Genomic DNA, 144,179 nt, shown 5'->3' with positions numbered 1-144,179 from the left:
CACCCGGTATAGATGGGAATAGCATAAGGAAGTCAATAGGAGTCAAAAGTCACTCCAACAACATGCCAGGCAAGAAAATTGGGAATTTTAGCCAGCTCCCACTCCTGCCTTGATGGGGCAATTATACCTAAATAAATTCCTGGTTTACACCCCTTAGCGTGTCAGTTTCATCAGTCCATGGGGTTCTCATTGGTCACATTAATGGTGGCCGTTAATGGGGTGATCGGTGAATCACAAAAATCCGGAAGAATTAGTGATCATTTTGAAAATTTCATTGGAACATTAGGTTCAATTGCATTACTCTTCTGTCACTTCCACTGAAGTAGGTGGAACTTTACTTTGCTCACAGTAAATTCGTTCCCAAGTGCCTTTCCCTGGGTTTGCAATAATATTGTTACATTTATTTTGAGTATGTTTCTAAGCAAAAAGTGAGTCGATTGTTAACCAATACGGAAAAGAAGCTTCACAGAAAGTTCTCACAGTGGCTAAAGTGGCTGCTTCGTCTGATTTTAAATTTGCTCAGGAAAGGAAGCTCATTTGAGGCCTACATGAAAATTTGCTGAATCACTGCCGTTCAATATTATTATAATGTGTAAATGCAACACATGATTGACGGAATGCTGAATGATTCAAACATTCTCCCCCAGTCAAGAGATCTGGGTTAAATCCATCATTCTTTTGCCACTACGTCACCCCAGTTTGGACCCAGCCATATGCAAATCAGTTTTGACCCAATTCCTGATGGGAACAGTCCAGCATGACCTGGCAATCCAGGTCCTCCCTGGACTGGAAACAACCTTCCTGGGCCCGGTTTTGGGGTATCTCACCCCTCATTAGCCAGGCTAGCTTGAATCCAGTAGCATAGTGAGCAAGGGACCAATGTCTGGGCATCCTCATCCCACTTAGGGTGAAAAATGTAGCTGCAACAAATGATGGACGGGAAGTTGAATGATTCAAACATTCTCCCCCGTTCAAGAGATCTGGGTTAAATCCATTTTTACCCCGAAATCGGTCCCAGGATGCTTTTTTCCGGTCCAGGGAAGACCTGGCTTGGCAGTTCGGCCTGGACTGTTCCCATGAGGGACAAGGTCAAGACTGATTTGCATATGGCTGGGTCTGAACCAGGGTGGCTAAGTGAGCTACAGAACTATGATGGATTCAACTTAGATCTGTGACTGGCGGTGAGTATCTGAAAAGTGTCAGCGCCCCATCCATTATCTCCTTGTGTTTCCTTTGTTTGCTCTAAGTTGGCAGGGTATGCCTAGACGTGGGTCCCTTGCTCACTTTGCCACTGGCTGATGAGCGGTGTTACCCAGAAACCGGTCCCAGAATGCTTGTTTCCGATCCAGGGAAGACCTGGCTTGGCAGTTCAGGTTGGACTGTTCCCATAAGGGACAGGGTCAAGACTGATTTGCATATGGTTGGGTCTGAACTGGGGTGGCGAAGTGAGCTAAAGAACGATGATGGATTCAACCCAGATCTGTGACTGGCGGTGAGTGTCTGAAAAGTTTGTGTATTATTTCAGTTATTAGTTTATTTAAGAACTGTGCATCAGTATTTGGTACAGTTAAAATATTCATTGTAAGCATAATTTGCAAGGTGCCATTTTCAAAACAAATTATTAATGTGTCACTCTGAGATATATGTTATTTTGCAATAACGTCACAGGAACTCACATTTGCACATATGTTAAATTCTTCTAAATAAGCAACTCTCTTTACAATATTCTCATGGTGCTGGTATATTTTTTCACATTTTGATACACATATAAATGTTATTATCACGAAATTCTCTGTTAGCATATGTATTTTCTCTCAACACGCATATGTGGTTATGTGTAGTTCTCATTGTTTTTCTCATTGTTTACATTTTCACATCATAGTCTTAAAACACTCTGCATGCTTATACGATGCATCATGTATTTCAACTTAGCAAGTTCACATGATTTCATCCACAAATATTTGTCTTACTTATATTTTACAAGCTACGCTCCATCGATAAGTATATACCGTCACTGATGACCCCAACACTATACAAAGTCAGAAAGTACACTGTGGGTGGTGGGGGCCCAGAAATATTTTATATATGCAGGAAAACACAGCCTGAAGATTGCAATCACTATAAGAACGTAAGACTCTTTGAAGGACCAGAAATGAAAGAGGACAAATGCCTGTAAGGTCAAATCTCACTTTCCTACCTTTAGAACCACAAATAAACACAGCACCCAAACCTGAAATATTCCCAAAAAGTATGCACCATGGTCACTCATTGTCTTCTTCTAATGCTATTAGAGGAAAAGTCACGTTTGCTAACATGCAAGAAAACCATGACTGAATTCACTAGAAAGATTAAACCACTTCATTTCTACTCATACCGGTTCCCACAAAGGCATAAAAAGGAAAACGTTGCTGGTGCTGAAATCAGTATTGATTAAAGGGGTCATCTGATCCAGCCTCTTAGAACACTCCACTGTGATAGTATATTGGGTTTCAAAATCATGAAATGTTATCGTCCTGATGGTCTTAACAGCTTTCATAAAGAGCAGATGCCAGAGGAGTGAGGAGTGGGTTGCTGGGGGACTCACTGTCCCAATCTTCTGTCTGCCTTGCCTGCATTCTGCCCCAGGGAGAGTAGAGGCCACTGCAGTTTGGGAACCCGCACTATGCGCTCCTAAAAACTTTCCACCTCCATTGGCGCGAGGAGCGAGTTGCTGGGGACTCACTGTCCTGGCCTTGCATGCATTTCGCCCCAGGGAGAGGAAGGGCCACGGCATTTCGGAAACCCCTGCAGTGCAGACTTCAGTGCTTTCCACCTCCAACAGCGTGGAAGTGAGCGGGTCGGGCCTGGGCGTGTGGCTGGGTGAAACGTCAGCAAACGCCTGTGGCCAGACGAGACTGGGCTGGGCTGCCCCTCTAAGTTTTGTGCTGGAAGTAAGTACTTATTCAGTTCACCAAGGATATTGTGCTGTTGGCAGTCTTCTAGTTTAAGCTCAGAAGGGTGTGGCTAACATTCACTCGTGCTGCGGCAGTGTAGTAGGATGGGAAAGCAGTAGGGTGAGGAGCCCATTACAATGGACAAGCGGACAAGAAAAAAGAATTCAATCCTAACATTCCTTAACATCGTAGTAGGGGCCTTGACAAGGGAAATTACTCAGGTAGAAGACCTGCTGGTCACTCTTGCTTCGATTGCCTTGATGCCAGGTGAAAGTGAGAATGCCTCCTTACTGGTTCAACCTACACAGTTGTAGCCACAGGGGAGGGTGGCACATTGATTTGAGCAGTACCTTGTGTAGAGGGACTCAATGCTACTGATTTTCTCCATTCTGATCCGGGGGTGATGGTTAATTCTAAGGGCTCAATGAAAACTAAGACTGAAGAACAAGGGCCTTCCAACCAAACCGCTGAGATAAAGCCCTTAGGGAGAAAGTTGAAGAAGTTAGTGGCACAGGAGTTGTTGCAGCAGTTGAGGCTGCCCCGTGTGGAGATTTCATGGACATTCCACGTATAGTCATTGAGGCACCAACCTCGCTTACTTGTTCAATTAGATTGGAACATAGGTTGGGGAAAGTGGAAAGTGGGCTTTCTGATGTTATTAAGCTATTTAAGAGTAGATTTGATCACTTGGAAAAGGGGTTGGCTAAGATCATGAATGTATTGGTAAGGCTTGATGTCAGGCTGGGTGACAAGATAGCCTTGCCAGTAAATATGCCGGGTAGGGGGATACACAACGATAATGTCTGGACAACAGAGCCCACCCTCCAACTAGCAAAATTATAACAACCTCCGTTAAGCAACTGACAGCTGATTCTAGAAACATAACTCTCCTGTAAGTAGTGTGCAGGTAGTTGTTAAGGGGCCGAATACAACACAGAAGCAATGTTCTAAGACAAGGCCCGACCATCATTCTTCCAAAAGGCAGGGGCATACTAGGCAGGGTGAGGCTCTAAGGCCTTCGGGGGATTCCCCCTAAACAGATATGCTTTCCTAAGGCGTTACCTTCTGAGGGGGTACCACTAGTGAAGTTGACCGTTTAGTTGCCCCCGGCGGCATCACCCTATGTTTGTGTCTTAGCAAATGTACCTGGTTTGAAAAATTGAGTCATGGAAAGCTATTGCGGAATTAAGAATAACGTTGTTCAATGGCTTCTATGCCAACTTGATTTTTCACATTTGTTACTGTTTAATGAGATTCTCAGGGTTATTAGGGTGAGCTTGATTGGGGAAGCAGAAAAAAGGGTGACTGTATTGTGAGTAAGTTTAGGAATCCCAGGAGAGTGGAACAGATTTTGTTTCATCCCATGCAGGACTCCTTAAGGTGGACAGGGATGCAATTCATCCATTGGGATTCTTCTATCCTCTGAGGAAACTCACTTGGCTCCAGGGTATAGAGGAGGGCTCGACACAGAAAGTGCTGTCCATCCCTAATTGTCTATTAACCCAGATGTCCAGTTAAGTGACAGGTTTGATACCTTATCTCCGCTTGATGATCAGGATTGACTTTGGGTGCCAGTGGTTAGTATGGACTTGACCATAAGAGACAAACAGCTTCCTTTAGAGAGCCCAAACCAAGTTAAGGCTAATGAGCTGGAATACAGGGGGGATAGGATCTGTTTTAGACATCGATCAATAGGTAAAAAAGCTGAAATCATTCCAAATTAAATTTCTCCAAGAGACAGGGGATGTTTCGGGGATGGCCTACCTTGCGGATATGTAGCTTTTTACGCACTTGCCTTGCCAATGCTGAATGGCAGAGCTAAGGGATGGTTGGCAATTTTTATTAGTTTACACCTAGGCTTTGAGTTGAAGTTAGTCACCTCCGATTCCACTATTGTGTTGGTAGCCCTCCTTACATTTGCAGGCAATATAGTGTTTTTGTGACGAATGTCTACAATTCACGCTCCTCAGGGTAAGTATTAGAGTCAAAGTATCCAAGTTTCTGGAGAAATTCTTTCAGAAACGATCCTTCTCCCCTTGGATATTATTAGCGGGTGACCTTAATCTACATGTTCTTGTGGTAATTTAGACAGGGGGAAGGAAGCAGCTTGGGAGGAGTCAGAGTATGTGCCTTTTTCGCACTCCTGGCAAGGGGATACACTTAATATTTGGACAACAGAATCTAATTTTTTTTAACTTGTTGACTCAATCTAGTTATTCCACTTCTGATTTTGTACAGACTTTAAAGGGGCGAGGGTGCAGCTCTGTCATTGATTTTTATTTTGGTTTCAGCTGGGTTGTTACCCTTGCTTGACAGCTCTACTGTAGAATGGAATAGTAGTAGTGATCATAATCTTCTAGTGGCACAGTTTAGATGGTTTGATTTGAGGGGCAAGGTTGTTACTCCATAGAAGCAGCCTTTGAAACTATAGGAGCAAGATAGCAGGCTTATATGGGGTAACATTTTCCCAGACGATTTCTTAAGTCACCTGATTCAGTCATTGCAATCTGATTTTGAAATCTGTTATTTGACAGACGCCCCAGATCAGATCATATTAGATTTTTTTTCAAACATTTGTAAATCAGTGAAAATGGCCATTGTGATGAAATCTACAAGGGTGGGACTTGTAGGCCCCAAATGGTATGTTAAGAGTTGCTCATTAGCCCATAAGGATCTGATGAAGGTCTTATATAAAAAAACAAGGGATAAGGAGAAAGTGAAGAAGGTCAGAAAGTATTCTAACCTGATTTGTAAGACCTGAAAGAAGGTCCTTAAAAGGGAGGCCTGGGAAGAGCTAATGGTTGCATGTGAATTGGGAGAAAGTTCTGCTTTTTGGAATATAGTGAACCAACCCCTTTTTAGGTCTCGCCTGACCCAGCGCATGCGCTGGTCTGGCGAGACTTTTTGTGAGGGCTCAAAAAAGTGCTACAATGGCCAGCCTAGAGCTACAGTGCATGTGCGAGGGCGCGCACGCCGGGCTTGATCGCGATCACTTTCCCGGCCGCACGGCCGCTTTGTTGTTTGATCGCGACCACTTTAGTCTTCATGGTTGCTTTTACTCAGGCCAGCACCCAGCATGGGCCGAATTGATTAGCAGAGTAGCTCGCTGGCGCTGTTCGCACGCCCTGTTAGCGCACTTTAGTTCAATGACGTGTTAGCGTTTCTGGGTGCTCAAATGGGGTTAATTTCTTATATTTGTTTATTCCTATATGCTTAATTGCTTAATTTTTGCTCGTTAGAAACTGTCACTCGTAGTCTTTGAAATGTCACTCCTAATTCACTGACATTATGAAAATTTCATACATAGCAATCTAACTTTGGCAGCTATGAGCTGCGCAGCCAGGCGAATCAATACCACGTCGGAGATGTCTTTTGCAGGTCATTGTCATTGTTTTCTGTCAAGGTTGCCCCCCTTGTGATCACGGCTTGCAGGGGGATTGGCCTCCTAGACGGCCATTCATTTGGCGGGTGGCAGTTGTGTTTGCCCTAGCGCACGAGTCTCTGGCAGAGCAGCGCCTTTTGTTGCACTCAGACTTGTGTTGGACAAGACTGTCGGGTAGGAGGCAGGTTTTAGTTCTAATTTCAGAGTTGTGTAGGGCCCACCCACACTCGCAACATTCACCTGCCCAGACCTTCACATGTTGTGGCAGAGGGGCACATTTGTCCAGCCCCCGCTCTTTCATGAATTTCATCTGCTCATTTGATAAAATCTTGCTTTAGGGGGACCGGGCACGTTTGTCTAGTCACGCCGAGAGGTTACTCTGGGGTCCCTGGAACTCTTGCTTTCCAGCATCTAAAAAAGTTTTTGAAATTAATCCAGTAATTTTTTATCGGGTTCAGACCTCAACCGAGATCAACAAATACAGATAAGAAATTATTGTTATTGAGTTTAAAATAATTGAAATGGTAAAACTTTTAAAACGCACTATAAAATGGAAAAGTAATAATATATATTTTTTAAAGAAATAGAGTGCATTCGACCATCATTCATTCATTCATTCATTTAGATATTCTTATTCTGTCCCGCCTGATCATTTTGAACCCAGAGAGTTTGAAATAGCAGTTACATATTAAACCACATTCGAGGCTTCCTGGAAAAATCGAGTTGTAGTCTGTGCTTCAGCAGAAGTCATCTTTATACAAAAGCAAATTGCGAATAAGTATTCATGGAGCATTGTTTAATTCTTTTTCGTTTTTTGTTTTCAATGAAAGGGTGCATGTAAACATTTGTGTCTGAGGCACTATTCCTCATTTATAGTTTGAATTGAGACTGTGAGGGATCTGCATCATCCTGTTTAGGTCAGAGTTTATTGATAAATTAGGCAGCATTAACTGCATTTTTTTGCTCTGCAATTTTTGTGATGACTTTTCATTTACATTATCTGAGGAGTGCTTGGTATAATTTTCGCGTAGTAAGCATCGTGAATAAGCACAGTATGATTCACTGCAGAGGGTCATCACATATGTCTTTTTTATTTTTTGGCTCAGCTTGCCGTCATATGTTTGTAGATTAACTCTGTCATATGTTTAAAAGGATTGGTTCGACCTGTGTTGTTTACGACCAGTTTGCGGACTATCCGTTTGCTCGGATGACAACTTTGCTTGTTTTAGTGGTGGGATAATGGGTGGCTAAGCCACCGATATTGGGGTGAATATGATGGTTTCTACACTGGATCTTATCTCTACACATATCGTAAATCCAGCGTTTGCTTATGTTTGGTTTGTTTTTAGCCTTCATGGTTGCTTTTACTTGGGCCACCACTCTGCATGGGCCGAATTGATTAGCAGAGTAGCTCGCTGGCGCACTTCGCACGTCGTGTTAGCGCACTTTAATTCAATGACTTCTTAGAGTTTCTTGTTGGTCAAATAGGTGTAATTTCTGATATTTATGTTTCAGTTCTTGGTTTTTGCTTGCAAGAAAGTGTCACTCATAGTCGTTGAAATGTCCCTCATAATTACACTGAAATTAAGAAAATGTCAAGCATAGCAATCTGAAACCTTGGCAGCTATGTGCTCTGTCACCGACAGTGTGATATGGTAATCACGTGAGCTTGCGCAGCTGAGTAAAAATGCTGTGTATGCTCAAATGATCACCATTTCGTTCCAAATCCGGATATGCTGCAGGTAGTATTGGGCATGGACAAGTTCTGGTACTGAATGGGGGGAAAAAAGAAGTGCCCAGACTCTGTACCAGTGAGTACCAGCCCATTTAAAGCACTGTTCATGGGTGGTGGTGATGTGCGGAAAGTATTTGCTATCCCGAAAGTTAGGTGCAAAAAGTATTGTTACTATACATGAAAGATCATAGTAACATGTCAAGTTCAATTTAAAAGGAATAAACCTCCCACCTTATCTTGGGCACACTGTGCCAGAAACTGCGTGGGTCCTGCCACAGTGTAAGGTCCATCAATCGAGTAGCGCCATCAATGACAGTGTGAAGACTTGGAAATTGATTATAAGCCCCCCTTGCGCCCCCACCTCTCCCGGCCACGTCAAATCGTCACTTGCACTGAGATCAGCGTATCATCCGCGGGCACGGCTTGTCAGAGATTTTCAAAGAATGTATTATATAAAAAAAAAGCGCTACCATGGCCAGCCTAGAGCTACAGTGCAGGTGGGTGGGCGGGCGCGCGCCGCACTTGATCGCAATCACTTTCACTTTCGCGGCCGCACGGCCACTTTGATGTTCTCCGTGTGCCAATGCTTGTTTTTTTCTGTTTATTACTTCTGAGTAGTAATTGTGGCACCCGTGCCTTAGCTTAAACATCTTAGGCTAAAGTAGGGTGCTGAGATTGCTTCAAAAGTAAAGAAATAGACAATTCTTTACTTTTGAAGCAATCTTGGCACCCGACTTTAGCGTAAGTTGTTTAAGCTAAAGCACGGGTGCCGCCATTACTACAGAGCAGTAATAAACAGAAACAAGCATTGGCATAGCCAATAGGTCTCGCTTTTGGGACCTTATAAGTATTTAGTTATGCAACTGTTGCATGGCTAAACACTTATAAGGTCCCAAAAGCGAGACCTATTGGCTATGCCAATGCTTGTTAATGAGGCAGCCAAACAAGAACAGGTTCAAACCATTCCCGTACATGCTTGAGTTAGTCCTTTTGAATCCATTTATGCCAGGGCTAGCCAATATCCACTAGTTCAAAAGCACAGATCCCCTTGGTCAGAGGGAGCCCTTCAAAACTCGACGTCGGTGAAGCTGTCATGCCATTGCTACTTCCCTCCAAATAAAGCTCCAGGGACAGATGGAGTACCTTTTTGAGTCTTGTGTGGATTAATGGGCTCCGTAAGTCACACAGCATCTTAAGGAGCAGCACAAGGTCACTTTACCCCCTCTTGGCAGAGGTCTATCATCGTAGCTGTCTTTTAAAAAGGGAATCATGCAGATCCAGCCTACTCTCAGCCCATTTCTGTAGTGGATGCTGATGTGAAGGTCATAGGTAGGGCATTGCTAAACCAACTGAGGGATTGGGCTGAGACCTAAAATATTCTTTCATATATTCAACATGGTTTTTTGTCGTGCAGAGGTACGGTCGAGCAAAACTTTAATCTTTATTTATCACTAAGTACATCAAGGTGAGGAAGGAGGCGATACATTTGGCCTTCATGGACCCCAGCACAGCCTTTGATAGTGTTGACAGAGCAAAATGATGGGCGGTGCTGGGGCCATGGGAGTGGAGAAGGCTCTCATTAATTTCCTAATAAACTTAAATGAGGTGTTGGAAGCCTCAGTAAGATATGGGCCAACGGGGAATGCACAGCGCACTTTCGGTTTAAATGTTAAGCAGCTGGACTCGTTTTTAGTGGCACAGTGTAAAGATGTTCCTTTGGTGGGTAAAAGGCAGGTGCCACCCTTGTTGCATGGAGAGGATTGGGGGCTTAATTTTATATTGCTTTGTGTGCAAGAGGGCACACCTATTGACATGCATTTGACTTGTATGTGTATGAAATGTGCAAAGACACAATGGGTCTTACAGAAGGGAAGACAAAAGCATCAGTAGACCCTTCTGTAGTACGGAAATACCCATGGAGAGGAAATCGCCAGAACAAATGTCTGCTGCATCCCCAGTGCACTTCAGTGATTTGGCCACTGGATGGATGAAGGGGATCTGGCATCTATCAGGTTTACTGTACAATGTTGATGATTCATAGTACTAAAATAAACTCTGTTCTCAAGGGAAGGCTAACAGAATTCTTTCTTAAACAGCCCTGGCTGAATTTGGAAAGGACATCAAGGAGCTTCAGAAGGGACTGGAAGCCCCAGACATGCCTGTTCTGTGAGGCGGGTCGAAGGAGGCAGACTAGGAGCTTCAGAAGGGACTGGAAGCCCCAGACATGCCTGTTCTGTGAGGCGGGTCGAAGGAGGCAGACTAGGAGCTTCAGAAGGGACTGGAAGCCCCAGACATGCCTGTTCTGTGAGGCGGGTCGAAGGAGGCAGACTAGTAGCTTCAGAGGGCACTGAAAGCCCCAGACATGCCTGTTCTGTGAGGCGGGTCGGAGGAGGCAGACTCGTCCAACTCTCAACAAGCATCAAACCGGCATCTCTTCTGCCTCAATGCTGGACATGCACAGGCTGCGCGCAGACATATTCTAGACCAAGGATGGGCCCATCTTCACCCGTCATTGCCAGGAATGGCTTGGCTATTTGGATGGAGGTTGGGCTCCAATGCTGGTCCATTACTGCAGCGATATAAGCACGAAGATTCTGAAGGAAATTGGTAACAATCGAGCAACCCCAAATAGCAACCCTATGCAGGGACGAAATTAGTACAATTGTCCTCAAATGGGATTATAAAATAAGGAACCAGCCACAAGTGATAGCTGATATACCGAGGATGAAAATTTCAAAATGGCGCTCCCTTTAACTTACTGTTAGAAAGAACTATCTAAATTGGGTGAGATCGAGTCGAGAGAAAGGTATCTCCGGTCCAACCCCTCAGCTGTAGAATTCTGCAAAGGTTGGGAGGCTAGCAGTTTTCTGTTTATCTTCATAGCCGCCCGAATTCTCTAATGCATTGCACTATTTTAAAATTTAGAATAGGATTACACCCTCTCGATGCACACCCTTCAGAGGTGTATTCTTTTAGGAATGAGGAAAGGTTGTGTGGATGTGGCTTGCAGATGCATTGCACAAATGTACATGTACATTTAGACTGTCAGTACTTTTGAGACTTCGAGGTGAATTTCTAAAGCCTATTTTTTTTTATATAATATTAGATCTTGGTTACTAACATAGCAGTTATAATTACAAATACAATTTATGGATGTAACATGTCTTTACATGATTTTGTATTATGATTAGCAATTGTCTCGATTACTTATTTGCCATTTTTACTGTATGTGATTGCTTATGGGTTTTTACAATTTGTTTTATTGTTAAAAAGACAAAGAGCCAGATTCAGGTTTTGGCAGACAGAGTATACTCTGCCAGCCTGACGATGGACTTAACGTCAGCCAGGAGGAGGGTACTCCGTCAGTCGCGGCTGAAGCAGGTAAGAGTGGTGGGTCAAGGCAGGGGCGGAGGGGAAGCCAACAGACGACAGAATAGGGAAAATAAAATAAATAAAATCACTTACCTTGCAGTAGCCGCATCACCGACTCGGTGGCATTAGAACCCTGGGTAACATTCTCATGTACATAGCCAGGTGTCTCAGCCAAACAGAACACAATATGCACAGGAAAGCATGGAAAATACTCCTGTTTTTCCTATTTACCCAGGATACCATCAACCATTAACTGGTTAAGCAGGATCACATATTATATTTTACTCAAGAACGTTGAGAATTAATCAGTCATCCCTTTACCTCTGGGTCTGATGAGGCCTTAAATACTTTAAAGTCTGAAAAGCGTCGACCATTTCCCTTCTTGGAGAGTAAATTCTCAGATGGAAATTATGGATGAACCATTCTTTGATGGGGAATTGCATTAGGAGATATAAAGAAGAGACTGTGTGTCCCCATATATTGTCCCACCAATGTATTTGTTAACTCTGGTGCGAAAGATTTTGTCTGGAGAGGCCAAAATTAGCCAGAATCCAGTTTTTTGTTCGATATGAATGTTTATGTATATTTGTGACGTTGACAATTGTTTGTTTCATTATTTCATTATTTTAAGAATAAAAAAACTGCAAAGGAAATTAAAGCAGCGCCAACAATTGGGTCTGACAATATATGGTTTTATTATTCTTGTTGAATTGATGTTGCCATAATTAAGTAAATTAGCACCTCAAGTAAATTTGTTTTGTTTGGGAAAGCAAACGTTGCTGAGAAGGTTTTCCTGCACTCACCCTCTTTTTTGCGGACAGATTCTTAGAAGCAGCGTAGCTTCAGGCGCCTAGGCTTCGCCTCCTCCTCAACCATGGTGATCTCCTGACCGTTGGTCTTCCTTGGAGGACTCTAAGCTTCTCCACAGCAGGCCAGTCTCTTACCCTGCACAGCCCAGCTACCCATTTGCTCCACTTGCAGGGTGGTTGTCCAACTACAAGAGCTTGTAGGTCCGTAGACAATGATGCACGACAATATTACCAGTACAACAGAAGTCCATGAGACCACCTTGTTCAGGTTCTCCAACACATCCACCTCCCACTGGGCCTGGGAGGAAGTCAGTAAGCAGGCATCATTAGATCTGGATAGAGCGCACAAGACATAAGCACAAAACAGGATTTGGTGCATTCCCAGGCTCCAGGAAGGGATTCTACAGCTACACTAGCCCTTTCTCTGTTCGTCCAGGTTCCTTTTCTACCTCGAGAGTCTGTGCAGCAGCGGCCCGTGCAGGTAAGAGCGGTGAAGCTGGTAGGTGGACTATTTCAACAGATGACGATGAGGGAATTTTTTTTTTTTTTTAATTTTCCCTCTATGTTGACTGTGAATTCCCCCCGAACCCGGCCCACCACCCACCGCTCTTACCTGCATGGGCCGCACCTGCCTTACTGTCACCAAAAGGAACCAGCTCCTGGCCTCTCCCATCGCTGTATTGCATTCTGGGTAGAATTGCAAATGGCAGCCAAACTAAAATTACGGCACGCCTCTCCCTGAGCCAGTGTCCACTCGCCCAGGCCTACCCATTCACTCCAAAACTCTTCCAAGGAACCCTGGCAGGAGGAGGCTCCTGCTGGAAAGAAGAGAAAGAAATCTGTTCCTTTCCTTCAGCAGGGTGAGGACTATGTACATGGAAAACGTGATGTCACAAATAAATTACTTGAAAAAGTAACTAAAAACCGAAAGTCTCTACACATGGGTTCATAGGGGTAAAATCTGATAACTTAAACCTACATATGTCCTTAATTCTTTATGGACCGGTTGCACTTTTAAGCATATATTTGAATTACACATAGAATCATTCCAGCACATCCCCAAAGCTTGCCAAATGTCGGAGTATGAGACCAGGATACAGCACCATGATTTGCGAGTGAAAGCGTCCACTCTTCTTTACCACCTGAAAGATTCTATAATTCCCAAAAATGGATGTGCTCTCGCAGGCTGACAATTTGTTTTTCACACTGCTCCTGAAGTGGTGAATGAAAATCATTTTGGAAAACTGTGTAGTATAAAAAAAAGAATAAAGCAAGTGCTAATTACAGAATTACAACATTTTCTCTCACATTGTACAAAATGTGTCATTCGTGTGAACCTACTTTTGCACTTAGAAATTGGTGTTAAATCCAGTAATTGCTAAAGTGCTCGAGGTGGGTGGACTGACACCAATATTTAAGACCTTGTTTAATTTGTGTTGAAAACATGCCCTGGTTTTATTGTATCCTCTCTCGCTCTCATCTGTCTTTAGAAGTCAATGTTAATTCGAGACGGCTCCAAACTCGAGTTCAGCAAATATTACGGTCTCGTGGTAGCTGTGCGGTCTGCAGTACAAGCAATCTGTCACTAAAATATATAAAATGGTGTAATTTGATTTCAAAATAATTATTATCTTTTCCGAGCGAGTAATCAACATTGAAACAACACACGCCCCCTTCTCCTCCTTTATATGTTTATTGCATCTTGTGTGTTCTCCTTCTTTATTCTTAGTTTGCTTATTAGATATGATTCTACTCCCCCTTTGATAAAGTGACATTTTTATTGATGACAACCTTGTATGAGCCCATAATGCCATGGAGAAAATTAATTTACCTATGTCTTTATTTATTTATGTACTCATGTATTTAAGTATTTATATATCTTAACCTTCTTTCAATAAAACATTGTGCAACAAAAAAAGAAACAACACACGCTACCCTACCAGAGTGTTCTTCTACACATTTATATAATTCATTAAGGAATTATTCTCCCAGTTTGAACTGTGAGCTGGGAGTACAATGCTTGTACATTGCTTTTACAACATAAATCAAATGCACAAACCTTCTCTAAAGAGTTCTCCAGAACTTCCACTGCCTTAAAAAGTAAATAGCAAACTATTTGTGAGATAAGCCATGAGATTTATGAGACATCCTCTTTTCAGAATAACTAGGGCTTACAAAAGTGCAAGAAATTTAAAGCACATTTGATCTTACTCATGGAGTACATTTCTACTTGAATAAGTGCAGTTAGGTATGCGTAATCGTGATATTATAAGTTGGTGATCAGTGACTCGATATGTTGTTGGAAGGTGATATTTTCACAACTTTTCACATTAGTTTATTGATTTGTTATGTATAGTGCATATGAGGAAGGAATATATAGGAAATGGCATCCAAAACTAACCTTGTGGTGGGCGGCGCGCAAGAAGACACTGGATTATTGAAAGGTCGCATTTATCAGAAGAACAAACCATGCACACAACAGCAAATCTCCACAGCATTAAAACAACTAATGCCCTCCCTTCCCCCACTGGTCTCATGCTCCTCTCCCCTTATCTACCTTGTTTCCAGAACCATTTGGAGCTCACTAAACTACTTCAATCACGTTCAATAAAACATCTTAATCCGCTTTCTAAAAAAAACCATCAGTATTACACAGTCCAAATTATGTGCAACATTGTTGGCCCTACAGCCAATCCTGGTCTCTTCTTTACAGGAACACAAGCAACAAAACACCAGCTACAGTCTTTTTTGGCCCTCATCATTAAGATGCACCTTAGGTCCTGTGATGCCCTAGTCAGACTTAGGGCATCACACTAAGAAAAAAAGGGCAAAGGTTGGAATGATGGCAAAAGTCACAGCCAATGGAAATCGCTCAGACTGCATTCCAGTCAATGGCTTTTTTGCCCGCGAAGCCACTATAGACAGGGACCGAACTCATGTAAATCAAACTTGTTCCTGTTCCAGTAGGAACTGTTCAGTTCGAACTGCAAGTTCTGGTGCCTTCTGAAGTGAAACTCAAGCAAATGTGGAGTTATTTGTGCCCTATTTGGCCTCTTCAACGTGAGGCCTGTGGTACATTGAGCATCTGGACAGACCAATCAGATGTAGGATATTATTTTCAGTAAACCAAAAAGGTTGATGGTTGAAAGGCTTGTAAAAGTCTCAGCCACCCACAATTGTGATGGCTTCATTCCAGTCATTGTTTTTTGTCCACTATGCCATTACGAATAAGAACCAGGCCTATGCATATCAAACTTAGACATACTCAAGCCGGATCAACACAAGCCCAATCCAAATTACAAGAGCAGGTCACTCGAACAAAATCAATCCCATGCAGGTTTTAGCCTTAGTGAGTCTCATCAGTTAATTGCTGAGTGAGACCTGGAGAGCAGAGTGCAAGGGACAGATGCTTGGCCAACAAGGTGGATTTATTACATCACACTGAGGAAAAACAAAACGTGTAAGTAATGGTATGCTGTTTCATATGCACAGGGGACTCACCAGAGAGAGCAACGTGTTTGTAGAGGTCAGTGTCAATGGAAATGATAGGTCATCTCTGGCCGGTGCGCTGCATGGCTCTGTCACTGTTGGCGTTCTCCGCAGCTGATCAGATGGCGTTCTGCAGGCTGTATAGACTGCCACTCTAGGAGGGAAATGGGCTGAGTAAGGAAAATGGAAAGGAGGAACGATGTCAAGCAAAGATTTCTTCATCTTGTGCCTAAAACATGCAACGTCTGTGAAGAAAATGTAACTTACTTTAAATCAACTCTTATTCAAGATGGCTGCTTTTCCAGTGTTGCCTGAAGTTACCAATCCAAGATGGTGTTAAACCTTTTTCCTGTGCTGTCATTTTCGCTACCCCAACCATGTATAAGGGATCTTTCCTTGAGATTGATGTGCACATTTGCGTTCTACTCTGATTAGGCAGAGTTGCAGTGATCTGCTTCCATTGCATGAATTTGGATCTTCAACAGGCATACTCCCAACTCCCACTCGCTGGTAGAGACAATACCATTTTCACAGGCACCATAGCAACAGACTAAACATATGCAAACAAAGTGCCTGTTTGGGGAAAAGAGTAAACCAGTGGGCAAGTTCATACTCTTTTGTGACTCTGCCCCTCAATTAATCATATCTCCAAAGTCATATACAGATCTCTACAATGTTACCCCCCCAGCCCAGGATGACAATTGCCCCCAAATCTGACTGACAGTAGGATACTGCTACGTGTAATTATTTATAGAGATCAGCAGTCATGGGGTACTGTCTGGACCCTCCGCAATCAGTGCTTCAATGTCCTTAGGGGCACCTTTGTCTGGGTTCTCCATTGACTCATGATAAGCCAACAGTGTTCTGTCATTGGAGCTGATGAGCTGTGACAACTCTGCTACCACTAGCACTCTAAGCTTGGCGGGAACTATAGATGCATACAGGAAATCCATTTGACTCAATTGTGTTTTAACCTCGAGAATGGATTCCCTCTTCCTCTGAACATTAGCTGCAGTAGGCTGGGAACATGTTAACTTTATTATTCTCCACTATCCTGGGCCCCTTACTTCTTAATGCCTAGAGGACATGATCTCTGCTGTGATAGTTAAATAGTCCCCCCTCTGCTGGCCTACGTGGTGCCCTGGGAACGATGAGTGGGCTGTAACCCTATGTTGATATTTTACCTTCGAGTCTGTGTGGGTCAACCACTCTTTAAGGAATAATCCTATGCTTTGTCCGACAGCTCTTTTCGCGGACCTACAATCCGTATATTATTGTGATGTGAGCGACATTCTGAGTCATCGGCCTTCATCTTGAGAAATTCAACTTTATCTCACAAGTCTTTAATTTCACTCTGCTTATCTTATAAAGATGGCCTCATTGCTGCCAGACTAGCATTATTACTCTTTACCCTTTCCTTAAGCTTCTTATGATCTGCTGTCATCAGTCCCAATTTGATTGTCAATGTATCAAGTTTAGATTCAATGGTAGCTTTGATGTCTATGACTGCCTGCAGGATTTTGTGAAACAGACAGGCCTTCTATTCACCTATTTCCAGGCATCTAAGGAAGATATCCCATGTGGGCCCTGCCACCCAAAGTCCATTGAGCACAGCAAAAAACTTGGGGCCAGAGTTATCAAAATATGATGCAGAGCAGCGCACCAAGAAAACGTGCTTCACTGTGTCAAATGGAGAGGGCAGGAATGTGCCAAATCTGTACAGATGTAGTGCATTCCTGCTCTCTCCTTTCGCTGGCGTACTTGTAGCTGCCTAGCACCAGCCCAGGTACCCTTGCACTATGGCGCATGGGTTCCTGCATTACAGGCAGGATTGTTTTTGTGCAGGAAGGGACACCTTCTTGCACAAAAAAACCCTTAGAGGATTTTCCCTCTTTCAGTCTTGGTAAATCTGGGAATGCGCCAAAATGCACATGTGGGTGGATAGGAACACCCACACTTCATCCAGGTAATGCCTTTCGGGTGCAAATTATCACAAGGCAGCAGCTTGCGCTGCCTTTCGTTAATCCAGATTTACCAAGCCATGTGGGGCCAGGCAAGATGGCCTTGTGTGGCTTGGTAATTCTGATTTAAGGATTGCGCTGCCCTTGTGTCATCTTGGGTGACACAAGGGCAATGCAGTCCTATGATAAATATTGTCCTTAGTTAATAGCGTTATTGGTTTCACAGCCACAGTAGACTAGGCATACAATGATGTGTACTGTTTAATGTGGCTGTGAGGGGGAACAACCTTTATATCGCGGTTAGTACACCGCGATGCAGTTACATCGCAATCATTACAACGACTGCATGTTACCACGCCATGCCATTACAACGCAAGTCTTTACATCGACTTGCGCTAGATGACGTGCTAACATTACAAACAGTGTAGTTTACTATCCCAACACCTTCCCTACTGTTAAGTGGACTGGAGTTGGAATAGTAAATTACGCTTTTCTAATGTTAGCACGCCATCTAGTGCAAGTCGATGTAAAGACTTGCGTTGTAAAGGCATGGCGTGGTAACATCGCAGTCGTTGTAACGACCGCGATGTAATGGTACGCGTTGTAAAAACTCGCGTTGTAACATCATACATCCGGCTGTGAGTGCATAGTCCCACATCAAGAGGCACATTTACTACTATTTCACGCAATGAGGTACAGCAGGGGGACTTGCTGAGCTGCATTGCGTGAAAAGGAGAGGGAAGAAATGCTCCATATTTACAAAGATATGGAACATTTCTGCTCTCTCATTGCACTGGTGCACTGTGTGCTGACTAGTGTCAATACAGGCACTCTTGCACCATAGTGCAAGGGTGCCTGCATTACGGGCTGGATTATTTTTGTGCGGGAAGGGTAATCTTCCTGTACAAAATGATCCTTAGAGTCATATTCCAAATTCTATGTGTGCTGAAGAATGCAGCACAAATGGAGAGAGAAAGTAACAAGGAGAAATAAGAATATATTTCTCCTCTTTAAGCCTCTCTCAGGCAGGCACACCATTTTGGCACAAAACCAGGTTTACAAGTCTTTGTAAATCTGGGTTTGCATCAAAATACATTGGAGGATGCATGGAAACACCCATGCACCACCCAATATATTGCCTGCCCGGCGCAAAGTAATGCAAGGCAGCGCTATGTGCTGTTTTATGTTACTTTGTATTTACTAAATCACACAAACCCACATAAAGTGAATATGCTTGGCTTAGAAAGTGCCAAAAATAATTTATTAAACAATCAAGCAGTATGAGTGAAAATTATATCATTCATCAAATGTATGCACTGGGGTCATGGGTGGCTAGAATAGTTGATAAGGGACACATACACTTACTCATAAATCTGAACAATAGAGGAGTTTATTTAGAAAGTTATTGTTGAAAATGTGCCCTTCCCGCAGGGTCGAAAAGGATTGTTTTGCCTTTTATACTGAACCCTATTTTTATTGGCTGTAGAATTCTGCACAGTTTACCCCTGCTAACTAGTGGTAAGGTATGTGTGCTCTCCTTTTTAAACATGGTAACATTGGTAAATACCAGATTGGCACATTTAATTTGCTTGTAAGACCATGGTATATGGTTCCATACATACCCAGGGCCCGCAAACTAAATGCTGGCAGTGGGCTGAAGCACTTATTGAACCAACCACTAAAGTAGCACTGTAAAACATGTCTCTAGACTGGCTACAGTTTCCTAGGTGTGCAGTTTTAAACTACCATTTCGACCTGTCAAAATAAACCATTTGCCAGACCTAACCCTTCCTTTTTAATGCTTATATGTCACATCTAATGTGGTCCTTAATAGCCCAAAGGGCAGGGTGCATGGTAGTTAAAAGTAGGACATGTACATTTAATGGTTTACATGTTCTGGCATTGGAAAAGCTCCAAAGTTGTTTTTCACTGTGGAAAGGCTGGGTCTCCCATAAATTAACTCTGGATTACATTATTATAGTTAATAAGTGCTAAATTAAGTTTGAGAATATCTAGGCAAATATTTCAATGACTCAGTCAGTAATTAATATTACTATTTTGGAAATGCCACTTTTAGAAAGTTGTAATTTTCCTGCCTAGAGCTAAAAGGCTTTTCTGCCAAATTCCAGCTGTCCCCTGACCACTGATGGTTCCCTGTGGTGAGATGTGTATTTCTCCCAGACAATGGACAATGGACATTGGGAGTGGGGAGAGGGTTTCCTCTCTTCAAAGGATGGCCTGGGGCTGTCTCCAGCCCTTTCCCAAGCTTTAGATTATGCCTACCCTGTCACTAATAGATGATGCTTACACTTAAGCCTGCCTCCCTTTTGTCTCTCTAGTCAGGTTTGATCCAAACCTAGTGGCTGAGGAGGAATTAACCAGACCTGGTCAAAGCATTGCCCTCCACCCACAGGCTGGTGCTGGGCATAAACGTGGACACCACTGACCTCTCCTCAGAAGACTCCTCAAACTGTAAAGATCAGAAGAAGGACTTCCCTGCTGCCTGAAACCTGAAGGAAGACTGGGCCTGCTTGGCTTGCCCAAAGACCACAGATGTGACTAAAATGGTCAGTTGGCTGACTTTCTTTTTAAGCTACAGGGACACAACAAGCTTCCAGAGGCTTCTTCTCCTGTAACTGGCTAGCTGACCAGTTCCAACTCATCCTGCCCTGGTGCCTGCTTCTGGCCTCTGTGGGAAGAGCTCTAACCCCCAAGAGGTGCCCCCCAGGTACTGGACCCTTGTCTGATGTTAGAGTGTACCTCTCCTGTCCCCAAACTGCAAGAAGGAGGGCTTAATCAGCACCGATGCTGAGCTGCAACCCATTTGTGTTGAGGCCTTCCTGGGCACAGAGATCAGACTTCCCCCATTCTGATCCTTCTTGCACTCATCAATGACTGCAACGGGACCCCACTCTTCAGAAATCAAACCAGCTGTTGTCGATCCCTGCATTGAATCCATGTTGCAGCTTGCATTATTGGTGACTTGTCGATGACCACTTATTCTATATAAAAGTTCCTAATTTAGAAGGTTAATTTTCCACTGGGACAAACCTGGTCCCTGAATCCCACCTGAGCTCTTTTGCAGTTTGCTTCAACTTTTGACCTTGTCCTGGTCTAATGGGCTGTATCTTTAATTCACACTTTAAAAAATCATATGTAATTATTGGATTTTTGTTGTTTTGGTGACATTTTATTTATTTCAATTCAGTCTATTTTTCTAGATTTTTCTTGTGTAGGGTTTTCACTTTATTACTGTTTGAGTACTGCATAAATACTTTACACATTGCCTCTACGTTAAGCCTGACTGCTTTGTGTCAAGCTACCAGAGGGTTAAGCATAGTTTTATTTAGTGACTTTGGTGGTTCACCTTGACAAGTATTGTGATTATTATTTGAGGGGGGGTTCTCACCCCCTCAACTAATGGCATCCTTTTTTACAATTATGGAAACAGAAAAACGGCTGTGAATATTGTCTATGCCATTCGTCTGTTGTCCAAAGCAGCCCAGATGTTGCTTCACTTGTTCAAGTACAAGACAAGGAGGTGGCATTTGGTGAATGGGTAAATGAGGCAGGACCTTCTAACATAGTATGACATTATATGGATGGCTACAGTCAATGGCTATGGAATTACTACATAAGTATATTCTGAATACATTTTAAACAAAAGAAAAATATCAAGCGTACATCATTATCAGACTTGAGATATGACAAACCAAGACATATACATTTCTATAGTGTTTTAATATTATATAACAGTGTGGAATATCTGTGTGTGTGTTGTTGGGATGAATTAGATGTTTGCACTAAGCCTGGCAGAATTTAAATGACACCAAAGTAATTGGACTAATTTTGGTAATTCCGCTATTGATGCAGATTTACCGATAATGATTTGATTACTCTTGATTGCATAATTAAGAGTAATTTGGGGGACAAATCCTACCGTGAGAACACTTTTAGCAAGCGCGAGCATCTGTTTGTGTTCTGCTGAATTTAGAGCTAATTCTTAGCACAAACTCCATCCTTGCCTCTATTTTGGAAGCAGGAGTGGAAGAGCATTTTGTGCTAAGATAATAGTGCTACATACCCAGAGTAAGTTGGATGAAATGCCTACCCCAAGAGAACTTTGGCCTTATATAGTCTGTTTTTAAAGGAGAAAAAATGAAGAGTAAAGATTGATTATATTTTTTAGAACTAGTCGTATCTAAGCCTCCTTTTTGCATTGTACTTGATTGTCCACATCACCTCAGTATCATGGACATCTGGAATTTTGTTTACTTGAATATGTGCATAAATCAAGAATTGAACCAATCTTTTGAGTGCTTCTCTCTGTGGGATTTTTTTATATGTAAAAAATGGGTCATAAGGCAATTCGAGCCTGGGGTTCAAGCTCTGAATTAATTTAACTTTCTCACTATTTGCTTGTGCCATAGAGTTTAAGCTATTTCTGACAAGAGTGTTGAGGGTTTGAGATTCTCAAGGACATGCAAGACATATAGCAAGTCAGGATGTATGATGGAGAGGATACTTTCGTTACGGGTACATGAGTCAAAGATGGGATCTTTGTCTGCTTCCATTAAGAGCCTTTGTTACCCGCATCTTGGAAAGCATCCACCTCCTCTCATGATGAAAATTTTCTTTAAAGCTCCCTAAGTTACCAATACATTGACAAAGTCTCTCACCTCCTACCACTTGGTCACACTTGGACACTTGAGACTCTATCCACTAGTACAAGAGGGTTGAAACTACTAATTACTATTACTGTGACGAGATTTTTGTCTGGATTTGATGAATACAATGCAGACAGATATTTTTCTCCCTTTCTCATTTTTTTCGTATCTTTAATTTTCACCCTTCTTTCAGAAATTACAGCTTTCCACACTCTCTTGCACTCAATTTTACGTCTGATTATGTAAAATAAGTCCTGGTCACCAGAATGTAGTGCTTGCGTCCACTATTAGCAATCACTAGCACAAACTAAGCTTTGAGTGTACATGGTTTATATGATGAGATATTGCTGACAAACATGCCAGCAACATAAATATTGCCAAAAGATATCGGGGACTCAAATATCAACTTTATATACTTTGTATGCAAAGTCAAAAATATCAACAACAACAATATAGAAGACCACAGAACTGTCAAAAAAGGGTAATTATATGAAATTGTAGCTATTATTTATTACATTAACTTTAAAATGTATATCAACTTTAAAAATATTACATTAAAAAAACGTATAAAAATATATATAAATTGTATAACTTAAACACACATAAAATAAAATATTATGCTTTAAAATAATTGTAAAATATAAACACAATATTTGAAAAATAAATGGTGTGATTTACAGTTTGGGGGGTGGGTAATCCATCACAAATGTGATGGTTATCCCATCCGCTACAAGTGCATTAAGATGATACTGATACAAATTTGCTATAATAGTAAGCATTAGATATTAAAAAATATTTATATATAATACCTATTAACAACCTGAAAAAAAAAATTGTAAAAACATTACATAAACAAATGATTTACAGTAAACTAACTTTTAAAATGAAAACTAATATTTAAATATATAATATATTTTACACACTATATATATATATCACAAAAGGTCAAAGACAAGCACTAAAAAACCTGCTGCAAGATCCCACCATAACCATAAAACCATCGGATAAAGGTGGCAATGTTGTCCTAATGAACACCGAGGATTACAAAAATGAGGCCCTGCGACAATTGAATGATACAAACTGTTATGAAATTATTAGTTGGAAAGATTATGATGAAACAATATCAAGATACCACAATCTCCTTATGATCTGGTGGCAACAAGACCTTCTGGATGATGATGAATACAAATTTCTTAAAAAGGACAATCCCAAGGTACCATGTTTCTACCTATTGCCCAAGGTGCACAAAAGCCTGACTAATCCACCGGGAAGGCCCATTGTGTCTTCTAACGATGGTCTACTTGAGAATACATCGATATTCTTGGATCACTTTTTGGCTGTTTTTGTCAAAGATCTTAGATCTTATTGTAACGATACCACTGCCTTCCTGAAACGCATTCATGATGTTAGGTGGGAGGAGGGTTTTGCTATGATTTCACTCAATGTATGCTCACTGTATACGTGTATTGACCAATTGAAGGGAGTCCAGGCCTGTATGTATTATTTACAACGCCAACCATTGGGGATGTTGAATCATTCCTTAATGTTAAGGGAGATGATGCTTTTTTGTCTACAAGAGAATATATTCCTATTCGATACTACATTATATAGACAAAAAACAGGCACCGCCATGGGCACTTGTTTTGCCCAAAGCTTGGCAAACCTTTTTCTTGGGTGGTGGGAGGAGCAGGTGGTTTGGAGTGAGACATTTGACAAATTCACTAATCATGTTCCCTTGTGGCTAAGGTACATAGACGATCTTTTTATCATCTGGGACGGAGGTATAGACCTAGCGCAGGAGTTCATTGAGGCATTATCTATCAATAACTTGAATTTGAGCTTCACCCATTCCATCAGCAAAACTACATGTGATTTCCTGGATGCAAGAATCACTGTGGATAATATCAATCACAAACTCACCACTGCCCTTTTCAGAAAGGAAACATCGGGGAATGCACTATTACATGCTCGCAGCCACCACCCCCCTTCTCTAATCAGAAGTATCCCTTATGGGGAGATCCTACGAGCCCGTAGGAACTGTAATACCGATGAAGGTTTTACATGGAGAGAAACACCATGATGAATAGATTCAGACAACGGGGGTACAAAGAGAAAATCTTGACACAAGCCGCTGACAAATTGGCAGCCACCACACATAGTGAGGTTCTTTTCGGCAGCAAACAAACTAGCAAAGAGGAACCCACCTCTGGTCCTCGTATAGTGTAAAATCCGGGAAATTAAAATCCCTGCTTACCAAGCATTGGGGTCTTATAAGAGCTGATCCTATTATTGGGGACAAAGTGGGACAAACTCCATCAATGACCTACAGACGACCACCATCACTTAGACACAAATTGGTAAGCAGTTACCAGCCCATGGAATCCAATCCAACTTGGCTACATGCCAGGGAGGGTTTCCACAAATGCAACTCCTGCAAAGCGTGTAAGAACACCGTAAGCTGCAGAAGCTACAAAACGCCGGAAGGCAGGGAGAAACCCATTAGGAAACTTATCACGTGCACTTCAGATCATGTGGTATACCTCCTGGAGTGTCCTTGTAATATGCGTTATGTTGGAAGTACTAAACTCCAACTAAAAAAACGCATCCTGGAACATTTAAGGGCTATAACCAATTTGGATTTTAATTATCCCGTAGCGAGACATTTCCACACGGCACATAACAGCAACAATGCACTGTTAAAATTTTGTGGAATAGACAAAGTCTTGAAGCACATACGTGGGGGAGACAGAGAAAAACATTTACGTATCTTGGAATCAAGATACATAATTGATCTGAACACCAGGGCTCCTTATGGTCTGAACAGGGAAGAAGAACTTAACACCCATATTGGTCTTTAATCCAAACTAGACCTTCTATAACCCTTGATATGTCCTCTGTGTATATATGTGGTTTTATTTTCTCATCACGCTCATTACGTGATTTGGGATGGGTACTTTGAGATGCATTGTATCTTGTAGATATATTGACTCGTTGCATATTATTTTATTTTATTTTTCACATTTGGTATGATTTGAATAATTATGCACAGGTTTGTGACTGTTTTGACGGTGGGGTTGGCACAGACATTGTTCTGTGGTTGTATTATTCCAGTTATTCTGCAATACGCTCATTGTGATCTACATTGATCTCTGTGATTATACAAATTGGGCACTTGTCCTCTATTTTAGGGTATTTTCCCTTACCTCTCCCCTATTTCGGGTTTATGGATCCGATTATTTTCACAGATTACCAATGGGATTTGATTTGGAAATATTGATTATACAACAAACACATCCCTCCACACATCAGTCCTTTCCTTCCCTTGCTGCACTACACACATTTTTTCTATTTGTATTCAACAAACTTTATGTGTCCGCAATGCCGTTCTCGAATGGAGAAATCTTTATTTTCAAGTCGAAATGCTTTAATTGTATTCCCAAACTAATTATGGATTCAGATTGGGTAAAATATATTTGATTAATTTAATTGTTAAGCAGATATTCATATACGATTGTGTAGCTTCCTGGACGGACTATATAGTCTTTCTTTCATTTTCATGCACGAGCAATTGATAACAGTATTAACTGATTCTGCTCCAAATGTATATATATATATTTTTTGCAAACTCAAGAATTTATGTTAAAATTCATGATTTATTGTATCTCAGAGTGAATTACACATGAGATTTACGATGTATACATTTCTTCTATGTCTATGATGACGTATTTTGCTTTAAAATCGGCTTTGTGGAACCAACAGACAACTTGACAAAGGCCGTCCTACGGCTGAAACGCGTTGTTGTTTTGTGAGCGATTAAATACACCTTAAAACACCAGGACGGTGTGCCGCCTCATTCCTATCTGTGGATTGAATCGTACTCATATATATATATATATATATATATATATATATATATATATATATATATATATATATATATATATATATATATATATATATATATATATATATATATATATATATATCCTACTGGCGGCCGCCAGTAGGTAGTTATAGTTAGGACATACTTACCATAGGAAAATTGCAACATTCTATTCTCAATAACTTTGGCGCCGATTGACGAATCTTCGCAAAATTTTCAAAACTCGTGGGGCGCTCCAGTCTGCTTCTATCTTGAAAGTTTTGGGGTGATTCGGCAAGCGGGGGCTGAGAAAAAAGGGGGGTCCCAAAACGTGTTTTCCCCATGCAATTTTCCATAGGAACCTTTAGTCGCAGCTACAGCCCGAACTGCTGAACGGAATTACACCAAATTTGGCAAAAAGGTAGCCCTTTGGTTCAGAGTCATGCCTTTTAGTTAAATGGTGTAAATCCGTTAAGTAGTTTTAGAAATATTAATGGGAAAAGAAATATATATATCTGGGCGGAGCCTAACCACACATCTCATTATGAGATCTGATTGGCTGTCAGCACTTTATCCAAGAAGTGTTGGCAGCCATCTTGGGACCCATATACATGATAACAACTCATTAAAAAGCATTGCAGTTAATAGAAGGTTTTAAGACGTTAGTTACCTTATAAATCATTTGGTGATTGTACCATACTCATTTTAGGAATTGTGGTGTGTTCTAAGGTGATTTTACCATGTGAAAAAGCCTTCTGCTGGGATATCATGAATCATGTTTGAGAGAAAACTATTTTCTCATGCTTTTCCCACAGAGTTTTGGAAGGTGATCTATAAGCTAAACTGAGAGCATACTTTCTGTACATTCACATTATCTTTCTCAGTCAAGTGAGAATGAAGTCTGACATTCTCAGTAAAACATGTATATCCAACAAGGGCAGAGACTGACAGTTGATTCCTTTGTGTTCCACTGCAGCTTCCCAGAGTGTTCTAAAGAACAACTAGAGCGCTAACAGTCCTACTTATGACAAACGTATTGCACACCTGAAGCCATCTTGATTGAAATAAAGTGGTAACTCTTAAAACAATTAATTTAAAAAGGAACAAAATGAGGGGGTTCATTTTGCCATAGAAAGTATGATTAGTGCTGCAGAAAGAAAAATTAGGGCACATTTTGGGTGACTTCTCAAATCCTCTTCTAATTCATTAAAATATTCTGACATGCAGACTGAAACATGCACTTTCAATACCAGCAGCAGACTTCTCTGGTGAGCAGTAGCTTTACTACAGTGATCTAATGAGAAACTAGAGTGCCAACATTCTGAATTTATGGCAAATGTGTGACACATCTGAATGCCTTCTTGATGGAATCAAAGTAAAAAACTGAAAGTATTTCCTACTGAGGAGACTGTAGTAAATGAGGAAAGTAGGAAACTTCATAACAAATAAGTCTCCCAAGATGGCCACCAGAGACAAAAGAGCCCAAATGTAGCACAAATATCACCCAGATGTAGCCCAAGTATAGCCCAATGACAGAATGTCCCAGAGTGTTCTAAAGAGCAACTAGAGCGCTAACAGTCTTACTTATGACAAAAGTATGGCACACCTGAAGCCATCTTGATTGGAATAAACTGGTAACACTTAAAACATTTAATTTAAAAAGGAACACAATGAGGGGGTTCATTTTGCAATAGAACTTATGATTAGTGCTGAAGAAAGAAAAATTAGGGCACATTTTGAGTGACTTCTCAAATCCTCTTATATTTCATTAAAAAATTTTGACATGCAGACTGAAACATGCACTTTCAATACCAGTAGCAGACTTCCGTGGTGAGCAGTAGCTTTACTACAGTGATCTAATAAGCAACTAGAGTGCTAACATTCTGAATTTATGGCAAATGTGTGACACATCTGAATGTCTTCTTGATGGAATCAAAGTAAAAAACTGAAAGTATTTGCTACTGAGGAGACTGCAGTAAATGAGGAAATTAGTAAACTTCATAACAAATAAATCTCCCAAGATGGCCACCAGAGACAAAAGAGCCTAACTATAGCACAAATATCACCCAGATGTAGCCCACATGTAGCCCAATGACAGAAGTGTGCAAAACACTTTTTATTGTTTGTGTTTTTGCAGTTTTATATTGTGCAGACTTGTCAAGTTTTGGAGTGCTTTACATGAGCATTGGTTACATCACACAAGAACAAATTCATTTTGGTTGTAGACATGGGGAGATGAAGTGATTTGACCAGAATCACAGAATGTTCAGCTGAAGCAGAAACTCCAACCTGGATCCCCAGTTGCAAAGTCTGCAGCACTGGAAGTAACACCACATCCTCTCCCCTAAGTGCAACATTTGATCATGTGGTCAACTGGATAAAAAAACATAAAGACAACAAATAATTTAAAAGTGCTTTGTCGCTATTTGAAAACTCAGAAAATATGTCCTCATTTTAGTTTTTTAGCGCACTAACCATAATTTTGATGCAAATAAGACCCTCTCATATATGTAATTTCTAAAGGAATCAAGATGACGTCAGGCGTTCCACACTTTTGTAATAAATATAGAATGTTAGCAATCTAGTTGTTCATTAGGATACTGTTGAGAGGCAGAGGCCAGGGGCACAGACTCTGAAAATTGAAGGCAGGTAGGAGGGTGCAGAGGCAACACTTTGACCTCACTGGGCAGGCAGGAAGGGCAGTGGCAGCACAACATACTATGGAGGGCAGTAGAAAGGGGGGCAGGGGCAACAAACCAACAATACAGGACAATACAGGACTGGCAAGAGAGGCTGGGGCAATATAATAGACCATTGTGGGCAGAAGGAAGAGGCCGTGGTAGTGCAACCATACATGCCAACAGACCCAATTCAGCCAGGAAACGTCCAATGTTTTTAAGCCCAAATGGGCTTTATTTGATCTGTCTCCTGTCTACAATCTCCTCTTTTTCAATGTAAGTCAAAGGGGGAAATCAATACCCCAGTTCTTTTTCAAAATCTCCCTCTTACCAAGTTCAAAATGTTAGCAAGTATGGTACATTGGATCATGGAAGGCAGGAGGATTTGGGGTAGGGACATGACTCGGATAACAGAGGACAGGAGGGACATGGAGAGGTGCACCAAACTGACCCTACAAGGCAGGCATCAGGGTTAGCAGCAGCACAATACACTACACAGGGCATGCGGGATGGGAGTGCAGCACAACAATCCATAGAAAGAAATAGGGAGGGGACAGGACCATGCACATGGACAACAGAGAACAGAGGGGAAAGCAGCAATGGTAGATAGCTGACCATAATGGCCAGTCAGGAGAGAAAGCTGCAGCATAACAGACCATAAAGGGCAGGAGGGATGGATCAGGGGCATTACAATGGAACAGACAAGCCAGGAGGGAGGGACTAGGGGTCTGCACATGGAAACAGAGGACTGGGGGCAAGGGGGCAGGGCAGGAGCAGCAAGATGACCATGGAGGTCAGGCAGGATGGGCACTAGATGCAAGACACACCATGGAGAGCAACTGTGAGACTATGATGGCATACACACAGACCATGGAGGGAAGGTGGGAGAGGGTCAGGGGCAGCTAGCTGATCACACAGGGAAGGTGGGAGGGGCCATGACAGCACAGAAGACCATGCTTGGCAAGCGGGAGGGTTAGTGGCAGCGCAATGGCTATGATGGGCAAGAAGGAGGGTGCAGGGGCATGCACAAAGGACCATGGAGGATAGAAGGGAGGGTCAGGACCAGGGCACAGACAAGAGAGTTCAGGGGAAGGGGCCTCACAACAGACCACGCGGGGCAGGCAGGAGGAGCAGTTGCAGCACAACAGACTAGGGAGGGCAGAAGGGTGTGGTACCAAAATGGACCATGGAGGACAGGAGGAAGGGGATAGGGGCATGGAATGTGGACAGGCAGGGTGGAGTTGGCAGGGACAGGTTACAGTCATCTGACAATGCTAGGCAGGTGAGAGGGGAGTGGCAGCTCAACAGAACACTCAGAGTAGATAGGAGTGGCAGGTCCATGGAACATGGTGGGCAAAAAGGATGGAGCAGGGGCATGCACAAAGACATCGGAGGGCAGGGGAAAGAGAATAGGGGCAGAAAGCTAAGCACAGAGGCTAAGCAGGAGGTCAATGATGGGGCATAAAATTGGGCAATGGAGGGCAGGAGGAGTGGACTGGTACATCATGCTAAATGGAGGGCAGTGGCAGCACATCAGAAGAAGCATGGCAGGAGGGTGGAGGCTAGTCCATGTATTCAGACAACAGAAGATAGGGAGGAGGTGGATGGGGCAGCAAGCTAACTGTTCAGAGAAGGCGGGAAGGCCAGTGGCAGAACAACGGCCACAAATGGCTGTAATAAGGGAGCAGGGACATGGACTTGGACAATCGATGGCTAGGAGGAGGGAAGGCAGGAGCCGAAAGCTTGGGTGGGGGCAGCTCAATGCCAAGCTCTGCTTCCAACCCCCCAGCATCCATTGTGATATGCATCTTACTTACCGTCATACACAACGAGTGAAATTCAGCAGTTATAGTTACCTGAGCTAACTATAACTTACGTCCCCGCAATGTACTGCTAATGACCTCAGACATTACGTCATTCATGACATGGTCAGTTACATCACTCATGACATCTCAAATGAGCTGTGAATGGAATGGAACTATAATCGCAAGAACTTTATTTAGGGATAGTGTGTGCATGTTAACACCCCTTTTTTTCCTTTTCTTTCGTGTAAGAACCATTATAATACGCAACGTGTCCAGATTAATATGGCCGATAGCCTTTCACTTTAAAGTAATGTGTAGTCCATTGTTTATGTTGATGTTTGCAATTCTAGGTATGTTTATTATGAATAAGTCACGTTGACGAACATACTGGTATGGCGGTCACGGGGCAAGATATGCTGAAATGACATTGTGTGCATATTAACACTTGTTTTCTTTTCTTTATTGTGTCAATTCCTGAATTTTCACATCGTGACCAGGCCAATATGGCCGCCAGCTTTTTGGATTACAGTAATATGTAGTCCTTTGTTAATGTTGGCAACTGGAGGCGTTTGTACATTTAAATAAGGATGCTAAAATTACGTCTGTACCGTTATCAAGGTTCGGACGAGCCAAAACACGTGGATCACGTCCTTTGCAGATTAAATACTTCCAAACTACAGCCTGAGTGCTGATTCCTTCATTGAAAGAGTGAGAGATTAAATACAACAATAATAATATATTATAAATTAAGTGTTCACTCTGTTTGCAGCACTGTCATCATTCCAGTTACTAGTGGTATTCTCATAAAATGACCTAGGCACCAACACAAGTACACATAAAATATTCTGTGCATAATCCCTACAAATCTCTATGCAGATACATACTATTGGTCCACTTCATTAAATACTGAAGTAGTACCCATGCAGCGTAGGATACCTCCTGTCAGTCTCATGCAATTCTTCAATCACCCATCCAGCACTATGTTCTTATTGTATCAGTCTGCCAATACCTAAGCATTTATGGGGCAGATTTACAAGCACCCTGCACCACCAGTACGTCACTTTTTGTAACGTAGTGATGGCGCCAGGCACCCCTTCATATTTACAAGGAGAGGAAAAGCCAGCCTGCATGGTTTTCCTCTCCTTGTAAATACGACCCCTTTATACACAGAACTTTGCGTTGAAGGGGCATCCCATAGGTGTTGCTGTGGGTGTTCCCACGCAACACCCATAGAACAAGACACATCTCCAGATTTATAAAAAATCGTAAATCTGTAGATGTGTGTGAATTCTGTGCCATCCTAGAGTTGGTGTAGCAAGGCGCAACAAGGAGAATTGTTTTCATTTCTCCTCATTTTTTACTCTTTCAATGCATGCTGCATTCCACAGCATACATTGAAAGAGGAAAATGCCTTTACTAATTGTTTTTGTGCAGGAAGGTGTCCCTTCCTGCACAAAAACAATCTCCACACGACACAGACATCCTTGCACCATGGAGCAAGGGTGCCTGTGTCACCGCACAGCTGCAGTTTGTGCAGCAGTGCAGAGGGAAGCACAGAGTTGCAACATATTCATGTACATATGTCACATCCCTGTGCTTCGGAAGTGCCACAGTGCAGTGCAGCTAAAGAGCTTGCAGTGTCACGCTGCAGTACTTCCTCATAAATCTTCACCTATAAATTCACCCTACACTACTAATGCATTCTTTCAGTCAATCATGCGGTATACATATATTCAACCAAACTTTCACACATTACCTTGCAATTATAGTTCTTTCTTTAACCAGATAAAGTAGTTCTGATAAGAATTTTTTTTTCTTCTTTTCTCTTTTGTATTTTTATTTTTATTTTTTTTGACAATTTTGTATTTTTTTTTTTTTTTTTTAAATGAACAAAAAAAAGAACGAATAAAACAGGAAACATTTGGAATTACTTATCATTCCAAAAACAAAAAAACAAAAAAATTAACAACGATGGTTGCGTTGCGCAGCACAAACTGCATCCACAGACTGCTCACCGAAGCATATAAGTTTCTTACACTTCACGCAGTGTTCCTCGAGAAAGGCAAATTCTGGCCTAATGTCCATTGCAGGTGTTCCTGAGGACGCTCCAGATGAACTTGCCACAGCAGGTGAGGGGTTCAAAGCATCTTGCCTCATTTCCTCCCGAGCAAGATTGAGAGGATGTGTGATCCGGAGATGCTTGTACATAGAAGCAGTGCCACAAGAGTATTTTTTTCACTGCCTCTTGACAGGACTCAGTCACAAATTTTGCACGTCACCTGTTCACAGGTGGAAAAGTGAAGAATTTCCACACGACAGATTCCGGTCTCTGTGGACATGGTGCCTCCTGAAGGAATTCTTCTTCAGAAGATACTTCCTCCTGCTGCTGCTGCTGCTGTCCAGATGCCATTTTGTTTTAATATTTTTTGAAAAACACCAAAAAAAACAAGCAAAAAGGGTTCTTGTAGGAAAAGAGATGTCTCTCTAAAGACGCTCCAACAAGATTGATTAAAATGGGTGGGGTCCTTCAATAGTTACAGTGGGAAATGTTATGAACCAATGAAAACTTTTTTTTGAGGTCACATGGGATCCGCACACTCTGCGCTCACGAAGCACGCACCCAATGCGACTTCGCGAAAATATATTTAAAAATAATAATACGTTTATTGTAAGTACAAATATATAATTTTTATGAATATCTTAGATAGTCTCTTGCCCTAATATGTATATTAAACACACATACATTTTAGAACATAACATTTTTTTGCACCCAGCGCGCCCCAGCATGTAGATGACGTCACCCGGGTTCCGCCACCGTGCAAGCGTCACGTACTGTAATGCGCATGTGTCGTGAATGCACAGGAGCAAGAGTCGCGGACTGGTCGCATACCAATCGCGCACAAAGCAGTCGCACACCGTACGCGGATTCTTCACGACGTTTCTAAAATGGCAGCTAGAATCCACCCACCCACCGTGATGTGTACGCTTTGGGTGCGCGACTCCGAAAACATTTTGGGAAAAAAAATCAGCAATGGATTGTGGTCGCGCGAGTTATAGTTAGCTGAACTATCTATAACGGGGGAATTTCAATGGTTTTTTACGAGTGAAATGTCCAGCTAACTATAACATGTGTGAAACCTATGGTTTTTTCAGCGAATTTGCAAGGTTTTTTAAATGCTAATTCCTAACTATAACGTGTGTGAAACCTATGGTTTTTTAAGTGAATTTGCAAGGTTTTTTAAATGCTAATTTCTAACTATAACGTGTGTGAAACCTATGGTTTTTTTTGTGAATTTGTAAGGTTTTTTAAATGCTAATTTATGTATGTGATATTATATTTTTTATATATTTATTTTACAATAAACTACCTATGTATATAGTTATGGATTGACTGTATCCTAGAATATGGAATGGCTCAGCTCTTTTTTTTTTTATTTGGATAAAGTTGAACAGCATAGTTAGTATCTTCTATAAACTTATAAACTGTTTAAATGTTTTTTTTTTTTAAGGGGTTTTCACCGTGCGCGCACCACGCGATTTTTTGAGGAAAAAAATGAAATGTTTTTTTCACCCTTCGGGGTCCTTCAGGGACCCCCTGACAAAGGCTAGGGGGTCAGGAACTCTCTACCCTGCCCCCTTTTCACCTTCTCCACCTTTCTTTTTCACTGTCACACACAAAATGGCGTCCGACACTTCCTGATTTCGACCGACCAATCAGAATTACGCTCGCGGACATTTGGTGCGCGCCCCGTGCGAGCACCGTGCGCGCACGGTGCGCGCATATAGATATTTATGGACTTTTAACTGCAATTTTCTCAGGAACTACTGAACAGATTGACGCCATATATGCAAAAGGCACATGCCTGACCTGAGGACTACCTCTTTGCCAAATTTCAAGTAATTCTGTTCAGCCGTTCGGGCTGTACCTTCGACTAAAGGTCCTATGAGAAAATGAATGGGGAAAACGCGTTTTGGGACCCCCCTTTTTTCTCAGCCCCCGCTTGACGAATCACCCCGAAACTTTCAGGGTAGGAGCTGAGCGGAGCGCCCCATTCGTTTTGAAAATTTTGCGAGGATTCGTCTACCGGCGCCAAAGTTATTCAAAATAGAATTTTCAGATTTCCTATGGGAACTCGGTCCTAACTATAACTATCTACTGGCGACCGCCAGTAGATTATATATATATATATATATATATATATATATATATATATATATATATATATATATATATATCTTTAACAGTGTTAGGGGCAGGATCTTTTTGAAGTGTTTTGTAGTTCATTCTGTCATTCAATAGTTTCAAAGTCTTATTTCTGTACATCTCTGTAGGCAGGTTCTTGGTTGCTCCTCCATTGTCAGCAGATTGTATTACAACCAAGTTAGCCTTAGTTTCTCAAAACAATGTTACTCACAAAGTATAGAGAGGGTTTTAGACCTTTTCGCAACCTCCCTAAATGCACATTCATACACAATGACTGTGTATGTAGGTTTCTTTTAGGAAACTTTAGCCACAATCTCTCACGGAACTGTCAAATTTGGATTATTAAATAACAAAAAACAATTAAATGACTAATTCACTTTCTCTGGAGGTTTATTATTCATAGAAAATATATAAAAGTCTAGGAAGTGCATTTATTTATATAATGTTGATTCTCTGTCTCTGGCATATATATTGCTTTGCCTTAATCTGAGATAATCTAATATTTCGTTTCGTAAAAGGGGACAATTTGTTGTGGTCTAGTTCATAAGAACTTTTATCAAACGTATACTCAGATACTTGATTGGAGTATGGTCCTATTTCAACAGACAACTGTTGCTTATTTGTTGCTTTAGTGGTTCAACTATTAAAATAGGTAGCATCATCAATTTGGAACCGTTGATTTTGAATCAAAACAGCTTTTCAAAATGTGCAACATCTTCCAGCATGGCCTTAAATTAATTCATGGGATATCCTAATGGAAAACAAACACAAGGGGATGATAGATGGAGCGCTGAAACTTTTCAGACACTCACCCCCAGTCACAGATCTGGGTTGAATTCATCATCATTCTTTAGCTCACTTTGTCACCTCAGTTCAGACCCAGTCATGTGCAAATCAGTCTTGACCCTGTGCCTCATGGGAACAGTCCAGCCCGAACTGCCAAAGCCAGGTCTTCCTGTGTTTGCTTTATATCCCAATGGAAATCTTATGTTGTCTGCAAAGAAACATATCTTGTGTTCATCTGAGCCAAAGGGAATATCTTTTATGTCTATGCTGTTTCTGATTTTTGTGCTAGAGGATTCTTTGTTAGGGCAAAAAGTAGGGGCTGAAGGGGCAACCCTGCCTTGTTCCACTCTGTAAGAAGAACAGTGCCAAGCACGCCACAGTAATGCAGACCTTTCCCACAGGGGCATTACAGTTATCTAGAATGCGGTTTGCCTGGTCGGGCAGAGACCATTTCTCACCAAATGTATCAGCTAACCCAGCCAAATGTCATATTGTCATCCCTGCTCAGCATGATGGCATGGTTGGGATATGTTTCCGTGTTGTTTTCTCTATGAGAAGGGCTATATCCTGTATGTTTTCAGAGCCCTGTCGCTCTTTTATAATGCCAGTGTGGTCAGGGTCTACTAAGAAAGATAGCCATGCATCTAGTCTATCTGTTAGGATTTTGGTAATTCCTATTGCTGAGCAAGGTAATGGTCCTTCAGAATTCAGAAGGGGTATTCCCTTGCTTTAAAATAGAGTAATGTCTGCTTTCGTCCTTGGTTTCACAAATTAGTTCAAGAGGGTTGTTAAATGGTCTTTCATGTGAGAGAGAAATAGTTTAAAAAAAGAGAGGGTAATACAATCTAGCCATGAGGATTTGTTTGCATGCATCTCTTTAACTGCATTGGTATCTCCTGCCTCAGTGGACCTGTCCTGGTCTTCACTCCAAGTTTGGCAATATGCAGCAATTGAATTGTGTCTAGGTGTGCCTTCATTTCCAAAGTATCCCCCGCACCCTCAGTGTACACTCATAAAAGTTTTTTAAAGCTTCCCTTTTATCTGCTACAGTGGTAGCCCAACTTCCGCTGAAATGCATAATATTATCTATGTAGGCTTTCACTGTCTATGGTCACAACCTATCGGCTAAATATGTCTTCTCTTTATTACTTTTCTCATAAAATATCTATCCTAATTTGAACGGGTGAGCTCTGCATTTTTGGTCCAAATTAGATAGAGTTGACCTCTGGTACTTTTTAACTGACTTATAGTGATCAGTTCGGCTGCTTGTCTTCTAGTGCTTCCATATCCTGAAATTCTGCTACACGTTTTGTTTCTTGCAGCCTTACTTTCCATACTGTTCCAGCTGATATAAATAATGCAATGAACCTGGCTGCTTTGAAGGCATCTCAATGAATGTTAGGTGTGGTGGCTGTAGGGTAATTTAGCTCAAAGTAGTCCTAAATGACTTATGTCATTCAAGCCCTGATCATTGGTCTCGAAATAGCTTAGTACGTAGGTACCAGCAGGTAACACTACATGGGATTCAAGGGAAAGTCAATTTGAATATGTGAAGGATAGGCAACAGACATTTCCACAGTCTCTGCCTGACATAGTGTGTGTATCAGGTCGTGTGTAACGAAAAAGTGATCTATTTGTTAGTATGACCTTTGGACATCTGAGTAAAAAAGTGATACTGTTCATCAGGGTGTAGTGCTCTCCAGGTGTCTCCTAGCTCCCATTCTTCAAGTTTGTACAAGTTCCCTTGTGCAGGTGCCACCTTCAATGGCCCATGATTTATCCACCTGGCAGTTCCAGACTGTGTTTTGATCTCTTCCAATAATTTCCTCACCTTGAAGTTCCTGCATGAACTTTTCGAGTGTGTTGGTCAGGAAAGTGTCTTGCTGTGCATTAGGACGATATATGTTGACTAACATTACTGTTTCTTTCATTCAGTTTTAGTATAGTTTAGTTTCAAGAAGCAAACTTCCTGGTCCCCATCTATTTTGGTGACCTGCCCTTGAACAGAATGCCTAAAAAGAAATACAACTCTCGCCTTGTTTGTAGCAGTCAAAGCCCAAAATTGCCTAGGGTAGTGTTTGTGTTGCATAAGGAAATGATCATTGAGGTGTGGATGAGTTTCCTGCAAATAAACTATGTGTGGGTCCTGTTGTATCAGGTAACGCCATGTATTGTGTCATCAGTTTGGAGCATTGAGGTCCTTAACATTGAGAGAGAATAATTTGAAGTACTAGAGTTAGTTTGTGTTTTTCATGACACCTGTTCCATCCAAAGTGGTACTATTGTGCTTCTGAGCTGAATGATCACCCTTCCCCAACCGTTGTTACTAATTATAGAAAAGAACTATGAACCCTCGCCAACCAGGCACATAGAACTGTAGCTAGGCACTTCACCAGGAGCTGCCGGACAGTTAGTGGCAGCTCTCTCGATTTTGCACCCTATGGTTGTGGTCCATGAGTGCATCTAGGATCATTGGGCCTTGGAAGATATGTATATGTTTCACCTCTCCTTTCTCTCGCGTCCCTCTAAATCTTCATTGTCAAATCAATGGAACAAGATTTAATCTTGGGATAGTTGTAGCATATCTTATTGAAACACCATAACTTCCATATGAAAGTTTCAAAAAATATATTTCCTATGTGCCATATAATGCAAATATTAAAATAAAATGAAGATGATCCTTCAAATATTGAACCCTGAATTTCTGCATGCCTTCTCATAAACTATATTCCTCTGTTGTAAATCAAGGTCTTTTATTTTACAACACAAATCTATCTTTTATCTCATCAATACCTTGAGACATTGCCATGTAATTGCCCAACCAGGCAAAATGAATAATCAAACTAAAAAGATCTTGTCATTACCTCATGATGTTATCTCATAAAACTGCATAGTTACCTGTTGTATGAAGAACCATGTCAAATTGAACATGAGTTTATGAGAATGAAAAATTTCTGTAACTGTATATTCATCTGTGACAATCAAAAATAATTTTTATGAACTATTCACTGTTCGCCAACTTCATATTTTCTCTTAGATAATCATTCTGTGGTTGGTTACATGATCTTTTGACACTGGAAGGTAACTAGGGACCTGAGAGCCTGGCATGAGTGAGATTTCTGTTACCTGTTGCATCTATTTCATATCTGTATCATATGTTTGTCCCAAACTACCAAAGGAGGTTCCACAAGTTCGGCAGTCTTCTAAAGGCTGTAGGTCTTCTGTCCATTACTGTGGTAAATTCTAGGTATCTTTCGGTGTGGCCAGCTATGTTTGCTTTATTTCTTGTTTGCCTGTCTCTATGTGGTTTTTGTGCTGCTCCCCATAGTGTGTCTCTGTGTCCATTCACTTCCCGTGCATTGGTTGTTCTGTTCTCCCCATCTTGGCTCTCAGTGGTATTGCCTGGTTGTCTAAATTAGAGGTCTTTTTCTACATCTTTTATTGTCTGTTCCTTCCTCCTTCATCAAAATGTTATACCTATCTGATAGGGCCATCTATAGCTGCCCTATTGTCTTATCAGATACTTCTTGAGTGGACAGAATTCAGTTTGCTGCTGTAGAGTCATAGATGAAAAATCTTGAAATAGCTGTCTCTTGCTATCTTGAAAAAGGTGCAGTTCTCCTTTCCTTCCTGCAACGAGGATGGTTTCTTTTTTTGTGTGATTTCCAAGTTTAGCTATGATATCTCTGGAACTTGCCCCCAGTTTGCCAGACTTTTGTCTGACTCTATGCACCCTAATAATTCTGATTTTTGTAATGATATCAGTTTATAGAATGTCTTTAAGAGATTATTGAGGCAACCATATAAATCTTCTTACTTTGTTCCCTCTCTAAGCTTGCACACTCGAATGTTCTCTGGTCTGGACCTGTGACTCCAAGTCTTCACATTTTTCTTGCAGTGCCTGAGTGTGGGCTTCCAGAGTGGAGAATGTTGCATGCATCAGTTGGACTGTTGCACCCCTGACGGTAGTTTGGGCCTCAAGCGATTCAATTCTAAAGTCCAAGGATTGTGTATCCCTCTTCATTTCACTCAGTCAACTTCGTATTTCCTCTCTGAGAGAGACAAGTCTCTCTGTAAGTGTTTTCTCTAGGCTTGATTGAGATTCAGTGATTGAAATTCAGCGAGTCTCCTTTCAGGTTTTCTCTTGTGAGGGCAGTTGCCATGTTGCTTGTTGATGAGTATCTGGTAAGTATGTAGAGGGGTAGGCACTGGTAAAAAGAACTTATTGATGAGACCTTTTAATTTCTGGTGGCTCATGGTAGACAAATGCTACCCTTGACCCTGGTGACTCCACACCACTTTTAGAAGTATTCAGCAGGAGCATTCTGGGCTTGCGCATGTGTCAAGATGTGGGTTAAGAAAAGCGCTGGTCAATCAAACAATCACGATTCTTATAGAGCACGGCTAATCACCTGTTAGTGTCTCAAGGCGCTGGGGGGTACTGTAGTTCAGTCATAGAGCCAGTTCTTGAGGTCCTTCCTGAATTGAGGCAGTGAAGGTGATTGCCTGAGACATAGAGGTAAGGTTCCAGGTCTTCGCCACGAGGTAGGAGAAGGATCTTCCTCGGGCAGAGGTCTTACAAATCCGTGGGACAGTGGCCAGGGCCGTGTGGGCAGAGCGGAGATGTCTAGTGAGTTTGACTTCTGCGGGGCAACAAGGTTGAAGAGACTAAGGCATTCATCCACTGATATTCTTTAGGGCTTGGTGTTTAACACTAAGCCAGGCAAGGCTAGTCTCTAATGACGCCCGTTAAGGCTTTTTGTGACATGGAGGTTGCTATTTTATATCAGCCGCGTGCATTTTGCAGGCGCTTGTGGCTCATTATCATTTGCTGCCTTCCTTTCGTTATTAGATGTATAGATCCCTTACAGTTATTTGCCCATTTTGAAGAAGTGCAGGTAAAAATGTGTCTTCTACAAGGTTTTTAGCATTCATAGTTTATTCTCTTTAAGAACAAGCAGGAGGCTGAGGGCCCAATGCGCCTTGCTTTCTCTCCTTAAGGTAGGGCTGCGCATTTCCTTCAAATCTGTTACACCACCTTGAGTGCTTGAAGATGAGAGAAGCAATTCACTCCACCAACGCCTGCCCCCAAGCCACTCACTCCAATCAGGGCCCCATCCTCGGCTGAGCCAGCTTCTCTGCGCTCGCTGCTCACCTTTAATGTGTCTGGCACAGAGGGAGCTTAAAGTGTTTATGGAGCGCAGGAACCTTGCCACACACATCTCCATCCCCTGATGTATCATTGGCACACAGTGATGCAGCCCTATCACCTTCGCACCCTGATGTGTCAGAGGCACACAGAGAGGCAGCCATAGCACCACCACACACACCTGACACACTGGACACAGAAGACGTCTCAGAGGAGTAAGATGTGGAGGGTAATGACTGTGTGAGGAAGGAGGTACTAGCATCCGTCCCCGCCATATGGCATGACACTGCCTGGTTCAACCCTATGCATCATGCCCTGGAACAACACCTCCACTCTCCCCCGAAACAGTCTGCGACATTCACCTGGACCCCGACATGGAATTCATACAATGTGCACCAAATCTCGAATAGGGACATGGAATATTAGGCACCTCACCGTGGAGCCTTTTTCCATGCTAGAGCAGGATAATATAAGCATATGCACGTGTGATTGTTGCACTCACATGAGTGAAGGCCACAGCAAGTCACAGAATGCATATATTGACTGTGCACTGCAGTATTTAATAAAACATGCATTTCTATTACAGACAGGACCTCATGGCAATCTGCACCCATGTAGGGGAAATGGGCCACAGATTGGAGAATCTTGTGCCAGTCAGTCAATGATTGTATGAACCATTTTTTGTACCATTATATATATGAAAGTTAATGCAAAAAAAATCATAAAAGCAAATCTTTTTTTAAATATGTTTGTAATTAAAAGGTCGACCCCCTGTACCTCACAGGCGGTCGCTCCCCCTCCACTGCTGCTACCTGACGCCTGCCTGCCTGCCTGCTGTTACCGCTGACACCCCTGATGCCACTTACCTCATCCGCCGCCGCTGACCTCTGCCCTGCCGCTTGCAGGTACTGCCCTCCGCTCGCTGCCTGCTCTGCTGCCCATTTTCGCGCCAGCTCACCGCCGCCGCTGCCCCGGTCACTCTCCTTCCTTTTCCCGCTTCCCAGTTCCGGTTTCCCGCCGCTGACCCCGCAGTCCCACCTCCCCTTCCTTCCCATTGGCCACCCAGCCTCCCGCCTCCCAGCTGACCCTCCCTCCCGGCTCACTACTTAAGGGGTCCACTCCGCGCTGGTCACTGTGACCCCCTGTACCTCACAGGCGGTCGCTCCCCCTCCACTGCTGCTACCTGACGCCTGCCTGCCTGCTGTTACCGCTGACACCCCTGACACCACTTACCTCATCCGCCGCCGCTGACCTCTGCCCTGCCGCTTGCAGGTACTGCCCTCCGCTCGCTGCCTGCTCTGCTGCCCATTTTCGCGCCAGCTCACCGCCGCCGCTGCCCCGGTCACTCTCCTTCCTTTTCCCGCTTCCCAGTTCCGGTTTCCCGCCGCTGACCCCGCAGTCCCGCCTCCCCTTCCTTCCCATTGGCCACCCAGCCTCCCGCCTCCCAGCTGACCCTCCCTCCTGGCTCACTACTTAAGAGGTCCACTCCGCGCTGGTCACTGTGACCCCCTGTACCTCACAGGCGGTCGCTCCCCCTCCACTGCTGCTACCTGACGCCTGCCTGCCTGCCTGCTGTTACCGCTGACACCCCTGACACCACTTACCTCATCCGCCGCCGCTGACCTCTGCCCTGCCGCTTGCAGGTACTGCCCTCCGCTCGCTGCCTGCTCTGCTGCCCATTTTCGCGCCAGCTCACCGCCGCCGCTGCCCCGGTCACTCTCCTTCCTTTTCCCGCTTCCCAGTTCCGGTTTCCCGCCGCTGACCCCGCAGTCCCGCCTCCCCTTCCTTCCCATTGGCCACCCAGCCTCCCGCCTCCCAGCTGACCCTCCCTCCCGGCTCACTACTTAAGGGGTCCACTCCGCGCTGGTCACTGTGACCCCCTGTACCTCACAGGCGGTCGCTCCCCCTCCACTGCTGCTACCTGACGCCTGCCTGCCTGCCTGCTGTTACCGCTGACACCCTTGACGCCACTTACCTCATCCGCCGCCGCTGACCTCTGCCCTGCCGCTTGCAGGTACTGCCCTCCACTAGCTGCCTGCTCTGCTGCCCATTTTCGCGCCAGCTCACCGCCGCCGCTGCCCCGGTCACTCTCCTTCCTTTTCCCGCTTCCCAGTTGCGGTTTCCCGCCGCTGACCCCGCAGTCCCGCCTCCCCTTCCTTCCCATTGGCCACCCAGCCTCCCGCCTCCCAGCTGACCCTCCCTCCCGGCTCACTACTTAAGGGGTCCACTCCGCGCTGGTCACTGTGACCCCCTGTACCTCACAGGCGGTCGCTCCCCCTCCACTGCTGCTACCTGACGCCTGCCTGCCTGCCTGCTGTTACCGCTGACACCCCTGACACCACTTACCTCATCCGCCGCCGCTGACCTCTGCCCTGCCGCTTGCAGGTACTGCCCTCCGCTCGCTGCCTGCTCTGCTGCCCATTTTCGCGCCAGCTCACCGCCGCCGCTGCCCCGGTCACTCTCCTTCCTTTTCCCGCTTCCCAGTTCCGGTTTCCCGCCGCTGACCCCGCAGTCCCGCCTCCCCTTCCTTCCCATTGGCCACCCAGCCTCCCGCCTCCCAGCTGACCCTCCCTCCCGGCTCACTACTTAAGAGGTCCACTCCGCGCTGGTCACTGTGACCCCCTGTACCTCACAGGCGGTCGCTCCCCCTCCACTGCTGCTACCTGACGCCTGCCTGCCTGCCTGCTGTTACCGCTGACACCCCTGACACCACTTACCTCATCCGCCGCCGCTGACCTCTGCCCTGCCGCTTGCAGGTACTGCCCTCCGCTCGCTGCCTGCTCTGCTGCCCATTTTCGCGCCAGCTCACCGCCGCCGCTGCCCCGGTCACTCTCCTTCCTTTTCCCGCTTCCCAGTTCCGGTTTCCCGCCGCTGACCCCGCAGTCCCGCCTCCCCTTCCTTCCCATTGGCCACCCAGCCTCCCGCCTCCCAGCTGACCCTCCCTCCCGGCTCACTACTTAAGGGGTCCACTCCGCGCTGGTCACTGTGACCCCCTGTACCTCACAGGCGGTCGCTCCCCCTCCACTGCTGCTACCTGACGCCTGCCTGCCTGCCTGCTGTTACCGCTGACACCCTTGACGCCACTTACCTCATCCGCCGCCGCTGACCTCTGCCCTGCCGCTTGCAGGTACTGCCCTCCACTAGCTGCCTGCTCTGCTGCCCATTTTCGCGCCAGCTCACCGCCGCCGCTGCCCCGGTCACTCTCCTTCCTTTTCCCGCTTCCCAGTTGCGGTTTCCCGCCGCTGACCCCGCAGTCCCGCCTCCCCTTCCTTCCCATTGGCCACCCAGCCTCCCGCCTCCCAGCTGACCCTCCCTCCCGGCTCACTACTTAAGGGGTCCACTCCGCGCTGGTCACTGTGACCCCCTGCACCTCACAGGCGGTCGCTCCCCCTCCACTGCTGCTACCTGACGCCTGCCTGCCTGCCTGCTGTTACCGCTGACACCCCTGACACCACTTACCTCATCCGCCGCCGCTGACCTCTGCCCTGCCGCTTGCAGGTACTGCCCTCCGCTCGCTGCCTGCTCTGCTGCCCATTTTCGCGCCAGCTCACCGCCGCCGCTGCCCCGGTCACTCTCCTTCCTTTTCCCGCTTCCCAGTTCCGGTTTCCCGCCGCTGACCCCGCAGTCCCGCCTCCCCTTCCTTCCCATTGGCCACCCAGCCTCCCGCCTCCCAGCTGACCCTCCCTCCCGGCTCACTACTTAAGGGGTCCACTCCGCGCTGGTCACTGTGACCCCCTGTACCTCACAGGCGGTCGCTCCCCCTCCACTGCTGCTACCTGACGCCTGCCTGCCTGCCTGCTGTTACCGCTGACACCCTTGACGCCACTTACCTCATCCGCCGCCGCTGACCTCTGCCCTGCCGCTTGCAGGTACTGCCCTCCACTAGCTGCCTGCTCTGCTGCCCATTTTCGCGCCAGCTCACCGCCGCCGCTGCCACGGTCACTCTCCTTCCTTTTCCCGCTTCCCAGTTGCGGTTTCCCGCCGCTGACCCCGCAGTCCCGCCTCCCCTTCCTTCCCATTGGCCACCCAGCCTCCCGCCTCCCAGCTGACCCTCCCTCCCGGCACACTACTTATGACGCCCCCTCAGCGACCGTGCAGCGGACGCGCGCAGCGGGAGCGCCGAGTGAGCGCCGAAGGTGCGCCAAAGGTAAGCCCGTCTGCGCCCGTCCGCGCCTGGCCCGCGCCCAGCGCTAGACCCCCTGGCCCCCACGTCCGCCACCCCCCCCGCAGGACCTACGATGCCGCCACACTCATCGCACTCAACACCGCCCGAACCCCCGGGTGCTACCGAGCATCCCCGCGACGCACCCATGGACCCTTCGCCTGCCGATCCTGCAATTTCTCCTGCCTCCGTACCGGCACCGCACCCACCAAGACGGACAACAGCAACCACCTGAAGTGCCTCCTGCTCAACACCCGCTCCGTCCACAGACACGCCGTGGAACTCTGGAACCTCCTCGACACTGCTTCTCCAGACGTCGCCTTCCTCACGGAAACCTGGATGAACGCCTCCTCAGCCCCCGACATCGCCATAGCCATCCCGGACGGCTACAAGATCATCAGGAAAGATCGCGTCAACCAGACCGGAGGAGGCATCGCCATCGTCCACAAAAGCACCATTCGCATCTCGACTGACTCCACCGACGCTTTCAACGCCGCCGAATACCTGCACTTCCAGATCCACACCGACCCCAAGACTACCCTCAGAGGTACCCTCACCTACAGACCCCCGGGACCACGCGCACAGTTCTGCGAAGACATCACGGACTTCATCAGCCCCCACGCCCTCCCCTCCACCGACTACATCCTCCTCGTGGACCTCAACTTCCACCTGGAGAACAACAACGACCGCAACACCACCACCCTGCTGGACAACCTGGCCAACCTTGGGCTCAAGCAACTGGTCAACACCCCCACCCACTACGCCGGCCACACGCTCGACCCCTTCTTCTCATCCAGCAAGCACGTCACCTTCAGCCACTCCACCGGACTTCACTGGACTGACCACAGCTGCGTCCACTTCAGCTTCAAAAAGAACACGGTCCACCACCACCCGAAGCAGGTTCCCCACAGGAACTGGAGCAAGATCACCGTCGACCAGCTCGCCACCTCCCTCAGCCAGAACCCACCTGTCAGGACAACGGACCCTAACACAGCAGCCCTCAACCTCACTCAGTGGCTGACCTCCTGTGCCGACGACCTCGCCCCACTGAAGAACCCACTCACCAGGCACAGAAGCAAGAAGGCCCCCTGGTTCACCGACGAACTCAAGAACTCCAAGAAGGCCTGCCGCACCCCCGAGAAGGCCTGGCTCCTCGACAAGACCGCCGACAACATGACTGCCCTCAAACTCGCTACCCGCAGACACCACCAGCTCATCCGCACCACCAAGAAGAAATCTCTGAAGGAACGACTGGACAAGAACGCCCATGACAGCAAGGAGCTCTTCAACATCGTCAAGGAGTTCTCTAACCCCAGCACCGGCAACAACGACATCACTCCCTCACAGGACCTCTGCGACTCCCTCGCCTCGTACTTCCACTGCAAGATCGCCAACATCCACAACAGCTTCGGCGTTTCACCTCCGCACCCATCGGTCGAACCTACGCACCCCGCCGCCATCCTCCAGACATGGACCAAGGTGACCCCCGAAGACACAACACGCATGATGAACACCATCCACTCCGGATCGCCGACAGACCCGTGCCCCCACCATGTCTTCAACAAGGCCGCCTCTACCATCGCACCCCACCTCCGAGACATCATCAACACCTCCTTCGACACAGCCACCTTCCCGGAAAGCTGGAAGCACGCCGAGCTCAGCGCACTGCTGAAGAAACCAACAGCGGACCCGACCGACCTCAAGAACTTCCGCCCCATCTCGCTCCTTCCCTTCCCTGCCAAAGTCATCGAGAAGGTCGTCAACAAGCAACTGGCCGCCTTCCTCGAGACGAACGGATCCCTCGACCCATCACAGTCCGGATTCGGAGCCAACCACAGCACCGAGACCGCCCTCATCGCAGCCACCGACAACATCCAAGCCCTGCTCGACAACGGTGAAACAGCGGCACTCATCCTCCTAGACCTCTCCGCAGCATTTGACACTGTCTGCCACCGCACCCTAGTCCAACGCCTCAACGACACCGGCATCCAAGGGACGGCCCTGGAATGGATCATCTCATACCTCTCCGGCAGAACACAGAGAGTACGCCTCCCTCCTTTCCTCTCTGAGGCCACCGGAGTCATCTGCGGCGTCCCGCAAGGATCATCGCTCAGCCCCACTCTCTTCAACATCTACATGAAACCCCTCGCTGCCATCGCACGCCAACACAACCTCAACATCATCTCCTACGCCGATGACACCTTGCTGATTCTCTCCCTCACCAGAGACCCCGACACCGCCAAAACCAGCCTACACGAAGGGATGAAAGACGTCGCCAAATGGATGGACATCAGCCGCCTGAAATTGAACACGGACAAGACAGAAGTCCTCATCCTGGGACCGTCTCCCTCCGCATGGGACGACTCCTGGTGGCCCCCGGCCCTAGGCACCGCACCCAAGCCTACGGACCACGCACGCAACTTGGGCGTCATCCTGGAGTCCTCCCTATCTATGACCAGACAAGTCAACGCCGTATCCTCAGCCTGCTTCCACAACCTTCGCATGCTCCGTAAGATCTTCCGCTGGATCTTGACCGAGACCAGGAAGACAGTCACCCAGGCCCTCGTCACCAGCAGACTAGACTACGGAAACACCCTCTACGCCGGTACAACAGCCAAGCTTCAGAAAAGACTTCAACGTATCCAGAACGCCTCCGCCTGACTCATCCTGGACGTCCCCCGACGCAGCCACATCTCGAGCCATCTGAGAGACCTGCACTGGCTCCCCGTCAACAAGAGGATCACGTTCAGACTCCTCACCCAGGCACACAAATCCCTCCACGACCTTGGCCCAAGATACCTCAACGACCGCCTGACCTTCTACACGCCCACCCGCCAGCTACGATCCGCAAACCTCGCCCTCGCCGTCGTCCCTCGCATCCTGAGAAAGATCCTTCTCCTACCTGGCGGCTAAGACATGGAACTCCCTGCCCGTCCACCTGCGACTGACCCCGGACCACCTCGCCTTCAGGAGACAGCTCAAGACCTGGCTGTTCGAGCAGTAGCAGACCCCCTCCCTCATGCGCCTTGAGACCCTTCCGGGTGAGTAGTGCGCAATACAAATTTCATGATTGATTGATTGATTGGCATTCGTAAAACACAATTTATACAATTTTTTCTTTAATTGAGTGGAGTACTGTAGAACACAAATTTTGAAGCCCAGTAGAATGTTCATTATCTATCTTACTTGTGCTCAGTTTAATCAACCTCAAAGGATGAAAGTCTAGGCCCATCATTCGAGGGTTCAAACCCCTCACTGTAGATCTATGCAGTCAGCTCTTACTCACTGGGCTATATTCATCCCCTAGCTGTCACATCTTACAAGCTGGGTAAGGATTCGTGGCGTCGAAAATTTGAGTGCTAGATCTCGACCTAATATTTTTGTGGGATGCTTAAAGAAGAGTCTTACCTTTGAAGTGATGCACATTTTATATGAAAACGTTTCCTTAGCTTAATACGACCTATTTTCATAGTCCATATTTGCATCACCAAACAGTGAGAAGGGGAAACAGCTGCAATACATAAACCAGACTTAGAGTGTAAATGGTGTAGAACTAAACCCCCAAAAAATTGAAATTGAAAGAAATAATGCAAAATTATCAAAATATTACAGGTGATGCACACGTTGCATGTACCAATGTCCAATTTTATCTGGATGATTTGGAGGACAATCTTTGATAAATTGAAGAACATTGGACAAAAACTCCATATGACATTTTCTTTTACTATTCATTTTCATGAGACATTCATTAATAGGTCATAGATTAATAGGCTCCTTATGAAAGAGTAAATGAGAACATGAGGAAACTTGGATATGATCATGGAAAGAACTGAATTGCACCTCGGCTTGTCATAAGAAGTAATCACGTAAGGCCCGAATCCTACAAGTATTTGCAGTGATACCATTATTTATAAGGGTGCATTCCCTTAAGACTCTCACAAAATCCAGGTACATAGAAATTATGATTACCAATTCTAAATGTACATATATATACATTTAACTTACAAACGCAGTAATGCAGAAGTCAATATTCTGGATTTGAGAACTTTATAGGTCAATTTGAAAAACTCTAAATTGGACATACATCCTTCATAGAATGTGCAAGCTGGGTGCAGTGATTAAATACACCTTATAATCCATAGTGATAGATAACATCTACAAACCCTCAAGCCCCATTATACCTTCTTCTCAAAACAGAGGTAATATAAACACCTCGAGGTATGTGTTCATATGTGTTCATATGTTTAGACCATCTGTTATATTTTATACATGTTGCTGTGCAGCTCATTTTGTTGCCAGTTGAGTAATCTGATACTTTCCCTTTTTAAATTATACATGTTTATGTAATGCACATGCATACATGTATACATTTTATTTTGTTATATGTATCTTACATGTACATAATGTGTGCACAACCTGAATTATGCAAACGGTTTGCAAACATGTAATTCCTTTTTTTATTCCTTTCTTTCCTATACAGTTAATATTTTTGCATTTTTCTCATGCATGCTTCTAGTAAAATAAATAGATTGCTCTATTTCCATTCGTTTAGCACCATTTAAAAGTATTTGTATACAGTGCTCCTTGTCAGATTATGCCATTTTGAAGCAGCAAGATCATTAACAGGCTCTTACTCCATGTAATGTTACTTGATGTATTGTGATAAAAGGCTGAGTTATTTTCACCAGACGTCAGACTTGACGCCCTCCATGTCAATATTGAGTCTTTACCTCACTAAACCATTTTTTTGGCAATTCATGCTGCATGGAGCTAGGTGTAGGTTGGGTGGTCAGATAGGTGTCGGTAGTGCATTCCCTTACGTTTTTAGTTTACTCTCTGTGACCTTCTCTGATTTGCTTTGCCTTTGCATAAACCATACTCTGGTTACCTTTGCCTTTTTCATTTAAATCCAGATATAATAATCCATGTACGTGGTGTCGGCATTATACACGCGTAAACCCCACATATGCACGAGTGGCAAATGTCTATATTCGGCTATATCTCGCGTAAGGGTGTAATAATGTGCGGGATGACGTGGAAAAGCTGCGAATCGACCCCGTTCTGGAACGCTCTCACTGAGAGTGGCGTGCAGGAATTGCTCCTTCAGGAAGCTAACCAAGTTCCTTTCCTCAAACGGCATGTGTTTGCGCCGAATGAATGGCAGGACACGGATTGTTTGTTTGCTTTTGTTGTCTCTGTTTTAGTGTTGTGCTCTCCACGAGCGGTGATTGATAAGGTACTTTCTGATTCAGGGATCCCAGGACTCCTCTGGGCCTAATGTATGTCTTTGCATCTACAATGCTTGCTGACAGCTACCGCAGAGAAGCTGTGCTGGCAGGAATTTCTTCAGAAGAAATCGAGCAATCAGCAAGTAAGACGTTTAATACATAGTTCAATTTACTTGTTTTGAATTCACCCAGGGCCTTACATGAGATGCCATATTAAGCCACTCTGAATTTTACAGCGATTGAGTTAGGAAGTGAAGTAAAAAATATATAAAGAACAAGGAATGTGTCAGATTTAAAAATAGCTCAGAGCCGGGGTTAAAATGGGAATAGCACAACCCACGCAGAAATAGAAGAGCGGTCCTTATTTCACAGATATTCATTGACCTTGGGCAGAATGGAGACCCCTTGAAGAGTTGGAGGGCCCCTTAATAGCCAGTGCACCTGACTGCAGCTCAAAAACCTGCTCACCAGACCCCAGACCTCAACTTGTTTGCCTTACAAGTATATATGTATATGTCATGTGATCAAGATCCAGGAAGGATCGAAACGCGTCATGGCCGACTGAGCATCTGAAAAATAAAAATACCTGAAGCACAGATACATGGTCCGTGCCCGCTTTCCGTCACCCGTTGTGACACAAGGAACCGTAAGGAACCGTAAGCAGCTTGCGAGCATATATACATATATATATATATTCACTGAAAAAACCATAGGTTTCAGGGGCGTTATAGTTAGCTGGACTTTTCACTCGTACAAAACTATTGAAATTCCCCCGTTATAGTTAGTTCAGCTAACTATAACTTGCGCGCCCGCAATGCACTGCTGATGACGTCACATATTACATCACTCATGACATGGTCAGTGACATCACTCATGACATCACTGATGACATCTCAAATGACATCACTGATGACATCACTGATGACATCATCCAGTGAATGTGTGTTTTTCTGAAAATTACATATGTTTTATATATGTATATCTCAAGGTCGATGGAAGAATAAATGGGTATATAAGTGTCTAAATGGATGATTTGTTTTTGAAAAATTGATTGTATAAGTGACTGATTAAGTGTATCTTAGTGAATACATGGCTTAGTGAGTAATGTTTAAATATGTAAATATCTGTATCAGTCTCTCACTTTGTGTATAAGTGGCTGCATGGGTTGGTGAGTAGCTACATGAGTGTCTACATAGGTTATTAGTTGTTTTTTTTGAGTATCAGTATGAGTGTCTGAGTGTCTGTATGGTTCGGTGGGGGTATTACGTAGTGCATAGGTGCATGAATGGGTGACTCACTGTTTGTATGTGTTGAAGACAGCATGTGTGCAGCACTGTATGGGAGGATGAGCATGAGTGTGTTAGTGAGTGAATGACTGTCTCAATAGTGTCTTTATGAGTAACTACATATGTTTTAAACTAGTATATGTGACTATTGGTGTATATAAGTGAGTATATGTGAGAGATTGAAAGAGTTCCTGTATGAATAAGTATGTGCTTCTATAAGTGATTGTTTAAAAGACTAAGTATGTGTAAGTTTCTGTAGAATTAAGTGTGGTGGTGTGTGTATAACTGTATATGCAAGTAAATGGATGTTTGATTCTTTATTAGCATGAGTGACTATGTGTGTGAGTAACTCTATGGATAAGTGGCGTTGTGTAACAGGATGTATAGGTGTATGAGTACATATGATGAGTGAGTACATGTATGAGTGACTCTATAGGACTGTTGGTGAATGAGTGGATGTGTATGTGGATCTTAGAATTACTGAATAGGTTGTTGTAACTGGTATTGGTCTGTCCATTGTTTTGAACATTTTAGTTTCTATTTTTGAATGTGTGTATCAAAGGTCATATTAGGGGGAGAGGAGGTCTGCCACTCTATCACTAGGATAATGTCATCAGTGATGTCATGAGTGATGTCATGAGTGATGTCACTGACCATGTCATGAGTGATGTAATATGTGACATAATCAGCAGTGCATTTCTGCCGCAAGACTTATAGTTAGCTGAACTAACTATAACGGGGGAATTTCAATGGTTTTGTACGAGTGAAAAGTCCAGTTAACTATAACGCCCCTGAAACCTATGTTTTTTACAGTGAATTTCTAAGGTTTTTTAAATGCTAATTCCTAACTATAACGTGACTGAAACCTATGGTTTTTTCAGTGAATTTCAAAGGTTTTTTAAATGCTAATTTCTAACTATGCCTACAGAGATAGGACATGTGAAGAAAGAAGAAAAAACGCACAAAAAGAAAAAAAAAATGCAGAAAGAAGCAACAGAAGTCCTCAAAGACGAAGAAAAGTGCAGGAAGAAGGATTACGTGCAGAAAGAACAAACAGAAGAGCAGAAAGAAGCCTTGTTGCAAAATCATCCTGTACCCTCAACTTTTCAGATGGATACTGGTGGTAACTGAGTCTGACTAACCAGTCCTTGAGCCAGTGCTATGTTAAAAGACACTCAGAATACAGTGAAAACACCTACATACACAAGGGAACACTATGCGTTGGGGTCCCCCTGTGATTAGCATGGCCTCCTCTGTAAGCCCCTAGTATATATCAGGGCAGGGGATTAAAACTACCTCTTAAAACGCACCACAGGGCGTGTTTGCACACGTCACCTCAGGCCCCGTCCCCTCCCTTCCCCACTGTGTAAACACACCCTGTGGCCGTATTAAGTTGGGAGATTAAGTCCCCTTGAATCCTGAGGGTCCCTAGGGTCCAACTAGACCACTAGGTACCTCCAGTAAGCGCCACAGAGCTGCGTTGCAGAGAGGTGTAAAAAGTGGCACGGCCTGGACCACCTCTCTGCATCGCAGCTCAGTGGCGCTTACTGGAAGCACCTGGTGGGCTAGTTAGCCCCCAGGGGCCCTCAGGATTGAAGAGGAATTATTTCCCCAACTTAAAACGCGCCATAGGGCGTGTTTGCACACGTCACCTCAGGCCCCGTCCCCTCCCTTCCCCACTGTGTAAACACGCCCTGTAGCCGTTTTTTAAGTTGGGAGATTAAGTCCCCTTGAATCCTGAGGGTCCCTAGGGGCAAAATAGCCCACTAGGTACGTCCAGTAAGCGCCATTGCAGAGAGGTGTAAAAAGGGGCACGGCCTGCACCGCCTCTCTGCAACGCAGAGCAGTGGCTCTTACTGGAAGCACCTGGTGGGCTAGTTGGCCCCCAGGGTCCCTCCGGATTGAAAGGGCATTATTTCCCCAACTTAAAATGCGCCACAGGGCGTGTTTGCACACGTCACCTCAGGCCCCGTCCCTCCCTCCACCACTGTGTAAACGCGTCCTGTGGCCGTTCTAAGTTGAGAGATTAAGTCCCCTTGAATCCTAAGGGTCCCTAGGGTCAAACTAGCCCACTAGGTACCTCCAGTAAGCGCCACAGAGCTGCATTGCATAGAGGTGTAAAAAGGGGCGTGGCCTCAGAACACCTGTCTGCAAGGCAGCTCCCTGGCGCATACTGGAGATACCTGTTGGGCTAGTTGGCCCTCAGGGACCCTCAGTATTAAAGGGGAATTAATTCCCCAACTTACAACTGGCCAGGGGGCGCGTTTGCAGAGTGCTGCAAGGAGGGGGCGTGGCCTCCAGCGCGATGCCGGTCTTTTATTTATTGAATTTTTTTAAGAAGGAGGGCTGTGTGGCCCCCCTTCTTTTTCTAATTTACTGGCCCTGGGGACCCCATCCCCCAGGGCCTGCACCCTAATTTTTTTTGTTTAAAAAAATACATTTGGCCCTCCCAAGGCCTTAATCGGCCCCGGGGACCCCAACCCCCGGGTCATGGCCTTTTTTTTTTTATTCTTTAGGAGGGGCTGCGTTGCCCCCCTCCTCCAGGTCACTTATGGCCCCGGGGACCCCATCCCCCGGGGCCGGCCTTTGTTTTTTATTATTTTAACAAAATATATATTTATAGAATCACTTAGGACATGCTGGACAAACCGTATGTACCTATCACCATGACGATTTGCGTGATATTCATTAAAAGGAGACTATGCATAGAATGAATCCACGTGGAATGTATTTACACCGCTAGTGAAGCTCAGACGTGTCTGACGCCCTACCGTGCCTAATCCCGGTGCCCCCGCCGGTGGGTACTCTCCAAGTAGACACCCTTGTCGTTTATTTATACAAACATGGGTAGCTATTGACGGGCACATTTAATATACACGCACACCAAGCCATTCAAAGGGGATTCGACAAAAATTCGACCAAACTTTGCAAGAAACCCCCATCACGGTTAATAAAATACACATCCACCGACGGATGTGTAATACTTTTTATTTTACTCTCTGGAAAGGAGACGAACCTCACTTGAGAGTCACAGCGTGCTCCGGGCTGAGCCCAATGCTGTGTTACACCCACCAGTGCCCGCCGAGTGCCTCACACCTCTGTGTTGATTTCCACCAGCTAGTGCGTATGCTATGACACTCTCTAGCCCATGTGCACTGTAACACCACCCCGTGAATATGTCATGCCACACTTGCCTTCGCACGGGTTATAGTGCCCCATCTAACGTGCCTTCCTCGATGCCTATGTTATAATGCACAGCGCTATGCCATACATATTACAATCTTGGATCCATATCTTTGTCACAGTGCATATGCAACGTTACACTCCCCAGCACATATTTTATATTACAACTTTAGAGACTAGTTAGGTTACACAACACTGCCCTGTGCATATTACACTCCAAGGCGCATATCGCATAGCACGCGCTAGTGCCTGTGCTATCTCACGCTCTCCAATGAATCTGTCACTGCGCACAATGTATTGCATATTATATTTCACGCCCCGGTTCATCTTATATCGCACTTTTTGGTGCATAGTTTATACCATATACTATATCTAGTTTTCATTTTCAATCATGCTCTCAGGACTATGTACTATATAACACTGCGTCCACCTACCCTTTTCACGGGCATTACATTTTGCGATGGGTGTGGAGGGTCAGGGTGTGTTTCTGCCAAGTGAGCCCGGAGTCACAGTCACAAATGTCCTCTTCTTCCTGAATAAAAGTGAGATTATGCTGCATACTTGTTCATATTTTAAGTAGTTCGCACAGACACACATTTAAAAAAAAATAAAGTTCCTAATACCCACCTTTTCTGAACGGTTAGCTTGCTGCCCCATCCACCTCTTTCCTATCCTCTGTTGTCTGAATCCATGGACTAGCCTCCTCCCTCCTGCCATGCATGGTCTGATGTGCTGCCACTGCTCTCCATTTAGCATGATGCACCAGTCCACTCCTCCTGCCCTCCGTTGCCCAATTCTATGGCCCGTCATTGATCTCCTGCTTAGCCTCTGTGCTTAGCTTGCTGCCTCTATTCTCCTTCCCACTGCCCTCCGATTTCTTTGTGCATGCCCCTGCTCCATCCTTTTTGCCCACCATGTTCCATGGACCTGCCACTCCTATCTACTCTGAGTGTTCTGTTGAGCTGCCACTCCCTCCCACCTGCCTAGCATTGTCAGATGACTGTAACCTGTCCCTGCTACCTCCACCCTGCCTGTCCACATGCCATGCCCCATCCCCTTCCTCCTGTTCTCCATGGTCCATTTTACTGCCACACCCTTCTGCCCTCCCTGGTCTGTTGTTCTGCAACTGCTCATCCTGCCTGCCCCGCGCGGTCTGTTGTGAGGCCCCTTCCCCTGAACTCTCTTTTCTGTGCCCAGGTCCTGACCCTCCCTTATTTTCTCCATGGTCCTTTGTGCATGCCCCTGCAACCTCCTTCTTGTCCATCATAGCCATTGTGCTGCCACTAACCCTCCCGCTTGCCATGCATGGTCTTCTGTGCTGCCATGGCCCCTCCCACCTTCCCTGTGTGGTCAGCTAGCTGCCCATGACCCCCTCCCACCTTCCCTCCATGGTCTGTGTGTATGCCATCATTGTCTCATTGTTGCTCTCCATGGTGTGTCTTGTTTCTAGTGCCCATCCTGCCTGACCTCCATGGTCATCTTGCTGCTCCTGCCCTGCCCCCTTGCCCCCAGCCCTCTGTTTCCATGTGCAGACCCCTATTCCCTCCCTCCTGGCTTGTCTGTTCCATTGTAATGCCCCTGATATGTCCCTCCTGCCCTTTATGGTCTGTTATGCTGCAGCTTTCTCTCCTGTCTGTCCATTATGGTCAGCTAGCTACCATTGCCTCTTTCCCCTCTGTTCTCTGTTGTCCATGTACATGGTCCTGTCCCCTCCCTATTGCTTTCTGTGAATTGTTGTGCTGCACTCTCATCCCGCATGCCCTGTGTGGTGTATTGTGCTGCTGCAAACCCTTATGCCTGCCCTGTAGGGTCAGTTTGGTGCACCTCTCCATGTACCCCCTGTCCTCTGTTATCCGAGTCCATGTCCCTATCCCAATTCCTCCTGCCTACCATGATCCAATGTACCATACTTGCGAACATTTTGAACTTGGTAAGAGGGAGATTTTGAAAAAAAACTGGGGTATTGATTTTCCCCTTTGAGTTACATTGAAAAAGAGGAGATTGTAGACAGGAGACAGATCAAATAAAGCCCATGTGAGCTTAAAAACATTGGACGTTTCCTGGCCGAAACGGGTCTGTTGGCATGTATGGTTGTACTACCACTGCCTCTTCCTTCTGCCCTCAATGGTCTATTATAATGCCACAGCCTCTCTTGCCAGTCCTGTATTGTTGGTTTGTTGCCCTGCCCCCTTTCCACTGCCCTTCATAGTCTGTTGTGCTGCCACTGCCCTTCCTGCCTGCCCATTGTGGTCAAATTGTTGCCTCTGCACTCTCCTACCTGCCTTCAATTTTCAGAGTCCGTGCCCTTGGCCTCTGCCTCTCAACAGTATCCCAATGAACAACTAGATTGCTAACATTCTATATTTATTACGAAAGTGTGGAACGCCTGACGTCATCTTGATGCAATCAAAACTGCAATACCTAGAGCATTTCCTTTAGAAATTACATATATGAGAGGGTCTTATTGTCATCAAAATTATGGTTAGTGCTCTAAAACACTAAAATGAGGACATATTTTCTGCGTTTTCAAATAGCGACAACGAACTTTTAAATTATTTGTAATCTTTATGTTTTTTTATCCAGTTGACCACTTGATTAAATGTTGCACCTAGGGGAGAGGATGTTGTGTTACTTCCAGAGCTGCAGACTTTGCAACTGGGGAACCAGGTTGGAGTTTCTGCTTCAGCTCAACATTCTGTGATTCTGGTCAAATCACTTAATCTCCCCATGTCTACAACCAAAATGAATTTGATCTTGTGTGATGTAACCAATGCTCATGTAAAGCACTCCAATACCTTACAAGTCTGCACTATATAAAACTGCAATTACACAAAAAAAATAAGTGTTCTGCACACTTCTGTCATTGGGCTACATGTGGGCTACATCTGGGTGATATTTGTGCTGCATTGGGGCTCATTTGTCTCTGGTGGCCATCTTGGGAGATTTATTTGTTATGAAGTTTCCTAATTTCCTCATTTACTGCAGTCTCCTCAGGGGATAATACTTTCAGTTTTTTATTTTCGTTCCACCAAGAAGGCATTCAGATGTGTCACACATTTGCCATAAATTCTGAATGTTAGCACTCTAGCTGCTCATTAGATAACTGTAGTAAAGCTACTGCTCACCAGGGAAGTCTGCTGCTAGTATTCAAAGTGCATGTTTCAGTCTGCATGTCAGAATTTGTTTATGAAATAGATGAGGATTTGAGAAGTCAAAATGTGCCCTCATTTTTCTTTCTGCAGCACTAATCATAACTTCTATGGCAAAATGAACTCCCTCATTTTGTTCCTTTGTAAATTAAATGTTTTAAGTGTTACCACTTTATTCCAATCAAGATGCCTTCAGGTGTGCCATACTTTTGTCATAAGTAAGACTGTTAGCACTCTAGTTGTTCGTTAGAACACTCTGGGACATTCTGTCATTGGGCCATACTTGGGCTACATCTGGGTGATATTTGGGCTAAATTTGGGCTCTTTTGTCTCTGGTGGCCATCTTGGGAGATTTATTTGTTATGAAGTTTACTAATTTCCTCATTTACTGCAGTCTCCTCAGTAGCAAATACTTTCAGTTTTTTACTTTGATTCCATCAAGAAGACATTCAGATGTGTCACACATTTGCCATAAATTCAGAATGTTAGCACTCTAGTTGCTTATTAGATCACTGTAGTAAAGCTACTGCTCACCAGGCAAGTCTGCTGCTGGTATTGAAAGTGCATGTTTAAGTCTGCATGTCAGAATTTTTTAATGAAATATAAGAGGATTTGAGAAGTCACTCAAAATGTGCCTTTTTGCAGCACTATTCATACTTTCTATGGCAAAATGAACCCCCTTATTTTGTTCCTTTTTAAATTAAATGTTTTAAGAGTTACCACTTTATTCCAATCAAGATGGCTTCAGGTGTACAATATGTTTGTCATAAGTAGGACTGTTAGCGCTCTAGTTGTTCTTTAGAACACTCTGGGAAGCTGCAGTAGAACACAAAGGAATCAACTGACAATCTCTGCCCTTGTTGGATGTACATGTTTTACTGAGAATGTCAGACTCCATTCTCACATGACTGAGAAAGACAATGTGAATTTACAGAAAATATGCTCTCAGTTTAGCTTATAGATCATCTTCCAAACCTCTGTGGGAAAAGCATGAGAAAATAGTTTTCTCTCAAACATGATTCATGATATCACAGCAGAAGGCTTTTTCACATGGTAAAATCACCTTAGAACACACCACAATTCCTAAAATGAGTATGGTACCATCAACAAATGATTTATAATGTAACTAAAGTCTTAAAACCTTCTATTAACTGCAATGCTTTTTAATGAGGTGCTATCATGTATATTGGTCCCAAGATGGCTGCCAACACTTCTTGGATGCAGTACTGACAGCCAATCAGATCTCACGATGAGATGTGTGGTTAGGCTCTGCCCAGATATATCTATCTTTTTAACTCTAATTTTCTCAGGAACTACTGAACGGATTTACACCATTTGAGCAAAAGGCACAAGTCTGAACTGAGGACTACCTCTTTGCCAAATTTGGTGTAATTCTGTTCAGCAGTTCGGGCTGTAGCTGCGTCAACAGGTCCTATGGGAAAATGCATGGGGAAAACGTGTTTTGGGACCCCCCTTTTTTCTCGGCCCCGCTTGACGAATCACCGAGAACTTTTCAGGATAGGAGCGGACCGGAGCTGGCCAAAAGTTTGGAAAATGTTTGAAGATTCGTCAATCGGCGCAAACGTTATTCCAAATAGAATGTTGCGGATTTCCTATGGAAAATAGGTCCTAACTATAACTACCTACTGGCGACTGCCAGTAGGTAATATATATATATATATATATATATATATCATCATAAGGTTGCCCTCAATTAAAGACGCACTCTCAAGGCAGATAAAACTCGGCAGAGTCCTTTATTCAGAAACAGCATTCAGCATTTCGGAATGAGTTCTTAAGCCTTACGCGTTTCAAATCTCACGATTCTTGTTCACAGGCATTGCTGAACGAAACTGGAAACACAGCAGGACTGCACTCTCCGTCTGCATGCTAATTAAATAATTGCCCTCCGGTGGGCCTCTCCAGTGTGTTATTTACTCAAAGCATGCTGGAATTCGTAGTCCCTTCTAATAGACTTTAACCCTTCAGTGGGTGTGCGCCAGAGACATTCACAAACATAATTATTGAAAGCCCTCCAGTGGGCCCCTCCATGGAAAACGCTGTTTGAATGTTCATTTATCCGCCGTACCTTAACGAAGCTCTGAAGAATTCATGGCTTCTGGTCCCACATTGTTTTCTCGTGGTGGTGCAGTCTTCACGGCTGGGCTGCCGTTTAAACATCATCATAAGGTTGCCCTCAATTAAAGACGCACTCTCAAGGCAGATAAAACTCGGCAGAGTCCTTTATTCAGAAACAGCATTCAGCATTTCGGAATGAGTTCTTAAGCCTTACGCGTTTCAAATCTCACGATTCTTGTTCACAGGCATTGCTGAACGAAACTGGAAACACAGCAGGACTGCACTCTCCGTCTGCATGCTAATTAAATAATTGCCCTCCGGTGGGCCTCTCCAGTGTGTTATTTACTCAAAGCATGCTGGAATTCGTAGTCCCTTCTAATAGACTTTAACCCTTCAGTGGGTGTGCGCCAGAGACATTCACAAACATAATTATTGAAAGCCCTCCAGTGGGCCCCTCCATGGAAAACGCTGTTTGAATGTTCATTTATCCGCCGTACCTTAACGAAGCTCTGAAGAATTCATGGCTTCTGGTCCCACATAAAGGACTCTGCCGAGTTTTATCTGCCTTGAGAGTGCGTCTTTAATTGAGGGCAACCTTATGATGATGTTTAAACGGCAGCCCAGCCGTGAAGACTGCACCACCACGAGAAAACAATGTGGGACCAGAAGCCATGAATTCTTCAGAGCTTCGTTAAGGTACGGCGGATAAATGAACATTCAAACAGCGTTTTCCATGGAGGGGCCCACTGGAGGGCTTTCAATAATCATGTTTGTGAATGTCTCTGGCGCACACCCACTGAAGGGTTAAAGTCTATTAGAAGGGACTACGAATTCCAGCATGCTTTGAGTAAATAACACACTGGAGAGGCCCACCGGAGGGCAATTATTTAATTAGCATGCAGACGGAGAGTGCAGTCCTGCTGTGTTTCCAGTTTCGTTCAGCAATGCCTGTGAACAAGAATCGTGAGATTTGAAACGCGTAAGGCTTAAGAACTCATTCCGAAATGCTGAATGCTGTTTCTGAATAAAGGACTCTGCCGAGTTTTATCTGCCTTGAGAGTGCGTCTTTAATTGAGGGCAACCTTATGATGATGTTTAAACGGCAGCCCAGCCGTGAAGACTGCACCACCACGAGAAAACAATGTGGGACCAGAAGCCATGAATTCTTCAGAGCTTCGTTAAGGTACGGCGGATAAATGAACATTCAAACAGCGTTTTCCATGGAGGGGCCCACTGGAGGGCTTTCAATAATTATGTTTGTGAATGTCTCTGGCGCACACCCACTGAAGGGTTAAAGTCTATTAGAAGGGACTACGAATTCCAGCATGCTTTGAGTAAATAACACACTGGAGAGGCCCACCGGAGGGCAATTATTTAATTAGCATGCAGACGGAGAGTGCAGTCCTGCTGGGTTTCCAGTTTCGTTCAGCAATGCCTGTGAACAAGAATCGTGAGATTTGAAACGCGTAAGGCTTAAGAACTCATTCCGAAATGCTGAATGCTGTTTCTGAATAAAGGACTCTGCCGAGTTTTATCTGCCTTGAGAGTGCGTCTTTAATTGAGGGCAACCTTATGATGATATATATATATATATATATATATATATATATATATATATATATATATATATATTCACTGAAAAAAACCATAGGTTTCAGGCACGTTATAGCTAGGAATTATCATTTAAAAAACCTTAGAAATTCACTGAAAAAACCATAGGTTTCAGGGGTGTTATAGTTAGCTGGACTTTTCACTCGTACAAAACCATAGAAATTCCCCCGTAACTCACGCGCCCGCAATGCACTGCTGATGACGTCACATATTACATCACTCATGACATGGTCAGTGACATCACTCATGACATCACTGATGACATCTCAAATTACATCACTGATGACATCACTGATGACATCATCCAGTGAATGTGTGTTTTTCTGAAAATTACATATGTTTTATATATGTATATCTCAAGGTCGATGGAAGAATAAATGGGTATATAAGTGTCTAAATGGAAGATTTGTTTTTGAAAAATTGATTGTATAACTGACTGATTAAGTGTATCTTAGTGAATACATGGCTTAGTGAGTAATGTTTAAATATGTAAATATCTGTATCAGTCTCTCACTTTGTGTATAAGTGGCTGCATGGGTTGGTGAGTAGCTACATGGCTGTCTATATAGGTTATTAGTTGTTTTTTTGAGTATCAGTATAAGTGTCTGATGTCTGTATGGTTCGGTGGGGGGTATTACGTAGTGCATAGGTGTATGAATGAGTGACTCACTGTTTGTATGTGTTGAAGACAGCATGTATGGAGGACTATATGGGTGGATGAGTGTGTGCATGGGTGTGTTAGTGAGTGAATGACTGTCTCAATAGTGTCTCTACGAGTAACTACATATGTTTTAAACTAGTATATGTGACTATTGGTGTATATAAGTGAGTATATGTGAGAGTGAGAAATTGAAAGAGTTCCTGTATGAATAAGTATGTGTTTCTATAAGTGATTGTTAAAAAGACTAAGTATGTGTAAGTTTCTGTAGAAGTAAGTGTGGTGGTGTGTGTATAACTGTATATGCAGGTAAACGGATGTTTGATTCTTTATTAGCATGAGTGACTATGTGTGTGAGTAACTTTATGGATGAGTGGCGTTGTGTAACAGGATGTATAGGTGTATGAGTACATATGATGAGTGAGTACATGTATGAGTGACTGTATAGGACTGTTGGTGAATAAGTGGATGTGGATGTGGATCTTACAATTACTGAATAGGTTGTTGTAACTGGTATTGGTATGTCCATTGTTTTGAAAATTTTTATTTCTATTTTTGAATGTGTGTATCAAAGGTCATATTAGGGGGAGAGGAGGTCTGCCACTCTATCACAAGGATGATGTCATCAGTGATGTCATGAGTGATGTCATGAGTGATGTCACTGACCATGTCATGAGTGATGTAATATGTGACGTCATCAGCAGTGCATTGCGGGCGCGCGAGTTATAGTTAGCTGAACTAACTATAACGGGGGAATTTCTATGGTTTTGTACGAGTGAAAAGTCCAGCTAACTATAACGCCACTGAAACCTATGGTTTTTTCAGTGAATTTCAAAGGTTTTTTAAATGCTAATTTCTAGCTATGCCTACAGAGATAGGACATGTGAAGAAAGAAGGAAAAACGCACAGAAAGAAAAAAAAGAAATGCAGAAAGAAGCAACAGAAGTCCTCAAAGACGAAGAAAAGTGCAGGAAGAAGTATAACGTGCAGAAAGAACAAACAGAAGAGCAGAAACAAGCCTTGTTGCAAAATCATTCTGTACCCTCAACTTTTTCAGACGGATACTGGTGGTAACTGAGTCTGACTAACCAGTCCTAGAGCCAGTGCTATGTTAAAAGACACTCAGAATACAGTGAAAACACCTACATACACTAGGGCACACTATGTGTTGGGGTCCCCCTGTGATTAGCATGACCTCCTCTGTAAGCCCCTAGTATATAATAGGGCAGGGGATTAAAACTACCTCTTAAAACGCACCACAGGGCGTGTTTGAACACGTCACCTCATGACCCGTCCCCTCCCTTCCCCACTGTGTAAACACGCCCTGTAGCCGTTTTAAGTTGGGAGATTAAGTCCCCTTGAATCCTGAGGGTCCTTAGGGTCCAACTAGACCACTAGGTACCTCCAGTAAGCGCCACAGAGCTGCGTTGCAGAGAGGTGTAAAAAGTGGCATGGCCTGCACCACCTCTCTGCAACGCAGATCAGTGGTGCTTACTGGAAGCACCTGGTGGGCTAGTTGGACCCCAGGGTCCCTCAGGATTGAAAGGGAATTATTTCCCCAACTTAAAAACGCGCCACAGGGCCTGTGGGCGTTCTGAGTTGAGAGATTAAGTCCCCTTGAATCCTAAGGGTCCCTAGGGTCAAACTAGCCCCCTAGGTACCTCCAGTAAGCGCCACAGAGCTGCGTTGCATGGAGGTGTAAAAAGGGGCATGGCCTCAGAACACCTGTCTGCAACGCAGCTCCCTGGCGCATACTGGAGATACCTGTAGGGCTAGTTGGCCCTCAGGGACCCTCAGTATTGAAGGGTAATTAATTCCTCAACTTACAACTGGCCAGGGGGCGCGATTGCAGAGTGCTGCAAGGAGGGGGCGTGGCCTCCGGCGCGATGCCGGTCTTTTATTTATTTATTTTTAAGAAGGAGGGCTGTGTGGCCCCCTTTCTTTTTCTAATTTATTAGCCCTGGGGACCCCATCCCCCAGGGCCTGCACCCTAATTGTTTTTGTTGAAAAAAATTAAATTGGCCCTCCCAAGGCCTTAATCGGCCCCGGGGACCCCAACCCCCAGGTCATGGCCTTTTTTTTATTTTTTTATTCTTTAGGAGGGGGGCTGTGTTGCCCCCCTCCTCAGGCCACTTATGGCCCCAGGGACCCCATCCCCCGGGGCTGGCCTTTGTTTTTTATTTAAAAAAAAATATATATATTTATAGAAACACCTAGGACATGCTGGACAAACCGTATGTACCTATCGCCATGACGATTTGCGTGATATTCATTAAAAGGCGACTATGCATACAATGAATCCACGTAGAATGTATTCACACCGCTAGTGAAGCTCTGACATGTCTGACACCCTACCGTGCCTAATCCCTGTCGCCCCCGCCGGTGGGTACTCTCCAAGTAGACACCCTTGTTGTTTATTTATACAAACATGGGTAGCTATTGACGGGCACATTTAATACACATGCACACCAAGCCATTCAAAGGGGATTCCACAAAAATTCAACCAAACTATGCAAGAAACCCCCTCACGGTTAATAAAACACACATCCACCGCCGGATGTGTAATACTTTTTATTTTACTCTCTGGAAAGGAGACAAACCTCACTTGAGAGTCACAGCGTGCTCCTGGCTGAGCCCAATGCTGTGTTACACCCACCAGTGCCCGCCGAGTGCCACACACCTCTGTGTTGTATTCCACCAGCTAGTGCGTATGCTATGACACTCTCTAGCCCATGTGCACTGTAACACCACCCCGTGAATATGTCATGCCACACTTGCCTTCGCACGGGTTATAGTGCCCCATCTAACGTGCCTTCCTCGATGCCTATGTTATAAAGCACAGCGCTATGCTATACATATTACAATCTGGGATCCATATCTTTGTCACAGTGCATATGCAATGTTACACTACCCAGCACATATTTTATATTACAACTTTAGAGACTACTTAGGTTACACAACACTGCCCTGTGCATATTACACTCCAAGGCGCATATCACATAGCAAGCGCTAGTGCCTGTGCTATATCGCACTCTCCAATGAATCTGTCATTGCGCACAATGTATTGCATATTATATTTCACGCCCCGGTTCATCTTATATCACACTTTTTGGTGCATAGTTTATACCATATACTATATCTAGTTTTTATTTTCAATCGTGCTCTCAGGACTATGTTCTATATAACACTGCGTCCACCTACCCTTTTCACGGGCATTACATTTTGCGATGGGGGGTGGAGGGTCAGGGGATGTTTCTGCCAAGTGAGCCCGGAGTCACAGTCCCAAACGTCCTCTTCTTCCTGAATAAAAGTGAGATTATGCTGCATACTAGTTCATATTTTAAGTAGTTCCCACAGACACACATTTTAAAAACAATAGAGTTCCTAATACCCACCTTCTATGAACAGTTAGCTTACTGCCCCATCCACCTCCTCCCTATCCTCTGTTGTCTGAATCCATGGACTAGCCTCCTCCCTCCTGCCATGCATGGTCTGATGTGCTGCCACTGCCCTGCATTTAGCATGATGTACCAGTCCACTCATCCTGCCCTCCATTGCCCAATTCTATGGCCCATCATTGACCTCCTGCTTAGCCTCTGTGCTTTGCTTGCTGCCCCTATTCTCCTTCCCCCTGCCCTCCGATGTCTTTGTGCATGCCCCTGCTCCATCCTTTTTGACCACCATGTTCCATGGACCTGCCACTCCTATCTACTCTGAGTGTTCTGTTGAGCTGCCACTCCCCTACCACCTGCCTAGCATTGTCAGATGACTGTAACCTGTCCCTGCCACCTCCACCCTGCCTGTCCACATGCCATGCCCCTATCCCCTTCCTCCTGTCCTCCATGGTCCATTTTACTGCCACACCCTTCTGCCCTCCCTGGTCTGTTGTGCTGCAACTGCTCCTCCTGCCTGCCCCGCGCGGTCTGTTGTGAGGCCCCTTCCCCTGAACTCTCTTGTCTGTGCCAAGGTCCTGACCCTCCCTTCTATCCTCCATGGTCCTTTGTGCATGCCCCTGCACCCTCCTTCTTGCCCATCATAGCCATTGTGCTGCCACTAACCCTCCCGCTTGCCATGCATGGTCTTCTGTGCTGCCATGGCCCCTCCCACCTTCCCGGTGTGGTCAGCTAGCTGCTCCTGACCCCCTCCCACCTTCCCTCCATGGTCTGTGTGTATGCCATCATAGTCTCACTGTTGCTCTCCATGGTGTGTCTTGTTTCTAGTGCCCATCCTGCCTGACCTCCATGGTCATCTTGCTGCTCCTGCCCTGCCCCCTTGCCCCCAGCCCTGTTTCCATGTGCAGACCCTAATTCCCTCCCTCCTGGCTTGTCGGTTCCATTGTAATGCCCCTGATCCGTCCCTCCTGCCCTTTATGGTCGGTTATGCTGCAGCTTTCTCTCCTGTCTGTCCATTATGGTCAGCTAGCTACCATTGCCTCTTTCCCCTCTGTTGTCTGTTGTCCATGTGCATGGTCCTGTCCCCTCCCTATTGCTTTCTATGGATTGTTGTGCTGCACTCCCGTCCCGCATGCCCTGTGTGGTGTATTGTGCTGCTGCAAACCCTTCTGCCTGCCCTGTAGGGTCAGTTTGGTGCACCTCTCAATGTCCCTCCTGTCCTCTGTTATCCGAGTCCATGTCCCTACCCCAATTCCTCCTGCCTACCAAGATCCAATGTACCATACTTGCGAACATTTTGAACTTGGTAAGAGGGAGATTTTGAAATAAAACTGGGGTATTGATTTTCCCCTTTGAGTTACATTGAAAAAGAGAAGATTGTAGACAGGAAACAGATCAAGTAAAGCCCATTTGAGCTTAAAAACATTGGACGTTTCCTGGCTGAAACGGGTCTGTTGGCATGTATGGTTGTATGACCACTGCCTCTTCCTTCTGCCCACAATGGTCTATTATATTGCCACAGCCTCTCTTGCCAGTCCTGTATTGTTGGTTTGTTGCCCCTGCCCCCCTTTCCACTGCCCTCCATAGTCTGTTGTGCTGCCACTGCCCTTCCTGCCTGCCTAGTGTGGTCAAATTGTTGCCTCTGCACTCTCCTACCTGCCTTCAATTTTCAGAGTCCGTGCCCCTGGCCTCTGCCTCTCAACAGTATCCCAATGAACAACTAGATTGCTAACATTCTATATTTATTACAAAAGTGTGGAATGCCTGACGTCATCTTGATGTAATCAAAACTGTAATGCCTAGAGCATTTCCTTTAGAAATTACATATATGAGAGGGTCTCATTTGCATCAAAATTATGGTTGGTGCTCTAAAAAACTAAAATGAGGACATATTTTCTGAGTTTTCAAATAGCGACAAAGAACTTTTAAATTATTTGTAATCTTAGTTTTTTTATCCAGTTGACCACTTGATTAAATGTTGCATCCAAGGGGAGAGGGTGTGGTTTTACTTCCAGAGCTGCAGACTTTGCAACTGGGGAACCAGGTTGGAGTTTCTGCTTCAGCTAAACATTCTGTGATTCTGGTCAAATCACTTAATCTCCCCATGTCTACAACCAAAATGAATTTGATCTTGTGTGATGTAACCAATGTTCATGTAAAGCACTCCAATACCTGACAAGTCTGCACTATATAAAACTGCAAATACACAAAAAATAAGTGTTTTGCACACTTCTGTCATTGGGCTACATTTGGGCTACATCTGGGTGATATTTGGGCTACATTTGGGCTCTTTGTCTCTGGTGGCCATTTTAGGAGATTTATTTGTTATGAAGTTTCCTAATTTCCTCATTTACTGCAGTCTCCTCAGGGGATAATACTTTCAGTTTTTTATTTTGGTTCCACCAAGAAGGCATTCAGATGTGTCACACATTTGCCATAAATTCTGAATGTTAGCACTCTAGTTGCTCATTAGATCACTGTAGTAAAGCTACTGCTCACCAGGGAAGTCTGCTGCTAGTATTCAAAGTGCATGTTTCAGTCTGCATGTCAGAATTTGTTTATGAAATAGATGAGGATTTGAGAAATGTGCCCTAATTTTTCTTTCTGCAGCACTAATCATAACTTCTATGGCAAAATGAACTCCCTCATTCTGTTCCTTTGTAAATTAAATGTTTTAAGTGTTACCACTTTATTCCAATCAAGATGCCTTCAGGTGTGCCATACTTTTGTCATAAGTAAGACTGTTAGCACTCTAGTTGTTCGTTAGAACACTCTGGGACATTCTGTCATTGGGCCATACTTGGGCTACATCTGGGTGATATTTGGGCTACATTTGGGCTCTTTTGTCTCTGGTGGCCATCTTGGGAGATTTATTTGTTATGAAGTTTCCTAATTTCCTCATTTACTGCAGTCTCCTCAGTAGCAAATACTTTCAGTTTTTTACTTTGATTCCATCAAGAAGACATTCAGATGTGTCACACATTTTCCATAAATTCTGAATGTTAGCACTCTAGTTGCTCATTAGATCACTGTAGTAAAGCTACTGCTCACCAGGCAAGTCTGCTGCTGGTATTCAAAGTGCATGTTTCAGTCTGCATGTCAGAATGTTTTTATGAAATAAAAGAGGATTTCAGAAGTCAAAATGTGCCCTAGTTTTTCTTTCTGCAGCAATAATCATAATTTATATGGCAAAATGAACCCCCTCATTTTGTTCCTTTGTAAATTAAATGTTTTAAGTGTTACCACTTTATTCCAATCAAGATGGCTTCAGGTGTGCCATACTTTTGTCATAAGTAAGACTGTTAGCGCTCTAGTTGTTCTTTAGAGCACTCTTGGAAGCTGCAGTAGAACACAAAGGAATCAATTGACAGTCTCTGCCCTTGTTGGATGTACATGTTTTACTGAGAATGTCAGACTTCATTCTTACATGACTGAGAAAGATAATGTGAATTTACAGAAAATATGCACTCAGTTTAGCTTATAGATCACCTTCCAAACCTCTGTGGGAAAAGTATGAGAAAATAGTTTTCTCTCAAACATGGTTCGTGATATCAATTCCTAAAATGAGTATGGTACCATCAACCAATGATTTATAATGTAACTAAAGTCTTAAAACCTTTTATTAACTGCAATGCTTTTTAATGAGGTGCTATCATGTATATTGGTCCCAAGATGGCTGCCAACACTTCTTGGATGAAGTACTGACAGCCAATCAGATCTCACGATGAGATGTGTGGTTAGGCTCCACCCAGATATGTATGTGATTTTACTTTTAATTTTCTCAGGAACTACTGAACAGATTGACACCATATATGCAAAAGGCACATGCCTGACCTGAGGACTACCTCTTTGCCAAATTTCAAGTAATTCTGTTCAGCCGTTCTTTTTTCTCAGCCCCCGCTTGACGAATCACCCCGAGACTTTCAGGGTAGGAGCGGAGCGGAGCGCCCCACCTATTTTGACAATTTTGCGAGGATTCGTCAACCGGCGCCAAAGGTATTCCAAATAGAATGTTGCGGATTTCCTCTGGAAACACGGTCCTAACTATAACTTTCTACTGGCGACCGCCAGTAGATAATATATATATATATTAGGTAGGTAGTTATAGTTAGGACCCCTTTTCCATAGGAAAACCTCAACATTCTATTTTGAATAACTTTGGCGCCGGTCGATGAATCCTCGCGAATTTCTCAAAATAGGTGGGGCGCTACAGCCCGAACGGCTGAACAGAATTACTCGAAATTTGGCAGAGAGGTAGTCCCTAGGTCAAGGAAGTGCCTTTTGTAGGTTTGGTGTAAATCTGTTCAGTAGATTCTGAGAAAATAGCCTTTAAATCAATATATATATCTGAGCCCGCTTACGGTACGCTTACCGTACGCTTACCGTAAGCGTACGGTGGCGTGCGCGAGCGCGATTCCGATTGGCTCTTAGATCTTAGTAAACATTCGAATCGGCCGAAACCAGGAAGCGGCGGCCGCCATTTTGTGCATTTCACTCAGAAAAAAAAGAGTGAAAACAAGAAAAGGGGGCAATGAGGAGAGTTACAGACCCCCTTACATTTGTGAGGGGGTCAAAGAAGGACTGTAAAGTACAAAGAAAACATTTATTGATTTTTAAAAAAATCACGGGGTACGCGTACGGTAAGCTTACGGTAAGCGTACGGTAGAAAAAACAAAAAAAAAAAAATGAGAATCAAATTTAAGTGTTTAGATATTAGGGGGCTCTAAAAAGAGCCTTTGTGTTTATGAAATGATTTTTTAGTGGTACCTACAAGTAAGTACCGATGCAGAGTCTAAGGTTCAAGAGGAAGACTCTGTTCCCTTCATCATTGAAGTGCACACCATCTCCTCTATAAATGTCTTGCATGTCATAACGCAAGTTGTTGTGGTAAATGGCACCCATACCATAGTCACGGAGGAAAGCAGAAACAGATTTGTTGACGTGCTTTCTTGCTTTGTCATCGCACCGCGTGCCCACCGTGCGTGCACGGCACTAACTGCGTAAAGTGGGCGCGCGGTGCGCGAAGCGCACCGCGTGCTCACTGTGCACGCACGGTGCGCGAAGCGCACCGTGCGCGCACGGAACGAACTGCGTTAAGTGGGCGCGCACGCCACGAATGGCGTAAAGTAACTTAGCATTTAAAAAACCGTACAAATTCACTGAAAAAACCTTAGGTTTCACACACGTTATAGTTAGGAATTAGCATTTAAAAAACCTTGCAAATTCACTGAAAAAACCATAGGTTTCACACATGTTATAGTTAGCGGAAATTTTACTGATAAAAAACCAATGAAATTCCCCCGTTATAGTTAGTGCAGGCAACTATAACTCACGCGACCGCAATCTTCTGCTGATGACATATGTGTCTTTATGAAAAAAAAATATTTGTAATATATGTATAGCTAAAATTTAATGGAAGAAGACATGGGCAAATAAGTGTCTAAATACAGTATTAGCATCAGCAGAGGATTGCGGTCGCGTGAGTTATAGTTGCCTGCACTAACTATAATTTCATTGGTTTTTTATCAGTAAAATTTCCGCTAACTATAACATGTGTGAAACCTATGGTTTTTTCAGTGAATATATATATATATATATATCTCGCCACACTATCCCTTTGAACAGGGATTTCCTCCACACTCGCTGCTCCATTATGGAAAGGCAATGATTCATCACTCGTCCATTGATAGTTCAAGGGTGTTTATTTTCCAAACACTGCCAACACACAACCCCAACGCGTTTCAGTCTCAGCCGAGACCTTGCTCACAGGGAACAATTTACAAACACAAAACACCATTACATTTCCGCATATTTAAACAATTAAGACCCAACTTCCTGTTACGGTCATCTGTTGCATTCTGGTATTTGGAGTTTTTGTGATTGCCATGTTAATTTTATAATTTTTATTTACTGATATTAGCCCTTTCTTTCACCTTTTTTTCTTCTTTTTTGTAAATACAACATAAGCAGCATCAAAGCGAAAAAAATCTAAAATTGCAACTGAGCCTTTGCACATTAAAGAACATCATGTAATTGTAATGCTACTATGTACGTATGTTGCCATAATGTGATTGTAACTCAAAAATGATATCAAGGATAAACGATAACATGGCAAACACAAATACCAGAATGCAACAGAAGACCGTAACAGGAAGTTGGGTCTTAATAGTTTAAATATGTGATAAATATGTAAATAAGTGAATAAATACCTATCGTGAATAGAATTATAATTATAATGAAAATATTTAAAATATAACAGTGAAGGGTTTCATGATCCATTTAGGCACACATCTTACACTCCAATGTGTGTCTCCAATTTTTTTGGACCAAAGTTTCCATAGGAAAAGCGTTTTATGTTTTGATAATAACTTTGGCGCTGCTTGTCGAATCCCCACAAAATGTTCACAAAACTTCCCTTTTTGGTTCAGCTGCTGTTTTGAAAGTTTTGGGGTGATCTGTCAAGCGGGGGCTAAGAAAAAGTGGGGGGTCCCAAAACGTTTTTCCCCCATGTTAAGTCTACGGGGATTTTTCATTTTTTGAACACGGCTGCAGCCCGAACTGCTGAAAGGAATTACACTAAATTTGGCAGAAGGCTATATGCTGGTCCAGAAAGTGTGCTTTTTGTGATTTGGTGTAAATCCATTCAGGAGTTTTAGAGATATCTTTCTTTAAAAAATATAGATATCTGGGGACGCGAGTCCTTGCAGTGGACTCGCAAATCCTACTAAAGTTTGATTTGGCTGTCAACACTTCAACCAGGAAGTGCTGACAGCAATTTTAGGATTAGGAAAAAATGTTTTAAAAAAAAAGATTTGGGGGCAGGGTAGGAACAGAGGGACCCCACTAGTGGTAAAAAGAATTTTTGTTGTTGTCATTTTGCCACAGACCCATGGCATACTTTAAAAAAAAACAAGTGCAGGCTCCTGTCCTTGCTTTAAAATAGCCCCTGAGTGGGCCGGGTGCCGGGGGCATTGTGAAAATGTAGGAGGGAGCACATGTGAGCTCCCTCCTAGTGCTATTCAAATCCCGGGGACTGCCACCTCCCTGGGGTAGTATCATCATTAATATATGCGAGGGAGCCTTGCAGAACATACAATGATAGGAGAAATAGAATTGGGAAGGGTGAGATTAAGAGTGAGACAGCATGAGAGACTGTCAGAAAGAGAGGATCAGAAAGATCAGAAAGGAGAGATAGGAGGCATTAAATAGGAAGAGAGAAAACGTAGAAAAGAGACAGCAAGAGAAACTGAAATAAAATGACCTCCATTAAACCATTGAGGGGCCATTTGCCTTCCTGCCCCTTGAATACAGCTGGTATCAGAGAATAGGGTGCAAGCACGAGTGGTGCTGTTTATATGTTCAGGCCTAAGCCATGTCTGGGGAGACTGAGAGAAATTATCTCACTGGGCTCTTCCCTCAGCACTGAACCCCTTGCTGTTCCAGAAAACATCACATGACTTTATATAACTAATGACGTTACTCAGCAGTCTTAATCAGATCATCGCCAGCAGCCCAGATTAGTATGTTGCTGTCACTTGAATGCCAACTTTGAACTGGCCACACACGTTAAAAGCACAATCCAGCATCACAGATTAGTGGGTGAGGATCCGATGGTGAGGCCACTTGGCCGTACGAGACCTCATAGAGCAGACTAGCTCACAGCCAGTGCAGTAACCAGACAAGCCAACCAGGCCTCTGAGCAGTACAGGCAGCACCCCCTGAATTTCAGTACTGTCTGCTGAGGAACCCAGGCAAACAGCTCTATGACTCAGCCTGGCACTGCATTGACAAGTTCTTCTGATGGCACAGGTGAGAATCCAACAGAGCACTGAAGTGCAGAGAAGTTCTTCTGATGGAGCAGGTGAGAATCCAACACAGCACTGAAGTGCAGAGTATGTAAGTGGAGTCTAAGACATCATGGCTTAAAGGGCAAAGTATTCTTTAACTATTTTGGTATTCAATGTTCAACGTTTGAATAAGTTCATAATGACACAATTGTTTTAAAGTAAGATCATCTTAGAAAGTTGTAGTTGGTTAGAGGCCTTCTATTTCAGGCGTTTTCAGGTCTTTTGTAGCAGTTTAAAGATCTTTTTAGAGATTGTACTTGCAGAAAAAAGTGTGACTTCTGATATTTATTGCTTTCCATGCACTTCATTGTTTGTTTTTCTTTGTTGTAAGAGTGTCACTCCAAGTATCACTCATTTGGTTGTTGAATCTCACTTATAACTAAAACCATGGAAATGTCACACATAAGCATTCTGAGAACTTGTGAGCTATGCATTTGGGTTTTTTCATGTCCTCTCCTAGTGAAAGCAGAGTCCATGGTCCTGCATTTAAATTACTACGAGTATGCAAATGTGCAAAATCGCCTGGAAGCTTTGCCCATTTGGCCCCACCTCGCCTACCTTAGTAGTATGCAAAGGTCTTCCTGCCTTTTGCCAGGATGATGGGCAGCTTACAAAAAACTCCCCCAATGCATTTCCTGCCAATTTTGGTGATGTGTTCTTGATGCCGAAGAATATGAGGACATCGCCACAAAACAAAGAAGCACCTGCTTTATATAGTTAAGAGTAAGTATCCTTGTGTGGTGGAGATTCACCTCTCTGTAGTCTCATCGTCTTCTTGATATGAGGATTCATGTTATCACAGATTTGTGGAAAAAGATGCATGAGGAACAATCAAATTGCCAAAATACACACAAGGTTACAGGAGGCATTTCCTCATGGTTGATTATGCAGCTGTAGTGTAGAATATACACAAGACAGCTACCCAACAATGTAGCACTCACAAGTTACCCCAGAGAAAGTACACCAGACATTTGGTGCAATATTGTGGACTCTTGTTGAATAAAGGGGCAGGTGATGTTCCATTGTGGCCTAGTCACTCACACAGCTACTAACCCATACAGACACCCACTCACACACCCATTCAGCAACTCTAACATACACTCACAAACACACAGAGAAATTCATACAACACGCCCATGCAGTCATTCACACACCCACTCACAGACCCATACAGCCACTCAGACACCCACTTAGAAATCCACACACCCACTCACAGACCCATAGAGGCAATCACAAACCCACTTACATACCCTTACAGCCACTCATACACCCACTCACTGACCTATACAGCAACTCACACACCTACTCTCAAAAGTTACAGGCCACAGTAAGGAAATAAAATGAAAAAGCCCATTAAAATTTACGAAAGAACCCAAAGGTTACAAGGACGTTAGAGTCAGGAACTAACATTAAAAAGCCTTAGATATTCATTGAAAAAAACCGAAACACTACAGGGCCATTATGTTTAGGAAATAGAATTGAAAAAAACCTTAGAAATTCACTGGAAAAAAAAAAGGTTACAGAGAAGTTATAGTTAAGCTTAGATTTCCCTCAAACAAAAGCAGTGAAATTCAGCAGTTATAGTTACCTAAGCTAACAATAACTTACGCACCAACAATGCACTGCTTATGACCTCACATATTACATCTCTCAGGACATGGTCAGTTACATCACTAATAACGTCACTGATGACATCTCAAATGATATCACTGATGTCACTGTGGACATCCAAGTTAGAGTCGGATACCTGTATTATTAATCTAGGCTTGCATTTCATTGTGTCATGACATAGTATTATGTTTGTTTTCAAGTGTTAGCTCAGGGATGTTTCGCAGAGAGAAGATGTAAGAAATTGGGTTGTTGGTTGGCTGTGGAGTGAGTATTGGTCAAGCAGCAACCACAATCCTGGTAAGGGTAAGGCACAAGCAAACCCCAAATTAACTTGTGCTCATCCCCCTGGTAGATTAGCACAGAGCATTCAGACTTAACTCAGAGGCAATGTGTAAGGTATTTGTGCCACACTTCATATAGAAACACAGTGAAAACACACCACAAGAAGGAGCCCACAATAGAGTTAGAAAAATAGAGCAGTTTGTAATAAATAAAACAAGAACAAAACAACAAAACTCCAATCAGTAAAGCCATCAACATTGAATTTTAAAGTGTTTAGGTAAAATAGTGCCAAAAGATTTAATGCGCCAACTGTGGATATCTAGTGGAGCCAGATTAGGACAAAATCACAAGTTCAGGCCAACTGCGATAGAGCGTGGGCCAGCTACAGGGACCCAGTTAAGCCTGCGGAACAGAGTACATTAAATCATGGGTTGTGGAGGTTTTCACGGATCCTCATCGAAGACGCATCACACAGCTAAGACGATGCTCCAGTTCAGAGCCAAGATGTGGCTAGGCTGATGTGTCATCATCGAGGCTGCAGTCGACGGGAGATGTGAGGGCCTGCGCTGACGATGCGTCACACAATGGCTGTTATGAAGGAAATGCAGGTTGTAGCGGCGATACAAGTCTCTACGAAGGTTTCAATGCATGTGTTGATTCTGCTTGGGGCTGCACAGCAGAGGTGATAGATTGGTTCCGCTGGATCCACGGAGGCTGACAAAGCACCTTAAGCCCACTTCTAATGATACAGGACTGGGGTGGCACCACTTGGCATGGTAGTGTCACAGATGGCAGAATCTGTTGAAAGGCTGTTATCTCCCTTAGGCTTCAGATCAGGATGCCAGCCAGCTCGCTCTTGGAGTCACTCTGGGCTCTGGGTTCAAGAGATACAGGTCCAGTCCTCATCCAGGAAAGAGGGCAGATGGTCAGCTAAGAAAAGCAGGAGTTCAGCAGTGTGCAGTCTAGCAGAGTGGCAGTCCTTCTGCAGCACGCAGTCCTTCTTCCTGGCAGTGTATCCACAGGTCAAGAAGTGTAGTGAAGTGGTGGTGTCTGAGGTCCATCTTTATATTGTGGTGCCCTGGTCTGGAAGATGTTAGAAGCTTATAAACAGTAGCTTTGAAGTGCAAGGAATTCCCTGCCTCTCTGCCATGGCTGCAAGCTGGATGGAGTGACAATGTAGGGCTAGTAGGCCCTTGTGTGCGGACAGGACACAGCTTATTCAGCTGTAAGTGAGGCTGTGTCCAGCTCCTCCCTCTCGTCCTGCCAGTGATGACCCATCCAGTCATATCTAAGCTGCCATTGCGTGTGGCTGTCTAGGAGGAATACACATACCCCAATTGCTAACTACACCCAGTCATGTGCCCACCAACAGGCTTCAGGCACCAAATTACTAAGGCATGAAAATGACAATTTTTGAAAAGTGGTATTCTCAGATTTGTAATTTCATATCCAACTTCATCATAAGTTAGGATTTTAAATTAGGAATTCAGAGACACCAAACATGAACTGATTATCTCTTACCATTTGGAAATTGCACTAATAAAATGTCATAAGGCAACTCAATATTATCCTATGGGAGAGATTGCCTTTGCAGTAGTGAAACATGAATTTAAGAGTTTTACACTGCCAGGACATGTACATCTTAAAAGTACAAGTCCTACTTTTTAAATGCATTGCACCCTGCCCCCTGGGCTGTCCAGGACCTTCCATAGGGGTGACATATGTATTAAAAAAGAAAGAAGGTTTGGGTCTGGCAAAAGGCTAATTTGGCAGGTTGAAATGGCAGTTTAAAACTGCACACAGAGGCTCTGCAAAGGTTAAAGGGCTATGTAAGTGGATGGCACAATCCGTGTTGAAGACCCACTAGTAGCATTTAATTTACAGGTAGTGCCACCTTACTGGGGACTTATAAGTAAATTAAATATGGCAAGTGGGGATAAACCAATATTAGACATGTTTATAGGAAAGACTACAAACACTTTAACACTGGTTAGCAGTGGCAAAGTGGGAAGAATTGTAATAACAGAAAAAACTGGCTCAGAAAAAGTGGAGAAGGAATGTAAAAAGTTGGGTTGAAGACCACCCTAATGCTGACAGGTCTAACAGAAGACAATTTGGCAATTTCAGTTCTCAATGGTATTTTTGTTGCTTAAAGATTATCTAAGATTTCCAGGCATGTACTCCAAAAGATCAACCCAATGCTTTTGTCATTTCAATTTATTCTGACCGGTTGCTTGTGAGTGGCCTGATCAAAAATGTGTTTGAATGCAGTGAGATGTCAATTTCTTCCTGTAATGTTAACCCCTGCTTCAGAAGGCCTTATACATGTCGCAAACAACTTTGAATCTAGCCCCGGAATCTAGCTAGAGCAGTGAAATGCTGTAAGGGTGGGCTTAACATGGTCACATTATATACATTTGTGTCTCTCATTGTAGACTGTTAAAGAACTTCTTGAATATAAGAAGGTTTAGGTCCATAATAATTCAGCTCTGTCATCATCTGCTCTCCTTTGGGCAGCATGTAAAGTAAGGACAGAATAAAAGGTGTCTTTTTAAGGTCAAGACTACCAGACAATGTAGCTGTCCATTGCAAAAGACTTATTGTTGCTTTACCAAGCACATATAGCAGCTTCATTGCCCCCATTGCTTTCAATTGGTTGGCTTTACTGTCTTTATCATTGGCCTGATTCTTATTCTGTATCTTGCCTTGTGCATCTCGTGTTTGTTCTTACACTGGATCAGTTCCAATTTACTTGTGTCCTTCCACTGCTCACTTTTATGGAATTGCTTTTTTATTTTGTCCTAAACACTTCACAAGGATGCATATGTTTATTAGCTGTATCCCTAGTCTACCTTTCTTCCCCCTTCGCTCTCTATGTTTATCTCTCTTGCCCCTGTGTTTCCCGCACTCCCCACCATAATGCACTCACCCTCATGTGCCCCTCCCTGTGGGTGCTTTCACACCCCATGTGCTTCCACTCTGCTTCTCTCTCTCACACATTTTCTTTCCTTTCCCATGTGTCACGTGGCTCCCTTTCTCGCTCATATTCATTTCTTCACCCCCACCCATGCCTTCCTTGGTGTCGCCCCCACCCCACCCTCTGTGTTGCCTCCCCCTACCCCATCGTCTTTGTTGCTTCCGTATTCAGTCACCATCTTGCTACTGACTCCACCTATGTAGCTTTCCCTTCCCACTTAAAAAAACCTTTCACAGGTTTCTTTCTTTTTATTAGCGTTCCAACTTGGATCGGTAAATAAAAAGAAAAGAAGCACCTGCATCATTTGTTAAGAATGTGCATGCATGGTGTGTAATTACAAAATAACATGACCTTTAGGCTTTTTAAAATTCTTTTTAAGCCATGCTGCACAGCATTGGGGATGCTGTACAGGATAAATAAAAGTCACTGGCAAAGCCAATAGGTCCCAAAGGCGAGGCCGATTGGCTTTGCCAAGGCTTGTTTATCTATTGCATTTCTGAGGGGAATCAAAGGAATGAGCTGTGTGAGTGATGATATCCACATCTGTAGTTCTGTGTGTTGGGCTTGGATGTGCTGTCATGGCGTGTCCATCTTTTGTACCTCTCTAAATCAGAATGTCCATTCGGAAATTTGTACCACTAAGGCACCAGAAATTCCCTCTAATCAACTGGTGAAAGTGGTTAAGACAGGTTGCAATGCTGGTCTGGCTGCCCATTTCATCTTCCTGATGATTATTGATTTCCTCTGCATATATTTTGGAAATGTTGTTGGTTTTTTAATCCGAGTTAATGAATGTGTGGATATGTAATTGTAAATTTGTAATTGGGAAAGGATGTCCTCGGAGATGGCCTCTCCGATGTAGGTTGGACATACTATAAACATACATACTAGGAATCCATATGAAACCATTTACATGGTCCATGGATATCCTTATAATCAACCTAGATTAAAGCATTTAGACCTACAATGATCATCCCTGAACTAGAGGCTCAGAAACACTTAACAATCATAGGTTTTCTTCATCATAGGAAGATGATTGCCCCATGTAATAGCCTAAGTTTATCTCTTCATCCTTCAGAAATTTAAATCCTGCTTATCCTGACTTGGAATGGAATCTAAGTTAGGGATTCAGCATGCAAATCATTGACTTTGATAATATCACTCTAGTCAGGGCTTGAAAACCCATCCTGTATAAGATAACGTGTTAATAGTACCCAATTTAATGCTTCTCAGTTTACTGTCTCAAAGGATGGAAAGCTGAGATGGCATTGCCTGGATTTCAGCTGGTCAATCAATCAAAAACATTTATAGAGCGCGCTACTCGACCGTGAGGGTCTCAAGGCGCTAAGGGGAGGGGTGCTGTCACTGCTCGAATAGCCAGCTTTTGAGGTGTTTCCTGAAGGTGAGGTGGTCCTGGGTCATTCGTAGGTGTGTGGGGAGTGAGTTCCATGTCTTGGCGGCCAGGTAGGAGTGATGCAGATTGGGGTGTACAAAATCTCCCTACTTCCACGGATAGAGTAATTTCACAGTTACACGCACATACACTCACCATACACTAGGGCCCATTTCACTAACATACACTCAAATACTCTACCAGCATTGAACCTGTGGAAAGAAACCTTCTAAAACTCCTAAACCCCACACCTACACCGAGGTCGATAAGACCTAGCTATTGCAATTGTCATAATCTAAACAATCTATACATCAATAATCAAATAGAGTATTCAATAATTGACAAGAAATAATCACCAACACCGTATTTAAAATTATGATTCTTTATCTAAATTAGTCAAAAGAAATTAATCAGAATAAATCATTTTCTCATAATTACCTATTCTAGCTAAATGTCAGAATGGGTCATCAGGACAAGTCTCTCAGTAGAAATCTCCCAAGTCACCATCTTCACAGCATCGATCCTCACCAACGCAGGTTTGGGAAGAAAAATGGCAAAGTGGCCAAAACGCAATGACACAAACCCTCTCTAGTCTAGTATATTTATAATAATTCAGACAAAAGAAAGAAACATTTAATATTACTTCATCCGCCGAACCGCTGAGCAGAGCGAGAAGGAAAAGGATGTAGCATCGCTACATTTGGAAAAATCTCCGCTCAGAAAAAGTCACAAAAATAAAAAGACAGAACAGGAACTAAATGTTAAATGTATCTTCTCAACTTCCACACATTTCCTCTGGTGAGCTCAGAGTTTAGAGTCTTTCTTTAAAGCTCCTTTGTTTTCCAAGGCTGCCAAGGCTGCTGTCCCAATGCATCTGAAGACTTGCCCAGATCTGCTGCTGTCCTCACGGAAAGTTTTAACCAGGCAAGGACTGTGGACAGATGACTCGCGTCCATATTCAGCAAGGCCTTTTCCATCACAAATTCTCACTCGAAACCAGGCTTCAAAAGTCAGCCATCTTTGATTAGGCCACAATAGGCCACAATAGACCATCTTAATTAAAAGAGACAAAAACAACGTTACCACAGCATAGTGATTGAACAGTGTTAACCCCACTAATACCCTTATGTGTATGCAATTATCTAGCTTTAGCAACACAAAAAAAAAAACATTAATTCAAAAGCGTTTCGTGCTTAAAAATAAACAGCACTCAGCAACGTTTATTTAATAAAACATGCACATTATTATTAGTTAGCACACATATGCATTCCCACGTGTATTTCTCTCTTGTTAAAACACACATGTTGATCAGTATAAAAAACACTTACACAAAACAAATAATTAATAATTAATAATTAGTAGATTAAATTATGACAAATAGACAAACCAGAGCTTCAAAACCTTATAGATTTCATTTAGAAAATCCTGCTCCAGCAATCCCCCCTTTGGTGATTTTATCACCAAATAACCCAAAAAAAATTTTTTAGTGAAATTTAGTCCCATTTTAGGAGAAATTTGAAATGTCTTTTTCCTCCTTACACAACACTACACACCAGACACTCTTTCATCATCCCTCTTTGTTTCTAAGTAGACACTCTCCCTTAATTCTTCTAATTCAATTTCTTGTGGTTCTCTTTTCAACCTTTTATTTCTCTTTTCATTATTTCTTTTAATTAACTTCTTTTTCCCTCCCCTGTTTTTACAACACAAACACACCAATCTCAATATCAATAAGGCAACAATTATACAAGTTAAAGGAAACAATATCTTACCTATAATAGTACTACCTATTTTTGCAATAAAACTCTTAACAGCTATCACCTTATTAGCTATTTTAGTCCAGATACTTTCAGCTTCAAGTGGTACTAATTCTTCATGCAAATCAGTAATATTTTTGATATAGACCTTCAGGTCTTTGCTTTCGTCTGGAATGTAAGTGCAACAATGTTGAACTTTCAGCATTCCACAAACTCCACCCTCCTTAGCCAATAATATATCAAGAGCAAGTCTATTTTGCATAGACATAGCACGCACGGCAATTAATTCCATATTCACCAAAAGAAACCCTCCAGCGGTATTTGTCGATAAGCGATCCACCACTGTTGACAGTTTCCGAATCCCATTAGCATTTAAATAAATTCCCACTGCTGGAATTAAAGCTCCAAAAATGTCACCCACAATTTCAAACCAAGTTTCCCTCTTGAAGCGCATTGGTAAATTAATATGTTCTACATCTTCTATTCTATCTATATGAAAAATCTTTGGAAAAACCAGGCCCACATAACACGTGCCATACCAATGGTCAGGCAACTTGTAATAAGCCTTGTTCCCACAAACATAATACACTCCTGGAAAAATTGTATCTTCTCCACCTCTGAAACCCCATCCTGTTGCAATGAAGTATGTATCATGACATTCACTAGTCCCAACAAAATATGTATCATATTGGGATTTCCCTCTTGTAATGCACAGCTTACCCTTCTGTGGTGCATCTAAAGCTAAAGTTGGACTAGCTCCATTTCTCAATTCTTTTCCCATCTCAATGTCCCAAATTGTCTCACTCACTTTATATTTCCCTGCCTTTTCATGCATACTCAATCTCCTTTCCTCCACCATGTTCAGGAAAGCTTTCTCCTCTTCTTCCAAACTACAAGTTAAATTATTCTTAAAAATGTAATCTAATGTTAATTCTTCTTTTTCAATAAAAATCTCACCAAAAATGTTAGCTTCTTTAGCTGGATTCAGCTCTTTGTTCATTGGCAAGTGCCCAAAAATACTATCTTTGTTAGACATCTTATAATCTATTTTCCCTAACAAATAAAAAACACTACTTAATACACTACAAGAAATTCCAGACGTAGCTGGTAAATGGTGATAAGTAACACCCTCTGAAACGGATGCAGGTAATTGCATACAAACGTAGCAATCCCTTACTTCCATTGTTTTCACATATTCGTATAACAACTTTGAAAAAACATTACTAGAAAAATCATTAATTGACCTATCTTTATGCATGTAAGTATTACTAATTCTAGTTGAAACTACTTTTTGCGAATTCTTTTCTACATTTGTCTCATTCTCAGTATGTATTTCAAATGTACCTATTGAAACTCTAAATGTAACTAATAAAGCTAAAATACCCCATAGTAGCATTAATAATCCAGTACAGCAGCAGCACATTCTACACCATCTTTTTAAGAAGGCACATCTACTTTGATTATTCTCTATGTTAGCCATTTTACTACTTTGACCTTGTCTTTTGACTTAGCCTCTACTACTCCACTACTGTAATTTCTCAAACTTTGGATTACTTCAGACAGCTGAATTTCAGACTTTCTCCTTTTCACTTTTTCCAAGTGATTTCTTCAGTTCACTCAATTTGGATATTCATCACTTTTCACTCCTTCTTCTTCAGCAATATCAAATTGTATCAGATCATCAACAACATCCTGTGCATCTGACTCTTCTCCAATGTCAGTCAGGATAACTTTTAAGATTCCAACAGATTCTTCCTTTTCCTCAACCACTTTTCTCAAGATCCCCTCCGGATTATCTCGAGTCACTGTTTCTTCTTCTCCTTCTTCAGACAGTGCCACATAAGACCATTCCGGTGATCTGTACTTTTGGTTGGGTCTTCTAATTCTCTTTATTTCCTCAGGTTCTCTTGACTCCTTTTGCTCCTTCCTTTTTACTTCGTTTTGACTCGATACTTCATTCACTTGTTCACCTTTCGATGTATTTCCTCTTATCAGTCTGTATCTCAGCCTCTTTACTCTGTTGTTAGGCCAAAAATCTCCTCTTACAACCTTTTTCGGTCTTATTTCTGCATTATTTCTTTCTCCAATCCAAGTTCTCTTTCTCAGAACTCGACCCTTTGATTTTTCACTTTCACTTTCATCCGATTCTGTTTCAAATGCCTCTTGTTCTTCAGCAGTTTTCTTTTGCTCTTGTTCTTCATCAGTTTACTTTCGCTCCACAGTCTTTTTCACCACTATTTGAGACTTCCCTACTTCTTTCCCTCCTCGGATCTCCGACACGCAATCTTCTTGCTGTCTACTTGTCCCTTCACCTAGCTTATTAGAAGTGTTCCCTACACCTCCTCGGGGGTCTTCCGCAATCTGTCCCTCTCTATCTTCTTCTGACCCTACTTCTTCAGAAATAATCTCAAGTGGTTCTTCAATCTCCTCCTCTTCTGATTCAGGAGTAATTTCTGTGGAATTGCTCTTTTCTTTTCTTTTTCCTCCACTGCTTTTTGGAACTTCAGGCTCTCTTTCAGAATCAGATCTCCTTTCTGAAATTCTCAATGGTTCTCTTGAACTTGAAGAAAAGGCTTCTTTTCCTGAACCTTGATTCTTTCTCACTGGTTCTGGGTCTTCATCATCACTGGAATCTGACTCTTCAAAATACTCTCTACCAGTCCCATCCTTTGGGTTTGGAACTCTCAGAGTATGACTCGCATGCACCCAGTTTTTCACACCAGCACACTTCGCTGCAGTCGTCGTAGTTAGAATGACTTGTCTTGGTCTTCCCCACCTTGGAACCAAGCAATTTCTTCTTCTGTGCACTTTAATCCTCACCCAGTCTCCTGGACTCAGATCATGAGCTTGCTTCTTCTCAAGTGTAGTAGCTTCTTCTCCAATCTGGTGAAAGACAGAATGAACTGCGTCAGCCAGGCCTTTACAGTAATCCAAAATCATGTCATCAGTTATTGTCATCAACTTATTGACAGGTACATATGCATGTCGCATTGCACGTCCCATGATTATCTCGTGCGGACTTAAACCAGTAGTTCTATCTGGAGTAGATCTGATAGTCATCAGCACTAGAGGCAACACATCGGGCCATTTCATGCCAGTGGCTAAGCACATCCTACCAATCCTGTTCTTAATTGTGCCGTTTATCTGCTCAACAACACCAGAAGCCTCTGGTCTGTATGCACAATGTAGCTTCTGCTGTATGCTTAATGCTTCACAAATCAAACTCATCAGTTCATTATAGAAGTGTCCACCTCTATCAAACTCAATCGTTACTGGAAACCCGTACCTAGGAATCAACTCTCTTAACAGTAACTTTGCCACTGTTACTCCATCATTTCTCCTAGTCGGATAGGCCTCAACCCATCTTGAAAACAAACAGACTACCACTAGTACATATCTCAGTCTGTTCACTTGGGGCATTTCAATGAAATCAATCTGCATTCTTGTAAAAGGACCTCCTTCTCTGCCTATTGTTCCAAGACTCACCACTGTCTTCTTCCCAGTGTTAAATTGCTGGCAAATCAAACATCTTTGACAGATACTTTCTGCAATTGTCCTGAACTTTGCATTGTACCAAGTCTGTTTAAAAGACCTGATCATCGCATCCCTCCCCAAATGTCCCTGGCCATGATACATCCTTGCCATTGCTGACAGCATGGAGTTCGGCATTACTGGTCTGCCATCTCTATAGACCCAAACATGGTCTGTCTCTCTCGGGGCACAACCTGCCTTAATCCAATCTTTCTTTTCTTCCGCCTCTGCCTCATCCTGCAACTGTTTCACTTCATCCCATGTCTCTAAGACATTAGTAAACATCACAGAACAAAAAGACATTTCACTCTCTCGTTCCCGATTAATAGATTGGTTATTCTTTGCACAATATTGTGCAATGTCGTTAGCATATCTATTGCCAACTGTCACAAAATCATCTCCTTGTCCATGAGCAGCACATTTCACAACTGCTAATTCTTTAGGCAGCTGTATCGCCTCAAGCAATTTCCCAATCACTTCAGCATTCTTTATTGGAGTCCCACTCGACGTCAAGAAACCTCTTTGTAGCCAAAGTTGGCCAAAGTCATGCACAACTCCAAATCCATACTGACTATCAGTCATCACAGTCGTTCTCAAATCTTTCCCAATTTCACAAGCTTTTGTCAATGCAATTAATTCAGCAACTTGCGCAGATTTCACTCCTTTCAATGATGATGCTTCCATTACTTCTGAAACCTTACACACTGCATATGCTGCACATAGCACACCCTCATCATTCCTCAGGCATGATCCATCCACAAACAACACATGATCACTCTCATGCAAGGGAAGATCCCTTATGTCCGGTCTCGGTTTTGTACAGTAATCAAGCACATCCAAACAATTGTGATCATCTTCTGTTTTCACACCCACATTTTCAATATCCGGCAACAATGTCGCTGGATTTACATTCACACATCTCTCAAGAGTCACATTTGATGCTCCCAGAATGACTTTTTCATATTTAGTCAACCGACTATGTGACATGTACTGAGTTCTGCTTCTTGTCAAAAGAATTGCCACATTATGAGGTACGAATACCCTTACAGGATATCCCATTATGATTCCCTCACTCTGTTCTAGGCTTCTGCATGTTGCAGCCACAGATTTCAGACAACCTGGTAAACCCACAGCTACAGGGTCAAGTGTCGATGAGAAGTACGCAATAGGCCTTCTCAGTAATCCATGCTTCTGAATTAACACTGAAAGTGCACATCCATTTCTCTCACTGCAGTACAATTCAAACTCTTTTTCATAATCTGGCATACCCAAAGCAGGGGCTTCACACATTCTGCTTTTCAGCTCTTCGAATGCTGCCATTTGTTCTCCATCTAGTTCCAATGGGTCTGTCATCTCACTTTTAGTCAGCTTAATCAGTGGCTTTGCTATCAGCGAAAAATTAATTATCCACTGACGACAATAACCCACCATTCCCAGGAACATTCTCACTTCCCTCTGGGTCTTTGGGGCTTTCATTTCCCTGATAATTTTGATCCTGTCATCAGTCACTTTTCTCAGACCTTTCTCAATATTGTGTCCAAGATAATGCACCTCTTTCTTGCAGAACTGCAATTTAGCTGGAGATACTTTTAACCCTCCATCTGCCAGATGATTCAGTAAAGCTATAGTATCTACTTCACAAGCTTCACGTGTCTTTGATGCCACAAGTAGGTCATCAATATACTGCACTAATACTGAGTTTTCAGGCATGATCAAACTCTCCAATGACTTTTTCAATAACTGATTGAATATTGAAGGACTCTCTGTATACCCCTGTGGGATACGACACCATGCTAAAATACGCTGGCCAAATCTAAATGCAAAAATCGGCTGGCTGTCATGATGCAATGGAATTGAAAAGAAAGCATGACACAAATCAATCACTGTATACCACTCAGCATCATGTGGAATCTGATACAAAATCACTGATGGATTTGGCACAATAGGACAACATGCCACCACAATTTGATTAACTTTTCTCAAATCCTGTATGATCCTGAATTTCCCATTAGGCTTCTTTAGCCCCATTATCGGTGAATTACACGGACTTCTCAGTAGTTCTCTCAGAACTCCCTGCTGAATCATTTTCTCAATTATAGGAGTTATTCCCTCAATTATTTCTGGTGTCATTTTGTACTGAGGAATTTTAGGATAAGTAATTCCCTCTTTCACTGAAATTCTCACAGGATCTACATTATTCATCAATCCCACATCCTCTCCAGTAAAATCCCAAACTGTCCTTTTCACTGTGTCTCTCAACTCTTGAGGCAAATCCTCTGGATCAAACACAGCATATGTACCAATTAACTCACTTTCTCTATTTTCTAGAGTCATTCGGTACAAAACATCCTCATCTGGTGTTTCAAAAGCTATTCCATCTGGTGTACAAAAAATTGTACAATTCATCTTACAGAGTAGATCCCTACCTAACAGGTTCACTGGACTTGTGTCACAGACGATAAATCTGTGCATGTCTGAAAATTTCCCTATTTGTACTCTTACTGGTTCAGTAAGACGTGTTCTGATTTGTGTATTGGCTACACCAACTACTTGGATTGCTTCATCCGAGAGAGGAAGATTTCTAATATCTGTTGACCTGACAGTTGATCTTGTCGCACCTGTGTCTACTAAAAAAGTAACACCTTCTTCATTTATTTTTCCATCCACAAATGGTCCTGCCTGGTCTATTTCTAGAGTTGCACCAAGTATGCACTCATCCTCCTCTCTTCGGCACCGTCAATAATCACCCTCAGACTCACTCCCTTCATTCTTTAACAAGTACTGTTGTACCTGGTTAGAACGCCTTGGTTTGTTTACCTGCTCATCATTGTAGAATCCCGAATCCGGATTATACTTTTGTGCTCCTCTATTCTGCGGCAAGGGCGGTTTTGGCTCTTGACTCTGCTGTCTCACAACTTTCTGCTGTTGCTGCTGTTGATTTTTCCCCTCGTTCTGCACCTGTTGATTCAAGGAGTTTCCCTCATTATTCACTAATGGTGGATTGGTACATTCTGATCTCCAATGTCCCAGTTGGCCACAGTTGTGACATGGGAACTTTTTCTTAGCTTCCTCAAGATTCCCCTTTCCTTTCCCTGCATACCTAGGTCTATTCCCTGCATTATTTCCTGGATTATTCGCCTGTTCCACCAACTGTGCTGCCTGTCTTTCCGCAACTTTCACCTGTGCCCACATTGCTTTCTCTTTCAGCTTTCTCTGTTTTGCTTCAATCTCATCACTGAAGTATTTTGCATGTCTCAGAATCTCATCTATTTTCTTACTCTGCCAATCCACAGTATGCCCACGAATTCTTTCACTAATCTCAGGTCTCAGGCAATATACAAATCTGTATACAAAATGACTCAAATCCTTGTCACCCAGGTGTTCATCTCCACTGAATTGTTTAAATGCCAGTATCAGCCTCTCGTAAAAAGCATGAACTGATTCTTTTGCTTCCTGATGTGTTCGATCTATTTTAACCTAGTCTGTTTCTTTTGGAGGTACTTTATTTTTCAGGTATACAATCACCTGTTCATACTTTCTCATTACTTCTGGATCTGGTGCTCCTGTTCTCTGATCCCTTGGATATTCCTCAGTAGGCCAACTCACAACTATTTTACACTCAGCCCACAAGTCTGCTGGAACAATTATATCAAACAGACTATTCAGATCAATCCACAGCACTTTTGACAATTTCACAAACCTGTCTACCTGCCTGTACCACTCGACGGGCTTTTCTCTCAATCGAGGGAAATCATTCGTAAATGATAAAATATCCTGTCTGGTCCATGGAACATGTACATATCCTCCTCCAGGTATTTCTCTCATAGGATAAATATCCACTGGTTTTTCCTTTTCTCTCACAGGAAATGCTGAATAAGTCCTATCCCCTGATTCTTCTCTCTTTTTGTACCATCTATCCTTCCACTTTTCAACATCACCCCATTTTCGCAATAAAGCGATCATTTCTTTAATCTGTCCTGTTCTACCAGTACCATTCAAATTTTCTATGTCTTTGTCTGTGAAATCCATCCTGTAAGACTTCTGCAAAACTTTCACTTTATCAATGTCAACTCCATAGTCATTTGCTATTGCTCTTAATCTGTCATGTGTATTTCTCGCTCTCCAGGTAATATTCTTGCACATGAATAATAATTCACCATCATGATGATTTTTTAGAATTTCTTTTGGAACTGTCCCTGCAACAAGCTCTTCTAATTCTACACGTAACCTAGCAACATCAATTGCTTGTGAATCGTTATCCCTCTTTTGAAGAACTTTCATCCATTCATTCAGATCCTCAGCTGTTATTTCAGTAGATTTTCTCACTGGAACCACTTTCTTCTGCGGTTCTAAAATTGGCATCCCTGAACAACTAGCTTCACCAGCATCCAGTCCTGAATTAGACTCCTCTATTCCTTCATTACAGGTGTCATGTCTGAATTTTCCTGCCCTTTTTCCTGAATCTCCTGAAGGACCAGCCAAACTTGTCAATCTATTCCCAACATATGGAATCACCAAACCATTCTCACCCGTCCTCTGCTTATCAAAAACAGGCATAACCGGACCTATGGTTACGGGTACCGTAACAGCGTCTAGATTTTTTGTCAGTTCCTTGATCCTTTCAGTCAACTCCGATGTAGTTCTGGCTAATTCTCTCGTATTTTCGCCACTGCTTCTATTCTCTCTCTCCCTGAAAGGATTACCACTTCTTAACTCAGGTGTCACATTTTCTGTCTCAATGATACGATGCGTATCTCTTATCGGAGAAACAATTGGTGTACTCTCTTCTGGTTCCGGTCTATATGGAGGTGGTCTTTTGTAAATCATGTCATTTAAAACCTCATCCTCATATTCATTAACTCCATATCTTCTCACTTCTGCCTCAGGAACCCTTTCTGCTCGCTCTTCAACTGTTCTCACAGGATATAATCCCTCTGACATACTAGCATCTCGCCATCTCGTCATTCGATCATGATGAGTTTCACGACCATGTCTCCTCCCAAACATATACCTATAGTTGCCTCCAGACCTCTGTTTCTCTCGCTCATGTACTTCCTCTTCCCATTCCACTAAAGCCTCGAATTGTGTCAGCCTTGGTCTTGGGTCAAGACATAACATATTTTCCCGTAAATTTTTCAACACGGCCAGATTAAATGAACCATGTTCTGGAAATGCTAAAACTCCATCTTCTTTGGTATACCTAACCCAATTCTCCAACCATATACAGGTATGATACCCATATCTCGCAACCATGAAGGATGCAGGCATTTTCGATGGAGGTAACAATTCACCCTCTCTCGTTTTTACATCTTTATCCTTGTCGAACCAATTTTTAATCTTTCTGAACAAAGATTTTTTCTTTTTCTCCTCTTGGTAATACATTTTAACGCTTACCAAAACTTTCTAATCCCTTCCGTAATACAACTACACAATATGATTTTTCAACCAATAACAGCGCGACCCACACTAACGCACCAATCCTGGAACGTTACGTCACTAGAATAGCTCCACCAATCCTTGCGCGGCTCACACCAACGCACCAATCTCAGCGCGAGCACTATTCTGATCTAATATCCAATGAGAGCGCGGTCTGTTTGACGTCAGCAGTCGCTGCAGTTTCTCGCTCCTGTCTCCTGTCAGTCGTCTACCCCTCCTTTACAAAATTTCTCAGTAGACTTCGTGTCGAATTTCTACAAAATCTATTAGTTACAACATATAAACATCTCCATTGTCTGCTTCGCTAACCAAAGAATAATAAAGAAAATCTATTTCACAAGAAACCTCTCGTTGACACAGTAGCACATCCCTCTACTCTGCCCTTCTAACATACATTCATTAACTGTTTCCTCTAGGACTTGTCCAAAGAGTCTTACAATCAACTAAATGTATAAACATTCACGCACATTCATACAAGGAAATATAATACATACACACAGAATCCTGCTTTTCCCGAGAACAGCGAACAATCTGCTCCACTACAGAATTATAACACACATCAACCAAGCAGCTTACTTCTACCCAGTTTCTCAAACAAGCTCAGAGAATACCTATTACTTCTCCCGCGATAAGCTTTAACGGCGAACCTTACGGATCCCTGGGACTTAAAACCAGAGTTTCATAGATAACCTTCACTACCAAACGCACTCCTTATATACCAGAAATATCTCTAATAGTAACATATAACAATGTCACTGATTCCGAATCCAGACAATGTGAATTTTCCTGCATACGTACAGGACCAACAATCCCGTCTTTCCCGAGAGCAGCATATACTTCCCTCTGCCCTACTACGGAACTGCTACTAGCTCCCAAGTTCCAGAAGCACTACATATAACTCAACATGACGACTCCAACATATAATATTAGTACATATACCAACATCAATCAATAATCAATAATCAATAAGCTAATGTACAAGCAATCTAATCAGATCAAGACAATCATCAATAACCATCATCACTCTGCTACCAGGAACTTGATGCAGATTGGGGTGTACAAAATCTCCCTACTTCCACGGATAGAGTAATTTCACAGTTACACGCACATACACTCACCATACACTAGGGCCCATTTCACTAACATACACTCAAATACTCTACCAGCATTGAACCTGTGGAAAGAAACCTTCTAAAACTCCTAAACCCCACACCTACACCGAGGTCGATAAGACCTAGCTATTGCAATTGTCATAATCTAAACAATCTATACATCAATAATCAAATAGAGTATTCATTAATTGACAAGAAATAATCACCAACACCGTATTTAAAATTATGATTGTTTATCTAAATTAGTCAAAAGAAATTAATCAGAATAAATCATTTTCTCATAATTACCTATTCTAGCTAAATGTCAGAATGGGTCATCAGGACAAGTCTCTCAGTAGAAATCTCCCAAGTCACCGTCTTCACAGCATCGATCCTCACCAACGCAGGTTTGGGAAGAAAAATGGCAAAGTGGCCAAAACGCAATGACACAAACCCTCTCTAGTCTAGTATATTTATAATAATTCAGACAAAAGAAAGAAACATTTAATATTACTTCATCCGCCGAACCGCTGAGCAGAGCGAGAAGGAAAAGGATGTAGCATCGCTACATTTGGAAAAATCTCAGCTCAGAAAAAGTCACAAATATAAAAAGACAGAACAGGAACTAAATGTTAAATGTATCTTCTCAACTTCCACACATTTCCTCTGGTGAGCTCAGAGTTTAGAGTCTTTCTTTAAAGCTCCTTTGTTTTCCAAGGCTGCCAAGGCTGCTGTCCCAATGCATCTGGAGACTTGCCCAGATCTGCTGCTGTCCTCACGGAAAGTTTTAACCAGGCAAGGACTGTGGACAGATGACTCGCGTCCATATTCAGCAAGGCCTTTTCCATCACAAATTCTCACTCGAAACCAGGCTTCAAAAGTCAGCCATCTTTGTTTAGGCCACAATAGGCCACAATAGACCAGCTTAATTAAAAGAGACAAAAACAACGTTACCACAGCATAGTGATTGAACAGTGTTAACCCCACTAATACCCTTATGTGTATGCAATTATCTAGCTTTAGCAACACAAAAAAAAAAACATTAATTCAAAAGCGTTTCGTGCTTAAAAATAAACAGCACTCAGCAACGTTTATTTAATAAAACATGCATATTATTATTAGTTAGCACACATATGCATTCCCACGTGTATTTCTCTCTTGTTAAAACACACATGTTGATCAGTATAAAAAACACTTACACAAAACAAATAATTAATAATTAATAATTAGTAGATTAAATTATGACAAATAGACAAACCAGAGCTTCAAAACCCTATAGATTTCATTTAGAAAATCCTGCTCCAGCAGGAGAACGATCTTCCTCCGGTGGTGGTTCTGTGGATCCGTGGGATGGCGGCGAGGGCGAGGCCGGCTGATCGGAGCTGGCGGGTGGGAGTGTAGAACGAGAGGCGGTTGTTGAGGTATTCGGGCCCTTTGTCGTGGAGCGCTTTGTGTGCGTGGGTGAGGAGCCTGAATGTGATCCTCTTGCTGACGGGGAGCCAGTGCAGGTTTCTCAGGTGGGCGGATATGTGGCTGTGGCGGGGGATGTCAAGGATGAGTCGGGCGGAAGCGTTTGCGCTGGAGTCGTTTCTGAAGTTTGGCTGTGGTTCCTGCGTAGAGGGCATTTCCGTAGTCCAGTTGGATAGTAACGAGGGCCTGGGTGACGGTTTTTCTGGTTTCGGTGGGAATCCATCGGAAGATTTTTCGGAGCATGCGTAGGGTGTTGAAGCAGGATGATGAGACGGCGTTGACTTGTTTGGTCATTGAGAGGGAGGAGTCCAGGATGAATCCCAGGTTACGTGCGTGGTCAGTGGGAGTATGTGCGGAGCCCAGTGCTGTGGGCCACCAGGAGTCGTCCCAGGCGGAGGGGGAATGTCCGAGGATGAGGATCTCCGTCTTGTCTAAGTTCAGCTTCAGGCGACTGAGCTTCATCCATTCTGCGACGTCTTTCATTCCTTCCTGGAGGTTGGTTTTGACGGTGGATGGGTCCTTGGTGAGGGAGAGTATCAGTTGGGTGTCGTCGGTGTAGGAGATGATGTTGATGTTGTGTTTGCGTGCGATGGCGGCGAGGGGGCTCATGTAGATATTGAAGAGTGTTGGGCTGAGCGAGGAGCCTTGGGGTACGCCGCAGATGATCTTGGTGGCCGTTGAGCAGAAGGGAGGGAGGCGGACTCTCTGGGTTCTGTCGGAGAGGAAGGAGGTGATCCATTCCAGGGCCTTTCCTTGGATCCCGGTGTGGAAGAGGTTATCAGGGTGCGGTGGCAGACGGTGTCAAAAGCTGCCGAGAGGTCTAGGAGAATGAGGGCGGTTGTTTCTCCATTGTCCATCAGGGTCCTGATGTCATCGGTGGCTGCGATGAGGGCGGTCTCAGTGCTGTGGTTGTCTCGAAATCCGGACTGTGATGGGTCGAGTGAGTTGTTTGTCTCGAGGAAAGCAGTCAGCTGTTTATTGACGGTTTTCTCGATGACTTTAGCCGGGAAGGGAAGAAGAGAGATGGGGCGGAAGTTCTTGAGGTCTTTGGGGTCCGCGGGGGTTTTTTTCAGAAGGGCGTTGATTTCGGCGTGCTTCCAGCTTTCAGGGAAGGAGGCTGACGTGAAGGAGTTGTTTATGACGTTCCGGAGGTGGGGTGCGATGATGTTGTCGGCTTTTTTGAAGATGTGATGGGGGCATGGGTCCGAGGGGGATCCGGAGTGGATGGTGTTCATGACGTGCGTGGTGTCTTCAGTACTGATGGGGGTCCAAGCGCTGATGGTGGAGGTGGGGGTCGTTGGTTCGGTGGCTGGAGGCGGAGAATGGGGTCCGAAGCTGTTGTGTATATATGCGATCTTACGGTGGAAGAATGTGGCGAGGGAATTGCAGAGGTCTTGTGACGGTGTGATGTCATTGTTGCTGGCGCTGGGGTTGGAGAGCTCTTTGACAATGCTGAAGAGTTCCTTGCTGTTGTGGGTGTTGTTGTCTAGTCGCTCTTTGAATGATGTCCTTTTGATGGTGCGGATCAGCTGGTGGTGTTTGCGGGTGGCGTTTTTGAGGGCTGTCATGTTTCCTGTGGTCCGGTCGTGGCGCCAGGTTTTTTCGAGGGTCCGGCAGGATTTCTTTGATTCTTTGAGGGCGTCTCCTGAGGGGTTCTTCAGTAGAACGAGGTCGTCGGCGCAGTTAGTGATCCATTGAGCAAGGTTGTTGGCTGCGTCGTTGGGGTCAGAGGTGTCGGCTGGCGGGTTCTGGCCCAGTGATGAGAGGAGCTGGTCTGTGGTGATTTTGCTCCAGCATCTGCGGGGGATTTGTTGTGTGCGGCGGTGGGGTGTATTCTTTTTGAAGGTGAAGTGGATGAATCTGTGGTCAGTCCAGTGTAGTTCTGTGGAGTGGCTGAAAGCGACGTGGTTACTGGCGGAGAAGATGGGGTCGAGCGTGTGGCCGGCGAGGTGGCTGGGTGTGTCCACCAGTTGCCTGAGTCCGAGGTTGGCCAGGTTGTCGAGCCGGGTGGTGGTGTTGTTGACGTTGTTTTTTTCCAGGTGGAAGTTCAGGTCCCCTAGGAGGATGTATTCTGGTGAGGCTGTGGCGTGCGGGCTGATGAAGTCGGCGATGGTTTCGCTGAATTGAGTGCGCGGGCCTGGGGGTCTGTAGATGAGTATTCCTCTTAGGATGGTCTTGGGGTCGGTGTGAATTTGGAAATGTAGGTGTTCGGCAGCGGAGAGTGGGTCTTTGTCGCTGGTCGTGATGTTGATGGTGTTTTTGTAGATGATGGCGATTCCTCCTCCAGTTTGGTTGGTGCGGTCCCTTCGGGTGATCTTGTAACCGTCCGGGATGGCTATGGCGATATCTGGGGCTGAGGATGCGTTCATCTAGGTTTCTGTGAGAAAGGCGATGTCTGGTGCCGTTGAGTCGAGGAGATCCCAGAGTTCGACGGCGTGCTTGTGGACGGAGCGTGTGTTGAGGAGGATGCACTTGAGGTTGTTGTTGCTGATGTTAGGTCCGGCGGGCGGTGTGCAGGTTCGGAGGCAGGTGAATCTGCAGGTGAGGCAGGTGAAGGGTCCGTGTGTGCGCTTCGGGGTGGCTCGGTAGCAGGCTGGTGGTCGTCCGGTGTTGAGTGCGTTGAGGGCGGCGGTGTCGTATTTCAGTCGGGTTCCTTGGTTCCGGCGGGGGCCAGGGGTTCTGGCCCTGGGTGCGGTCCAGGCGCAGACGGGCGCAGACGGGCTTGCCTTAGGCGCGCCTTAGGCGTGCCCGCTGCGCGCGTCCGCTGCGCGGCCTGCATTATGTAGGGGTCGAGGGAGGGAAGAGCAGCTGGGAGGGGGAGCGGGAACCAATCGGGGGTCAGGGGCGGGGCCGCAGGGGACGCAGCGGTGGGAACGAAGGAGCAACGGCGGGGGAAAAACTACAGTGGGACGGGCACAGGACGTGAAAGGAAAATACAATAAATACAACAGACGCAGCAGGGCACCGAACGCAAAAGGAGATACAATAAATCAGTACAATAATCAGTAGATACAGTAAAGAGATAGAAGGAGGCAAAGCTTACGATCACTGGACCACCAGGGATCGAACTGGCCGCAGCAGCAGGGAGGCACAGGGGCACAAGGACACAGCACTAGCAGGGTGTGCTAGCGCGGTGGGGGGGGATCTGGCCTGAAAACAGGGTCAAGGGACGCTCCCTTAGCGCGCAGCAGCCTGCATTATGTAGGGGTCGAGGGAGGGAGGAGCAGCTGGGAGGGGGAGCGGGGACCAATCGGGGGTCAGGGGGCGGGGCCGCAGCAGACGCAGCGGCGGGAACGAAGGAGCAACGGCGGGGGAAAAACTACAGTGGGACGGGCACAGGACGTGAAAGGGAAATACAATAAATACAACAGATGCAGCAGGGCACAGAACGCAAAAGGAAATACAATAAATCAGTACAATCAGCAGTAGATACAGTAAAGAGATAAAAGGAGGCAAAGCTTACGATCACTGGACCACCGGGGATCTAACCGGCGGCAGCAGCAGCGAGGCACAGGGGCACAAGGACACAGCACTAGCAGGGTGTGCTAGCGCGGCGGAGGGGCGACCTGGCCTGAAAACAAGCTGGTGAGGTGCACATTATGTTATGTATTAGTGAGAAGCATTTTAATCACTGAATCGTCCTTCTAGTGGTTCTTTCATGTCTTAACCTTACAATTCTTCTTTATGCAGTACTCCACAACAAAGCCTCACAGCCATGTCCACAGTGTTGAAATACACCTTTGTAATGCTTCTGAATCCAAAGCTGATTAACAAAAGCCATCATTAGTTGTTTCATTAAGTTCCATGGGGAGAGAAAGAGGGACCACATTGTAGAAAATAAGAGGGGGAGAATTTTCAGTTTTTCAATTCACAGTAAGCGGATGCAAAACTGAGGGCAATTGTACTGCTTCCGCAATTGCTGAAAACGGATTCAAAATAACCCTGGGCGTAGTTTGCGAAGTAGCGCTACGCGTAGCTACGCGAAGTGCACCTTGCACTACGTGAGCTACGCGTAGCTTCGCAAACTGTGCAGTGCACTGTGCAAGATGCTGTTCGCACTGATTGCACAGTGCCGGATGCTTGTCCGCACTGTGCAATCAGTGCAAACTGCATCTTGCATAGTGCAAGCGGTCGTTTTCTGCCGCTCGAGTAGATTTCTACTCGAGCGGCAGCTTTCTCAACGTGGACTGGTAGTTTCTCATCGCGAGCGGTCGCGAGCATACGCGACCACTGGCAATGAGAAACCTGACCTCCCCGCGTTGAGAAGCTCGCTGAGAGGTTTATTTTCCACGCTCGCGATTGCCAACTTGATGTTGCTGATCGCGAACGAGGAAAAAGTCTTGCTGGGATGTCATTTTGCTTGCTCGTGGTTGCCAACTTGACGTTGAGGACTGCGAGCAAGAAAAAAATGACCGCTGCACTACGCTACGCGTGTTTGCACTGTGCTGAGTGCAATTCGCGTAGTGCGAAGTAGCACAAACTTCGCAAACTACGCAAGTGTAGCGTAGTGCTTTGCCCAGGCTTAATTAAAAAAAGGGAGGAGTGCAAGCAAAATTCCTGGAAACAAGAACTTTTCATTCCACACATTTAGGAATTTGCGGCATCAGGAATTTTTTGCACCCAGCACTATAAGGGGCTGAACATTGTATTTACCTTAACACTAAATTCCTTAAACTCTATACATTGTCCGGTCTGCTAACAGCACTCAACTGACGAACTCAAAAATATTGCTTCACCGTAATATCATGATCAAAATATTGCGAGTACGAAAACAAATGGAATGTTGGGGAGAGGAGTTGGCCTAACGGTTATGGCGGTCGACCTCGAACCTGGGGAACTGGGTTCCAGTCTCGGCAATGACACTGAACATCCTGTGATTCTGGGCAAATCACTTAAACTCCCCGTACCTAACAAAAATGAATGTGTGTCTTTATGTGACGTGACTGGTGCTATGTAATGCACTCTGATACCCGATTCGGGTCAAGTTCATGCTATATAACCTCTGCAAAAAAAATAGTTAAAAACGTTACTGATCATTTTTAGAAAAGGTATTTCTTTCAGCCTGAGCCATGGCCATGCATAACTACTTTTACTGAATCATAAACCAAGTCTGTGTTCAGAATGATTCACAATGCACTCTGCTGAAGTCTTTGACCTTATTCAGGATGAGGCCCCTGACATCCTTTTTTGACCAAGACTTTGTTCTCTGCTAATACCATGGCAGAGCCCAACTTAGAACATCCTCATGGATATGCCATCAGAACTCTCAACAGAGAAGGTGGGGGGGGGGTATTGGGGTTGTCTTTAGAACTGGTTTTACCTGTTTCCTGACCATAGAAAGCATTACAGATTCTGAATGTGCGTTGGTTAAAATAAGTGTAAACACCAATTTTACCCTTTCGGGCCTTCTGATCTATCGCCCATCAGGGCCGTCTAAAGATTTTATGGAAGCCCTGGTTATTAAAGTGGGGCTGCTGGCTACTAGGACGGCCATCTTCAATATTGTTGGGGACCTCAATCTCCATCTGGAAGCTAATCAGGATAGGGAGATTAGTAATTTTTTAGCTGATTTTGCTGCATTCCAACTGAGACAATATGCCCCCAATAGTACGCATGCAGCCAGACACTTGTTTGACCCTTTTTTCTCGAATATACCAACTTTCACAGCCAGCCATCCACTCTATGAGCTGGACGGATCAATATCTGGTGTCATTGACGCTACAAGGTATTGGCCCTCCCTTAGAGGCTCCTCGGAGACTTATTTTGAAACGTCCTTGCCATAAGTTGGATGCGGATTGCTTCAGCGACCTCCTTCTTACCCAAAGGCCTAGTCTCCCTAATATCCCTGACAGAGCTAACAGTATCCTATCAGACTGGCTCTCGTACACACTTGACACCCTGATCCCAGCTAAATTCACTAACAGCCGCAGAACTTGATCTTGCCTGTGGTTCAACAACAAACTAGCCCAAGCTAGGAGGGCGTGTAAAGCCGTGGAAAGGGCTTGGAGAATCAGTATGACCCTATTCTGAAATTTCAATATCGAGCATGCATCAAACAATATCATAAGTCCATCCTGAAGGTTAGAGCAGACTTTTTTGGTGGGGAAATCAAAAACAGCAGTAACCCTACTAAATGTATATTCTCCCTTCTCAAGGATCTTAAAACTTCTCGGCAACCTACTTCATCTCCCCTCACTTCCAATGAGCAATGTGAGATCCTCACTGCCTTTTTTATTAAAAAGGTTGATGATATTTATAAAACTTTTCCTCACATAGTGCTCCGTTTAGGTTGGTCCTATTTTTTGGTAGCTACTAGTCCATCACTTTCTGTTTTTCCGGTACTTCCCCAGGAAGCCATGCGGTCTATCTGCAACAAACTTAAATCTGGATCTGCGGCGGATCCTCTTAAAACAGACCAATTCAAGGCTTTTTTAACACAGTTATTGCCTGTGTTCTGTGACCTCATAAATGTGTCCCTAACCTCTGCTGGAAACATGCCAAAATGATCCCTCTCTTCAAGAAACCCACACTGGATGACTCCAAGTCTGCAACATTTCGCCCTATTTCCCTCCTCCCTTTGATGGCCAAAATTACCGAAGCTTATATTAATTCCATCCTCTCTAGTTACATTGACACCCACAATGTGTTGGACCCCTCTCAGAATGGTTTCCGTCCGCGTCATAGTATGGAATCGGCTCTCCTGGCAGTCACGGAACATCTGCGGCACTCTCTGGACTCTGGAGGCACTTCTGCTCTGATCTTATTAGACTTAAGTGCCGCATTTGACACTGTGTCTCACCAGATTCTTTTGCAGTGCATGGAGGACATTGGCGTCAGTGGCACTGCCCTGGGGTGGCTTTCCTCATTCCTTTCGGAAAGATCTTTTCAAGTGATCGCCTCCCCTTTTTTTTCTCAGGCTCACAGTGTCCGCCAAGGTGTTCCACAGGGCTCTGCCCTGAGTCCGACTCTTTTTAATATTTACATCCGGCCCTTGGCAGCGTTGGCAAAAGATAGGAGCTTGACTGTTGTCTCCTACGCAGACGATACACCGTTAGTAATCGCTCTGTCCAATAACCCCGCCCTGGATCCTGCTACGTTTAGGGAGGATTTAACAGAGGTCGTGAACTGGATGTCATCAAATTGCCACCAAATCAGAAATCTTGTTGGTTGGAAAAAACACCAATTTGTGGAGTGAGCAATGGTGGTCTTCTGTCGTTGGTTCTCTACCCTCACCTAAGCAAACAGTAAAAATATGGGAGTCTGGTTTGATTCGGCCCTCTCCTTACAGCCACAAACTAAGGCTCTGGGCAGAGTTTGCTTCGGACTCCTTCGAGGTCTTAAACCTCTGTTGGGCTTCTTTGAGCCCAAAATCCAGCATGTCATCATCCAGGCTACCATATTGTCTAGGCTGGACTATGCTAGTGCTCTATATTTGGGAGTTAAAAGAGCAGAGACACAGCGCCTACAGAGAATACAGAATGCGGCAGCCCAACTGTTGTTTGGGCTCCCCAGGATTTGCCAAATCTCAGAATTCATTAATAGACTCCATTGGCTCTCTGTGAAAAAGCGTGTTAGTTTTAAAACTCTGTGTATTACTCACCGGATTCTCAACGCCCAATCCCCAGAAATCCTTGCAGACCTTCTTACACCGTACACACCATCCCGCCTCCTGCGCTCCTTTAATCAGCACCTGGTGGTTATACTGCAGGTTAAGAAAGCCAGAGCTGGAGGACATTCATTTTGAGCTTTAGCTCCTAAACTTTGGAACTCCCTCCCAGTGAACATCAGAAGCATTTATGATCAAATAACTTTTCGTAAGGCTGTAAAAACATATCTGTTCTCTAATTAATGGGTTGGGGCGTTGTCTCTGCTGGTCCTCCTTTAGCTGTCTGTACTTAGCGCTAGGACGCCCCTTTGCTGGGGCAGCCATGTGCTCTACAAATTGTATAACATAACATAATATAACATAACATAGTTATTCAGCTGTATCATAATGAATACACATTAGTGTTAAGCTTTCACTACTGACAAAGTACATTGTCTTCACCTTTGGTGGCAATACAATAATACCATACATGACTCAAATAATATAAACAGATTCTGCAAGTTGAGGATTCCTGTAGATCCACTTATGAACAAGCGCAATAGATTTTGTAATATTTAGAAGGATGACTCCAGGATTAATGTGCAATTCAAAGTCTAAATCCTTGATCTCAAGTGTCAGTCAGAATATTTCCTTGAATCCAACAAGTCTTTCATAACTGAAGATGAAAGCATGACGAGTTCTAGTCTCTTGGCAACAAGGCTCCGGCTGCAGCAACTAAGGTGCAGATTTACAAGCCCCTTGCGCCACTTTTGCGTCACTTTTACCATGTTAAAAGTGACGCAAAAGTGAAGCAAGGGGCTTGTAAATCTGCCCTTAAGTATCTTGATTACCAACAAGGAACACTCTAAACCACAATGACCTAATACTCTAAGGGGCTTATTTGCAAGTCCCTTTTTTCTGCCTGCCTATCATTTGTTCCCATGTTAAAAGTGACGCACCAGCGGCACAAGGGGCTTGTAAATAAGCCCCTAAGAATCTAAGATGACTGCCACATGTGCAAGTCATTTGAGAGTTCCATGACACCAGGCACATATAGTTTGTTTTAAATCCACTTGTGTTTTTTATAGCGTCACTGCCAAGAAGCCTCTGACCAAGTAGCACCCACACTGTGCACATACCTTATGTACTCGTGACCTCCACTACAGCAGAAGAATCGAGCACCTTTGAATGTTAGAAATGTAAAATCCTTGCCCACTCAACCCTCACAGGTGAGCATGGACTGTGGATCACGCCATATTCTGTGAATGTTTAGCCATATATCTGAAGACTTGCTGAAACAATGGGACCCAGCCAGCATGGAAATGTAGTGGGGATAGTTTAAGGGCCCTCAACCAACCTCTGCTGAGTAAGTACTATATCTTGTGGCTTAGTTGCCTTTAACTTTAGAACACCATTTAACAAAGCAAAGAATATGATGTTGGCTCGTCTGTCTGTCTGGGAGACTACTAAGGGATCGGATGCTGTTTTCCATTGTTCCCAAGCTCAAGAGGAGATCCTCAAAGGGACTTAGAAGCTGACCATCTGTAATGCACAGGGAATGAAGCACAAGGAACCACCTTAGAAGAAGGAATTAGCAAGCCTAGGGGGGTCTGAACATTTGGCTGTGGCCCTAAAGAGCCAAAGGCAGATAAATTAATCTCCCCTGTTGTAGGGATTCTGCGTATGCACAGAACTATGCGCAGGAAACCAGAACCTTAGAGAATTGTGGTGTACCAGAAACTCGCCTCAGAACTAAGAACCCCTTATCCGACTAGCTTAGTGTCACATTCGTTATCCGAGATTTAGCTCGGCGGTCCCAATGTATAGACAACCCAGAACATGCGACTTAGTTATTCTCAGGAATGGTGGGAACACGAAATACCCGTTTGCACTTATATATCAGTCCACAACAGAATAACTAAGACACAGTAAAGTTTAAAGAATTTATTCATAAACCTCGAGTCCTGTTATACAGTACTTTGGCTAACATAAGCAGACAAATGGTTAAGATCATTACCATTAGCATTGTTACAATACCATAGAAAATGAAAGGAGCGATCATATTAATAATGACAATGGAAAACAACCACCCTCCTTTCTCTAGCAACTAATAAAATATTATTAGACTATTAGAAGGTCTCATAGGCTTGCATAGGGGACCCCATACCGTATAGATCAGCTTAGGTGTATCACATCACAGGATCAGCTCAGTGTTCTCTGCTTCAGCTCTTCTATCGAATGTGTTCTAAAAACCTGCTGCGCTGTAATATTAAAGCCTACGACTTTCTGGTATTTGCAGCTGCGTGCATGTTATGACTAAACAGTGGTACGATCACCCTGAACACAATCAGCCGGCACCGTCTAGTGTCCTAGAACAGTTCTTTACTCGATGTACAGACCAAGGGCACTAGCAACTGTTAAGGATGTATAAATAACATTCACTTGAGACAAGAGCGAGTCTGCATTTCTCAAATGAATAACATGTAACAACAGTGTCGGGTGCAAAGGCAGCAAAAGCAACAAGATGGCTGTGTAACAGCTAACGTGATTGAGTTAACTTAGCACTGTAAATCGGGAGTGGCCTAAAACCACGTGACATCCCCCTTTGATCGAACCACGGGACTACCAGGGGCGTATATTTTAATAGAACGCAGAGTTCAAGATCAACGATGCAGACTAAAAAGCTTGAAATGTGAGTTTTCAGAAAATGAGAGGGAAAAAAAATTCGAAGAGAAAAAAAAAATATGTAAAAACACAAGCCATCGTCCATAGAAGCCAACGATCGTTTGTGAAAAAATGCAACTCCACATGATTCGCCACCAGACATTGTGAGTACAATTGTCAATCCAGGAAAGTATAAGCAGCATATGCAGCCGCAGCTTCCAGTAGAAAATCATTGGAGTCATCCGCAAAATTGTCTGTCATCCAATTCAGCAAAGAAAAAGAACACACGTGTTCCACAGGGAAATGAGTATCAAGCACTCCACGTGGACAAGAAGCAGGCATCTCGATGTAACTTCGTGCCAGGAAGTCAACTGCTGCCTTCTCGATATCCCATAAACCAAGGACTCCATGCGCCGCACAAGGCCATAAACCCGACTCCAGAACAGTCAAACTCATGAACCACTAAGGGATACATCAGTCGATCAAAATCCAGGTCAGGTGACACCAAGTTTGACAAACACATATCAAGAGCCCATTGGAACGGACATTCGAGACAGTGAGAAACAGGCTGTACACAAGTGAAAAACGGGAACCGGAAGGATAATCCATAAGCGACACTCAAGGTAGCCAGTGGTAAAGTCCCATAGTATTCCCACATCCGGCTACGCAGATGGAACAGGCTGAATCCGTGGTCGAGTAGCGCAAGTCGTGCATCCATAGCGTAGAGCGCAGACCAACAGGAGTATGCCAGCAGTTAATGCGAGAATCAGAGGAAACCCTCCGAAAACCCCAGAAAAAATAGAATGAAAAATAGCTGGTATTATACCAAAGATAGACTGGAAAGACGTCACAAGGCCAGAGCCTACAATTTTAAAAAAATGGACCAGACCAGTCGTGGAAGAAGCATTGAAGATAGTGTGTATTAATGTGCCAAAATGCAGGGGGAGGTCAGTATTCAAAAGAGCTTGAACTTCTGTGCGAGTGTTCGCCACTTGAAGGAGAAATGTTTCACGGGACGAAGAGCCCTTATTCTGCTCATCCTATTGAACTCTGCTTTCAAGGTTGGAATCGTCGGCCAGACGGATATATCAAGTCTGCCTTGCGGGGGAGGGAAAAGCACGTTATTACAGCAAATTACCCTCCGTGAAACTGAAACAATATAGGGAATTCCAGCTAACATCCCACAGCAAGCCTCACTATTTAAAAGCAGATAACTACCATTAGCAAGCAGCTTAAATGATGGCGTTATAACTGGCACAGGAATGCCCTTTAACACGCAAGCTAAATTAGGGGCATTCATATTACACGATCCATGTAATTGGATATGTCTACACACTACGGAATGATCAGGAGCAGACGTACACTCCTCACCCTTCAAATAAACTTCTTTGCCTTCTCTCTCACATCGATATGTAAATGGGAGAGACCAGACTTCATGCAAGAAAGCAGAACCAAGTTTTTCATATCTACCCAAGGTGTAATGTTTCATGCACGAACTAAACCTATACATAGAAATCGGGAGAGTGACCATCCCATGGATGAGCCACACTGCATAATCAGACTCAGCCACTGAAAAAGGCAAAGGTTCTAACTTTTCTATATGCAGTAGTGAATACGTAGCATCTTTCATGGACATGAATTGCTGCTTTGCTGTCAGATTAAATGGGCGGAATAAAGAAGAAACATTCATGTAATCCCAAGGTACTTTCCCCGCCTTTAACATCTGCAAAGTCCAAGCAAATTGCATAATCGAGCGTAATTGATTTTGACCATGATATAACACAGACACATCCTCCTGGACAATATCTACAACAGATGAAACAATGTTATCTAATGTATATATTCTTGAAGATAAGGTGTTAATACTATTATCTATTACTGCCAATACTTTTTCCATATTGGCCTGGTCAATAGCACGGAGCCTGGAAGCAGCCTCAATCTGCGACAACTTCCAAACCTCGTTGTAAACAGCATACAGCATTGGATCTTCCCAATGCGGGACCCTTAACAAAATCATTCAAATCTATTTTGTCATGTAAACGGGACAAGTGAATTTTAACAGAATCTAATGTGGAATGTTGCAGCCATGTCTGGCACAATTTACCTACCGAGTAGGTCGTGACAGTGTGTGAGGACACAAAACGAGGATCTACTCTATCCTGTATGTATCCGGGAACCAACCCCAAAAATCTACGTTGACAGGTATCCGAACCTCTCTGCCATACCAACCAACCTTTAGGGTCAAATGCACTAATATTGAAGGTGGAATTGGAAATAAAAGACTGCAACATAGCAAGGGACAGATCTGTGTGATTCTCCCAACCAGGATAAGCACTCAGATCCGGGATCTAGGGAGAAGTTAATTGTTTAGAAATAGCCAATCCAAAACAGGTTGTTTGAAAAATTGTGGAATTTAAAAATAACATGTGGTTTGGGATGAGGCAGGCACGATGTAAAGCTTCTGTTCCTTGTACTTGCCAAGACTTAGTTCCCCAAACCGATTTGAGATCAATAGTATCTTTCCAAACGTCATACCCTCCAATTGCCAAATCGTCCATAAAGGACTTAGAAAACAACAATTTAGTGTGTGTCAAACGCACCTTTGAAATAGGTTCGTCCCTAAGTTTAAAATAAAAGGATGCATTATTGGATACACTGAAATCTGAAAAATATGAAAATTTGTTGACCAATGTTTTCGAACTACCAATCATCGGGGCAGGGCAATGTTCCCACTGAGTAAAGTTGACTAAACTACGAAATGTGCTTGCCCTATGCAGAAAATGAGTTCCATAATGTTGATAACAAAACTGCTCTGCATAGTTTTCAGTATTCAAATACAAATCCTCAGCATCAAATGCGGCATAGTATTTCAAATCAGAAAACAGTGTCTCTATAGTTTTTACATCCCAATCATCAGAACGAATGTTCTGTTTTACCACATCACCCATAGAAACACGATATACAGATGGCACATTAATCACTTCCGCGGGCCCATGAATTTGAAATTTAACTGCATCCCATGCTATCCCATCACGGACAGGCCAGGCGGTGATGTTCACAAAAGTCTGGTCCCTCTTCATGATGTGCGACGATGAATGTGGGGCCAAAGTTCCATTAATTAATCTGATTGTAGAACGTTCATTCAGGTAGTGTCCATTTATAAGCCTAAAAAACACCACCACAAAGCCAATGGACATGAACAAAAAAATGCAAATGAGCACCAGCCAAACGTAAATCCAGGGGGGAACCAAAAATTGTCTCTTGAACCAGGCAAAAAATTTTGAAAATTTGGAAGGGGCAGTGGAAGTCAATGATTCAGTTCCAAAGGAAGAATTAGACTGGATAAATTCTGTTGAATGCAAAAGGGGCAATGGAACATCAGCAGGATAGGAATACTCAGCATCATCAGGCAAATCACCATCCGCAGGCGATACAGCAGAATCAGAAAGTACTTGCATTTCAATGGCAACCTCAGGCACAATGTCAGATGGTGGCACCACAACAGAACTGCGCATCATTGAAGGGCAAGAAACTGAAGGCGTCAGACTATGGAGAATTGGCCACCCTGTGTAGCTTGACATTGTCAACTGAAATGTACCTGTTGTCTCTGTGACCAGGAAGTGGAGGCAAAACAACTGTACGTGTACCCTCAACTCCAAGCACCGGCACTGGTGCACGATAAGAGGGCCCAAACTCCTTCTTCTTCTCCACCTTCTCACGGACCAGATCACCAACTCTGGGTAGCCAGCCGACTACCGGAATCTGAAGTCCAGCCTCGGACGCAGAGGATATGTGCTCTTTTGCTAGAGTGTCTCTTGCTTCTTGAAGATTCTGTAAGACAGTACAGTGGTCATCTAAGTCAAAAGGCGCGGCCGCCGCCGCCATGTCTAGACCCTCAAGGTCCGGGACAAACATTCGAACTCCGAAGAGCATCATGTACGGGGTCCTCCCACCCAGAGACCTTCTAGGGAGATTATTAAGTGCACGTTGGACGTCATACAAATGGGCTAGCCAGTTTTTGCCAGTACCTAACACCCTGGCTGTCAATGATTGCTTTAGGTCACGGTTCATCGTTCCACAACACTATTGCCCTCAGGCCGGTATGGAGATGAAAATTTGACTTGGACCCCCAAACTTCTCATAGCTTCTTTGTACGCCTTAGAGGCGAACGCAGGGCCCTGATCAGAGTGAAGGGTTCCACATGCAAAACTCCCTATAAAGACACGCAATGCTTTGATAACAGTCCTGGCGTCAGCACTCCTGTGTGGCCACACCCAAAGAAAACGTGTGCACGAATCTACTGCAACCAAGATATACTTGTACGCAGTGTGAGAGGAAAATGGACCGCAGTGATCTAAATAAACACACGCTAGTGGTTGATTAGATATATGCAGCTGCGTTTGTGGTGGACGCGCCACAGAAGACGGCTTTATTTGTTGGCAAATACCACAATTGAGGACATAAGTCCGCGTATGTTTGTACAAACCGTACCACCAATAACGCTGTTGCAACAGTGACACAGTTGCGGACACTCCGGCGTGCGCAGACGCAACACCCTCGTGTGCAGCTTGCACCAAAGCAGGCCTGCAGTCTGCATTGGGAATAACTCTATCCCCAACATCATTAATCCTCACTAACGGGACGTTATCAGGACTTAAGTGATAATGGTATCGAGAAGGGAAACCTCTAGGGAAGTTTGTCCCAGTCTCTGAAGCAGCAATGGCTGCCAAGATGTCATCATCGATCTTACTTTTGGATCTTGTAACTGCTGCTACTAAGTATGTTGCCACTGCTGTTTTAGCTGCCTCGTCAGCCAAACTGTTACCGACAGCATGGACGCCAACTCGTTGGTGACCAAGAGTGTGAATAACATTCACAAGGGGCCGACTGTCTTTTAGTTCAGCCACCCTAGCCCAAAGCGTTTTATGCTTCACTGTGCTACCTTTTGAATCACGAAATCCATTCGCGATCCAAAACGTCAGATTGTCGTTGTAAGATTGAACACAATAGTACGAATCACTCACTATAAGAGTTGTGACTCTATGATCAGCAAACTCCAGTGCAAGCACCAGAGCACGAAGCTCCGCCAATTGTGCGGTACAATCACCCAAAGTCTGCGTATGCACCGCATCCTGTATGAATTCTCCATTCACGAAAGTACCAACAACAATTGCGCAAGCCGCTGAATAAGTGTGCCTTGATCCAGTTGCGGGCTGCGCGGACCCATCAGTGTATATAACACAATGGAACTCCTCCAACGGGCGCAATGTATGTGGAGCCGGATGAACTAATTCATACTCCAAACTCTCCTGAGTCTGTAGCCCTGCGTCAAAGATGTATTCGATGTCAGGCGAGGCTAAGGAGGTTGCCCATTGTATCCACCTTGGATGCAAAGCTTTAGAATTCGGCACACTTGCTTTAGTGACTGCCTCTAGGGCAGGAAACGGTGTCACCACCATCATGCGTTTCCCCTGTGATAGCGCTCGTTCTTTCAGGATTGCCATCTGAACTGCTGTCAAAACCTTTTCGACAGTGGAGAAACGCATTTCAGCTGAAGTATATAAATGAGATTTGTAAGCAATGGGGACTGTGTCGCCCTCATTGTATGTTAAGTACGTGAACCCCTCCACACCCGGTACAATTCTTATGACCAGGTTTGTGTGGTTATCACGAGTTTGTAAATATTTCGCAGTAAGAAGGTCAGACTGCAAAGAGTACAATGCAGCTGAATGCTCTGGCAGCCAGCAAGATTTGGTAAAAGTTGGTTGTACCAAGGCATATAGTGTCTTGATACGCTGGGCATATTCAGGAATGTAGGTACGACCGAAATTCAGAAAGCCCAGCAATGATTGTAGTTGTTTCAGTGTCGCAGGGATACGAAGGCGTGCGCATTTCTCAAGGAACTGCGGAGCCAAGCCGCGGCCCTCATTGTTGAGTTCGTACCCCAAGAATAATACTGTGTACTCGGCAATGTGGGATTTCTTAAAGTTAAACTTGTAACCAAAGTCCGCAAACATAGTAATTATGTTGTCCACGCGAGCAAGGTGTGGAAGCAACTCGTCGTCTGTTAAGTATATGTCATCAACGTACGAGTATGCCTCCGGGTCTACCATCTCTAAGAGAGAGACCACACGGGCAGCAAATACCCCAGGACTATTTTTATAGCCCATAGGAAGCCTTTTGAACACTTTTTGTTTACCACCCGAAGTAAAAGCGGTCCACTCATAACTATGAGGGGATATGTTATGGCAATAAAAGCCATTGGACAAGTCGAGTGTGGTTTTGAACCTCTTTCTCACAAGACTATCGACGAGAGCCGAACTATGTGTATTTTGCACCGCACAATTCTGGCAGTGCGAGTTTAAGTGCCGGTAATCCAAAACTAGGCGGTACGATCCGTCAGGCTTCGTCACAGTGAATAAAGGATTATTCATGGGTGACACACACGTTTCAATTACTCCCTGATATTCCAATTGTTCAAGGATAGCCGCGACGTGAGACCTAGCTTCTCGACGCATAGGGTATTGGGGTTGTGGCTGGGGGTCGGACCGCAATGGAATTTCGTGTAGGGTAGAACATTTATCCCACCCCACCTGATTACGATACAACGCAGGTGCTAGCACCCGCGCCCACTCCTCGGCTAACTTCCTAGACTCCTCCTTGGGCACCACGTGTCCAAAAGAAGGGAGAATGACTTCTTCCCCCCTTGGAGCGTTTAGAACGAAAGCCGGGGGCCAATCTTTCTCCGCCAATAGTATATCATAGGTGGTCGTCAGATTATCCCAAAATACCGCGTTAATTTTCCGTTATATGTAACCCTCAATATTGAGGACTACTTCAAATAATCTCTCAGGGGGGGCTTCGCGAGTATCAGCAGTTTCTACTGTCACATAGATTTTAGTTGCTGTCGCCTCCAGAAATGGATGCAGTGCTCCCCGCACTACTGTAACTTCCGCCGCGCTGTCTAGCAGCGTCAGCGCCCATTTCATGTTCAGAAGCTGTGTCCGTACCATCTGAGGCATACTTCGCTGAGATTGCAGCAACTTTCTTTTTCTGAAACGGGGGACGCGGACGTGCAGAATCTTCTTGCTTGCCTTTTCCGTCCGCCTGTCGGGTCTGGTCTCGACCTTGAGCACCCCGGCCTCTCCCACGGTCTCCGCCACCAAAGTGTGAAGCCGCTGATTCCTGTGAAGAACGAGGAGAGCGCTGGTCAGGAACCTGAAACCTATCAGGCGACTTAATACGAGAACGATCACGCAAATCATAAGTGCGTTCAACATACGCCTGAACAGGAGAGGCAGGACGAGTATCCTGTTTCTGTTGCTGTTTATCTTGTTTCTTAGCTCGCCAATTTTGTTTTGGAAAGTTGGGTTTATCGTCTTTTGTAGACGAACTCACTTTAGTGTGCTGTACTACTTCAGGAATTTTGATGGTGGGTTTCACGCCTAGGGCACTACGTCCAACCATCCTATAGGCTTTCGCAATAACTTTTGCAAACTCCCTCGGCTTATCTTCATCCGCAATTAGTGCCATCATGTTTCCCACTTGAAACTGCATGGCATCTCCTTTGAGATTTCCCATAATCATGGAACATACTATATCGAAGCTGTCGATAAGCCGCATTCCCAACTCAATAGCTGCTTCCGCACCATGATCCTCTTGGACTTTTTTGATAACGGAAGGTAGTACCGACATAGACGTAGTGCCGAAGCACTTCGAATAGGTCGCGGCAAAGACCTTGCCCCAATTGTCACAATCGACAATGTCCGGGACTAGTTCTTTCGGCAAAGTAATAGTGAGTATCCTGTGTTTTTCCACAGGACTAGTGTTAGGAAACACGGCTTCTAGTTGATCGAATTTCTCTGCAAGCCAATAAGGATACTCATCCTTATTCTGGGGGCGCTTGCCAACAACCGCGTTTACCATTACAGGACTGATCACCACCGCATGATGGTGATCAGCCCCGTGTCCCGCAACTGCAGGTGCAGTGCGCAACACATACTGCACTAAAGCCCTATGAACCGTAATCAGGGTTGTGTGTAGTATACGTAAGCTATCCACTCCTACCGTCAGGTAGCGTGGATGAGGTGTATGTCCGGCCAGTACCGGCCAAGTAGCTCCTTCAATTGACAATGGACCCAGTCTCGCCGGGGTGACCGTGTGGGGGAGGGCGCCATTAAACCAAATAGTGTGCTGCCAGGTAGAAATAGGAATTTCTAAAGCCATATATGGGGTATAATGTAGAGGCACCTGCGTAGCAGTGTATTTGTGGAACGTTTTATCGGTATCTTCCACCGCCTCAAAGGTAACCCAAGAGTAAAACAACTCATAAGGGTAAGTGGCATTTGCACTAATGACAAACACCACTGCCATCCCGTCATCAGGCACCCCATACGTCCTCAAATGAGCACGTAGAGACACCCTACTATGAGTGGGAATTTCTACCGCCATTAGGACTAAAAAGAAGATACAACGAGATCTTTAGTAGCACTTGGGCTTAGATTAGTGTAACCTTTTTTATTATCAAGCTTGAAAGAACCTATAGCCTAAAACCTAGGTAGGTTAAACCGTCACTCCCGTTATCCGGAAACCAGAGTGAGGGCGTTGTGGACTAATAAAAGCACTACTAAGGCATCTCAGATATTAAGACCAAACGTTAGGTGCGCCATGTTGTGGGGATTCTGCGTATGCACAGAACTATGCGCAGGAAACCAGAACCTTAGAGAATTGTGGTGTACCAGAAACTCCCCTCAGAACTAAGAACCCCTTATCCGACTAGCTTAGTGTCACATTCGTTATCCGAGATTTAGCTCGGCGGTCCCAATGTATAGACAACCCAGAACATGCGACTTAGTTATTCTCAAGAATGGTGGGAACCCGAAATACCCGTTTGCACTTATATATCAGTCCACAACAGAATAACTAAGACACAGTAAAGTTTAAAGAATTTATTCATAAACCTCGAGTCCTGTTATACAGTACTTTGGCTAACATAAGCAGACAAATGGTTAAGATCATTACCATTAGCATTGTTACAATACCATAGAAAATGAAAGGAGCGATCATATTAATAATGACAGTGGAAAACAACCACCCTCCTTTCTCTAGCAACTAATAAAATATTATTAGACTATTAGAAGGTCTCATAGGCTTACATAGGGGACCCCATACCGTATAGATCAGCTTAGGTGTATCACATCACAGGATCAGCTCAGTGTTCTCTGCTTCAACTCTTCTATTGAATGTGTTCTAAAAACCTGCTGCGCTGTAATATTAAAGCCTACGACTTTCTGGTATTTGCAGCTGCGTGCATGTTATGACTAAACAGTGGTATGATCACCCTGAACACAATCAGCCGGCACCGTCTAGTGTCCTAGAACAGTTCTTTACTCGATGTACAGACCAAGGGCACTAGCAACTGTTAAGGATGTATAAATAACATTCACTTGAGACAAGAGCGAGTCTGCATTTCTCAAATGAATAACATGTAACAACAGTGTCGGGTGCAAAGGCAGCAAAAGCAGCAAGATGGCTGTCTAACAGCTAACGTGATTGAGCTAACTTAGCACTGTAAATCGGGAGTGGCCTAAAACCACGTGACACCCCCTTGGATTACTGGTTTGTGTCTCCCAGAGGAGCTCCAGAAAATCTGTGGGCATTTGAAACATCCCGAATGAACGTATTCAAGTTTCAGAAAAGGTAGTACTTGGAAATATTTCAACTTCCAAGGTGCCCCAGTAACCAGACTAGCCAAAAATGACATGGCCTTAAAGTAAAATGTTACCTGATGTGTTCTGCTCAGACCAAAGATCAAGGCTCCAGTACCCATGCAGAATGCAGGTATTCCATTTCAACCTCCTAGCGTACACCCTAGCTGCATCTCGCTCTCTTCCCCTTCCAGAGGATGTTGAGCTCCAGAAAACAAGCTAAGGGTCTTAGAGTATGGAGGATGAGGGTCATCTGCCTAAAAGCAGTAGATGTCTAGTCTGCCCTATTGAGAGTGCAGAGACATCAATATACTCTAAATAGAGCAGAAAAACATTTATAACCCTGGGCGGAGCTGGCTGAGGTGGCGGAGCTGGACTATGCGGTGGTCCACGGAGTTCGGAACAAATTCTGTGGAACTCCGCTCCGCCACCCTCTCCACCCCCCTTATTAAGAATTAATTAAAAATACATTAAAGGTAAAAGAATAAAGACTTACCTGGACTGCGGCGTCCCCGGGCTGCCGTCCTCCTCTTCCTCGCCATCTCAGGGTGATCTGCTCATGCACGCGTGCCCGCGCATTTCTCGCAAGGAATGTGCATGTGCGGGCGTGCGCACATGCACAGTTTACCCTGAGACGGCAAAGACGAGAAGGAAGGCAGCCCGGGGACGCCGCTGTCAAGGTAAGTCTTTTACCTTTAATGTATCTTTAATTAATTCTTAATAGTGGGGTGGAGGCAGGGGCTGTTTAACTCCGCTCCTCTGCGGAGTGTGCGGAGATTTGCCTACTCCGTGTTCTACGCGGAGTAGGCAAATCTCCACGGGCGGATCGGAGCTCTACGCCCGCGCCTAAACATTTACCAGCTTTGGGAGAATGCCACACATCTCTAAATGTTAACCCAGGCCCTAAGCCTGACCACAAAGCACAGGGCATAAAAAGGCAAAAAAGTTAGGAGACTCCAGCGGTAACAGCTTTCAAGTTTGTTTTACTCAGGGCATCATCAGTACTTTGAATTTGACATTGCCTGCTTTGTGGAGCGCAAGCAGTCACCACCTCCTGCATTGTTACACCGGAAAATGTTGTCCTCAAGGAAAATGACTAAATCAGAAAGTATAACTATTGATCACAACAAACTTGTACACTTAACCAAACCTGTGTTGGACTGCAGTCCTCTGAAAGTTAGCCTCAAACTATGGCCCTAAAATGACATTGACTTTAGCCTAACCCATTATTTTATATGGATGCTTTTTGTTAAAAAAATTAAAACTCCTTATCCCCTTTTTATCTTGGTGTTACTTTTATCACTTTAATTGTTTTCATTTCTTCTAAACTGTTTTATGGACGTTGGTCTATGTAATGCGTTTTTGATGATTCCAGAAAACATTTTTTCTGAAAGAAGTCAATGTCTTTGAGCCACAGTTACCAGGGGTAAGTCCTGGCGTGCTTTTTAAAGCCTGTTTTTATATCTGACAATGAGACAGTTTAAGCTGTTCCGCCAGCCTCATTTAATAGCAAGTCATCAATAAAAATATCTACATATATTCATATATAGAAAGGCTTTTGGGTCTGTCCTTTTTATCTTATGGCCTATAAAATTGTCATTCACATTTTTCTTCTGTCAACTACAGCATACAGTTTGAGGCAAGAGGTCAACCCAATACATCCATTGGCTTTCACATTCCGACCACGTTTTATATTCTATTCTTTATCCTAGTTTAATGTTTCAGCTATAATTGTGTATTCAGTTAACAGCCATTCAAAGTCAACCTTTTCTTCGCTGCAACAGGGATTATAATTTACTGTGATGTGCATTAAAATTAGAAAGGGTTTCTATCACATTCTAATCACAAGAGCCTAGTAGTAAGCACCTACACAGTTTTATTAAAATTATATGCAGTAATTTTTTTTTTAATGTAAAAGTTGAATGGCCATCAGTTTTAGGCAGCATATTTTCTATTTAAACTGCTTTGTACTTTATATTGTTATGATTTGAATAAGAAAGAACAAAAATGATCACACCATCTCTACTGACTTTGCCATTGCTTATTCTTAGGTACAGGCTTTCTTAACTTTGTTGACGTCATTCATTTACTGCGCATCCCTTAATCAATAGTCCAGTTTTTAGGTCTCGCCTAGCATTGCAGCGCGAATGCGTTGCCATCACTTTGCGAGGCATGCAATATACACTTTAGTGTGGTAGCTTTGTGGAAGCTCCGCCCACTCTCCGGCCAATCTTTTTCATTGGCTTAGGTACTAAATGCTGCCTTCCGATTGGTTTTAGGGTTGTTAGTCCCTCCCCATAACTGCCATGCCGTCATTTGTATCCTTCCATGGCTATTGGCCCCTTCACTCCAGCACTATTTTCATCCCGTCTTGCCCTCCACCCCTCCCGCAATCCATGACTTCTTGCCCCACCCTCCCCGCCGCCCCCTCCCATGCATCACCGTTCGTGCCTTCTACAACCTCTGCTCATGTAAAGCGCTGAAATGCCCGCTAAGTGTCGAGTTCGCGCTACATAAAACTGGGAAGGTGGCAAACGGAGGGACTGGGAGAGTGCGCCTTAACAGCTAGGACTGGCAGCAGGTTTGGGAGCCACCGCACGTATGTACATTATTTCTTCAAGCCTCCCTCACTAATATTACAACAGATTGCAGGGAATTCCTGCACCATGTCCAGCCCTTGCTGCCTAACTCCATGATGGCGGCTCCTGTGGGGACGGACAAAGGGCTGGCAGGCAGCAGTCCATCTTCCCTGTCCGCACCTTAGGGTCACGTGATCGTAGGAATGGCTCCTGCTCCTACGCACAGTCTGGACAAGCTGAAGATGGCGGCAAAGGCGAGAGGTGGGTACGAGGGAAGTTCGGATGGGGAGAGGGCGGTGAGGGGCACAGAGGGCGTCACATTTCACCAACGAAGCCTAGGGGCACTGGGTGAGGGTGTCGGGGTCACCTGTCACCAGTGCATGGGGTCTCTGTCACGGGCACAGAGGGGTGTGTGGGGTACTGGGGCGTCATGTCATTAACGAGGCGTGGGGTCACCCGGTGAGTGTATTACAGACCCTGCTAAGAGGCACACATGGGGTGTCAAGGGGTCACCTGTCACCAGTGCATGCGGTCTCTGCCACAGAGTGGTGTCAAGGGGTTACCTGTTACAGGCAGTGGATTGGGGTCATTGAGTGAAGGGTGACGGTATAGAGGGGATGTGAAAGGGATGGGCATATTGATCACTAACTGGGCTCCCATGGGGTGTGAGGTCGGCGTTGGGTCACCGGGTCAGACACTGAGTGGTAAGGTAGACCTTGGCTTCTGTACAGACTCTGCTAGTAGGAGTCTTCTCCTCTAACAGGACTCTTAAAGCACGGCCAACCCCCCGTGAATGTATCCAGGTGCTGAGAACCTGTTCTTGTCAGTCTGGGGCTGTATAGCTTCAAGCAGGAGCAATGTTGAGGTGTACAGTGGCATCACACATTGGGCTGTGGGGCTGGGTAGCCACTTGCAGGACTCGGCAGGGTCTCTGCAGATGGACGTGGGGAGGGGGTCACTGAGGCCCTTCGGCACAGCGAAGTCAGGGGATAGATTCAGGTCTGGCTGCGCCGACCGCCGAGGGGTAACTCTGAGAACTGCGGAGCTGTCAGTCTGGACTATGAGGCCTCATGCCATGCATGCTCCTGAGGGTTCGGTCGAGGCGTCAGACTCAGCCTGGTCTGGGGATGTGTTAAGTTTGGGTAGTGGGGGCTGATGTTCAGCTGAACTGGTGGGCATTGGGTACAACCAGACAGATTTGAATCAGGCTGGGTTTTGTGTTTCATTGTTTTATATTTTGAGGGAGTGCATTAGTTTCTCTGTACTTTTTATCACTTGCTAAAACGATGCAGGAGTTTACCGACTTAGCAAAAATGTCTTCTTGTGTGGGGAGAAATGATTAATATATACCGAGCATCTGAAATGCAATTTTCCCTGCTGCTTAGTTGCCGCTTTTCCTTTGCATTGCACCAGCCAAGACGGGCGTTAGTGCTGTGTCACCAGGGCACTGGGCGCTGAGATCCTGGGCAGTGTGTTTTGAAATATTTTATGGTTTTAAATTAGACTGCTGGAGTTCCTTGTGTGTTATGCGATTTCCAGACAAAAATCAAAGTGGGAAAATAATTCTTGTGATTAATGTTTTAGCTGGAGAGTGAGAGTGTTTTGTCTAGTGATAGTTTTGACTCACCATAAAGTAGCGCAAAGGCTTATTATGCCTGCTGGGAAGAAAGTGTACCATGCAAATCACACGTAGCTAGCTCAGTGAGTAAATGCCCTAGTCGCACAGATCCTTTTGTTATTTGCACTTCATTAGTTACATTCCTAATGTAGAGCATTTCTATTTATTGTCATCAAAGAGTTGCATGCAAACTACCAAGTATATGTTAGAACATTGTGTTTTCCTCACTGTTTCATTATCCTAAACTTCCTAAAAAGTGTTCAGTTTGTGAGAAATAAATTCTTATTAGAAATGCCACTCCAACCACAGTGCTAAATTTTAAATCCTAAGTCTGTGTTTTGAAAAAGCAAGCACTCTTAATATATACTGCCTACCAGTATGGTTGTCTTGTGACTCCTACACTTTGTAGTCCTCTTTTTCTTATGTTACATTTCATTCACACTCATTTGTACACGTGTGATTCATTGTTTCTGCATAATATGGGTGGGAAGTAAAGTGCTCTAATACCCTACACTGCTTTGATTAGTGCTACAAAACAAATGAAATAGGTGTAAGAGAGGTTGCCCTTTCTCTGCCTGGTAAGGGTGCCTTCCTTACCCCCTCCAGATACTGCGAGTGCTTGATCCCTGCTTCTTCCACTTCAGGTGAATTCTGAGACTGTGAGTGGCAGTGGGCCCAATTCTCTCATCTCCTTCAAGAACCAGGATCAGTGGTGTTTTAAATCTACCATTGGTTCCTGTGCAATCTAGTAGACATGGCCTTCTCCCACCTATATGGGTAATTAAAGATATTTTAAGAGAACAGCGATAGTTCAGGGGTCACATATTTTTTAGTTGGCTTCTCAAGGCCTAGGTTACTCTGGAGAAAGAAGAGCAGGAAAACTCATTCTTCAAGCTTCTACGCCGCCCCAAAGTGGAAAGTCTCTTAAGCTGGGGGGATCCTTTTGGGGACACAGCACTTACCTGGCGTTTAAAAGGAAACACTGGAGAATAGCATTGGCAAGTGTGTAAGTTTTGCCATCTATTTCTGGGTGACTTATGTTAAATATAAGATTCTGATCCTGAAAGTTCGAGGTTTAAGTCATTTCTATCTCCATAGCATTATATCTGCTTGGTGGTCTCTTTTGTTATAAATTATTCCAGTACTCATCAGGATATGTAAAAGATGAATACATTTTTTGGAAACCATAAGTGGTCTTGAGGGTTCTTTCAGCTCTATCCTGATACATTTTTGTTTTGTGGCAAGTGCTAACTCTTTTCTTAGGACCAGGATGACCTGGAGAATCACTCTACACTTTACGGACACAGCTATTATGTTAAAGTATGCTCATATTTGTTAATGTTTGTGAGCTAATTTCTCTGATGTTCTGGTTATATAGAGGAGAAAAGAATTCCAGGCCATTGAGTTGAGAAACTGAATCACCTATTTATGGAGGAATACTTGTTTATTCCTTACTTATGGTCCCCTGCCTGATGTAAGGTGAGCATTTATTTTCTCTAAAGAAGAATCTTGCTCTCTCTTTTCTCAGGAGGATTATATTCAGAGGTTAAACAAGGGTACTATGTTGAAATCTTAGTAGTTTTACTCAGTAGGTCTGACATTGGAAGGTGGGTATGCTCATCTAAGGCCTTTATTTTTTAGGTCATGCCTAGACAGCACAGCTGTCAAGTGACCTGTTGCATGCAACTTTGTGGGGTCTGACACATCCCAAAGGTTTGGATTGGCTTATGTCTGCGGCCTTCGAAATCCATGGCATGCAATTGGCTTATGGTTGGTACATACCCCACTTTTTTCTGCAAGTTAACTCACATGAAGTATTGCCTCTTGAATGAGCAGGCTGCGCGCGCTGCTTGCGTGACTGTAACTTCTTGTTTAATTATGTTTTTCTTTAGTGGACTACGCTACTGTAGGATGCGGCACGCAGGGCTGCACTCCCTAACGCTGGGCAGGTCAGGATATTTAAAGTGTCTCGCTCGTGGTCCATGATGGTTTCTGCAGCTGGGTGCCAGACCTTGGTGCTCATGCAGCACTGCGCCGGGGGGGGAGGGGCTGTCTGGGCCATGCTTCTGTTTCTTGGGGCTGGCCTCCTTGTATCCGCCTGAGCAGTGGTGTCACTTCTGCTGCTGGCAGGCATTGCTTGGCGCCTGCACACTGGGCCTCCGGGGCTGATTTTGCTGCCGGGCCCCCCGCCAAAAACCTGTGTGCAAACGGTGGTGAAATGGAAATAAAAAGAGAAGACATTCACTATTCCAGAGTACCTATTTGCTACTGAAGTGCACAGGTACTCTTTTCATTAAAGATATTAAACCCACACTGCGACGTGCTGGTATTCTCACTCTGAAGTTACAGAAGTGTATGTACTCAGTACATGCTGATTTAAGCACTGGTTGGTGGGACAAATGGATGTTACGTTAGGTGGGACGCGAAGCTTTTGCGGCTGTTACGGTGTAAGATCAAAGAGTTCATGAGTGATAATTGAGAGTAGGGCCACCTAGTTGCATTTGGGATCTTGTGTGGTGTATGGAGTAGTGAGGTGTTGCATGTCCCCTTATGTCACATAAACTGTTTGTTCAACATTTGTCAGACCACTAACTATCCTAATTCTCTAAAGAATCAGAGGCGCAGATCCGTCTGACCACACAAGGTAACAGATCTTTGATCTGAATTTAATTACATGTCCAAAGACATCAGCTCTGTGTATAAAATGTCATCCTCTGCTGTGGATGGAATGGGTGTATGCTTGTTTCTTGATAGGTGTCTCAGAATGACGGTGCTGTCGAAAGCTGTGATGTATAAAGCTCACCTGCGGGTAGGAGGAGGGCTCAGTCACAAAAAAATATACACGTCTTGAGTAGCGAGTGGACAGTATGATCTTTTTCTCACTGTTTTTATGTGATGTCACAATCCAAGTCCTGCATCACATCCTACTGACCTAGCAATATATTTCTTAGAATGAGGAACGCATTTGTTGGGCGGGTGGGGCAGATAGTGTGCGGATCAGCATGTCAGTGAACACGAAGCACTGCTTTCAACATATGCCAGGCTAGAGGTTCCCAGCTAGTTTTTTTGATTACAGATGTCAAAGTTTGCAAAGTACTTTTCTAATGAGTGGAATATATTAATTCTAGTAGATCAGAGATGGAGATTTTCACTTGGCACGTGACTTTGCCTGAGCTCTTAAAATAGTCACTGGTTATCTTTAACGTCTGACTACATTGCATTTTGCTCTGTTGTGCAAACAATTGTATTAACTCGCATGCTTGGCGAGTCTCGGAGTTTGCTGCTGGTTTTTCCAGCTTTTGGCACAGTTCATGTGCTTGAATTGTCTTGCTTGGTTGGCCAGTACTTTATTCTTTTCCTTTCTTTTCAGAGAGCTCCCAAGCATGAGCCGCTTTGCTCTGACACCTCGACAATGGTAACCTATTCAACAAACACAGTATGCAATGCCGGGGGCAATGCCTACATTGTGCTGGAATGGCTACCAACGCAAGAACGTGTTAACTGCTAAAGACTCCACAGTGGTGCACAGTCTAGTTACAGTAAAGATTGCTCCACCAGATAGTAATATTGCCCGCTCGCCCATGTAAGTGTATAGCGTCTATTTGCTATTTTTGTGCAGACAGCTGGAAATTTTCAATAAGCATTAATATTTTGTAGCTGAAGCACATATCCTTGCATTGAATGTGAATGTTTTGATTAAAGTGACTTATTCAACACTTGTTCAGTTGTCTACATATTTGGCTTCATGCATGCATCCTGCGCTGCAAGGAAGGAGGCATCGTTTTAGCTGTGCTTGCTCCTGCTGATGTCTTGTAGACTTTAACTTTAAATCAAACAGTTGGTGGTACCAATGGTAATCTTTTGTTGGAATGTTTTGCATTTTATTGAAAGCTGTTGTGCAACTCAAAGCTTGTTTATCTCTAAATTAAGTTAACTTACTGCATCTATTTTTGCAATTTCTTCTTATAAACTGTTTTCCATTTGTTCATGCTCTAAAAGTGAATGTTGTTATGCAGTTGAGAGCAAGGAAGAGTGTCACTGCCAGAAATTTAAAATTAGTATTCTCACTTAATTATTGTGTTCTTTCCTTTTTGTGTGCCAGTTCAACTCATACCGGCAAGCAAAGTACATTTTTCAATAAGCATTTGCAATACAATAGGTCTCGCATTTGCGAGAGTTTGAGCTATTGGCATTGTAAATGACAATGCTTTTTTATATATGTGTTGGTTGTTAAAACAGATAAATAAAAGGCATTGTTGTTTACAATGCCAATAGCTTAAACTCTCACAAATGCGAGACCTATTGCATTGCAAATGTTTGTATGTGTATGTACTTTCTGGGCTCTGGAGATCAGCCCTAGGACTTGCCTGCATCCCCTTAGGGACTTTTTTTCTGTTCAACTGCCTATATTTAACTGTCTTGAGAGAAAATGACCAGCAGAGGTCAGCAAAATACCAGAATCACTTTAGAATTCTCTAGATTCCAGTCCATAGAAATTGTTTCCCACGTAGACCGGTAAACAATAATATTTTTTTCAAATCTTGTATTTTCAGTAATATGACCACCGAAGGCCCTGGTTTTATATTAAAAACAGAGCTTTAAACTATACCATTTCCCGCTGAAAGGTAATATTTCTCTCCACGTGTTACCATACCAGGCGTGTCACGCAGTCTAGTGCTTACTTTCACACCATGTTAAAGAACAGTAGATGTTTCAGCACCCAGGCTAATGTGCTGCATTGCTAAATACATATAAGGTCCCAACGGCGAAACCGATTGCATTGCAAATGCTTTTTCATAGATGCACCCACATAAAGTCCACTCCAAACGTTCCTAATAAAATTACGAATACATCTTCAGTTTTTAATAGAAAGAATACACTCACAAAACACCAAATTTAATTTCAATGTACTATATGGAACCATCCAGGGACTGCCCCTTGAATTGCATAGTGTACTTTAAAAGTACAGTCACTTACTCATTGCTGTGTCCGAACTAATGACATTAAGACATTAGCTAGTAGTTAACTCACTACGTGACCATATGCAATTTAATGCTCTCCCGTTTACTAAACTACTTTAAACAACGTAAGCTAGTATGATATTATTCATATTTGACCTTACTAGGCAAAAAATACATGTATTTATTAAACTCTTATTTCCACATAGGACAAAACGTATAATAATAAGAATGTTTTTATTTATATGTGAACTTTACAATCTCATCTATCAATTAATAATAGGTTTTAATAGGAAATAATACCGATCAATTAAATCTGTGTCATTAAGACAGTTGTCAGAAAGAAACGTACATCAATGAATTTCACGAGCTATTGTTTTCCACTAGAAAAGTTACTAATTCATCCTTTTCCATGAGGTCAGAAGAATACTAATTACTGAGTAGAACAAGAAATTACAACAATTGACTGTGTCGTGGGGGACTCAGTTATTACCAAATAATACTGAACCAGAATGCATGGCAAACATTCAATAAAAACGACAATTAAAATGTATTTTCCGCTTGTGATTCCTATATTTACGTTGAAGACTTTGTGATTCTGCGTTGCTAATATTTTAATATCTTCAATGCCAAATACCAATGATAAAGTGTCATCAAAAGTGCCAAGCAATTTTGTTGCCATGACTGATGCTAATATTTCATTCTATGCCAGTAGAAATATCAATGTTATACCTACCCCTTGATGAATGCCATTATTTCATTTGTGTGCAATGACCACTGACGATAATGCTTTGCCAGGGAGAAGGCCAATAATTGATTTTCTTTCATAGGATATGCAAATAATTAATTTATGACAATGCTTCACTACAAGGATGACTAACACCTGAAACGTATATAAATCATAAATACAAGTGTATATTAATATTTATAAATTATATAGAAATTATAACTATAAATTACTTCTACAGTGTGATGCATGGAAATAATCTTGTCGCATGTATAATACCAAAATTGATGTTCAGCCATGGGAGGCTCCAATAACCCATTCTGTGCTGGGTGCAGTGCCAAGCAATAATGCCATGCCATTATAATCCAGTGCAAAAGTATTTTATAGTAATCGAATTGAATAGTAGACGTGTTTCAAACTATAAGAGTGTAAACGCATTCTGATAAAACCCATTAATTATTTCCCGGTACAACGTCACTATTTAACCTTTCTCAAAATTGTATTCTGTATAGTTTTGCTCATACAACAAACGCAAAGATGCAAAATTGTCAATGGGCACTCGTTTGGTTATGTAGAGGCAACAACATTCAGAGGCACTACAGACTTTTTAGAACAATGATGTTAGAGCTGAAAAAAATCAGAACCTGTCTACACATGGTTTATATTTTTTGAGCTAGAATTAATAAAGCTACGGGGAGCAAAAAGGCGCCGAGGAATCCTAATGGGTTCTGCACATTAGCTGCAGCTGACTTTAGAGCAAACGCGTCCCAACATTTCAATCAGATTTAGTCGCATGAAAAAGGCACAACAAAGACGATTTCAAATTCAATAAAAGGTCCTGGAACAGTGGCCCCTTGAGCCCTGCAGCTTGAATTCTCTGTATTGATTTTCCGTCAGCCTCTTCAATATTTCTGATGCCCTGACTTCAATAGATTATGACAAACATGCCTGCCGGAGAGGGAGGAACTGTGAATTAAAAGTGATGGAGAACAGCTGTGGTGCCGGCAATTCTTTGACACGGCAGTTTCTTAAGCGTAGCTGATCAATTTGGAAGGAAATCACTTTTGTGAAAGCAGGGTGTCTGCGGGAAGGAAGAAAGCTTCACAGTGTACCTTTACAACGTGTCTGTCTGTCTTTTTAGAAATGATGCTCACCTCGCTGTGTCGTAAAGAACGTGAGTATTATGCCATTTAAGCAGCGTGAATGTAAATGTAAATGTAAATGTATGTGTCTTGTAAAGCGCACTGCTGCCCTGAGGCGTCGTGGCGCTGTAGACCGCTGGGGAACCCATCCTGGCTATCCCTGTGAGATGGTCCCTCCTGGGTATCTCCAAGGTGAAACCAGGCATCCCCGGCGAATGTGTGGGGCCGTTGTGGAGATGAGGCAAGCTAATGCCCAGAGTTGCCGAGTGTGTTCCTGGTTAGAGTAGGTACCGAGGCGAGAATTATCAAGTCCGTTTTGACCCTGGTCCACGACCCTGCCGCGTTGGGAATTGAACCCTGGTCCCTGACCGATTCTCTGCTTGCGGATCTGCCGCCTCTAACCAGTGAGCCACACTGCGTGGGCAGTATTATTGGCAACATAATATAGTCGTATATGACCTTATTGTATCGAGTCTGTTTTTATATTTTTCCTATTATCTTTGTAAATGTGCATTCTTTTATTTTCGAATGGGACTGCATTAAAGCTTGGATTGTCAGTGCCTAGTCAATTTCGATTTGTGGGGTAAATGCTGTTAATGCGCAATCTAAATATGAATTATGCGGCAAACACCCCAAACACAGAAATTTCCCCTTGTGAACTTTGCAGACCCACTCTGCAGATACTTAACGGGCCTGCGCTTGGTAAATCTCAAGACATGCTGTGTTGGTTCTGCGAAGCAGCAAAATCTTCACGGTTTAACCCTTTTTTTTCAGGCAAGACTTTGAACAAGTGATAATTAGCAAACCTAATACCTGATCGAACAAGTCGGTGTCTGATTTTATCAGGTGTGAGAATGATATCTGACAAAAGAGCAATCGAGACACAAGCCTGTTTAATGACTCTTCATTTTGGTACCTGATACAGGCAAAGCAACAGCAGATTTCTAAGTAGTTAGGGCATTTCATATGTCATTTTGAATGTTCGTCAGTGTTAATCAGTTATTTGTGATGTGATATTGCTGGGCAGATTCTGTGTGTGTCTTAATGAACTATGCTTCATCTGTGTTTGAGATAGTTTGCATGATATATGCTCTCATCTTAACATGAATCTCAACTTGTCCTCTGTGTCTGTCATAGTGGATCACCCTATTTTCTCTCCAGTCTTTTCTCTTTTTGCTTTACTAGCAATGCCTTTCCTGGTTTCCCGCTTATCATTGTAACTAAACCTTTCCCGGTCTCATTGGCCAACTCATCTTTTGCTCCATTTTATCTTTATAGGGTACTCAAATATCTCTTCTTGGTGCACCTCTTTTCTCTATTTATATCTCCCAGTGTTAACCCTTCCCTAGCATTTACCTCCCTTTCATCCTTCCCATCAGCACTTTATAGCTATTTCTACTTGCCTCTTACCTAAGTCCTTGATGTCCTCAAATGCACTGCATGTGAACCCCTCTCTGACTGAGATGCGTTACTTTCCTGCTGCATCCCCGCATTCCTTCCCATCCTTTTCTAATTTGTCCCACCTCTTTCCATCTCATCCTGCGCTGCTCAGAACATTCGTGACATATTTGACCCCGATCTCTCTTCGCCTGAGTACACATCCATGGTCTCGCACTACTATCGAGAAGGTGTGCACCCTGAATATCAAACCCAAAATATCCGTTGAGCAGAATATTGGGGACAAAATATCGAAAGAAATGTCAACAGGTTATTAAGTGTACATTTTCTTTACCTAATTCCACATTCCTGTATCTACGCCATATATAATCTTCAAGGTATGTAGATGTAGAGCTAGGAGTAGTAAATCCGTGCATGCCTATATGCACATATCTTACGATATTTGGTCCCTTGATATTCGGTCCTCTATATAGTTGTTCCACAATATTGTTGCTGTCGATACTCAGTAGTACAACCTGTTGTGAGCACCTCTACAATTTACTAAAGGATTTGACCATGTCTGACTCTCTGTACCACCAACCTTATTATCCTTACTGTGATCTTCTTTTTCCATGACTGTTGCTCTTCTCTGCTTAGGACTTCTCCAGCATTTCCACTGTCCCCTTTAAAATCTCAATTGAAGTCAGGCATTTTTGATTTCTCTTTATGCTTACTCCCATTCTTCACTTTTCCTCTCCTCTAATTTGCCTATAATGCCTTCATTTCACTTACCTTGACCTCTATTAAATATATCCATAGTCTGCTCTCGCTTAGCTTGTATATTTTATCCAACTCTGTGTGCCCTACTGGCCTCTTCGGTCTTGCTCTGAAATTCATTTATTCCTAAACTCTTTGGGGTATATTCACAAGAACGTGTGATAACTTCCGCAAGGGTAGCTTAACGCAACTCTCAACAATGTAGCATATCGCGGGAAAATAATGCCATGCCAACCAAGTATTCACAACGTGGTGGTAGCATGCGATCGTCACCAGATAACGCGTCAAATGGCCGCGCAAAAATCAACACTATGCCGCAAAAATGCGAAACACGAATGCCAAAAAAGCTGCTATGAGGCCAATCGCGATACAGAAAGCCTCGAAAACCAGCGGAAGGCTAGAAAATCCCACGCGTCTGGCGGGAAAATGCACCATAAAAGCAACAAAAACAACACGCCAGAAAGAATCCAAAGTGCGTAGCAAAATGGATGCACCCTGACCAAGCGCAGAGGCCAACGCGAACCCGACAAGCCCTACAGACCACCAGCAAGGACCAACGGGGTCGGGGAAGGCCAAGGAGAAGAGAGAGAGGAAGACGGGGTGCAGAACGCAGGAAAACAAGACCAGCATCACGGAGGTGACAGACAACTACCAGCAAATGATCCACAAGCAGACTATCTTGATGCAGACGGAGTGTCGAGGAGGCCAATGGAGGAAGCCAAGAGGCGCTGGCATGACGTGGAAACCTAAACCAGGCACAAACCCGCTGCCAGCAGAAAGGCAGCAATGGCGACAGGAAGTACAAGTCCTGCACCATAGGAGGAGCTGGAAGAAATGGAGGCCAGTCATCAGTGTGGAGACGGTGCAAGGAGTTGGGAGTCTGGACACAGCTCGATAGGATCTGGCACAACAACGACAGGGTGAGGATCTAAAAGGTACTGGGGGGACAGGGGAGATGGGCACAATGGCACACATGCGCAACGATGTGTAGCACACTGCACAACCACAAATACCCAAGGACCTGTCCCCCTTCCCCATGGCACACTGCAGCACACACACATAGCAATCACAGCACATCCCATGACAATGTGGCACAAAGTGCAACACCGACACTGCAGAACAGGGGACACAACTGGGTCCGCCCATGCGCAGAAACAGGCTAATCACATTGGACAGAGCAGGGAACTGAGAGATGCATATGGACAGGTACGACTTCACATCAGTCATGTAGTCCAAATGTCCACTGTCCCAACTCAAATTGCCAGCACTGCCCAAACAGTCATGATGTACATTGTCACACAGTCTGCATGTCCACAAGAACAATGCGCCAACATGAATGTCAACACAATATCAACATGCATCTCCCCTTCACAAACAACACCTCCAGCAGGTCACACCAGACAACCCATCAGTGATGCCAGAGACGACCACCACACCTTCGACACCAACGCCCTACAACAGCCCATGGACAATCCATGCAACCCACCACCAGGACCAGGGAAGACAAGCCACTTAGAGGAGAACCCAGCCCCTGCAACAGGCCACACAACATGAAGCACCCACAAGCACGGCAGGCACATAACACTTCACCGACCCACACATGGCACAACAATGCCAGGTGTCAGAACGCCAAAAGGAGGTGGCCCAACAGGTGCCGGTGTGGTCCGAACCCATGGAAGGTGTAACAGAACACATACGTGGGTGTCCATTACCCTTCAGGGACCACCTACACCCCACAAAGGAGACCCACACTGTCAAAGAGACACATGAATATGCAATACACCACGCTCAGGGGCACGCACATGTCAGTCACACACCCACATTGGCTCTGCGTATGGCGGCACAGTCCACTTCCCTTACGAATTGAGTGGGTGATGACAAAGCTACATGTCCAAGCTCTAACCCGCTGCCTGCGGTGACACAGCACAATGTAATGTTGTAGGGTCATGCATACAACAAGACCACAGGGACACATGCAGATATTATGTCAAACTGGCTACGGGCACGTGCGCCAGGCCCCTTTATTGGCAGGGCTACAAGTACAGTGACGCCTGTGCTGGATGTCTATGCAAGCCAGCCCTCAGGGAGTTGTTGGTGTGGGCAACACATACAACAGTTAACAAAATGAATAAGGAAACATCATTACAGGGACAACTGCGAAGCATCATGGAGGTAGCCTGATCAAGTCCAGAGGGCACACAGTGAGCAAACAGAAGTGTCCGTGAGTTGCAGTGCGCTGAGTTTGGGGCACCAGAGCTGAGCGCATCCATGTGAAGAGAATGTCGAGGATTCTGTCCCTTTGGGACCTACATGACACAGCTGCAGTGGGGGGGGTGTCGCTCGTGCATCATCTTCCTCATCGTCGTCCCAGGTCTCACAGACCGGCTGAGGTGACATTGCTGCATGAACCCACCACAGTACATAACCAAGACAGTAATGGTCAATTATTCGTTGTGCACTGATTCAGTGGCACCTGGAGTGCTGAGCAGGGGATCAGGCAGAAGATGGTATCCACGACATGTGGAGGCAACTCCTTCAGTCTGCCAGTACGACCATTTCGACACAGGCATTTTACGGTTAGAGTCGGTCTTGGCGGTGGTGGCATGTGCCTCCTGCGGTGATGCGACGTCCAGGCCGGTCAGAACTCGATTGGATGTGTTAGCCCTGGTGGGCCGCAGTTGAGGCCGGAGGCTGTGGACAGCGCAGGGCCACAGACACATGATGTTGATGACCCCAAGGCCATCCCTTTAGAGGCCATCCAATATCTCAGAAGCAGGGGTCCTGGACAAGACCAGCACAGAGTTAGTGGCCCTGGATGCACTGCGGCCGGCACAGGCACCCAGCCATGGGACGGTGACTTGCGGTGCAGTCAAATGGGCCATGCGACCTAAGCGGGTCCTCATCAATGTCCAAGGTGTATGTTGCGGAGGGTTGCAGGGGACAGTGGAAGGTGTCCTCCAGGGCATGATGCAGAGGATGGAAGCTGTCCGGAAGCAGCAAATGGAGGGGTGGAATGCCACGGCCTAGTTTTCACCACAAAGTCAGTATCACCGCCATGATGGTGACGAAAACCCCAAGTCCATGGACTCAATCGCCACCAAAGTCCAACCAGAAAGGGTCCACGGGTCTTGGGGGAATAGACATAGTGGCATTGGGGCAGAAAGGGGATGCAGTCTGCGATGAGGCCTGTACAATGACATCAAGTCAGCCATAAATAAATCAAGCCTGAATTTGAAATTGTGTGGGACCTATTTGACCTCAGTGTAGGCCGGGGGCAGCAGTCAACAAGGGTCCACAGCCACCTGTCGTTGGGATGCTATGCACATGGTTGCTGCCACTTGACCGAAGAGAGTACAGTGAAGTAGAATCTTCTTTATTGTGCGTACACGGACAATGTATGATCAAGACTCAGTTCCAAATGTGTGACCTACTTGACCGTGGTGTAGGCCGTAGGTGGCAGTAGAGTATGTCAACGAGAGAGGAATAAAGCGGGCCTGTGTCTTGGAGGCTGTGATGGTCGGAGGAGGCTGCTAAGGTCACGGGCCTCGGGCTTGGAGCTTGCGCAGGTACGTGGTGGGCCCTCCTTAACACATGCCGGTGTTGGAAGGTGATCAGTGTGGCCTGGCTGCGCAGGGGCGGGCCTGATGGGTTTAGGGTCCAGCAGGCCGGGGTACGGCAGGCGCACAGGCAACTCAGCTCATGAGGACGGCGTCAGCCTCGTGGCGTGGTGAGAGGCACAGCCCTGGCAGAGACGTTGGGCTTTCCGGAAGAGGACCATGCCCAGGGCTACATGCTTTTTATTCACACCCCTACGCTGGCCTGGTTTACGCCAGGCCCTCCCACTCTGCTCACGCTTACGGGGGGACGTGACAGGCACCATTTCCGCAAACTCCCCCACTGGCTGGGGTGACATGGTTGCGTCCACTGTCCACTACACTCCATACAGCAGAGGTGTATGTCGCCATGGATATGGGTGTGTTCTGCATACAGCGGTCTGTCCAGCACATCTTCGCCACTCTTGGCATTGTGTACTTTCCCAATCACGGTTCTCCTGCATCCTTCACACATGCCTGGTTGCCACCTCTCCCCACATTCGGCTATTGTGTGGCTGGGGTGCCATGCCATTGATGGCTCATGTTCACGGCTTGCCCAGGTTACCATTGTGAGTTGTTCTGTCGTGTCTGGTGGGTGGGCATGTTGTTCTGCATGTTGGTTGTGATTTTGTGACGTGTGCATTGCCAGAGTTGTGAGTTGTATGGTTGTGGAGTTGAGGTGAGTGGGGTGTTCATTTGGAACTTACCAAGGAGCTGTTCATTTCCCTTGGTGCCTTCCTGGGAATGCTGGTTGCTGATGGACTGTCGCAGGAGTGAGGAATCATGCACACTGGCTGGGTATTCGGAGGCGACATTGGTGGAGGTTACACGGTGTTCGGATGTTGCCTGCACATTGATGTGAGACGTGTGCTTTCTGTTGAGGTGATTGTGTGCTGTGGAGTGCCCCCAACATGTGCGTGCATCCAGCTATGGCATATGGCCTGTTGGGCGATGATGGTCAGGATGCATATGATGGTTGTTCTTTTGAGCCTCTAGTGGACAATGACATTGTCAGGTGTTGGGTCTGTGAGGCTGGTGCGTTTCCTGGGGGTCCCCTGTCTTTGTCTGCACTGCCTCTGTGGTGGGGGGGTTCTGGGTGGGGGTTGGGGTCCTGGGGTGGTGGCGGTGGGTGTTGTGGCCCTCCTGGGTGTCCGGGCCACATGACCAGTGGCTCCATGGCATCTGTTACCCTTCCGAAGTGGCTGTGGACTGGGCTCCCTTTTGTGGTGTAGGCTGCCGTCCGACTTTGCACTAGGTCTGAGCAGGTGTTAGTTTCCGGGTGCTAACGGGCCTTATCACCTGTTTTGTGTTCTTATCGCCAACCTGGCTGGTCGTTGGGAATGTTGAGGAGTGGTGTTGTCGCGGCTTTTCACACGGGAACGCCTACTCTGCATCTCATTAGCGATAGTTGCAGTAGTAATCTTTGGCGATGTTTTTTGCGGCTGCTTTCGTGGGTATACTAGTGCTGTGGGCTGTTAACACCAGCTTGTGATTGGGGCGATAGGTTTATCGCAACTTTGGCTGCAATAAAGTGCCGTTAACTCGACGATAGATCCTTGTGAATATGCCTCTTTGTGTCTTTTTTCACTTAAACTCATTCTTTTACTCTCTGACCGACAGCATATACCAAGTGCACACTTCCCATTTGGGTCTCCTGGCGATCTCTGCACTTGCCTCCACACTCTGAAAGTCACTTTGAACTAACTGGCATTCCTCTTTGACTTTGATGATCTTTGTGTCCTACTCCCTAAGGGAATTCTAGATAGCTTTAGTCCTCTCTGCCATAGCTGGACGTCTCACTGTTCATACTAAACATTTACTGTGTATGGTGTTATCTTTTGTGCCTGTTTTCCACCGCACAGAACATAGAACCATTCTAAATGTAAAATACAAATCCCAATAAATTGTATATTAAATTATCTAGCACAGAGTACTTAAGAATGAAAACTCATTTGTGTGCCACAATTGCTTTCAACAAATACTAGCACTCCGCTTGCATTGGGCACATGTGGGTATTGTTTTTTAATAATCCAATAAATAGCGACGTCAGTTCCATAGAAAACAAGGTGTAGATACCACGAGAATACGTTCTCTGTGATACACTATGACATTAGGAGAAGTGACATCCAATTAATGTGCCCCCAATTACATATGTGGAAGTGATGTCACATGTCTTATGCCCCTAGAAACTTCAAAGGAAGTTATTTACTCCTGTAAAGCAAACACGTGTAGTGTCAGCATGATTATTAGTTCCCAAAAATGGTAAAGGGGTGATCCAGTGATATGTTAACTTAGCCTTAATAAGTCAGGAGTGCTTCCATCATCAAAAGGAAGGGCCATAATGTGCCAAACACACCCACAGGTCAGGAGCAGCTTTTAGCACCCAAGCACAGCCTCATAACATATCCATCACTGTTTGTACATTAACAATTATGTCAAGGGTGAGCATAGCATACATAGGAGCATCTTAACATGCTGAGGGACACCATTATAAAAGCAGATTAACCTTTTTATATAAATAGCAGTCATGTGTGCTGATAAAAAGCCTTCTATGCCCACGTACAACCTGTTATACATAGGAGCAGACAGATTATGCTTGGGCCATATTAGACAGGTGCCGCTGTACAGCATAACTACACAGGAACATCCCCTTATGATCAGGAGCAGCCTTATTTACCGAGCTATGCCATCAAATAGCAACTATTTATTTATTCATTTGATTATTTATTTGTTGAGAAAGAAATTATCATTTCAACAACAAATGCTATTCCTAGCAACACAACTATAGTACACAAGATGATACACAGTTTGGGTGATAAACAGATACAGTTTTCCTGGTAGATGCATGGTAAGTGGTGCTTGAGGAACACAATGGAGACTAGATAAAAAAGTAACAATAGACAGGCTGAAAAAAATGGTAGAAGTATACATACTTGCACTAGATGATGTTGGGAAGGTGCAAGAATGCAGGACTGAGTTGGTAAGGATTGGCCGTGAACACTTTCAAATGTAAGTAGGTGAGCCTTCACAGCCATTTTGAAAGCCGAAGGGGAGTGATTGTGATTGGACTGTAGTTCCGCTGAAAGTTGATTCCAGAGGTACGGGCTGACTAACTGAAATGGGTGAAATGTTGAAGCAGCGCGGGAGGATTTGTAGGAGACTAGAAGGTTTAGGTTAGTTGAGTGAAGGCACATCATGCATTTGAAGAGAGAAAGTTTATTTTATGTGGCTGACCTCAGCAGTCACCTCAATATGAGTTCTCAATCACTTCACATCATGATTAAAACAGGCCATCAATTATAGCAACCAATCTTTAGGCTGACTCCTGCTTATGGTATATCATGGAATAACACAAACATTATTGGTGTTTTATATATTCAAATAATATTTCGTACTTGTAAAACAAGTTGCATTGACCAGAAAAAACAGGTAGTACTACTAGTTATAACGCTGTGCACAACAAGTGCATTATATGTTTATGATGCTAATAGTTTCAATTATTTTCATTAGCTGCTTTTAAAGAAATCATAAGTGGTTGCCATTTTGTAACCAAGGGCCTGATTACATGATCCATGCAATTCTCAGATGCAAATTTTGCACATATATTTACCTCTATTGTGAGGGGCAGTGATTGTCAGGTGCAAAATATGCATCTAATTCCCAAGTTGACGCCCCAACATGTGGAACTACAGGGAGTTTGTACATGATTTCACTAAGTCAGTGGATGACAAAAAAGGCATGGCATGCAAATGAACACTTGCAATTTGCACCCATCCGCTAATCCCATTTAGGGTGTGTTAGAAATGAGGGTCTCTAGTTGGCTGTGATGTGCACCTTTGTCAAGGTAGGGACCCTTCTTTCTAGTCAGGGTAAGGGGATTACACACTTTAGATAACCCCTGCTCACCCCCTTGGTAGCGTGTCACGAGCGGACAGGCGTATCTAAAAGGCAATATGTAAAGGATTTGTACCCTAAGCACACACTAGCACAGTGAAAACACCAAAAATGGGCACCACACCAGCTTAGAAAAAAAAGTATCTTTATCTAAACCAAACAAGATCAAAATGACAAAAATCCAACATACATGTATCAAGATATTACTTTTAAAATGGTTACTTCAAAAATAGGATTCGCAGAAACAAGTAGCTTCACCTGGGGCTATTACGACGTTGTGACAGGCACTAATCCTAAGTTTTGCGGTGACTTCGAGATGCGTGGGCCGGTTACACAGTCACATGGACCACCAAACAACAGTATCTTGTAAACAAAGTCAACAGGCGATGCACGGCATCATGGAGGTGAGGCGCCGATGGACGAGTAGAGGCTGGCACCGTGTCCGTGAGGAGGCAGGGCATTGAGTCCATGAGGAGGTGAGGCATCGAGTCCAGGACAGGATAGGTTATGCGGTGTTGGCTGTGAGGTGTCGGTTCCAGTGAGGGGTTACGAAGTCGAAAAGTTTGTGAAGTCACCCTCATCGGCTATCAGCACTGCGATAACGTGATGCTGGCAGTGACGGCATTGGTGCAAGCGCTGGTGTCGGGGAGGCCGATAACTGCAAGTGTCGGCAGGCGTCAAAGGGTGTCGGAGCAGTGGTGCAGATGGGGTGGGGCATCGTGCACTTCATGAGCGGTGCCCCCGGTCTCTGTGCAGGTCGCCACGTCACTGGTGGCATCGCTGATGGCATCAGAGTTGTTCTTCTTGCTTTCCAGCACCAACCACACAATTCTCAGTGCCCAGGAACTGGAATTGGCCTACGTTTGAATACAGGAATCCACAGAGGAGTGCAAGTGCTGGTCAGTAGGTTAAAGCTAAAGTCTTTGTGTCTGGGAGAATTCAGAACAGGAGGTAAGCTCACACAAGCCCTTAGAGATACTTCTCAGGCAGGTTCAAAGCACATTTCCAGAATTTGTCCTTTCTCTGGCAAAAGCAGCAACTGCAGGCCAACCCAGCAAAACAACACCGAAAAGGGGCAGTGCTCCTCCTTACAGCTCTCCAGCTCTTCTCCTTGGTAGAGGTTCCTCTTGAATGCAAAAGTGCTCTAATTCCCTGGGGTTTAAAGTCCAATATTTATACCCCATTTTCTCTTTGTTCTCTTTGTGGCAAGAGTCTCTGACCCCAGTCCAAACCAGTTCTGTCCTCTCTGGCCCAGCTTCACTACAGGAGGTGTGGACATCCTTGTGCAAAGGAGACTATTCAGGTGCTAGTGAAACCCCTCCCACTACTCTAAATGCAGACCAGGTCTATTTAGCACAGCTATGAGTCACCCAGGTTAGGCAGGACACACCTCAACCCCTTTGTGACTGTCTAGAGTGAATGCACATCCCCAGCTCCTGTCATTCTAATACCAGACAGTGAATACACAAACAGGCAGGGGCAAACAGAATGGTTAAACAAGAAAATGCCCACTTTCTAAAAGTGGCATTTTCAAACACACAATTTAAAAACCACCTTTACTAAATGATGTATTATTAAATTCTGAGTTCAGAGAGCCTAAACTCCATTTTCTTTCTTGTCCCAATTGAACGTTACACAAATAAAATATTACAGTGGGGGTCCAATGTTAGCCAATGGGACACACAGCCTTGCAATAGTGAAAAACGAAATTGGCAGTATTTCACTATCAGGACATGTAAAATACCCCAGTACTTGTTCTACCATTCACATACACTGCACCCTGCCCTTGGGGTACCTTGGGACTATCTTAGAGGTGACTTACATGTATGGAAAGGTAGGTTAGGGCCTGGCAAGTGGCTCCACTTGCCATGTCAACATGGCAGTTATAACTTGCGCTCACAGACAACACAGTGGTAGGTTTGAGACACATTTACAGGGCTACTCATGTGGGTGGCACCAGTAGTGCTGCAAGCCCACTAGTAGCATTTGATTTACTGGCCCTGGGCACACTCAGTGCACTTTCCTAGGGACTTACTAGTAAATTCAATATGCCAATCCTGGATAGCCAATCATGATTACAATTTACACCGGGAGCACTTGCACTTTGACACTGATCAGCAGTGTCAAAGTGCCAAAGCATCGAAGACAGTAAAAATGAAATCCATCACACAGTCAAAAATGAAGAAGGTAGAGCTAAAAAGTCAAGGGAAATTATGCCAAGGATGCACAGTGCAAATGGATGTCTGCACGTGAAAGTGTTATACTGGTCTAATTGTAATAATGACCACATGTGATAAAAATTATGTTTATGCATTGTTGCCTTTGTCATTGCACTGCTGAGCCATCATTCATTGGCATGTGTTGTCATTTACCTGCATACAGTGATTCTAATGTAATACATCATTTTGATAAGATACAAGTTTTGTTTATGGTATTTTCGGGGCATTTGTAAACCACACTATCACCCATGAGGGATCCTGGCGCTGAGCAGGTTTGAGTGCCTACCTCTGACCATGGTTGAATGGTTAATTGAAAAGCCAGGTCTTCAGCTTCTGTCGGATTTAATCAGAGGAGGAGACTCTGTTGTGGAGTGGGAGCTCGTTTCCCGCTTTAGGAGCGATGTAAGAGAACGCCTGTTCGCCTCATCTGATTCTATGTATACATGCGATGTGTGTGAGAAGAGTAAAACATTTTTCTGCAGAGCAGTTAGTGGAGTAATGCTAAAATACAAAGGCTGTTTGGCATACACACTTCATTTCATTCTAAAAGTAAGAGTATTTAAACATTAGATGTCATATTACCTCTATGCACAAGCAAGCTCCATTTCTGAAGAGGGAGGCTTACATATCTCTTTCAACCAGCCTCAGTGCTAGCAATTATAGTTGCTGGTCCCCATCCCTTATTCTACTATCTCCAAAAGGGCTGGTCTGGATGAATTCTTTTTAGGGACATTCAAAAGTCAAAACTCAAAAGAATATAAGGTATTTGAAAAGAAATTTGCAGAGGGTGGAAAGGTAGACAGTGTATGAGTGGTTTAAAAAGTTGACTTCTGTAAATGAATGGAATTAAGATGTACAATTGGTTACTGTGTATAAGTATGATGATGATGTTTTAAAATATGACTATTTAAAATGTTCATTACTTATAGTTTTTGTCCCTGATGTGTTATTTAGTTTTTAAGAGAATATATGTTGTGGTTTGACGAATCACATTGTTGCAAATTAGTTTATGCTTCACTCATGCTTTAAAAATTGATAAAAGCAATTTAATAGGTAGGCCTTTAAAAACATTCTTTAATATCCATCAACAAATGGTGACCAAGATCAAGAATATTTTAGAAGGAGATTACTACAAGTTATTCTTTAACCCGCATTACCCAGTAAATGATATCACCGTGGTTTTCAAAACCCAACTAGACGTCATCAAACAAAGGACCATTCTCGAATGGCCATTGTTGGTGATTGTTAGAATCTAGGCTTGCGTAAAGAGAAATTGATTTTGTCGACATTTGATGGCCACTTTAAAATCAAAATAAAATGGGTGTAATCCACATCCATGAATAATGAAATAGGGTGGTGATTGGGCTCAAGTATAAATTAAAGAGTATTTTTCAGATGTGGTTATGTATGCATACTGGTGAATACTGCTTATCTGTATATTGTCTAATACTGTTCCATAACCTTCCTGTGCATGTTTCATGGCTAAACTGTTGGACTGAGAATAAAAATAAAACATGAACCATACTGATGTGAGGTTGCTATATTCGTTTTTCAACATTAACAGATAATCAGATCATTACCTGTGCTTTGCTGCATTCCAGTAATTATGGCAAAATGCTTAGTAGTCAAAAGCCATTTAAAAATATAGAACCATTTCTATATTTTTTCATAGTTAAATTCTTGCTAGCAACATATTATTGTGCTTAATGTTAGGTATCCCTGGCAAAAAAGGACCTACACTTTCTTCCATCCCCACATTTAGCTTCTGGCACATGTGATTGACAAGGTAAAATAGTTCACTATAAAAACAGTAGGTAACATCACATTAAGCAAATTTTACTCCCATACTGTCTTGTTATGCTGCTAGAGAGCTCCATAAATATGCATGTTTTATTTGTATTTATTCAGGCATTCATCTTCCTACTTTGTTTTATAGTGCAGGAGTGATAAACTTTTTAATGATGGGTTTTATACAGCTACAGAGGTTTTCCTGGAAGAACACCAATGTGCATGACAAGCAATTCAAAATGTAATTCACATGAGATGATAAAAGTGCAACTCTAGAGTGTAAATAAATGATATTGCGGCCTTGCTTAAAAAAAAATATTTTTTAGCGAACAGAGAATTCCAGCTGTGACTGTTACAGCTGTCTGCAAGTAATCACTTGCTCAGACAGAAACACAAAAGAAAATGGAACAGGGGTATGGCTAAATAGCCCACAAACAATACATTTTTGGGTTCTCCATGGAGGAAGTTTTTTCCCCATTAGGAATCCCTAAATCTGCAACCCCAGCCCCAATTTTAGGAGTACTTCCTCCCCATTCTCAACATGAGCAGGTACATTCCAGTCCATAATAAGAGTACATCTTGGACCACATCCAGGAATAGAATTTGCTTGCCAAAATGTGTAAATACTTACAAGCTCAGTAGTTTGTTGGTGTTTTAACCAGCTAGACAAGCATCCATGTCCAGGCACGCCCAGAACTCTTCCTGGGAAGTATATTTACTAACATCTGATGTTACTAAATACTGGCGAGCAAATCCATTTATGAATGTAAATTGTGATTCTCTTGATACCAAACATGAATTTAAGCTGCTACATGAAGGTGTTTGCTTCAGTCGGGCAATTTGTGAGTACTGTACATTAAAACTTTCGGCCCACTTCACCCTAGGTGACTCCCTCATATATCGTCCCCCTGGCCCGGTTGGTGCTTTTCTTAAATCTTGTGGGGACGTGGTGGCCAAGCGAGTGCTGCGTTTTTTGCACTATTTGGTCCTAGGAGATGTAAGCCTCCACTTTGACCATCCCGAGGCGGGTGACTCCGCTGCCTTTCTTGACTCTCTTCACTTGGCTCAGCTCTCGCAACAGGTTAGTCATCCTACCCATCAAGGGGTCCACATCTTAACCCTATTTGTTCAAACTTTCCCATCCAGATTGTAAGGCCCCTGCCCGTCTCCTGGCCAGACCGCTTCCCTATTTTTTTTTCTTGGGAAGTAACGCGGCCTGTAAGGCCGGCCCGCAGCCTGCACCGTCCGACTTATAGTAGAATTGATCCTCTCCAGTTCATTAGTTCCTTGGCGGCATCCTGGCCCTCCCTTCAAGAAAACCTTGAGGGTAACGTGTCCAGGTTTTTGGAATGGATTACTGATTCGGTGTCTGCCTTATCCGCTTCACGCCCGCCTAAGCTGATAAGGGATTCCCCTTCCAAGCCTTGCTTTTCCCCCGAGTTGAAAGCCTAGAAACATGATTGTAAAGTTTTGGAGAGGGTGTGGCGCTCCAGTGGTTACTGTTCCAAAGCGAAACGCGCACTTATGCTGCCATTGTGGTCGCTAAAGGCCGATACTGCACCTTGCGAATCGAACTGGCTAACTATAATTCAAAAGAAATATTTGCGATTGTGCAAAGCTTTATGTCCCCCAGTGCTTAGGCTCTTGCCATGCCAGCTTCAGAGTCCTTGTGCAACACTCTAAGTTTTACCTGGAAAAGATACGCAGTATACAAGACACTTTCACGGCCCCTACTGGGATGTCCGCAGTTGCCCCGTTGGGGCTTCTGGCAGCTGGCCCTGTCAATTTGTTCTCCGCTTTTATGCCTATCGACCCGTCTTGCTCACTTAAAATTCTTAAGGGTCTGAAGTCAGGCTTCCCTAATGTCCCTTGTGCTGCTAGACTCCTGGCTGCCATTGCGGACATCATTAATCCCGAAGTCAATCTAATGGTCAATATGTCTCTTCGGGAGGCTGTGGTCCCGGTGTCATGGAAGCAGGCACTAATTCTTCCTCTTCTTAAGAAGCTATCTCTTGACCCGCTGCTACCCGGTAACTACCGTCCTATCTCGCTTCTGCCAAGTTTGGCTAAGGTCTGTGAAAAGGTGGTTACGAGTCAACTTACCAATCATGTGGAGGTATTGGGTCTGCAGCACCCGGCACAATCAGGTTTCCGGCCTTCGTACAACAAAGAGTCGGCGTTGCTGGAGGTGTCGGAGGCGATCTGGGAGTGTCTGGGCGCTGGCGGGAGAGCAGCTTCGGTTATGCTAGATCACTCGGCGGTGCTCGACACGGTGCCCCACTCGCTGCTCCTTGATCGCCTCTCGGAGATAAGCGTATCCGGGTCTGTGCTGAGCTGGATCAGGTCTTTCCTGGAGGGCCGGTCACAGCAGGTCTGGCTTCCCCCCCGTATGCCTCGGTGCCTCAGCAGGTGGCCACTGGTGTCCCACAGAGGTCATCCCTTAGTTCCCTTCTTTTTAACATCTATGTCACCCCGCTGGATTATCTAACGGAATCATTAGAGGCTAAGGTGATGGCCTACGCGGATGACACTCAGCTTATGTTCTCTTGGGGTAGGGACGATGATTCGTCTTTGCTGCACAACACTGCATTTCCTCTGTCTTTCACTGACTCGCTCAGGCGCAAACTGAAGTGTAATGAGGAGAAGTCTGAGGTCCTCTTATACGGTTCGTTTCCTGCCAACTTCAGAGAGAGGCTGCGGCCCCCTGGCTTCCACCTGCCAAGTGCAGAGAGAAATTCCGCAAAAAATCAGGGTGTCTGGTTCAATGAAAACCTGAACTTCTCAACACAGGTCAAGAAGCTGGCTGGGACCTGCTTTGGCACTTTAGCACTTTGAAGGCATTGAGGAAGCTTCTCCCTCTTCTCCCTAGACCTGCCAAAGAAACGGTGGTCCGTGCCTTGATCATGTCCCATCTGGATTATGCTAATGCACTCTTTGTGGGTATCCCTGGCTACCTCCTAAAGAAATTGCAAGTAGTCCAAAACTCGGAAGCTAGACTCCTACTGGGTCTGTCAAATAGGTGTAGTGTGCGCGCTCATCTGCACACCCTGCATTGGCTCCCAGTGGAGTCTTGGATAAAATTTAAAATGCTGACCGTTGCCCAAAGGGCCCTCTACGGTCTGGGCCCTATCTATCTACAGAAGAGATTTGCCTTCTATAACCCAGGGAAACAGCTGCGGTCCTCATCTCAGTTACTAATACAAACCCCTAGGTTCAACCATCAAAGGCCCTGCGGGAGCTCTTTTGTTCGCAAAGCTGGCTTGGCCTGGAACGCACTGCCACTGGCATTGCGTGGCATCCAGGATCCTACAATCTTCAAGAAAAAACTAAAAACCCTTCTTTTTTAGTCCTGCCGGGCTTTAGCTTCCTTTTCCACTGCACGCGCCAGGACACTCTGAGGAGTAGCCGTGCGCGGTATAAATATATATCACATAACATAACATAACATAAAGATCAACAACATGCCTAAGGATTTGAAAAAGTGGGCACATATGGTAAAGGTTTGAGTAGCGTATGTGGGCATGCCACCCTAATTTTGCTTCACACTCACAAGGTAGTGCATTTTTACATAAATCTTTAAAGTATTTGGTACATAGGTCATACGGACTGTGCAGTTACATTTCAGTGAAAGGAAATAAATAGAGGGCTAAGAAAAAGGGATGTTTGATTTTTATGCCGTTGCACTTAAATACTTGATTTGGAATGCACACAACACGAATGGCGCAGATCAGCCAAAAGACATGTGGGTGTTCAAAGGCCCAAGATGGCAGCTGTGCCTGCTGGCTAAAGGAATTGCAGCCATCCACCTTGCCAGCCCTCGGGAAGGAGATATCCCAACCATGCCAAGTACCATGAATCAGGGGTTAGACGAATGCATTTTAGGGCAGGTGTCCGTGTCACCGGAATTAAATACATTAGACAGCTATTATAGCGTCCGACCTCCCCAAGAGGCACACTGTAGGAGGAGTTTCATTTAAATGGCCATCGTGCTGGCAATGAGTGCACATGTGCAAAGAGCAACTGTGTCTTGTTTGTTTACTTAACAGTGGCGCTCTACATAAAATAAAATAAACTCTAGCACCTACGTGGACGAATTTGATGCATTAGAAGCAGAGCCTAAGTGCGTATCATGTGTCTATTTCAAGGTAAACAATTCCAGACCCAGCACAGCACCCCAAGTGGATCTGGGGGACAGTGCCTCGTCTGTTGTTACCACAGAGGCTCTGATTGGCCAGAGGCAGACACTCAGGCAGTGGTCACAGCTTTGTTTTCACGTGCCGTACACATGACTGGCATGGAAGAGGTGGATCATGCTCACAATGTGGCGTGGAGTCCGCAGGCAGGATATTTTCATAGTCCTGCAGCCCCAGCCACCTCAGCAGCCCCCAGCACTGTCAAACAATAGCAGCCATCTGCCCCACCTGCGCTCTGTGTGCATTGGGTCGGTGGGGGGGCACACAGTCTGATTTCACTGGCAGGATTTTTCCAAGGTCCTGCACTCTGCCTCAGCAGCACCCTCTGGATCAAGGAGCAGATTAAGCCCCCCTCCTCCAGTGAATCGCCACTAGCAACAGGTATTTTTAGGTCTCGCCTGGCGTTAGCAGCGCGCATGCGTTGCCTCGCCACGCGAGGGCCTCTTGGAATCAATACGGATTTGTGTCTCGTGTCTCTGCTCCGCCTGTACTTTTGATTGGCGAACGTCATTTCTCATCACTGTTTATGTTAAACCCAGTTTGTTGATTGCACCATAGTGTCTTTGGCCCCTCCTGGTTGCTATCCTGTCCACTTTAGGCTACGCCCACCTGGACTGGATGTTTTACTTGCGGCGTGATACTCTCTCCTTAATTAGTGGGAGAGAACTTTTTTTTGGTCATTCCGGCTATGAAGCGTGATGTTTTAAGTTGTATGTTGACACCGCGCTTCATTTATTTAGTTATGTTTTTGCTTTCATTCAGAGCGCGGAGCCCGAATTAGTGGGTAAACACTTTTTTTGGTTATTATTATTCACCTAACTCCTCATGGGGTGCCTTTTATTTGCGTATAGTAACCACAACGCAGTGATTTACACACTGCGCTTTTACTGCCGTAAACGTTTGCAAACATTAATTCTTACTTTTCAGCAGCGCACACACCGCGCTTTCACTGCCGTGACGTTTGCACTGTTGAAAAGTAAGAATTAATGTTTGCAAACATCACGGCAGTTAAAGCGCCATGTGTGCGCTGTTGAAAAGTAAGAATTAATGTTTGTAAACTTCTTTGTTTGAGACCCGCCCTTTCCTCCTCATGCCGTGCCTTTTTCAAACATTAATTCTTACTTTTTAACAGTGCACACACTGCGCTTTCACTGCCGTGACGTTTGCAAACATTAATTCTTTACTTTTCAACAGTGCACACACCGCGCTTTCACTGCCGTGACGTTTGCGCTGTTAAAAACTAAGAATTAATGTTTGAAAACGTCACAGCAGTGAAAGCGCGGTGTGTGCGCTGTTGAAAAGTAAGTTAATGTTTGCACACACCGCGCTTTCACTTTATTAAAGGGCTGCAGGGGAGAGAGGCAGGGGCAAGGCGTACTGGTTCTCGTCTCTGCTACGCGTTGTTTGGTAGCTGGCAACCCTGTGTTGTGGGTGTGGCCCGTTGGGGTGTATGTATGTGTGTGTAGTTGTTGTCCCTGCCACTTGCAGAGGCGCGCATTGTCAGTGCAGCTCCTGTTTGTGTATGTTGTGTGCTGGTTGGTTGTACTTCAAAAGGAAGGAAGATCGGGGTTGGTGACTACACACGGCAGAAGTATGGTGTCTCCCAGCACCTGTGCCAACAGAATTCTCTCCTTTGTTCCCTTCCTGCTTGTGTTGTTTAACTTGCAGTATGAAGCTAAGAATGCTGGAGGAGCCATGTGTACCGCAGGACACTGTGAAATGCACATATTTAGTTCTACAGAGTAGAACAAGCAATAAAAATGCAGTCTCGCCTATCATGAAGTTAAAGCCATTTGCTTTGCTATACAATACCATTAGCAAAACAAATGGCTTTAACTTAATCAAAGGTGAGACCTATTGCATTTTCAATGCTTGTTCTATAATGCTATAATGAACATTCAGCATGGCCTGCTGCAACCCGGTGCCCTACCACACCTACCCTGCCCTAGCCGAAGAAGACACACTCTTGCTCCTGAGCTGTCTCCCTGGGGCAGCCTCATCCCGTAAGGAGCAGCCATGGTCCGTGTAGGTAAGAGCAGTGGGGCCGGGTGGGGGGAGGATTTCGACTGGCGACAACGATGGAAAATTAAATACATAATTAATATTCCCTCATCACCTCTTGAAATCCCCCCCCCACAACCGGCCTCACCGCCATCTGTTGAAATCCCCATTTCCGGCCCCACTGCTCTTACCTGCACGGGCTGCGGCTATTCAGGAGGCACTTATAGACACACAGTCAGGTAAGTGAGTCCACTCTAACACTGATAATTATAAAACAATAATCTGCATTTTAGATCTTCATTAACACCAGGGAAAGGGTTGTCTCCTCTCCATAACATGCTGGAGCTAATGCATAGTATGGATCCATGACCTTGTCAAGCCA

Source organism: Triturus cristatus, chromosome 11 (assembly GCF_964204655.1).
Source record: "Triturus cristatus chromosome 11, aTriCri1.1, whole genome shotgun sequence".
NCBI lineage: Eukaryota > Metazoa > Chordata > Amphibia > Caudata > Salamandridae > Triturus > Triturus cristatus.
Note: the sequence above shows the minus strand (reverse complement) of the source record.